The following is a 142,862-nucleotide window of genomic DNA, read 5'->3' as shown; positions in this document are numbered from 1 at the left end:
CTCCTGAGGTCCCTTCCAACCCTGATATTCTATGATGCTAGAACAGGCCAGCAGGGGAGCATCTCCTCTTGTGCAGGGAGTCATCTCAGGAGAAGCACAAGGAACGGAACAGCCTTTGGACTGTATACATCTGTCCTAGACTACACAACACCTCTTCTCTCCTCCTCGCTTCATCTTCAGTGAGCAGTATTTTCCTGCACGCCGTCTGCTCTGCCCCCTTCTGTTGATACACAAAAAGTGTTCATGGGAACACTGCTGGCGCCAGCACTGCCAGGGCACTAGCGCGTGTGCACACTTAATCACCTTTGCCAGCGCTGGGCATTTCCATAGCAATAGGCTGCGTCGGCAAGAGGTGTGTGGCTCCGGGGTCGTCATCCCAGCATCCCTCATGCCGCCATCAGGCACGTTGTCTTGTGTGGGCTTTTTGCAGTGCATTGTGGGATACGAGCACCCCTCTCAGGGAATTTTAGCGTTTAGGGTGCGGGACAGATATGGCAATTTCCTGGCACATCCTGGGCGAACCTACCTGAATTAAGTGTAAGTCACTTTGGAGTCCATTGTATTAAAAATGCAAAGTTTCTGTATTATTGGGGGTTGTACAAAATTCCTCTAGGGGGGAGGCGTGGCCAGTGTAAACCTCCAGAAGCATTATGAGCTTCCAAGGACTATTTCAAACAGCTCGCCAGACAAACAAAGTTACATGGGGTTCTGGGGAAATACCTGGGGGAGGCAAATGCACGTTACGAGGCATGGCAGGGTGTAGAGGATTCATGCATGAGTCCCCACTGACAAAAAAAACAACCACTTTGTTGGGAGCTGTTCTTCGTTTGGTCACTGTAAGAGTTGCTTTGGCAGGAAGGGGCAGAAGAGGAATGGAGGAAGGACCCAATAGCCATCACAGCCAAAACATGGAGTCAAAACAAAGGACAGATTTGTACCCACACATTCAGAACACACGAGATTACCAGTCCATTGCTTTAATGACTTGGCTAACTCATCATGCGAAAGGACCCCATTGCCATCAGCTGTCCTTTGATCAGCCAAAGTCAGGAATAGAAGACATGGCCGTTAAAGCCTGCGGTGGTGCAGAGATATCTAGTAAGAGTCCCTGTGATAAATGAAGGTGGGGGGAGCTCCTTTTTATGGACACCCAGCCAGCCAGTTAACTATAAAGTCCCCCTTGGTGGCTGTTCTCTGCTTGCTTTACCTGTAAAGGCTTAAAAAGTCCCCCAGGTAAAGGAAAGGGAGTGGGCACCTAACCAAAAGAGCCAATGGGAAGGCTAGAACTTTTTAAAATGGGGAAAAAACGTCTGATGTTGTTCTCCAGGAAAGAGGGGGATGGGGAGCAGTTACGCTATGAGAAGCTTTAAGCCAGATATGATCATAGAGCATCAGATCATACCTAGAACAACTTATCTGGAACCCCCAGATGTGTAAGTAGATCAGGAATGTTTAGAAAGGCACAATTAGGTTTATTTCTGTTAATTTCTTATGGCTAGTGGACTCCTCTGTGCTAACCCCAGGTGCTTTTGTTTGCTTGAAACCTTTAAGCTGAACCCCCAAGAAAGCTATTTTGGGTGCTTACTTTTTGGAATTGCTCTTTTAAAATCTAGCAAAAGCCTAAGTTCCAGGTGTATTTTCTTTCTTTTGGTTTCTAATAAAATTTACCTTTTTTAAGAGCAGGATTGAGTTCTTGGTGTCCTAAGAGGTTTGTGCAGGTTGTTTAATTAGCTGGGGGCAACAACTAATTTCCTTTGTTTTCTTTCTCAGCTCTTCTCCGGAGTGGGTGGGGTGAAAGGGCTCGAGGGTACCCACAGGAAGGAATTCACAAGTGCGCCTTCCTGGGCTCTCAAAGGGGTTCTGCACTTGGGTGGTGGCAGCATCTATCCATCCAAGGTCAGAGAGAAGCTGTAACCTTGGGAGTTTAATACAAGCCTGGAGTGACCAGTATTAATTTTTTGAATCCTAGCGGGCCCCCACCTTGTGCCAGAGTGGGGAATCAGCCTTGACAGTCCCAGTCTTTCAAGCAGGATTCAAGTTCCGCTTAGTACAAGCCATGCTACGGCATCCGTTTTGTTGGAAGTTTTTCTTCTGCTGTTTATTGTAAGAGTTGCTTTGGCAGGAAGGACCGGAAGAGCAATGGAGGAATAACCCGGCCATGGCCGAGATAAGGAGCAAAGGCCAATGACCACAAGGGGGGTTCGAATGCAGCCATACAGAGCACAACGGATTAGCAGTCCATCGCCTTAACCAGTCAGCCAGGCCATCAGTTAAAAGTGCTCTGGTGTCACCAGCTGTCCTTTGATCTGCTGAAGACAGTGCTGAAGCCTGTAATCATGCTAGTGTTGGAGAAGCCTCCTGCAAGATTCCCATTCTCGAGAGGTGGTTGTGAGTCCTGGCGGGTGAAAGACATGCTATGGCAATTGCTCCCTAGCTGCTGCCACCAGAACAAGGAGGAAAGGCCAGAGATAAATGTGGTGTTTGAAATCACATGGGCAGATCACAATGGAAGTGCTGGGACATCAGTTGGGGTGTGTGTGTGGCTGAGTCACATGACTGACCCCATAACATGTGCTGTGTCTGTTTCTGGAGGATGCCCCAGGGTGGCTCCCGCAGGTCCCAGCCCTGGGTTATAAGTAGGCTTCGTAGAACTCAGTTTTTAATTTTTTTTCTTTATAATTTTGACAATGTCAATGTTGATTTTTAAGGGTTTTTAAATTTTTGTTATCGGTTTAAATGTCCACTATTGGTTAAAATCATGGGTTTTCGCAACGTTTTTATATTTATTGATTTATATTTCACAGTGGAGGGAATTAAAGGGGGGGTCAGACAATAATTATTTAATGGCAGTAGATGTTGAGATGCAAAAAGTTAAAGCTTTCTAACCATTAAGACACAAATTAGCATAATCACATGTCAAAATATACAGTAAATATCCCAAAATCAACCTCTAACAATGTCTCAAACAGCATTTCTCTTACTTTGCTTATCTGCAAATGTATGATTATTATTGATGGAAATATTTTCTTGTGGGTTTGTGTGCATGCAGGGAACTTGATGTTTACTGATATTTACTAATAACAATCTCATCCATCCAAGCCTAGTTCTAAACAGAGCCCCGCGCTGTGCTTGAGATGAGCACGGAGCGTGGGCTGTGGTTGCAGGCTGTGGTCCCTGTTCCCAGCACAGGAGTGTCTCCTCCCCCAAACCCAACCCCATCCCCTCGGCCCTGGCAGCATTTATAGACACACAGCCCCAGGGAGGGCAAGCAAACAGCACCCTCTGGGACAGGCCCACAGCTCTCTCCTGCTGGATCCGGCTCCCTCTCCCCAGGCCAGGCCCTGCAGGAATGAAAATTAAACCCTTTTGAAGTGAATGTGTCACTGCTCACACACGGGGCCGGACTCTGTCCTGGGGACAGGAGCATGATCCCAGAATGACACTGCTGCAAGCCGTGGGGTTCCTCTGTAGTTACACACACACACAGAGCAGTGTGACTGAAGAGCAGGGACTGGGGTGTGTGCGGGAGGGCCATTTTACATAGTCTCCTCGCAGTCTCTCCAGGACATGGGCACAGAGAGCGGGAGCTGCCATAGCAATGTTCCCTCTAATTTTTTCCATCCATGTGCAGAATAAATGTTGTTATGTGCACCGAGGTATGTGCCTATGTGTGCCATCAGTAGAAACAAAACAACTAGATATAATATATATTTTTAAAAAGTTACCATAGGGATAATTACTCCAGCCAGGACAGCTTAGGCATTTTAGAACTCACTACTCAAAGAATTAAATTTAAGTGTAAGAGAAATGAAAAATATGAAATGCACAAACCAGTCAAAACACTAAAATCACATACTTTGAACGAATAAAATTACAGAGAATATATGTGCATTACAGGAAGTACGAAGAAGTAACAACAACAATAATACGAGTATGTGTTGGGAGGTGAGTGTGAAAGGACTGTGTGTGTGTGAGAGAGAGAGAGAGAGAGACAGACAATGTGAGCTGGCTGCTGGGGAAATCTCAGAAACAGTGCACTGTCCCTTTAAGAAAGGCACTCAGTCACACTCACCGTTCAGGGCTCTGTCTTTAAGGGCTTGTCTACACTGGCACTTTACAGCGCTGCAACTGTCTCCCTCAGGGGTGTGAAAAAACACCCCCCTGAGCACTGCAAGTTTCAGCGCTGTAAAGTGCCAGTGTAGACAGTGCACCAGCGCTGGGAGCCGTGCTCCTCTGTGCTATTCCCCTCACGGAGGTGGGTTTTTTAGAGCGCTTTAACGTTGCCAGTGAAGACACGCCCTCAGATCAAGTTCAGATCTCACCACAGAGGAGCGCCTGCGGGCTGCTTCTTGGAGCTACTTCTTGTTGCCCCATGTTTATCAGTTACCCCCCCCATCTATTCTCATTAGTGAGTTACTCCCCCGGCCCCGAGTCTCATGGACACATCGCTGCACAATTACACAGCCCACAGACCCTTCTCTAATCCCAGCCGCCCTCTGGTCTGCCCCGGTGACCCAGGAACTCCTTGGTGCCAACTGACCGAGGGCAGAGGGGTGCAGAGAGTTTTATGGGATCCCCTGGGTGAGATATATGCACAATAGCTCACCAAAGGGTGGCCTGAGAGGTCTCTACCAAGAGCCCGTAGCCCACTGGGCATCATCATTGCTGCAAGGTGTTTGTATGGGACATAGCTTAGGAGAGATGTGAAAAGTAAGAGATTAGGCTCCAGAAGTTTTGAAGAAAAGCTTGTCTCCTGCGCCATGGCAATCCCTTCAGCTGAGCCAATCATTACACAGAACAAAGCACAGCTGTGGAGACAGGTTATATGCACTGTCTGGGCCAGGTGCGGGCCTGAGAATCTACAAAGGGCTTGTAGATCATAGAATAGCGGGGTTGGAAGGGACCTCAGGAGGTCATCTAGTCCAACACCCTGCTCAAAGCTGGACCAATCCCCAATTTTTGCCTCAGATTCCTAAATGGCCCCCTCAAGGATTGAACTCACAACGCTGGGTTTAGCAGGCCAGTGCTCAAACCACTGAGCTATCCCTCCTGCCAGCTACATTTACAGTGGCTTGGCTACACTTACAGTGCTGCTTAGAGAAGACACTACCTATGAGAGAGTTTCTCAGCGTAGGTACTCCACCTCCATGAGAGGTGGTAGCTAGGCCAATGGGAGAAGCCCTCCTGTCGACACAGCGCTGTCTGCACTGTGGGATAGGTCAGTATAACTGCGTAGCTCAGGGATGTGGATTTTCCACACCCTTGATCGATGTAGTTAGACTGACATACACTGATAGTGTAGATCAAGCCTAGGACAAAGGACCCCCAGGATAAGTCTCCGAAAAGAGACCTCCTCTGGGAAGAGACAATGGTCTGTACCTAAAAAGAAAGAGGAGAGGGGACAAGAGCTCCCTTTCACCCAGGAGATGGCTGACAGTGTTTGTCTCAGGAACAGGAGATCACAGCCAAGCCTGGAGTAAAACCCTGGAAGGACTGTGGGGTGAGCTTTGCTCTACCAGACAGAAAAGAATCTCGTTCAGTGAGTCTAGGCTGTAGTCAAGGTGGTTTGATTTTATTGGCCATGGAACCATTTTTTTCCAACCCTTCTCCTTGCTACCCCTCGAATCTCTACACTCTGTGAAATCACTTGTCCTTGGTGTCACTATGAAGGGATCTAGGGCTGTGTGTTGATCAGGGCAGTGACTGGAGTTGGAGCTGGTCAGCTGGGGGCCCTGTTCCTTTGGGAGCAGCGGATTTGTGACTGCTGTGAGTGCCCTGCGGGACAGGGGCTGGGCTGGGTGCTGCAGCAGGACGCTTGGAGGGCTGGGGGCTGGAGTGTGCCTATTGCCAACCTGGAGAGAGATCACCCTGCAAGGCCTAGAGGGCACGGCTTGTGTGGCCTGTAGCCGGGGGAATCGGAGAGCTGATCCCTGGCGGGTACAGACAAGGCTTCCTCATGCCAGGGGCAGCTGGTAGTGAAGTGCCTCACTGCCCCGGGTCCCCCCAGGGACCATCACAGGCCCCCAGAACCTCCAGCCTCCTCTTCTTTCTCCTCCTCCCCACCATTCCCCTCAATATATGGGGACTCTCCCCTGCCCTTCCCCGCAGGCCTCTCCTGTCGCTCCAGGTCAGGCTGAGCGACAGCTCTTTTCTCCATGATGCAGGTGATGATCGGGGCAGACGTCACGAGGAGCAGGACCAGGGTGGAGCGCAGGATCCAGACCCAGAGCTGAACAGCAGGTGCTGGAACATGGGAGAGAGCAGGGTGAGAGGTCACGTGCCATGGGGCTGAGTATGGGGACAAATGCACAAGACAAGCCTCACTCCCTGCCTGGCTGGAGGGGTCTTTGTTGAGTGCTTCCCCCCCACACCACACACTCTGGGCATGTGTTGGGGAATTTCACCCAGCAATGACACATCCTGGACAAGCCAGGGGGAGGCCTTTGACTGACCCTGGTCTTACTGGTTAGAGACCTCATGTAATCCTGCCTGGCCCCGCTCCTGCGAGGATCTTCCTCACTGCTTCCTCTTTGCCCCCTGGTATCCAGCCCTAGTACCTGGTCAGCTGGTGTCAGCCCGCTGCTCTGCACCCTTGGGGCCCTTTCTGAGACGTGCTGGAAACTGGAATCTGGGCTGATACATTGGGGACTGAACTGGGGACCTCCAGAGCTGAAAACATCAGCTGCCATTTCATGAACTAAAGAACCAAGCCTCTGACATCGTCGGCTGTAACAAGCCACAGCCTCTGTGGCTAGGCAGTGAGAGAAACTTGTAACACACTCACCACTGGGTTAGGCTGTCGCCCTGGGGCTGCTCCCAATTAGGACAGGCCAAAATTGTCTAATCTCAGTGCAAGGCTTCCCCCTTCTTACAGAGAAATCACACAGAACTAAAGAAAACTGGTTACCTTTGGCAGAAGCTTCCCCTCCAGAGTTGCTGGCCCCAAGTATATCTGTAGGGTAGATGTACAGATTATGGTTCCCTTTAATAATCTGAAACCCGTATATAAATCAGAAGCAAAATGTCAGAAATTACCACAGAAGTACGTGGGCGTGAAAGCAATAGACTGGGGTTTCTTTCTAGGACACAGGCTTCGTAAAATCACCCCATAAATCTTAGATTCTATTCCTCAATGTCTGACTTAAGGAACATTGACATCACACAAAATTTCAGGTGTATATGCCCCCGCCTCCCAAAAAACCCCTGAAACTTTGTGTCATGTCAATGTAATAAACCTAACAGCTAAGATAATGCTATATAAACATATTCCCCCTGGATGTGCAGGGGGGAGGGAGGTACTGGGGAGGATGGCCTGGGGGGCACTGCAAGTGCTGAGGGGCAGCCCAGGGGGTGCCATGAGAGCTGGGGGGCTGGTCTGTGGGGGCTCCACAGGTGCTCAGGTGGGAGCAGCCCGGGACCCCCGCTGGTGATGTGGGGGGGATTGGTGGGGTGACAGGCTCCCTACCCGGCTTCTTGGAAGTGGTGACATGTCCCTCCCTAAGCTCCTAGCTCCGCATGCTACCAGCTCTGCAGCTCCCATTGGCTGGGAACTACAGTTAATAGGAGCTGTGGAGGCGGCGCCTGCGGGCGGAGGTAGAGCACAGAGCTAGGCGCTGAGAGAGGGAGGGACATGTTGTCGCTTCTGGGGAGCCCCCACAAGGTAAGCCCGGAGCCCTTCCCCTCTCCTATGCCCCAACCCTGAGCCCCCTCCACACCCAAACTCCTGCTGCTGCGGGGCTCGGGGGGCAGTGACCCAAGACTGCCCCAGCAGCAGCTGTTGTGTCTGACCCAGGGGCTGCCTGAGCTGCTCAGGCAGCCCTGGAGCCACCCACACTGGGCGCTGCAGAAGTCACGGCGGTAACTTCCGTGACCTCCATGACAATCTCACAGCCTTATCTATGACATGTCTTAGATGTTGGGTTCTGAGGTGTATTGAAAACTGTGGCAGAATTGAGGTCTATCACTTTAATTTGTGAGCTAGTTCCTAGTACTGCTTGTGGGCTTGTGGGTTCCGAGGGAAGTCATACGATTTGTGACAGTCTGGATTGTAAGAGCCAGCCCAGAGTAAAGTTGTATGAGGAGTGTCTCGCTTCCTTAGGGAGCAGCCTGCTTTGTCTCTCTCTGGGTTTGGTGGTGTCATTCTGAATTCTAAGAAATAATCATCCTATTATGCTTTAACCTTCCAACAAGAGGACTGATGTTTTTATTTAACTTCTCTATGTATATGCTGGTAACATCACAGGGCAATCGCCCATTTGATGGCCAGTCAGTAGGGGAGGAAGCATAGGGCATGATGTCACATGGCTTCTGGAGTTGATGGTTTAGGCAGGGACACCATCTGCCTCCATTTCTAAAGATTCATGGCCCCGCTTCCTCTGGAGTACTTTGACAATTCCACGGCACTGTCCATGGAGTTTTGTCCAATCAGGATTGATTAGGTCATCTTTTTATGACAGATTATTTACTCAATATAGTAAATGTCATGAAGAAATTGGAAGAAATCCAGAAGAATCATTCAATCTATAACTGTACATTGCTGGCTGTCTACTGGAAGTCCCAAAATATCAATCAGCCTCCATGGATCATGTCACTTTGAGGAAAATGATCGTAAGATCTTCTGATCATGAATGGAGTAAATGGTTAAACAACAAAATTGTTGAGCACTTGATAAAAGGTCTAAGCTAAAAATCTATTAAAATTTGAAAACCACAAATATGTAAAAAAATTCAGAGCTAGAGCTGAATTCTGCAGCTTAATTATTAACACACACATTCAAGCACCCAATCTGCCATTTTACACCAAAAAGGTTTACGTCCTCCAGTTTAGGGCAAGCAAACAAACAAAGAATCATAGAATCTCAGGGTTGGAAGGGACCTCAGGAGGTCATCTAGTCCAACCCCCTGCTCAAAGCAGGACCAATCCCCAATTTTTGCCCCAGATTCTTAAATGGCCCCCTCAAGGATTGAACTCACAACTCTGGGTTTAGCAGGCCAATGCTCAAACCACTGAGCTATCCCTCCCCCAAAAAAGTACTCCTTTTGTTTGTTTTAAACCTGCTGCCTATTAATTTCATTTGGTGGTCTCTAGTTGTTGTGTTATGAGAAGGAATAAATAACACTTCCTTATCTATTTTCCCTACATCAGTCATGATTGTATACACCTCAATCATATCCCCCTTTAGTCGTCCATTTTCCAAGCTGAAAAGTCCCAGTCTTATTAATCTCTCCTCATACGGAAGCTGTTCCATACCCCTAATCATTTTTGTTGCCCTTTTCTGAACTAAGTCCAATATATCTTTTCTGAGATCATAGAATCTCAGGAAGTCATCTAGTCCAATCCCCTGCTCAAAGCAGGACCAATCCCCAAATTTGCCCCAGATCCCTAAATGGCCCCCTCAAGGATTGAACTCACAACCCTGGGTTTAGGAGGCCAATGCTCAAACCACTGAGCTTTCCTTCCACCCCCAAAGATCTCTTTGTAATCAGTAAATTAATTTCCCTTATTTTCCACTGACCTGAGTAAAAATCAAAAGAGTTGTTAAAACACCACTTTTACAGGCAAAAGAGCTTTCTTTATCTCAACACAAAGGTGGGATTTTAAATTCTCCCAGGATCCCACAAATTGTAGAGTCATCACATGTGACTGTTTGAAATCATCATATGGGGACACCAAAAAAATCAATGATCAAATAAATAAAAGAACGTCTTGTGCCACATGCAGACCAGAGGGCTCTAGCAGCTCTACTTTAACGCTTTACTGTTACTCAGAAAGTAGAAAACGGACCAGCTTCTCAGTTGGTCTGAATCTGTAGAGTTCCACCAAAGTCCAGGCGAGGAAAGATGAACTCAGAGCCCAAATCCGCATGAGGTGCTGGTTTCCCCCAGCTCCAGTTGGGCCTACTGAGATTTGCAGCTGCTCAGCACCTTGCTTGATTAGTCCTTTAAGCTTTCAAGCATGTGACCAGGAAAACCACTGGTAAACTAAGGGAGTCACTGAAAAATTGAAGCTGATTTGAGAAACCCTAATGTGCTGAATTCACAGGCTATGCAACTGGTGGTGTGAACTGGACATTAGGAATACATTGTCCGGAAAACAGATACTAATTGGAACCCTACTGAACTGGGTCCCAAAACTCCTATTGACTTCAGTGGGCTTTGGATCAGACTCTGAGTAATTGATATGCCTTTTTCACCTTGTGCCCAGCCTCACAAAGTAAAATATACAAAACCTAAATTTCTTCCACATGATACTGGGCAGAGACATATATATAAGGGGCTAACTCTGCTCTCACTGAAATCAATGGAAGCTTTTCTCTTGCATTCAAAGGAGTTAGGATCTAGTTGGTACTAGGACTAAAATATTTTAGCTCTATCTATTAATAGATTCATAGACATTAAAGGCCAGAAGGGACTTGATGATTTGACCTCCTGCATAACAGAAGCGATTTCTGTATCTCAAGCCCGCAACTTCTGTTGTGCTAGAACATGTCTTTTAGAAAGAGACATCGAGTCTTGCTTTAGAGACTTCAAGCCATGGAGAATCCACCACATATTAAATGAGTTCCCTGCCTGAGCACCTGTTCCCTTACCATGGAGTCTCTAATGAAATAAGCCCCAGAACATAAACGAGAGAGATGGGCCAGAGCTGCAATATTCAAAGGCAGGTTTTGAACTTCCTCTTTCCCAGCGCCAAGAAAAGATGGAAGGGATTTTAACTCAGGGTTTTGACCAAGGTCATTAGATAGGGGAGAATTGCAGAATATGGGTCTGGATAATGTGTGCCCAGAACTTAGAGATGCAGCCACAAGTAGTTTATAATTTAGCATCATTTCCTGCTGTGCATGTGCCCGGGGTGTTTTTCAAATGGTCACAACCCGGTTAGTTTACCCCCATCTGCTCTGAACTTCAAGCAAAGTCCATATGGACATTCCTGACAATGCACCTGACAAATTTCTCATTTAAGGATTGATCAATTTTTTGAAGAGGTTAAACCTGTTCTTCACCTGCATAAAACTCAGAAAGGGCTGGTGGAATCTTGTTCAACCATTAAATAAAATAAAACAAAACAATTAGCGTTGAGCTGGACTTCAGGAATGGAGACTTCAGCACAAGAGATGGAAGTTTTGAAACTTTTACTCTAGTTGCCACTGGCTGCTCCCACTGTGCCCTGCTGGCTGCCCCCTGCATGCTGAGCAGCCTCCCTTCGTTCAGCGGGTTCCCTGGCGCACTCAGGTACCGGCGGGCACTGGGGAGAGAAGTCTTCTTTTGGTTCCTGTCGTCCTTGTGCTGCTAGCGGCAGAAATACTCCCCTGGGCTCTCTGGAGACACGGGCTGGGCTGACTCAAAGATGAATTTGTTTCTGTCCTTGGGCAGCATTAAAATTTCCTTGCCGTCCTTACAGAAGATGATGCGCATCACTGAGGTGTCCATAGGGACGAAGCACAGCAGTATGATGGTGTCCCCTTGGGGGGTAGGGCCCTTGTTCAGGATCAGTGTCGGGGCAGGGAGGTCACCTTCATGGGGAGGAAACATTATTTGGTGAAACGGCTCCTCTCTCATGGAGCTGACATTTGAATTATGGCAGAGACTAGCCAAGCCCTTGTGTGTCACCCTGGACTGGGCTCACCTCAGCCTGGGACTTTCTGCCATGGGGAAGAAGGGTCTCACTCTCATGAGCCGGATTTGTAAATTCAAACCCAGATGCCCCACGTAACTCAGGGGGAGCTGCCCCCTCCTGCTTTACAGCCCCGTCAGCTCCCTCCAGCTCTTCTGCTTCTATCCCTCTTGGGCCAGCTCCTCATTGGGGGTAAATTGGCAAAGCTGCCCTGACTCCAACAGGGCTACGCCTGTTTACTCCAGAGCCTTCACCTAAGGAAGGGGACTGGCAGGACACAACCTGGGAAAGCAGCTGGGTGGAGTCACTAGCCTTCGCTTGATGACTTATCCCCACCGGCAGCCGTGTCCCTGGGGTCTGGTTCTCCCTGCCTGGCACTTTGCACATTGCAATCCCAAGTTGTGGCTGCAGTACGTGGAGCAGACTCGCGTTGGCTGTGGTCGCACTAGCTTGAGTAGCCATAGGAGTGAAGCCACGGCAGAATGGGGTCGCTGCTCGAGGGTGAACCCAGTGTCTCAGGCTGCCGTGTTGTTACTGCTGTTGTTATCTGAACTAGCCCAGGTGTGTCTACACATGCTCTAATCACACCTCTGATTGCAGGGGGGACACGCCTCGAGTGAGGTCATTGCCATCTGTAAAATGGGTGAGAGAGATGAGCTCAGCCCCTGGTGTGTTGACCAAGGTGGTGTCCATCTTGAAAGTGGGGCTCATCTGGGAGTCAAACTGCTGGGGGCCTCCAATGCTCAGGAGAAGTTTGTTCTTATCAGAGGACTTGTGGGACCCTCTGGGGTGTGTGTGTCCTCTCTGGGCCATTCCACAGAGGGCGGAGGGTCTGTGACTTGAGCTTCAGCTTAAGATATAAAAACTCATGCCCTGCGTTCCAAGGAAGTCTGGGTCTGAAACCCAGCTGAACCCTCATTTACACACCCGTTGTCATGGCCAGAACCCCCAGGACTTCCAGAGCTGGAAGCATAAGTGAGTGAGGCTCTGACACACTCACACCCTCTGTGGACCAGGCCCGGAGTGCGGCATGTACGCACCAAGCAGGGCATTACTGAAGCATGTGGAACTCCACTTGAGTTCAGTGGGAATTGCTCCCATTACGCCAGTGGCCGAACTTGGTCCTCACCTGATGCCAAATTGGTGCAAATTCCACTGCTCTGCCGCGTACAACCTTTCATCTATTTTCAGATTAATTTACACCCAATCCCGTGTGCTGCCATTTACACTCCCATTGGATTTGGGGCCCCCGCACTCATCCCGTGGGTTTGACTCTTCTCCCACTGAAGTCACAAGGAGTCGGGCCCAATGAATCAGCACCAGGCTTTTTTACAGTCAGTGGCAATATCCAAAGTGTCCCCCATGAGACCTGATTCCTGGTGCTCTGCCCCACCCGCCGGACACACAGGGCCTGCTTCTCATTTACACTAAAGCCCCATCCACGGGTAAAGTGAGTGTGAATTTACACCCTCTGTTAGCCTCCTTACACTGCCCAAGTGCTATTAAGAGGCCTTAGTGTGCCTGAGGATCGGGCCCCTCTGTTCTATAATTAACGTTGTTACACGGCACCGACACTCACCGGGAGAGCGGCAGATTTCCTGACTTCCTGATTTATATTTTATTGCCCCTGTGCAATAAAATATAAATTCCCATCGTTAGTGCAGCCAGGTCAGTTGGGAGCTTATCAGAACTACACAAATTTAAAATACATGGAGCTTTTGCCATTATGGTAATGAGCACACGGGGCGTCCTCCTGGTCTCGCGCTGCCGAGCGTCTCTGGTGGCAATCTCGTCCCCAGGCAGGTTTCCTCCACTACAAATTTGTTCTGTCCTCCATCAGTTCTGCCGTCTTCCTAGTCAAGCACCTGCACCTCTCCTCTCAGATCAACAGCCACGCCCACAACCCCAGCCCTTTAGTCACCCTCCTCAGATTTTCCCACTCCCGCCTCCTCTTCTCTCTGCACAGGGTCTCACTAAGGTATTTAGAGGGAAAGCTGGCACAATATGATGTGACCTTCCCACTGCTTCCTTCCTCCCCACATCCTACACCTCTCTCCTTCTTCTCCCTTTCACAAACACAGAAGTTTCTCATCTACTCATCTCATCCCAGCTTCTCATCGCTCATCCCCTCCCTCCCTCTTCCGCTTCATCTCTCACTCCCTTCTGGTTCTTTCCCCTCGCAGTACAAACACTCATTAACTCTCCCAATAACCCCTCTCTTGTCCCTACACTTGGGAAGAATCCCCATAAACATCCACAAAGCTACCTCAGTATCCTCCAGAGCCTGCCGTGAAACTCTCCATTGTCACGCTGCCTACAATAGACCTGACAATGGTGAGGCTGCTGGTGAGCTGAGACTGTATCATCTCACTGGGTCCATCTACACTGCAGCTGGGCAAGAGCTTCCCAGCACGGGGAGATGGACATGCGCTCGCTCTGCTCAAACTAGACTTACAATGAATGAAAATAATCTAAGTTAATATAAAAATATAAATGCTGCAGAAATCCTGCTGTCATCAGTACTAAAACTCATCTTTCTGGGTTACATGACTGCAAACAGAACATATCAGAACAAATCAGACGTCAAGAATTATAACATTCAATAGCCAGTCGGAGAACACTTCAATCTCTTTGGTCACTTGATTACAGACCTAAAAGTTCGCAAAAAGAAAAGGAGTACTCGTGGCACCTTAGAGACTAACCAATTTATTTGAGCTTAAGCTTTCGTGAGCTACAGCCCACTTCATCGGATGCATACTGTGGAAAATACAGAAGATGTTTTTATACACACAGACCATGAAAAAATGGGTGTTTATCAGTACAAAAGGTTTTCTCTCCCCCCACCCCACTCTCCTGCTGGTAATAGCTTATCTAAAGTGATCACTCTCCTTACAATGTGTACGATAATCAAGATGGGCCATTTCCAGCACAAATCCAGGGTTTAACAAGAACGTCTGAGGAACAGTGGGGGCGGGGGGGGGAGGAATAAACAAGGGGAAATAGGTTACTTTTTATAATGAATCAACCATTCCCAGTCTCTATTCAAGCCTAAGTTAATTGTATCCAATTTGCAAACTAATTCCAATTCAGCAATCTCTCTTTGGTCAAACTGGACAGTCTCTACATAAAAAAATAAATGGACACAAATCAGATGTCAAGAATTATAACATTCATAAACCAGTCGGAGAACACTTCAATCTCCCTGGTCACGCAATTACAGACATGAAAGTTGCGATATTACAACAGAAAAACTTCAGAAACAGACTCCAAAGAGAGATTGCTGAATTGGAATTAATTTGCAAATTGGATACAATTAACTTAGGCTTGAATAGAGAATGGGAATGGTTGATTCATTATAAAAAGTAACCTATTTCCCCTTGTTTATTCCTTCCCCCCCCACCCCCACTGTTCCTCAGACGTTCTTGTTAAACCCTGGATTTGTGCTGGAAATGGCCCACCTTGATTATCGTACACATTGTAAGGAGAGTGATCACTTTAGATAAGCTATTACCAGCAGGAGAGTGCGGTGGGAGGATGCAAGTTTGCAGATGACACTAAACTGGGAGGAGTGGTAGATATGCTGGAGGGTAGGGATAGGATACAGAGCGACCTGGACAAATTAGAGGATTGGGCCAAAAAGAAACTTGATGAGGTTCAAGAAGGACAAGTGCAGAGTCCTGCACTTAGGACAGAAGAATCCCATGCACCGCTACAGACTAGGGACCGAATGGCTAGGCAGCAGTTCTGCAGAAAAGGACCTTGCGGTTACAGTCGACGAGAAGCTGGGTATGAGTCAACAGTGTGTCGCTGTTGCCAAGAAGGCTAACGGCATTTTGGGTTGTATAAGTAGGGGCATTGCTAGCAGATCGAGGGACATGATCGTTCCCCTCTATTTGACATTGGTGAGGCCTCATGTGGAGTACTGTGTCTAGTTTTGGGCCCCACACTACAAGAAGGATGTGAACAAATGGGAAAGCATCCAGTGGAAGGCAACAAAAATGATGAGGGGACTGGAACACATGACTTATGAGGAGAGGCTGAGGGAACTGGGATTGTTTAGTCTGCAGAAGAGAAGAATGAGGGGGGATTTGATAGCTGCTTTCAACTACCTGAAAGGGAGTTGCAAAGAGGATGGATCTAGTCTGTTCTCAGTGGTGGCAGATGACAGAACAAGGCGTAATGGTCTCAAGTTGCAGTGGGGGAGGTTTAGGTTGGATATTAGGAAAAACTTTTTCACTAGGAGGGTGGTGAAGCACTGGAATGCGTTACCTAGGGAGGTGGTGGAATCTCCTTCCTTTGAGGTTTTTAAGGTTAGGCTTGACAAAACCCTGGCTGGGATGATTTAGTTGGGGATTGGTCCTGCTTTGAGCAGGGGGTTGGAATAGATGACCTGCTGAGGTCCCTTCCAACCCTGAGATTCGGTGGTTCTATCTCTAGCCATTCAGAATGTGCTTTGTGTCTGTGACCTGTGCTCGTGATTATTTACACCTCACCCTATTTTTTCAGTGATGATTTTATGTTTTTTTCTGGGTGTTAATGAAAATGGTAAATAGTTTACAGCCAAGAAGTGATCCCTGTGGACCCCACTGGAAACACTCCCACTTGATACAGGAGTTCTGAAGGAACTCAAATGTGAAATTGCAGAACTACTAACTGTGGTATGTAACCTGTTGCTTAAATCAGACTCTGTACCAGATGATTGGAGGTTAGTTAATGTAACTCCGATTTTTAAAAAAGACTTCAAAGGTGATACTGGCAATTACAGGCTGGAAAACCTAGCTTCAGTACCAGAGAAGTAGGTTGAAACTACAGTAAAGAACGGAATTATAAGGAATGTAGATGAACATGAATTGTTGAGAAAGTGTCAACATGGGATTTGTAAAGGGAAATCATGCCTCACCAATCTATTAGAATTCTTTGAGGCAGGTCAACAAACATGTGGACAAAGGTAATCCAGTAGATATAGTGTACTTGGAGTTTCAGAAAGCCTTTCACAAGGTCCCACACCAAAGTCTACTAAGCAAAGTAAGTGGTCATGGGATAAGAGGAAAGGGCCTCTCATGGATCTCACTGGTGAAAAGATAGGAAACAAACAGTAGGAATAAATGGTCAGGTTTCAGAATGGAGAGACATAAATAGAGGTGTTCCCCAGGGATCGGTATGGGGACAAGTACTGTTCAGCATATTCAGAAATGATCTGGAAAAGGGGGTAAACTCTGAGGTGGCAAAGTCTGTGTATGATACAACATTTGTCAAGATAGTTAAATCCAAAGCAGACTGCAAAGAGTTACAAAGGGATCTCACAAATATGGGTGAATGGGCAACAAAATGGTAAATGAAATTCAACATGAATAAATGCAAAGTAATAGACATTAGAAAACATCATCTCAACGACATGTGCAAAATGATGGGATCAAAATTAGCTGTTACCACTCAAGAAAGAGATCTTGGAATCAATACAAGTTCTCTGAAAACATCTGCTCAGTGTGCAGTGGCAGTCAAAAAAGCTAACAAAATATTAGGAACAATTAGGAAAGGGATAGATAATAAGACAGAAATGATCACAAAGCCACTATATAAATATAATAAATAATATGGAACCCTCAAGGACATGGAAACTCAAAAATATCACTTTATTGATCCATGGTACGCCCACATCTTAAATACGGCATGGAGTTCTGGTTATTTTATGTCAAAAAGATGTATTAGTATTGGGAAAAGGATACAGAAGGACAACAAAAATGAGTAGGGGTATGGGATAGCTTCCAGATGAGCAGAAATTAAAGACTTGGACTGTTCAGTTTAGAAAAGAGATGACTATGGGGGATATGATACAGGGGTATACAATCATTAATGGTGTGGAGAAAGTGAATAGGGAAGTGTTATTTCCCCATTCACATAACACAAGAAGCCAATGAAATGTATTGTTGTCAGGTATAAAAGAAACAAAAGGAAATACTTCTTCACACAATGCACCATCAACCTGTGGAACTCATTGCCAGGGGATGTTGTGAAAGCCAAAAGTATAATGGGGTTCAGAAAACACTTAGATAAGTTCCTGGAGGACAGGTCTGTTAATGGCTATTAGCCAAGATAGCCTGTGACACAACCCCATGTTCTGGGAGTCTTTAAGTCCCTGACTGCCGGATGCTGGGACTGGAAGACTGAGGATGGATCACTTGATAATTTCCCTGTTTTGTTCATTCCCTCTGAAGGATCTGGCACCAGCCACTGTCAGATGACAGGATACTGGGCTAGATGGACCATCTGACCCAGTATGGCCGTTCTTACATTCTTATCTTACCCTCCTTTAATTCTAGCCACTCCATTATCTTGCCGGGAAGCCACCTCAGACTGACAGCGCTACAGTTATCTGGGTCATCCCGTTTACCCTTTTTATATATTGGCACATTAGCTTTCCAATGCTAAGGTCCTGTGGCCAGCCAATTCCCGGCCTTTGTATCACCCCCAACCAAAGGGAGTGCTGTCCACAGACCACGTCCTGGTGTTACCGGCGTGGTCCCCGTTTTCCATGTGATGCCAGTGTCTCAGGTCCCCTTCACACGAACACCTGGGGCACGCTGGGTTTTCATTCCTTCCCTCTCCATGGCTGGTTGTTCTACAGGCACAGTGTCTGCCCGAGCCCTATGCCTGGGCCGGGCAGGCCTGGGTCAGTGTGACAGGGACACACGGCCCCTGGGGGCAGGGCTGAGGGGGCGCAGTGAAGAGGCCAGTGGAGTGAGAGCTCACACTGCCAGAGCAGGCTGGGAGCTCAGAACAGATGTTAATGACCCCTGTGCATCATTTTGTGATAAATTCACCCCCACACACAACGCCCGCCCTGGCAGTGGTGCGTGCGGCAGGCTGTGGAGGGTGGAGACGCCGAGACGGACACCAGCTCACACCAACAACATGCCCTGGTGTCTCCCGTCTCAGGGGACAGCTGGAGCTAGTGGTAAAATTGTGGAAATTGTCAAGAGGAATTTGCCCTTTTCCTGGGAATGGATTTAGAAATTCACTAGTTTTGGCTCAGCAGGACTGAGCCTGTCACAGGGAGGTTCCAATGGGAAACCAGGGGGTCCAGCTCTCCCTGATGCAGAGACCAGATGTGTGTGTGTGGGGGGTGGTGAAAAATGTTTCCATTCTCATCTCATGAGGGAGGGCCCCTCTGGCCACAGACACATCAGGGCCTCCCTGAGACATGCCACAAGAGCCCAGAGCCTGTACGGGCCGGAAGAAGGAAGGGAGAAGGAGGGACCTGGGGCAGAGAGCCCCAATGGCTGCTCATCAGAGATGTAGACTCGATGCTGCTGTGGGATATTCAGGCTGAGTCGCCGGCTCTCGATCACCCCATGATCCTGCTGTGACTGCTCTGTGAGTTTGCAGTGAGCTCTCTGCCCAGCGGTTTAGGGGCAGGCAGGTTTATAGGTCTGCCTGTGCTGGGGGGACATGGGGAACAGCCTGGAGGGGAAGTTATGGTAAAAATGGTTTAAACGAACAGCTGCACGTTGATGTTATACTGAGCTCTAAGCAGTTATTTCATGTTGGGTTTAAAAACTGGTTTGAAATTCATGGCCAAAGTTTCTTACCAATTTCTGAGAGAATATTTAATGCTCAGAACATTGTTTTGATATCTAGCTATTTTATTTAATATCTAATGTCCCTGTGTGTGTGTATTGTACTCACATATATATTACAACCTATGGCTGAGATTTTCAAAGCTGCCGACGGGATTTGGACATTTTATTCAAATTCATGGCAACTGAGCATCCAAATCACCTATACAGCTCTGAAAGTCTGAGCCGGTGAGCAGATCTTTAATAGTACATAGAATGGACATGAATCAAAAGGATGATATTGAGGTTACAAACCTGGAAATGACAGGGTTAGGACTGGCTGTGCGGGGCTCATTTCAGGGACGAGGACAAAGAGTTGAAGCTGATTAGGAAAGTAAAGACAGTGAGAAAATGTTTTGAAGATCATGAATGTTCGTGTTCTTTGTTTTCAGCAGGTTACATGGTGAGGAGTGTTTTACTATTAGGACAAATTTCTTAGACGTTAATGGAAACTTTAATCCTGCCTTGCAAATATTCAAACTTTGTAAGATTCCCACTTGGGGCTTTCCATCGATAGCCATGGTGAGACCCAGGGCCCACAGATGGATCCAATTGTGGGATCGGGGTGTATGGCTCTTGCAACATGATCCTGAGTTGGGATTTTCTGGCTTGTCTTGGCTTAATTATTAATATTAATGTCACCCTAGTGTAGCTGGGGTGAAATTAATATAGTTAGAGCTGCTGTGTCTGCCACTCACCCCCTCTCCTGTCTGGTGCAGGTGCTGGGGTCACAGGCCTGGAGCCCTGCAGCTCCCCAGGTGAGTGAGAGCACAAGAGACGTGGAAGAAGGGGAGACATAGAAAGGACTGAAACCCCCAGACAATGGCAACGGGAGGGCGGCTGGGGAGGTGTAGGAGGCGGGTGGGTGGGCAATGCCTCTTGCACGATTCCTGCCTGAAATCCTGGTAATCGCACTGTAAATGGAACTTCCCACAGTGACAGACCATAAACTTTACTGGAAGTGAAATACATCTTGGCCAAATCCTCAGCAGGCATAAATCAGAATACCTCTGTTGACTCCAGTGGAGCAGGGCTGATTTACATGAGCCAGGGATCTGGCCCAGTGTCACTGAGATACATGTTTAACTAACTTTCCATGTGTAAATCTTGGCAGAGTTGGTGCTAATAGAGGAGTGTATTGATGAGACCAGGGCACTGCACTAGAATGAATTTGCAAAAAGAAAAGGAGTTCTTGTGGCACCTTAGAGACGAATACAGACTAACACGGCTGTTACTCTGAAACCTGTTAGAATGAATTTGTCTTAAATCTCCTGTGTTGCACTGTATTTATTTTAATTCCAATGTGAAGAGAAACGGCTCTTTCAATCAGCCAAGCGTACTTCTCACTGATCCATCACTAATGCTTCGTTCCCTGTCTGGCTCTGCCTTCACTGCAGAGCTAACTCGAGTTATCCGCACACAGTGACTCCTCTCGAGTTAGCCGAGCTCGTGCGAGAACAGGCACCCTGCTGTGTCCACACTGATTCTGCTCTCCCTCGAGTGTGGGGCTACGTACAGCTTCTTGGGGCACGGCCCACGGCTCGGAGAGCTGCAGAAAACTGAGATGTGCTATGAATTCTTTGCCAGTCTGGCGTTTCTGGGCACACGACGGGAACTGTGGGAAGGCACTGGAGGACTAGTGGTACTCGTGGTACTCAAGTGGTGCTAGCCTGTGTCCACACTACAGCGAGAGTGTCTACACTTCAATTTTAGCCCCCTTGCGTGACTCTATGAGTCTGAGTCAGTTGCCCTGTCCTCTGAGACTTGCTGTCACGTTGGGTTTTTGCCATGTAGATGTACCCTTGGTCTCTCTTTCTTGTTGCAGGTGACTTCCCTTCTCCTAAATTGTCTCTGAGCACCTCTTCAGCTCAGGTCGGGGACTCCATTTCAGCTCAGTGTCACCTTCGTCTCAAGATTTTAGCTGCTTTAGTTATTTTCTGTCAGGATGGTAAAGAAATATCAAGCCAAAAGGTCATGCCAGGCCGGTCACTGTATCAACATGACATCTCTGTGCGGAGCTCAGGCCAGTTTCGATGTATGTACCAGTACAGGAGCGACCAGAAGCAGGTGAAAAATTCTCGTCTCAGTCTCCCCCAGACACTGAATGTACCAGGTGAGTTGTTGGACCCCAACACAATGTGAGGAGGGGGAAGGGAACAGCTGGATGGTGTCAGGCATTTTATAATTGTGTGGGCTCCTGCCATGGAACGTGTGGATGTTGTGAAGGCCAAAAGGATAACTGGGTTGAAAAAAGTATGAGATAAGTTCCTGGAGGTTAGGTCCATCAATGGCTATTAGCCATGATCTGGGTGTTTCTAAACCTCTGACTGCCAGTAGCTGGGAGAGGATGACGGGGGATGGATCACTCATTAATTGTCCTGTTCTGCTCATTCCGTCTGAAGCACCCGGCATTGGCCCCGGTCAGAAGACAGGATACTGGGCTAGATGGACCATTGGTCTGATCAAGTCTGGCTGTTTTTATGTTCTTATTAGATTTCTAACTCCATTTTCCAACCCCACCTCTTGGCCAGTTTCTCTTTCTCATCCACTCATGATCGTTGTGGGCAGGGATTGACATTTATCTTGTCTGTAAAGCTACCAGCTCAATGAGACCTGACCTGGATTTGACTGTCAGGTGCTAGTGCATTATGATTATTAATTATTATTACACCAGCTGGGAATCTGGCCCACTGATGTCAATGGAGCAGGGCTGATCTGCACCAGCTGGAGATCTGGCCCATTGACTCCAGTAGAGTGGGACCAATTTACCCCAGCTGGGATTTGGCCCAGTGTGTCTGAGGCTCCTTTGGAGAGACATGGTCTAGGGATTTGTAGCAGCTGCATCTCTGGGATGATCTCTGCTTGGCTGGCCACTGAACCGCTGAACGTCCCTGATGTTCTCTGTGTTTTTTGCCCAGGCCAGAAGCTGATCCCGAGCACCGGCCCCAGCCCTGAGGATCCACCGTCTCAGGAAGGTGAGTGACTAGGGTTGCCAACTTTCTAGTTTCAGAAAATTGAACATCCTTGCCCCGCCGCTGCCCCAAAGCCCCTCCCCCTCCCCCATCCCTTCCCCACGGCCCCACCCCCACTCACTCCATCCCCCCTCCTCTGTCTCTCACTCTTCCCCACCCTCGCTCACTTTCACCAGGGCTGGGGCAGGGGATTGGCATTTGTGGGGGAGTGAGGGATCCGGCTGGAGGTGTGGGCTCTGGGGTGGGGCTAGGGATGAGGGGCTCAGGGTATAGGAGGGTGCTCCAGCCTGGGGCCAAGGGGTTCGGAGTGCAGGAGGGAGCTCTGGGCTGGGGCAGGGGGTTGCGGTGTGGGGGGAAAGATGAGGGCTCCAGCTGGGGTGCGGGGTCTGGGGTGGGGCTGCGTATGAAGGGCTTGGGGTGTATGAGGGGGCTCTAGGTTGGGGCCAAGGGGTTCGGCGTGTGGGAGAGGGGTGTGGAGTCCTGGAAGGAATTCGGGTGTGGGAGGGAATGTGGGGTGCAGGCTCCAGGAGGGAGTATGGGTGTGTGAGGGGGCTCTGAGTTGTTGCAGGGGGTTGGGGCCTGGGAGGGGGCTTGGAGTGCAGGCTCTGGGTGGCTCTGGCTGGTGTGGTTTGTGGGGGTCTGGGAGGCATTGATGTCAGGTGGCCCCTTAAATAGCAGCCACACCAGCACTGCCCTGGCATTTCCCGGGTGTCAGAGGCTGCTCTAACAGCCATGAATCCTGGACACCTGGCTTGGTGAGGACAAAAGTTTTTCCTGTTCTCTGGAGTGCGGGGGGGGGGGGGGGGAGAGAATTCCCCGCTAGTGACACACCCACCCCACTGCTGCCCCTGGCTCGCTCCTCCCCCAGCATAGTGCAAATCAAAGCAGCTCTAGGGAGAGAGCTGATGCAGGCCCCCCCTCCGCCTCCTGCCATTTGCAGTGACCCCCAACCCCTCTCCTTCATTCTCCCCCACAGCCCGGCTGCTGACTGGGGCCTCCACACTCAGCTGCTGCCCGACTCTGTTCGGACCAGTTCCCAAGCAGAGCAGCCCAATTTTACCCCATGCTTCCACGCAGCCCATTCATCCCCGGGAGGAGAGTGACCTGCCCACAGCCCCTTACCTGCTGGCCGCATGGTCCCGAGTTGAACCCAGCACAGTAGCCCCACAGGGCGCAGGTTGTGGGACCCAGGACAGGTGGCTGACCCCTCCTCTCTCAGCTCCCAACAGCTGGGGAGCAGTGGGCCGGGTAGGGAGGGGGCTGAAGACACTTCCTAAAGGCCACAGTGCCCGCTCTGCAGGGAACCCCTGGCCACCGCAGAGGCTGCTGCTGGGGGTTAACCCTTCCGGCCCCAGCCTGCAGCCGAATGCCTTTCCCAGCCCCTCCGCTGGGATCCACCCCCTGCCAGCGGGGGCTCGCACCGCCCCCGAGCTCCACAGAGAGAGCTGCTGCAGGCCCCCTCCTCATCCCCCTGCCGCCAACCAGACTTTTAATGGCCCAGTTGGCAGTGCTGACCGGAGCCGCCAGGGTCTCTTTTCGAAAGAGAAAACCGGATGCCTGGCAACCCTATGAGTGACTGTGTTCAGGCCTAATTCTCCCAGCGCTCAGCACACTGAGATCACATTGGGTCTGAGCTCTCGAGAATCTCACCCTGATTCCCTGACCCACAGCCCATCGGCATCCCTGGGACCCTGGCACTGAGTCCAGTGGGCCGGGCTTCTCCTATGTTCAGAACTGGGAGGAGGTGTCCTGTTCTAGGCCGGTCCTTGAGCAGCCCCTCTCCAATCTGCCCCACAGCAGGGTGTGTGGGGAGGGCAACAGCACATATAGAAGCGTCCGCAGCTGAGGGAGACCCATCTGTCTCCCCACAGCCATTCCCCCCTCTCACCCTGCAGCTGGCAGCATCTCCTATTAAAGCAGCTTCTGCGTCTTTGCAGCGATGGGAGAGGAAGCAGAGATGGGACCATTTTACACCCCATGGCCAAAGCACCCGGCAGCTTGGGAAAGTGGAAAGAGCCTCCCCTGTGGGCTGGGAGCTGGGGGTGGGGAGAGTTCATGAATCCCCGTTCTGCACTGTTACAAGAAGGAGGAACCGGGATGGAACCAGAGGACCCCCGGAGGGCAGACTGGAATCCACCCAACAGCCTCAAGAATGGGAGAACCAAAGAACAAGATAACATCTAGCAGCACGGAGCCGTCAGGAATGTGCTATCTGCTGATTGATTCAGCAACAGCATGATGAAGCAATTCCCACAGACTGGCATAGGAAGAAATTCCAATAAAAATAGACTCTAAAAAGTGAGAACTTTGGGGTCTGATTCTGCAAACCAACTTCCAGGAGCATCAGATGAGCATCTGACAAGGCCCTGCTCCCTCCTCATGTCCAGGCCACCTGGCCAGTGGCTTGGCATGAGCAACTCTAAGGCTGGTAACTATGATAACAACCTTGCAGAACCTGTGTGTGTGTGTTTGTAAGAATGAATGTGTAAATGAATATGAGATTGAATGGAATGTTATAGCTATAACTAACTGCTTACTATGATTCTTTCTGTATTCACAATAAATGTGGTATTTTGCCTTTTTCCCTTTAATGAGATCCTGCTGGTTTTTATTTTATTGGTATAACAGCGGAAGGTCCCTCCCATGACCCCGGTGGGGAAGGACAGGCTCTAAAGCCTTGGCGAGGCCAGAGCAAGTCTGGGCTGGGGCATTCCATGGCTGGGGAGTCACAAACTGGCTGGTCTGTGACTCGTCTGCCTGCCCATTGTGACACGCCCCTGCTGGCTGGCACAGCCTCATCCCCTCACTGCCAGGCTTGGCTCTGGCAGACCGAGAGCTGGCACGTGCCGCTGGGGAACGCTGAGCCAGCAGTTCCAGCTCCGCCATTGGCAGCAGAAAGTGGGTGGCCCATTTACACGCAGGCTTCTGCCCACTCCTGGCTCCAGGTAGGAGAATCTTCTAGTGTCCACCTCTGCTTTTCCATTGCATCGCCAACCACCCCGAGCCTTCCCCGAGCTCCTGGCTGGGTGGCGCACGTCTGCCAAGTGCCCCGGTGCTGGCCATCTAGCCTGGTGACAGTGAGGAAGTGGGCAGCGGCATGCGCACAGGAGGCAGACTGGGGCGGCTCGACAGAAGGGGTCGCACCAGTCGAGCCCGGAGGGGACGGAGACAAGCAGGAGGTTTGGCAGGGCTGGTGGCACGGCACGGGAAGGCGGCACAGGTGGTTAGATGAGGCATTGGGCTGGGACCCAGGAGAGCTGTGTTCAGTTCCCCGCTCCTCTGTAAGTCTTCTGCGTGATATCAGGTGAGTCCCTGTCGCTCCGGGCCTCAGCTAACGAGGGAGAGCACGTCCCTGCTCTGCGGAGGGGGCGTTGAGAGCCTAAATACCACAACACCCGTGTGCTAAGCCACTGGCATGATGGGGCCAGGTAAGTGCCCAGACACTGAGGTTGCCGGGAGAACAGGCATTCTCCGGTTGCCTGGAGCCATTGTTCCATTCACCAGGACAGTCCGATGCAGGACAGTCCCCCTGAACTCCGGAGAGGACTAGAGGTGCCTTAGGACGCCCGCCATGCAGCTGCTGGCGAGTCAGCAGGAGACACTGGGTGAGGAATGGAGCCCCCCAGGACAGGGGCCATTCAGGAGACCCAGCGTGGGGGGAATCAGGCCTGGGATTCTCTGCAGCGGCTGCTCCCACACAGGCCTTGGAGAGAGGAGCTGTGAAACCCCCACAAAGCGCTGCCCCGGCACAGAGCTCTGTAGCACTGGGACCCCGTACGCGTGAGCCGCAATCCAGCAGGGCCTTGGGCCAGACCCACCCTCTCCCATTGCCCCACTCTTTGAGGCCAGGGCACAGTTCACAATTTAGCACGGACCAGCTGCAAGGATCCTGGCAGGTCCTGGTATGGTTGGAGCAGCATTTTCAATGTTCGGGAAGAGCGAGATCTGTGCAATAGGCAACGTAGCTCCATCTGGGCACCAGCCAGCTCCTGTGCCCCAGAGAGCTCCCACAGCTCCCACTGAATCAGGGACGAAGTGGGCAGGAGGTTGAAAGAGCAGGTGCCATCCTTGAACCCAGGAGACCCATGTTCATTTCCCAACTCTGCCACAGATGCTCTGTTTGTCTTCGAGCAAGTCCCTTCTTCCCTCTGTGCTGTAGTTCCCTGTCTGTACAGTGGGGGTAGCAGCCAGGCCCTGCCCTGCAGGGGGCAGTTAGAATAAATGCTAGTGAGGTTGGGTAGTGCTCGGATGCCAGGGGGATGAGGGCCAGGATGGTGCCTAAGACAGACCGAAAGCAAGGGGGAGCTACAGAGCCGGTGGTGAGAGGGGTTTGGCCTTTGACAATCTGCTCTGAGTGCCTGGGCTGCCAGACCCCAGGCAGCCACTGGCATTGCCAGACCTCCCTGATCTACGGTGCTGCTGCTCTCCCTTCTTCTAGGAGTCATTGCCTCCCCCTGGGCCGAGACCCCCGTGTCACGGAGTCCCCGGGCAATGCTCTGGAACTTCTCCCTATGAAGTCAGTCAGGACTCTGGGGAAGTCTCCTTTCTGTGAGCAGCCTGTCTGCAGGGCAAACAGCTCACACGGCTTCCACCTTCCTGGGTCTGACCTTGGAGCATTCAGCATCCTCTGCCCCTCCGTGAGCTTCCCACAGCGAGTCCGCCCAGGCAGGCTCCTGGGGAAGCCAGAGAGTCCTGCACCCCAACTCCGCCGTCAGACGTGACTCTCAGCCAGCCAGTAAAACAGAAGGTTTATTAGACGACAGGAACATGGTCTAACACAGAGCATGTAGGTGCAGAGAACAGGACCCCTCAGCTGAGTCCATTTTGGGAGGTAGTGAGCCAGACAACCAAGTCTGTACTTCACTCCATGTTCCCAGGCAGCCTCAACTGAAACTCTCTCCAGCCCCTCCTCCTCTGGGCTTTGTCCCTTTCCTGGGCCAGGAGGTCACCTGATTCCTTTGTTCTCCAACCCTTTTAGCTCTCACCTTGCAGGGGGGAAGGGCCAGGCCATGAGCACCCAGGAAACAGGGTGTCGGCCATTCTCTGTGTCCAGACCCCTGCACATACCTGCCCTCTAGGGCTCTGCAATGATCATACACCCTTACCCCACCACCTAGAGACTTAAGAACTGCCTAGGGGAAACTGAGGCACCCCCACACTATTCAGAGGAAACATTAAGAACAATCCCACTTCATCACATGCCACAGCAATCATCTCCTGGGGCTGTCATGGCACTGAGCGTTAGCAAGATCTGAGACTCAGTTGGGTGGGGGGGGGGCTGCTATTAAAGCAGCTTCTGCGTCGTTGCAGCGGTGGGAGAGGAAGCAGAGATGGGACCATTTTACACCCCATGGCCAAAGAACCCGGCAGCTTGGGAAAGTGGAAAGAGCCTCCCCTGTGGGCTGGGAGCTATGGGTGGGGAGAGTTCATGAATCCCTTTCTGCACTGTTACGAGAAGGAGGAACCGGGATGGAACTGATTCTCCCACTCGGGGATCCAGAGACCCCCTGGCTCCAATAGCATGGACGCAGAGAGGGGCTCTGGCCTGGGGTCTGCAGGAGCTGGGACTAGAGGAGCCCAGCGGTCCCTTCCGGCCTAACGTCTGTGACTGTGGGGAGCGGAAGGTCCCTCCCATGACCCCGGTGAGGAAGGACAGGCTCTAAAGCCTTGGCGAGGCCAGAGCAAGTCTGTGCTGGGGCATCCCATGGCTGGGGAGCCACACATTGGCTGGTCTGTGACTGGCCTGCCCATTGTGACACGCCCCTGCTGGCTGGCACAGCCTCATCCCCTCATGCCAGGCTTGGCTCTGGCAGAGCGAGAGCTGGCACGTGCCGCTGGGGAACGCTGAGCCAGCAGTTCCAGCTCCGCCACCGGCAGCAGAAAGTGGGTGGCCCATTTACACGCAGGCTTCTGCCCACTCCTGACTCCAGGTAGGAGAATCTTCTAGTGCCCACCTCTGCTTTTCCATTGCATCGCCAACCACACCGAGCCTTCCCCGAGCTCCTGGCTGGGCGGCGCACATCTGCCAAGTGCCCCGGTGCCGGCCATCTAGCCTGGTGCCAGTGAGGAAGTGGGCAGCAGCATGCGCACAGGAGGGAGCCCGGGGCGGCTCAACAGAAGGGGTTGCACCAGTCGAGCCCGGAGGGGACGAAAACAAGGAGGAGGGTTTGGCAGGGCTGGTGGGAGGGCACGGGAAGGTGGCACAGGTTATTAGATGAGGCATTGGGCTGGGACCCAGGAGAGCTGTGTTCAGTTCCCCGCTCCTCTGTAAGTCTTCTGTGTGAGATCAGATGAGGGAGAGCAGGTCCTTGCTCTGCGGAGGGGTTGAGAGCCTAAATACCACAAGACGTGTGTGCTCAGCCACTGGCATGGGGGGCCAGGTAAGTGCCCAGACCTGGAGGTAGCTGGTGGCCCTGCCCCTCGTCCTACTCCAGCCCTGCTCTCGCTCCAGCCTTGCTCCACCCACGCCCTGGCCTCCTGAGTCCAGCTCCAACCACGAGGCCTGACCACCTCCAGCACCTTCGCTGACACCATCACTTCCAGAGGGAATGGCACTGAGTTTGCCAGGGGAACAGGCATTCTCCGACTGCCTGGAGCCATTGTTCCATTCACCAGGACAGTCCGATGCCAGGACAGTCCCCCTGAGCTCTGGAGAGGACTAGAGGTGCCTTAGGATGCCTGCCGTGCAGCTGCTGGCGAGTCAGCAGGAGACACTGGGTGAGGAATGGAGCCCCCCAGGGCAGGGGCCATTCAGGAGACCCAGCGTGGGGGGAATCAGGCCTGGGATTCTCTGCAGCGGCTGCTCCCACACAGGCCTTGGAGAGAGGAGCTGCGAATTCGCCACAAAGCTCTGCCCCGGCACAGCCTGCCTGCCTGCCGCTCTCCCGCCTTCTGCTCCTTCCCCTTCACGGTGGTGTCAGAGCAACTCCTGCTGCTCACCAACCCGCCCCCCGCTCCCCCACCCCGCTTGCCTCCCCCACCTGGGACCTGCCACAGCCCCAATATTCCTGGGGGAAGGGATCAGGGTAATTTCCCTGGGCAGGAAGAATCCTGAGTGGTTGGATGCAGCCTGTCTGCTGGGCAGTTTGTGAACCAGCAGAAGGAGAGGCGGGAGTGAGCCGGGGGAGGCCGTTTGGCCTGTGGGATGGGCCTGGGAGTCTGGAGACCTGGGTTCTAATCCTGCCTGTACTGCTGACTGCCTGGGTGACTTTGAGGCCATCCACTGGCTTGTTTCCCTGCTGGCTGCCTTGGCTAGTTAGAGTCTGAGCCCTACGGCCCAGGGATTGTCTGCAGCACCTGGGGCACCAGGGCCCTGATCTCAGCTGGCAGCTGTAGGCGCTGGTGGAATGGCAGTACGTGGACTGGCCCTGATGCTTAACGGGGCAGTCGCCTCTCACCCCTCACAAGCAATGCCTTGTCCTGGCTTCTTGCAGGATGGCTGAGGCAGTCCGCAAAGTCCCCTTGAAGCCCATCCTTGCCTGGGAGGAGACGAGACCTCCTCCAGGGAAGAGTCCACAGAAGAACCCACAGCAGCAGCAGGAGCTGTGTGTGCCTCAGCCCTTCCATGCTGGTGAGTGGGTGCCTCCTGGGTGGGCGGAGGGGGCTGCAAAAATGGCAGAGGCCATGGCCCTGCATTGCGGTGGGGCTTGGCCCCTCTGGGGGTTGGGGTTGCAAGACCAGGGTGTCAGTGGCGCGAGAAGACTCCATCACCTTTGTACAACTCTGGACTGCCATGAGATGGAGAGACAGGAAAACCCAGGCAGGGGGGAATGGCCCCTCCTGCTGGCAGCAGCTGCAGCCCCTACATCTGATCGGGGCATTAGGGGCGGCAGCAGAAGCATCAGGTGGAGACTGACTGAATTGCTCACCCCCATCCATCACACTGCAGGGTCGGAAGATATTTTCCAATGGTCGAAGGGGATGCTCTGTGCACGGTGGGTTGTTCAGCCTAGGATTGCAGGGCGCCGGCCAAAGCATGAGATGCCCCCTGATGTTGCAGCCCCATCTGCTGGCTCCTTTGCAGGGGGGTGACGCATGGCACAGCACAGGGCATTTGGGTGGCGGGGTTGTTGATGGGAGCCCAGGGCTTGCCCAGGTTACACCCCGTGGCTGTGGATGGCAGGAGAGGCAGTCAGAGGAAGCAGAACGGGGAGGCCCTGGGTCCCCGTATCCTGTGCAGACTGGGTAGCTCCTCCCTCTCCCGCAGCTGGGAGCAGACCAATTCACTGCCAGTCCCTCTGCCCCCTCCAGCAATGGCCCGGAGAGCGGGGACACCACTCATAGCCTGACATCATGCCTCCTTCCAGGTGTGGCGCTCCCCAAGTCCCTAGGCTCAGCCTGCATGCTGGGTGTGGCGGGGAAGTGGGGTGGCCGCTGGGAACCAGGGCTCTGACCGGATCTTTGCTGGGCTGAGCAGCAAAGAGTTGGGGAAACCAGGGATGGCTGTGCCAGACCTTGTTGTGCATCGGGGCTGCTACCCTGCTGGGGTGAGAGCGGGGGGCAAGGGTTTCTGCTAAGATCTCTCTCACCCAGCCTGCAGCTTGGCAGCCTCAGGTATTACCACTGCTCTGTCTTTGATCAGATTCACCATCACGGGGGAATGCCTCCTGCTTTATGGGGCCAGACTCGCAGGAGAAAGAGACCCTAGACTACATCAACGCCTTTCTCAACGGCAATGAACAGGTACCAAGAGCCCTCCTCTGATCTCTCAGCTACTGCCCTGTCCACATGCACCATCCGTCTTTCTCCGGATGAGGCATGGATTCTAAGGCCAGACGGGACCACTGTGACCTCCTGTATAACACAGGCCAGAGACCTGCCCCCAAATAATTCCTGTTTAAACTACAGCATCTTAAAAACATCCTGTCTTGAGTTACAAAAGGCACCCACCATGCCCCTTGCCCACTTGTGCCCACTGGATTTGGCCAGTCCCCGGCGTGATGGGTTGCCCCCCTTTGAGGTGCCACCTGATGTACTGGCTTATCACTGCGCCCACCTGTTCTGCCAGCCTGGGCCCCCATTATCTTGTCTTGTTGGGCTCGGCTCACAAGCCTCTTCCAGCCATACACACAGGCAGGGCCACACCCAGCTGCAGAAAGACACAGACACTGAGATCAGCTCTGGGAAGACTCAGCTGAAGGGCCTTGTCCCAGTACTCTGGTGCCCACCTCCTTTGGAGTACAGACCCAAAGGTTTTATGACATTCGCCCCCTCCCTCGATGTGGAGAGAGGTATGAACAACTCTTTGCCCCTCCTCCCACTTACTAATTTATACTACAAACTGGGTTGTGGTGTAAACAAGAAACAAGATGATTAACTACAAGAGGTAGATTTTAAGCGGTTATAAGAGATAGCAAACAGAACAAAGCAGATTACCGTAGTAAATAAAGAAAACACACAAACGAAGCTTTACACACCAGATAGATAGGATAGACATTAGCAAATTCTCCCTGAGTGATAAACAGGTTGGCAGATTCTTAAGGCAGAAGCTGCCTTGGTTTTGCAGCTTGGATTTCCCAGGTTTTCTTGCACAGGCTAGGAATCTCTCTCTCTAGCCTGGGACCATCACTTCTCATGGTTCAATCTTTGTCTCTCAGGTGTTTCCAGGTATCTTATTGCAGGGAGTCTGAGGTCCCGTCCCGTCCCCGCCCGCGACGTCATTGTTCCCCTTTTATCTTCTCTTCCCACCTGCTGGAAAACTCTTTTGCTGTGACCTGGGTCCAACAGGTCCCGTTGTGTCGCGTTATCTCAGGGAGGTTTCTATTGCACGCAGTTCCTGGGGTAGCCCTAATGCTTGTGCATTTCCTCCAGGAGCCAGTGTTTGGCTTTTTTGCTGTTCTACCTGAAAGGCTGTTTTGAAGCTCACAGTGTTTTTCAGGAACACATACACAGCTGAACTTCAGAACGTCACATCCAACGATAGCACATGCAATCCAATGAGACATTAATGTCTAGCAGATAAAGACTTTTAGACTGATATCTTACAAGACATACTTGGTACCAAACATATCCTAATTATATGACAGTGGTGAATATTGGGGTGTCAGGGTGTCACACCCAGATGTTCCTCCCACTCTATCAAGCCCCCCAGTAAGACTGTCTGGCTGCTTCGCCCCCATGTTGCAGTTCCTCTTTGGACACCTACCCCTTGAGATCTGCTCCCTCTCTGGTCTGGTTTCACACAGAGCTGCCCTGCCCTCCCCGCATAGTCACTCCTGTTGGGAGATGAATGGCCTTCTGGCCTTCGGCATATCAAAGCCTGAGCAGCGCTGGGGGGAAGCTTTCTGACATCTCTCCCACTGGCAGCTCCTTTCCACGCTAAGTTTCCTGTTTTTGTCTAATCTCTGCGGGGCATAGGAGGAGGCCAAGAAACTTGAATTCTTCGATCGTGTTATCACCATCAGCAGGGCCGCCCTCACGAGGCACCCAGAGAGAAACCTGGCAGCTTTTCTCGGCAAAGCCCTCCTTGTGGAGAAGATAAAGGTGAGTAAAACGCACACTCGGGCTATGTTACTTGGCGGGTTTAATGATTGGCCTGGAGAGCTCTGCAGATTTGTCTACCTTCAACTGCCAATCGCTGGATCGTGTTGGATGTTTGTCTGTTAGCCTGAAGAGCCCATTATCAAGCATTTGCTCCCTGTGTAGGTACTTACAGACTGTCATCAAGGCACCCTGTAACCTTCTCTTTGTGAAGCTGAACTGATTGATTTCTGGAGTCTCTCACTATAAGGCATGTTTCCCAGTCCTTCAGTCACTCTTGTGGCTCTTCTCTGACCCCTCTCCAATTTATCAACATTCTCCTTGAATTGTGGGCACCAGACCTGGACAGAGGATCCCAGCAGAGGTCGCACCAGTGCCAAATACAGAGGGAAAATAACCTCTCTAACAACTGGAGATTGCCCTGTTTGTACAGCCCAGGATGGCATAAGCCCTTTTGGCCCCAGCCTCGCACTGGGCGCTCCTGGTCAACTGATTACCATGCCTGCCAAGTCTTTTCCAGAGTCACCGCTTCCCAGGTTAGAGCCCCCCATGCTGTGAGTGTGGCCTGCGTTCTTTGGTCCTGAACATGTCACTGTATTGAAACGTAGATTGTTGCCTTGAGCCCAGCTTCCCAAGTCACCGGGTCGCTCTGTATACACCAGTCTCCCTGCACAGAGCCCCAACACTGCGCAGTCAGTGCCCACTAGGGAACTAGCAACAAATCTGCTCCGTAGATTTGGAAAGTCTTTGCTCTGCGGCGCTGCAGAAAGCTTTCCGGAGCTTACCTCCCTTCCCTGAACGTGGGACAGCGTGTGCTGGTGGGTGGTCCAGTGGGCTGGGGCTCAGTTCCTCAGTGAGACCTTTGGGCAAATCACTTCCCCCTCTGTGCCTCAGTTTCCCTCCCATGCCTTGTCTCATCCAGTTCGCTCGTGAGTTCTCTGGGGCAGGGACTGGCTCTCACTGTGTGTGTGCAGCACCTGGCACAAGGAGCCTGATCTCAGGTGGAGTCCCTGGGTGCTAATGCTGATGGAGCCTTTGCAGTGCACTGGCGCGTGATGCTGGGGCACTGACCACAGGCCCTGCACTGCGCTCCCCAGCTGGAGCCCTGCACACCGTCAAGCCCACAGTAGGACGACCTGTCTGCCGAGGCCACGTGTTGCAGGCCCTGCGCTTTGCTCCCCAGTCGGAGCCTTACGGGAGCTCGGAGCCCGGCTGGCACTTCCCCACATTGTCTCCCCAGGAGCTGATTGATCTTGAGTCCGTCGACTCCCTGACCAGCGGGGTGCGTCAGCAAGCGATGCTCGCCATCATGGAGCTGAGGTACCCGGCCTGCCCGCGCAGCCCCAGCTAGTGCTGTGTGCAGCCAGACACGCCAGCCTCTTGGCATGGCCAGTTCTCCAGGGCATTCCCCCCTCTGCTCCTCCCCGTCTTCTGATTCCTCCGGGCACGTGGCACCAGGCCATGGTGCTGGTGCATGTGCGCTGGCACCAATGGGTTGGTGGTGGAGGATCCTTCGGTGCCTGGCGACCTCTCCAAGTGGCCGTGTGAAGATGTGGGGGAGGGAGCGAGGGGGTTGGACCGGTCCCCTCTGGGACCCGCAGGCGATGGCTCCGGGGGGAGAGGGGCAGTTGGGCACTGCTGGAGCGGCGCCACCGGAGTCGCCGCCAGCTGTGCAAGCTGCATCACACCGGCAGCTCAGCGACTCCCTGTGGCTCAGAGGCTGGGCAGGCTGAGCCCTGGCTCGTGGCACAGCCTGCGCCATGGGGGGCTCTCTCTCAGTGCCGCTGGCACCCTGCTCTCAGCTTCCCAGAAGCCTGCCCAGCATGTCCTGGGAGCCTGAGGCCAACATCAGTGCATCAGTCTCGCCTCAGCCCTCCAATCCGCGCGTGTCTCTTCTCTTAGCAAAGTGAAGCCACTGCTGCGGGGAATGGAGCTATCCAGCCTGCTCAACCTCTGCTTTTCCAGCACCTTCTCCCTGCCTCCAGCAGAGACCAACCAGGGCGTGGAGGCTGCTCTATACAACAACGTAAGCCCCAAACTAGCCATGAGGAGCTGCCCCAAACCGAGGGGGAATCCTGCAAGTCACTTGTGTCCCTGCCCCCTGGGTTACCTGGCGCTGGCATAAGAGTGTAATGATCACAGCTCCTTGGCAGCGCTTCAGCTCAGGACCTGCAATACCAAAGCACAAGCCCCACCGCCGCAGATAAAGGAGTAACTCCCTCATAGGGTAGCAGTAGTAGGCATTTATCCTTCACAGGCACCGGCAGTTAGTGGGGAACAGACACTCCCTTCCCAAGCACATTCATCCCCAGTGCATGGCTGGGGGCACAGGCCTGAGATCGGCTGCTTGAGATGCACACAGGCCAGGGGAAGTGAAGCTTGGCTGGAAATCTCCCCTCCCCCTCAAATGCGGAGTCCTTCCTGACTCTTCTAATGCATTAGACTGTGTGCAGTGTCCTCCCTGGGGACAGCAAAAGCGGGTGGGGTCCTGTTGCCAGGAGGAGTTTGCAGTAGGTCCCCTGCAGGTACAAGTGAGTGGGTGAGCTGGAATAGCAGGGGCTGTCGTGGCCTGGGGTGTGTCACACGCCAGGGCATTGGTTCGTGGCCTGGCTGGATAACGCCACTTGCTGTGGTTTCTCCTCTGCTCTGCACACAGACTCTGAACACCATGGATGAGCTGCTGAAGGCCTTGGTGTGTGAGGATGAGAAGCCCAAACTTGTGGTGCTGCAAAACATCGTGGAGGTGTGGAGGCATGGGGGCAGGAAGGGGACGAGTCCTGTAGCTGGGGTGGGGCTCTGGGACCAAGGCTCCATTTAATCCCAAGCATGGGACTTCTGCTCCTCAGAGTATGTTCTATAAAAAGGTTCTTGGGCTGGAGGACCAAGTGCCCCCGCTATATCTGAAAAACGTCTGCATGGGGCGGAAGTGGAGGAGTGCGGGATCTGCCGTGTTCTCCACTGAGCCTCATCTGAGCCCGGGATTCATTTGTGTTCACCATGGGCCCCACCAATACTGGCCACAGCCCAGAGCTAGATTCCCCCAATGTTCTAGTTCTGGGGCCACAGGAAGTCGATTCTGTGGGTGGTTTGTGCTCCAAAAAGAGGGAAATGTCCTCGGCAGATATTCAGTCTACTGAATATTCAGATACTGAATATTCTGAATATTCAGTATATTCAGATACTCAGTATCAGTATATTCAGATATTCAGATACTCAGATGTCCCTTGCCAGTTAGAACTCATTTTTGCCTTAGCCTTTCTGATTTTCACTCTATGTGCTTGTGCTATTTTTTGGTACTTCTCCTTCGCAATTTGTCCCAATCTGTTTCTCTCAGGTCCTGCTCCCCTGGACCGCATCCAAGGAGGTGCATGTGCGGCTGAGGGCAGTGGGAAGAATCACCTGGCTGACCAAATTCATCTCTGGTCAACTCCAATTCAAGGTGAGCAGCCTGTGACTCTGGCCGTCTCCTAACTGCACTGAGCAGCCTCGCGGTGCAGCGCTCCCTGGAAGGGAAAACCCGGGCCTGGAATAGTGACTCAGCAAGATCCTCGGTAGGAGTCCAATCTAATGAGCCCTGATGTGGACGGTCTGTCCTCTGACTCCAGTGGGCCTTGGGTGGAGCCCCATAATTCTATCTCCAAGGACCCTCCCCGCTGTTCCCCTAGGACCAAAGTCTGCTCCGCAGGGTCAGCGGATTTACACAGGATCGCCCTGAGAGCACCCTCTGAACCCAGGTGTCTGTTCAGCCCCTTTGTCAGTTGCCCCCGGGATGCTTTGGCATCAGCTCCTGCCAGGCTGCCAGATGAACACCCCCTGCTCTGGGTGCTCAGGGCCATTGAGCTGCTCCAGCTGCTCCATCCCCCCTGTGGCAGGGCCTCCCCTCCAGCAGCTGGAGGGGGGCGCTTGGATGATATGCCCCCAGAGGCTGGGGCAGCAGAAGAGAAGGAGGGAGGTGGAAGGGGACACAGTGAAAGGGATGGGAGGGGCCAAAGGAGCCAGAGCAATGGGGAGTGGGTCAGGGGAGGCCGTGCAGACCCCAGGAGAGGAGGGCAAGGGGCTTGGTGCGACGACGTGGGGAAGAGCAGGGAGCGAGCGCAGGGGCTGCAGGAGGGGCAAGGGAAGGTCTGGCAGGAGGGGGAGGCTAGAGGGGGAGGCTGCAGGAGAGAACCGGCAGGAGAGAGCCGGCAGGCTGGGTGCGGCGCAGAAAGTGGGGGCTGTGGGGAGCTCCAGGATGGAGTGAGAGAGGCGGAATGCAGAGAAGAGGAGTCCAAGGTGACCTCACGCTCCTGGACCTGAGGTCAGTGGAGGGAGGGGGATGGGAGAAGGGGCTGGGATTAGGAGCTTGCCCTTGAGATGGAGACTGGACGTTAGTTCATTCCTTACCCAGGTCCCCACCTGAGGGCAACGTTTGCTGACTTTGCTACCCAGACTTCCCGTCCCTGCTTAGCTTCCCTCAGTCCCTGGTGATGGGCCCCATGGCTCCTCCTGCTCTCATTGTCCCCAGTCTCTCTGCGCTGGGCTCTGCCTCGCCCGGTTCTAGCCCCTTGCTAGTGCAATGCCAGGGGGACATGCTGCGCTGGGCCTGCAGGGGCGAGTGACTCCCCTTGCTCCCTCTCTCCGTCAGGGACTGGAGGAGTTCAGAGTCCTGGGCCAGCTGGTGGGCTGTCTCACTCTGCTCTGTGCTGAGCAGGAGCAGGAGATCTGCCGATCGGCTATGGAGGGACTTCACCACCTCTACGCCTTCCTGCTGTGGCAAAAACGTAAGAGCACTGGAGACCCTTGTCCTTCCTAAATACATTGACATGGGGTTTCCAAACATGGGAAACATATTTATTGAACACTTCTGCCTTTTCTGCATCCTTTTAAACAGTCTCCATCTAGTAATGAGTCTACACCATTGCTAGGATTTCTTTTGTTCCTAATACACTTTTTGAAAAAACCTCCTTAGTATCCATAGTCCTTCAAGCCATGGAGTTTCCCCTGATGTCTTTAGCTTCCCCTGTCCATATTCTACTCTTCATAACTCACATAAGAATGGACATACTGACTCAGCTCAGTTCATCTAGCCCAGTATTGGGTCTTCTGATAACGACCAGTGCCTCATGCTTCAGAGAGAATGAACTGAAAAGGGAAATTTGGAGTGATCCATCCCCTCTCATCCAGTCCCAGCTTCTGGTAGTCAGAGGTTTAGGGACATGCAGAGTCTGGGGTTGCATGGCCTAATTATCTTGAACCCAATTATCCTTTTAGGCTTCACAACATCCCACGGCAACAATTTCCACAGGTTACCTGTGCATTGTGTGCAGAGATACCTTCTTTTCTTTGCTTTTAACTTGCTGCCTATTAATTTCAGAAAGTGACCCCTAGTTCCCGTGTTATGTGCAGGGGTAAATAACACTTCCCTATTCACTTTCTCCACACCAGTCATGATTTTATAGACCTCTGTCATCTCCCCCCTTAGTCAGCTCTGTTCTAAACTAAATGGTCCCAGGTCTACACTGCAGACCTATATTGTTATCACTCCATTGCTCAGGGCTGTGAAAAATCCACACCCCTGTTGGCAGAAGCTCCCCTCCCACTGACATAGCTAGCGCCTCTCCGGGAGGTGGATTAAGAGCTTGTTGGCAGAGGACCATCTTCTCTTCAACGCTACAGCGCCGGTGCAGCTATGGCGATAGAGTGGTTTAAGTGTAGACTTGCCCCCAGTCTTTTTAATCTTTCCTCAAATGGAAGCTCTTCCATACCCCTAATCATTTTTGTCGCCCTTCTCTGCACCTTTTACAATTCTGGTATATCTGTTTTGAGATGGGGCGACCAGAACTACACGCGGTATTCAAGGTGTGGGCGTGCACATTGGATTTGTATCGAGGCATTCTGACATTTTTCGGGTTTATTATCTATCCCTTTCCTAATGGTTCCCAACATTCTCTTGGCTTTTTTAACTGCCACTGCACGGTGAGTGGATGTTTTCGGAGAACTCTTTACGATGACTCCAAAATCTCTTTCTTGAGTGGTAATTTAAACCCCATAATTGTGTATGTATAGTTGGGATTGTGGTGTCCAGTTTGCATTTATCAATATTGAATGTCATCTGCCATTTTGTTGCCCAGTCCCCTAGTTTTGTGAGATCCCTTTGTAGCTCTTCGCAGTCTGCTTTGGATTTAACTATCTTGAGTCATTTTGTATCATCTGCTAATTTTGCTACCTCACTGGTTACCCCTTTTTCTGGATCACTGATGACTATGTTGAACTACACTGGTGTCAACACAGATCCTTGGGGTGCCCCGCTCTTTACCTCTCTCCACTGTGAAAACTGACCATTTATCCCTCTTGTTTGCTTCCTATCTTTTAACCACTGACCCATGAGAGAACCTTCCCTCTTATCCCATGACAGCTTACTTTGGTTGGATTGGTGAGGCATGACTTCCCTTTACAAAAGCCATGTTGACTCTGCCCCAACAAATTGTGTTCACCTATGTGTCTGATAATTCTGTTCTTTCCTATCATTTCAACAATTTGCCTGGTGCTGAAGTCAGGCTTGCCAGGGATCACATCTGGAGACTTTTATAAAATTCACTGTCACATTCGCTATCTCGTACAGAGGCTGATTTAAACATTAGCATTAAACATACCACAGCACTGCACAGAAGTTTGTTTGGATGTCTCGTGAGAGCTGCAACCTTTGCACCAGGCAGGCAATTTAACATGCGGTTCTCCCACTCATCACAAACCCAACTGCTTATATGTCTATTGATTGAATCCCCCATTACTATTATCTGGCTTTTCTTTGTAACTGGGCTTCCCACCTCAGGAGGGGCAGCCTCAGTGTGAGAGGATATCCTGACTTCATCTGGCAGGTGGGTCCCAACTATGGGATCGTCTCCCTCTGCTCCAGCTCGATGTTCTCCTTCCCAGAAACTTTCACCCTCCTCAGCAGCACAGAGGCTGTCAGACTGGGGGTGGGACCACTCTACTGCATCCCTAAAAGTCTCCTCTATGTACCTCGCTGTCTCCCTTGGCTCCACCAGTTCAGATCCTCTGGCCTCCTGGTCTCCGAGGGCAGTAGCTCCTTGGGCCAAATGCCCAGATGTGCTACCTGCCCACAGGGCTGGTAATCCTACATGCTGCATTCAGTGCAATCCACTGGAGAGCCTCACACTGCTGCTGCACTTCTGCCTGGTTTATTTTGACTCTTCCAGGGGGGTTAGTTTGTTTAGTTTTGTTCGGGGGTGGGGGGAGTTTATTGGCCTGAATTTACAGTATGTTTCTTAGATGTACTTGTCTGTAAACATCCTTGCAAAACTCCCGTTTCCAAAGCTAACCTCTGATTTCTATTGCCTGCTGTCTGTTTCCCCTCCCTGGTTCAGGCACCACGCTGGCAAAGCAGAGTGCAGAGTATCTGCAGGTCTTCAGGGAGTGGCGAGCAGAGAACACCTTCTGGGTCACCTGGTTCACCAACACCAGCAATATCGCCATGGTAACTACTTTCAATGCTTCCTGGGTTTGTTGTGCCCAGAGTTCTCAGGAGAGAGAAATTAACACCCTAGGAGTCAGGGGGAAGGGACAGACCCAGGCGTGTGACTGACCCCATCCAGCTGGGCCGGAGCCCTGCCTATGGCCCACTCCACCTCACAGAATCATAGACCTCAGGAGGTATCTAATCCAACCCCCTTCTCATAGCAGGACCAACCCCAACTAAATCATCCCAGCCAGGGCTTTGTCAAGCCTGACCTTAAAAATCTCGAAGGATGGAGATTCCCCACCTCCTTAGGTAACCCTTTCCAGTGCTTCACCACCCTCCTAGTGAAATAGTGTTTCCTCATATCCAACCTGGACCTCCCCCACTGCAACTTGAGACCATTGATGTTTGTTCTGTCACCTGCCACCACTGAGAACAGCCGAGCTCCAGCCTCTTTGGAACCCGCCCCCCTGCCCCCCGACCCCAGCAGGTAGTTGAAGGCTGCTATCAAATCCCCCCTCACTCTTCTCTTCTGCAGACTAAATAAGCCCACTTCCCTCAGTCTCTCCTCATAATTCATGAGCTTCAGCCCCCTAATCATTTTCGTTACCCTCTGCTGGACTCTCTCCGATTTGTCCACATCTTTTCTCTTGTGGGGGGCCAGATGTGACCTCACCAGTGCCGAATAGAGGGGAATAATCACTTCCCTCGATCTGCTGGCAAGGCTTTTACTATGGCGGGCCAATATGCCTCCTTCCGTGCCACATCCCAAGATGCACTGGGTCTCATCCAAACCTGATCCCAGCTCCTTGTCAGGTGTGGTGGGAGCTTCCCCAGAGATTAATGCTCTCCAAGGCATCATTGCGTCCACGCACCAGTGCCAGCCCCTGTATCCGTGCTGTGCAGTATTGTGCCCCCGTGCACTGCCACGCCGGCCTCTGCCATGTACGACAGCTCCTGATTGCTGCTTGGGTACTGTGCATCCCAGGTGCAGTAACCCAGCCCTGTCCCGGCAGAGCGGGCTTTGCCTGCACTCCTGGCTGCTCAGTCCGACTGGAACCGCACTGGGCAGCAAAAGGGGTTTCACTGGCAGGTTTCTTTCAGATGTTTGGGAAGTACTTCAACCCATCCGAGCGCATGGACTTCCTCCTCACTGCTATCAAGGGCATGAGAGACACCAGCGTCCATGACTCGGTGGCGGCCAGGCACATGCTGCATGTGATCCTGTGGGTCCCCAGCCCAAGCTTGGAGAGGGTAAGAGCTGCAGTGAGAACAGCCTGCTGGGGGAGGCCATCCGTGGGAGACTCTGTCTCTGGGCGCTCGGCATTACTGGGGGGCAGGTCCTGTGCAATGCGGGGGGTCAGTCTAGGTGATCTCCATGGCCACTTGTGGTCTCGCAGTCTATGAATCGATAGGCCGGGAATTGGCCCTGTGTTCTAGGCCTGGAGCTGGAGAAGAGGATGTGGGAGGGCAGATGGCTCTCAGGTACGGCAGCTCCCTGGCACCCCAGATCAATAGCAGCGCGAGGAAGCCAAAGCCCCCATCTCCCCATTTCTCTTCCAGGTGTCGGAGGCTGTGACGAGCATATACCACAACCTGGACTCCATCAGCGAGCCGCTGGCCCAGCAGCAGCTGCTCAAGGCCCTTGTCGTGCTGGGCCACCAGTACAGCGAGGAGGTGGTCACAACCCTGCTGGGCTGCTCGCTGTCATGTGACAGGTACGGGGCTGGGGCTGCTGCCGCTTGCACTCCAGGTCCCCGGACTGGTCCCGCTGCCAGGGTCAGGAGCGTGCAGAACCTTCCAGAGACCTTCTGCTCCCTGCAGAGCTTCTGCTTCTTCTGGAGGGTTTTGCAGGCTGACATTCCGTGGAGACAGGCCAGCCTGCAAAACCCCAGATGGCAGCCCTCGGCCTCCCCCGGGGCTGACACTCAGACCCGGCCCCCATGCAGCCTGCCCCAGGCAGTGGGGGCCCTTGCTGCAGCAGGAGGGCAACAAAGGGCCGGCCGGTGGCGGGAGACCCAGCAAGGTGCGGGTGGCGGTGGGTGCAGGAGGCTGGCGGGGCTCTGGCCAGGTGAAATCGGCTCTCTCCCTTTGCAGCGTTGCTGTGGAGATGTGGAGGGTGCTGACATCCCACCCCAAGACCGCAGGAAAGGTCCTACGGGAGCTGCTCGACAGGCTGCAGGAATGGCCGCTGCCCCAGCATCACGACGTCTCTCAGCAAGAGGTTGGCGTCGCCCCCTTGGCCGTAAGTTCCAGCCCCTGCAGCAAGGGAAGGAGCGCCGTGTTTCCCCTCCACGGCCTCAGGGTGTCTCTCAGTCTCCCACTGGGTATCGCCATTGGGCCGAAGAGAGAGAGCGTGACTCTAGCCAGCGCTATAGTCGAGGCAGAACACTCCAAAACCCTCTCCTGGTGCTCTGGGACAGCTCTCATAGAACCGCAGGGTGAGAAGGGATCGCAAGGTCAGCTTGTCCAGCCCCCTGCCAAGATGCAGGATTTGTTGTGTCTATCCCAGCCGAGACAGATGGCTCCAGCCTCCTTCTATAAACCTCCAGCAAAGGGGCTTCCACAAGCTCCCTAGTCGTCTGTCCCATTGTCCTACTCTTCTTACAGTTAGGAAGGTTTTCCTGAGATTTAATCTAAATCTGCAGTGCTGTCTTTTGAACCCATCCCCTCTTGTCCTGCCCTCTGTGGCAAGAGAGAACAACTTTTCGCCATCTTTTTTTTGGCAGCCTTCGAAGAATCTGAAGACCATTAGCACGTCCCCCCTTAATCTCCTCTTTTCCAAACTAAACATAGCCAGTTCCTTCAATCTTTGCTCGTATGGCTTGTGTTCCATCCCTCTGATCATCTTTGTCACTCGCCTCTGGATCCATTACAGTTTCTCCACATCTTTTGTAGACATTGGTGACCAAAACTGGACACCGTACTCCAGCTGAGGCCTAACCAGCACTGAGTAGAGTGGTACTATCACCTCCCATGACTTGCAGGCTATACCTCTGTTAATGCAACCTAAGATTGCATTTGCTTTTTTTTCTTTTTTTTTTTTTTGCAACAGCATCGCTTTGCTGACTCATGCTGAGGCTGTGATCCACCGCAGTTCCAAGATCCTTCTCAGCAGTACAACCGGTTATCCCCCATTCTGTTTCTGTGCATTTGCTTTTTCTTCTCTAAATGTAGCACCTCACTTTTGTCTTGGGTGAGTTTCATTTTGTTGTCTATAGCCCAGTCCTCCAATTTACCATGATCCCTCTGAATTTGAGCTCTTTCCTTCAAAGTCTTGGCAACTCCTTCATCAGGGAGCTGATGCAGGGCTGGGGTCATTGAAAGCTTCCCAGGGGACCTGGCCGTGGCCTGGAGTCAGGAGCCCTGGTTTCTAGTCCTGGCTCTGCCACTGACCTGCTGGGTGACCTTGGGCAAGTCCCTGCCTGGCTTTTGTCTGTTGTTCTGCAGGGCAGGGCCTGGCTCCTGCAGGGTGCGTCTCTGGGTGTGTGATCCAAAGAACCCTAGCACTAGAGTAGCAGCAGAGCTGTGGACTCTAGACCTCCAGGGATTGCTGGTGACACCAGTGATCCGGGACGCCCGGACAGAGCCATTTTGCTTCAATTGGAACCATTTTTTCCTACGAATCCCCTTTTTGAGCCCCGTAGGTTTTAACTGTTGACGTCACAGCTCTGTCCCGCAGCACTCGCTCCTCTGAAGAGCTCGAGAAGGGCCTTTTGCTGCTCAGACCTCATACCAAGTGTGATAGACACAGTATAGTGAAGGCAGAGAAAACCCTTGGGACTTAAATACACAGATCTGGCAGCCTGGTCAAAGAGGAGACAATCTGAAGGCAACTCTCCCTAATGATAATTTACTTCCCCTGAGAATAGCAGGTCAGTCCGGTTTATTAAAGCCGGACGATGAATCGATCAGACATGGAGAGGGCATGACTGTAATTCTCTTTGTTATCCACCATTCCCATTGTTCCATGTCCTCAGCCTGGTTTTCACTTGCTTGTGTTTTATTTTTCCTTCCGGAATCGGTAAGCCTGTATTAGACACTTTTCCCCCTGATCCCGGTTGAGGTTTTGTGGTGCTGTCTTTCAACAGTTCAAAAGCCAAATACAGAAATGATTGAATCTGGCTTTTAGTAACAGACCAAGCCTAGAACTCGTGTACAAAATCGGCTCCCTCGCCGAGGCTGGGCTGTAAGGCCCGGGACTCAGGAGAACCCAAGTTCAGTTTCGGGCTCTGCCAGACTCCCTGGGTGACCATGGGTGAGTCACGTCGCCTCTCTGTGCCTGAGTTCCATGTCTGTACAATGGGGATAGAAATCCTTCCTTTGTGTGTCTAGCCTGTAAGCTCTAGGCCAGGGAATGTCTCTTTCTGTGCCTGGAAAGGCCCCAGCACACGCCCTGATTGCAGATAGGCGCTGGAGGTGCTATTCTAACCCTTATAAGAAGAATACACTTGATTTGTTTGGGGTCAAGGTGTTGTGCAGAGAAGTTTCCACAGATGATACCTGCTAATAAATACCACCCCCTGAGATCGGGGGTACAAGGAAGCAGCTGCTTATGTTGCAGGTAGCCGGCCCCGCTGCCTGCGATCCTAGCTGGGGCTGTGCAAGGGCTTTGAGGCTCTAACATGTCATCTGGAGGCGGGGCGCTAAAAGACTTTTGATAGTGTAGGTGCTGAGCACCCCCTTACACCTGTCCACACACCCCACCACCCCTAGAGCTGGGGTCAGGAGCAGGGCCATGGCTCCAGGGGGGCGGGAGAGGGATGGGGCAAGGGGGCCGAGGCTGGGGCCACAGCTGGGAATTGGCGCAGGGCCGGCAGCTGGGACCTTGTGTGTGGGGCCAGGAGCAGAGCCCCACGTAAAACCTTGGAGTGCTGCAGCACGCCCTGCACTCCTAGTTCCCGTGGCTCTGTCTGCAGGGGAGGCAGACGTTGTTTTGGAAATGTCTTGTTGGGTCACCGGAGGGTGTTTCGTAAAGCAGCTCCTCCTTTCACACAGATATGGAAACTCCAGCGCCAACTCCCAGTCGTCGTGGAGCGGCTACACGAGGCAGACAGGGACATCATCTCCAATGCCATCACGGTGCTGAGAGACATCCTCGCTGGCATGGACAGGCAGAGCGCCAGCCCCGTGGCTGTGCAGTTGGCTGAGAAACTCCTGCCTTTCCTTCATGATGTAAGGCCTGGCGGCCCGCGGGAGACCCTTTAAGCCACAGACGTATGAATGGGGGCTGGCGGGTGGGCTAGCGGGACCTATGCTATGGCCCTAGCCAGAAAAAGCATTGTCGTAAATGACATGAACCCATTCCCGCCTTCTTCTGCTAGCCCATTCTCCATCAGAGCATATGGCAGTAAGGGTGGGAACCCTGGTGTCCTGCAGGCCTGCTGACAAGGATCAGGGCAGCCTGGGGACGAGGCTCCCCTTGAGGGAACGACATGCATTCCTGAGCCTGCATGCAGCGAGGGGGCCTCTGCAGCACAGGGTGCCGCAATGCTCCTGCTGGCTTCCAGGGTAACAAGTGATGGTACCCTGGTGAAAATCCTGCTCCTCCCCTCCCTGGCCAGGAATCCCACAGCTGGCCTGTCAGCTCCATAAGGAAACGGCTCCATCTGTAGGTTCTGCAGCTACCGCCCTTTCCTCTCCCCTTCGTTCTCATGGCAGGGCAGCATCAAAGGAGGGGCTAGTTCTCCCCAGGCCTTTTGGAACCACAAACGAGCCCCCGCCAGCGTGTTCACCAGACTGATGTTCAGTCCCCCACTGCACGGCGAGAGCCAGCAAAGTGGGCGGGAGAAAGGGACCCATCCATTACTGTCTTCCAGGGGTAACGCCCCAGTGGGGGCTCCTGGAGGGACCACCCACCTCCACAGCTCTCACAACGCTAAATTCTACCCTCAGCCCTCCCCAACTCTGCTGGGACCCGGCCACTCTTTATTTAGCAGTGGCACAGGCCCAGCTAAAGCTGTTCCCCGGGTCTCCTGGATCCCCAGCTGACCGAAGGGACAGGGCAGCCCAGACCGAAGATGCAGGATCTCGCCCTGGGGTGAGCCTTTAAACCAAAACCCTGTGGGGCCCGGGGGGAACAGAACAGGTTTTCTGGCCAAGAAGATACCAGGCCAGCCCCTCAGCTGGTGGAAACCTGCATCTCTTTTGCCTTCAGTGGTGCTATGCTCATGAGACTCTGGCCCCCAGCTCTGCCTGTATGACTGGGGGTGAGTTAGCAATACCCCCTGCAGGGCAGACATCTCTGTCACAGTGAGCGCTCACCCCGCTGAGTGAGCACGACCGTCACAGCGTCTCCTCCCCACATCCTCTCTTGCAGGAGTCCAGCAAACTCCGGGTGCTCTCCATCGCCCTCTTTAAACACCTGCTGGAGCTTGTAAGGGGGCCCAGCAGGAGGAAGATGAAGGAGCTCGTCCTCCGGAGCCTGGTCCCGCTGCTCCTCCTCCTGCATGATGAGCGTCCCAATGTGTCCCAGGTGAGGCCACGAGCTGGAGCCTGCAGCTGAGATCATTACAGAGTGACCAGTAATTTGTTGGGGGGGCCAACATGTGACACCCCTCTTTCAAGGGTCTGGCCGGCAGAGGGCAGGTGCTCAGTGCTGTGACAATCAGGTGCTCAAAATCACTTGAACGTTGAGTCCAGTAGCGCCATGACCATGGCGCCCCACCCAACTGCTGAGTCTTCCCTGCCTCTTCTGAGGCCAACACTCCCCCCCTGCAGCCAGGCTGAGAGAATGGGTGGGCGGAGGGGTCAGCTCACCACTCCTACAGCCACTGGCCTCTGCACATTCCCCTGGCTGTGCTGGTGGGAAGAGCACAACCCTGGCCATGGTCCCTACCCGGAGCAGAGCTACCCAGCCTCTGGATGGTGCCCAAGACCCAATGTACCCTTGGCCAAGCAGCCCGGACAGCTCTTACTAGCCATGACATGCCCAAGCCCCCCTCCGCCCCGCCCCAGGTGCCTGTGCACACGCTCGCTCTCATGGCCCCCATCACTTGGGAGCCAAATGCCCCCAGCAGTAATGAATTCACCCTCCTACCCCCCAGGAGGTGGGGAACTAAGGCACAGCGTGAGGCCTAGCGCCTCAGAAGTATTGAATGCCCATGGGCATTAAGCACCTAAATCTCTTTGTAGCCCTGGGCCGAAGCAACTTGCCTGAGTTCCTGCAGGAAGAGCTGGGAATTGAGTCAGGTCTCCAGCCATTGCCTTAGCCACACCTCCGCCCTTCCGCGAGCAGCCACGGGCTGGGAACCGTTCCGCACACACGGCCTCCGGTAACTAGGCTAGTGGCTTTCAGCCAGGCCGTCCCTAGCCATTCGGGTGCCCTATCCAGCCACCCCGCAATGGGGCTGTGTGGGGTCCCAGGCCTCCCCCTCCCCCCCACCAGGGTCTGGGAGGCAGGAGCTGTGTGGGGCCACTCTTGGGGGGCCCAGAGGCCCAGAGTGGCCTGGGGGATTAGCGGAGAGCTGGGAGTAGCCCGCTATGCTTCCCTCGCCCCGGCTCCAGCTGTGTCGCTCGAGGGAGGGGCTTTGGAGAAAGGTTTCCCTCCCACACACACACTCACTGACAGCAGCGGGAAGCGGAGCAGCCTGGCCCCAGTCCGCTCTACTCTGCCAGGTCCCAGCCGCGGCACTCCGCTTCCCACCGCTGGTGAGTGCGGGGGGCAATCCTTTGGAGTAGAGCGGGCTGGGACCGGATTGCTCCACTTCCTGCCACTGCCGGTGAGTGTGGGGTTGCTGGGGAAGAGGCTTGCAGAGAAGAGGTGGAATGGGGGCGGGCTGGGGACGGAGCAGGGGGGAAGGGGAAGAGGCAGGGCGGAGGGAGTTGTCCAGGCCCCCCCAGGGACGTCCCTGCCCTTTGTAGTGGGCGCAGCCCGCGGCGGGGCTGGCCGAGGTATAGGGCGGGTCGCTGGGGCTGGTGCTGCTGCATGTGCAGCATGCAGCCGCCTAGGTGCACCATGAAATTTAGGGCAATTTGGTGCCCCAAATTTCACGGTCCCCTATGCAGCCGCATATGCCGAGGGACGGCCCTGGCTTCCAGCTCCCGTAACCGTTGCCGGCTCGCCCCGACCCCTCTTGTTTTGCAGGTGTGTTGGGACACCCTCAGGAGTGCTCTGGAATTCCTCAGGTGGAGCCAGCTCGGTGCTCTCGTCCAGAAAAAGGAGCTTTGGCGAGGCTGTGACTGCCTGGTGAGGGAGCCCTCCATTGCCCGGCTCCGTGCCCACACCGAGCCCCAGCCCCGGGACCACACCTGGCCCTGGCTGTAGTCCCTCTGCGTGATCCCCCCGGCACAGGAAAGAGGGCTGAAAGCAGGACACTCCACAGATCTGGAACCTGGCCTGCAGGATGGAAAGGCCTTTAGTAACCTTGTGCTCCCTTCTTCTGGCTCCTAGGTGGCGTGCTACAAGGGGAGGGCAGAAACCTTCCTCTGCCAGGCCATGGCCTTTCTGGAAGACCCACAGGATCCCATTAGAGAAGCGGCCATCAGGTTTCTAGGTAACCACAGAGCAGAGGGGTCCCTTAAGCAGAGGGGCTGGATCCAGTCCCAGGCTCTCCTCAGTCCCTGCCGGCAGCAAGAAGTAACCCCTGGGCTCCTGATTGCCGAATGAAGGCTCAGGGGTGTCAGAAACCCGCAGGAGCAAGCTCACCCCAAACTGCCCTGATCGGCTGATGGGCCCCCTCGAACCCCACTGCTCCCCATGCGGTCCCCATCCCCCCCACCCCCACCCCACCATGGGCTCGTGGTAGTGGAACCTCAAGGCGCTATGCTCTCCTTTGGCAACCAGCCCCACAGCCATCCCTGGGGACTCGCCCTTTCCCCTGGGGACTCAGGAGTGCGTCCTGGACAACAAGGGGCAGGGGAAAGCCCCACTGCTTGGAGGGTGACAGAGGCTTTGACACCCTCTCTGGGGATGCAGGGATGTAATGAGCTGTTTGTGTGTGTAGGCCTCACTGCCCGGCAGCTGGACCAGCAGAGCCAGGAGAAGTTAGAGGCCATCTGCAATGGTGAGTGGTATCTGCCTTGAGCACTGAGCGCTAGAGGGACGAATGGCCCAGGGCCACGGGCTGGGTTCAATCTCCGACGCCAGCAATGTGATCTTGGGCGAGAGCCACAAAGGGTTGCAAAATGTAGATCCCCAAACCCCCGATCAGCTTCCCCCTCACCCTGTGGTGTCTGGTGGTTGGCATGTGCCCAGGCACTTAGCCCTGACCTCAGAGCTGTGGCCTGGCAAATCCCCAAACTGGGCCTGAGCTGGCTGGCCTTCGCAGACGATTGCCCCCCCCGCCCCCGCAACACAGCAAGGGTGGGGTCCTGCCTCCCCCCCTTGCACTCACTAGCCCAGGGTTTGTTGCAGTCACCTCCAGGTGGGGTGCCTGGTGTCAAGCCACTGCTCCAAAGGAGACTGAGGTGACGTCCGGTCATCTACCTCCCTGCTGCATGCCCGGAACCCTGGGCAAGCGCAGGGCGGAGCAGCGTCTCCTCCACATTTGTTGGGGAAAAGGGGGACGGGGGAGGGGTGACATAGCTCAGGCTCCTCACTCCCAGAGCAGTTTCACAGCTGGGCCCCAACCAGAGCTAGAGAATGGCTGAGCTCCCTCCTCGGCACTTCCTGGAGGGCAGCAGGGCACCGGAAGTTAGGCGTAGCCTAACAATGCCCAAGCCCCCTTTGTGAATCTCCCCCTCTCTGGGCTTGAGTGCCCATCTGTGCACTGGGGGGAAGGGGGAGCGTAAATACAGGCAGGGATGAGGCCATCAGATCCTGCAGGGACGGGGAAGTCCTGGAAATAGTGAGTGAATGGGGTTCATTGTGACTTCTTGCCTTTGTCTGGGGGCTCCCCCAGCTATGGAGGGCAGTGGGGATGTTAAGTGAGGGTTGGTGGTTGTTCCTGCTAGTCCCCTGAATCCCGCCTCCCAGCCTGCTGCCTTCTTGTCACGGGCTGAGAGGTACAGCCCTGGCTTGGTGTGCCAGGGCTTTCCAGAGCACCATGGCTCTGACCTCCATTTCCTTCCTTTCAATCTTAGTCCTCAAAGGCTTGCAGCAGGACAGCAAGTCCTCTGTCAGGTGCCTGGCTTTGCAGACAATGCTCATCCTCAATGCCTGCAAGAAACATCGTCCAGCCCGCACCAGCCTACGGACACTCTTGCACAGGATGAGACTGATGCATACAAGGGAGAACCCAGTCATTGAAGCTGCCCAGCTGCCTGAGTAAAAGCCAGCCTCCCTACTCTGGGGGTTTGGTGCACCAGAGCCCGCCTGGAGCAGGGTGGAACACATCGTTCCGGACCATGGCTTCCTCCCCATTGGCCGCCTGCCCTGCCCAGCTACGTGAGTAGTTAACCGCTCAATAGCTTTTATCACCATGTACTTTTTGACAGGTTTCCATGCCCCGTGTAGAGTTTACATCCCGCCCTCCGTCCCCGTTTCCGGTCGTGTACATTTTTGGCACCATCGGCCCTTCTGAACATTTATTTTGTATTATTTTTCTGTGTTTGGCCGGGGGAAGGTTGTGTGCTTGTGCTACAGTCAGGCAGGCAGAGCAGCAGAAGGTCCATTTGCCTGGCCCTTGATCAGGGCGGGGCAGCGATCAAGGAGGCTGCCACTCCTGACAGTGGGGTGGCGGGGATAGGGGAACCCAGGTCCTCCCGCTACACTTCGTCCCCGCCCAGGGCCCTAACAGCGTGCTGTGTTTTGAGATATTTAGAGAAAAAGTATGAACGAGTAGAAAGAGAGGCTGTAGGGGGTTCGCGGCTCCCTCCCCATCCGTCTGGGCGGGAGACCACGGCCCTCGCTACGATACTTCCGGGGTACCTTGGTTCAGGGGAAATAGCTCAGTGTTCATGGTTCTGGCCTGCAGTCAGGCCGACCAACGGTAGAGAGTCTGTTTGCCCGGGGTCCTCATTCAGGACAGGGCTGCTGTCGAGTAGGGGCTCTGGCCTACAGTCAGGCAGGCAGAGCAGCAGAAGGTCCATTTGCCTGGCCCTTCATCAGGGCGGGGCAGCAATCAAGTAGGGGGGCTCTGGCCTACAGTCCGGCGGAGCCGTCGCAGCCTGGGGGAGGTTAGCTCTCTGGTGGGAGAGTCAGCACCACCGTCTGGCGTCCTGATTCAGGGGGGTGCCAGACCAATCAGGCCTCCTGACAACCAAGTCGGGAGGCTGCTACTCCTGACGGTCGGGTGGCAGTGGTAGGGGAACCCAGGCCCCCTCACTCCACTGCATCCCAGCCCAGGGCCCTAACAGCCGTGGAGCGATCCGCCACTGCGTCAGTGGGGAAAATCCGACAGCAACACACTGGCCGGCTTGTAGTCAATAACACAGCTGAACCCAATTCGGCTGCCCTGGGCTCCTTGCTACACGCCATTCCGTGTGTACATGGGTTCAGGGGTGGCAGGTTTGTAGAAATTTTGGTGGTGCCCAGAACCCGCCCCTACTTCGCCCCCCACCTGCCCAAGGCTCCGGGAGGGAGTTTGGGTGAGGAAGGACGACTGGGGTGCAGGCCCTAGGCTTAGGCAGAGTATTGGGGTGCAGGCTGCAGGCTCTGGGAGGGAGTTTGGGGATGGGAGGGGGTACAGAGGGAGGGGGTGCAGGGATGAGGGGTTTGGGAGGGGCTCAGGGCAAGAGTCGGGGTGTAGGGGGTGAGGGTTCTGTTTGGGGCTGGGAAGTTTGGGGGGTTAGAGAGGCTCAGGGCTGGGGCAGAGGGTTGGAATGTAGGGAGTGGCAGCTGGTGTCAAGTGGAGTGCCCCAGGGGTCGGTCCTGGGGCCGGTTTTGTTCAATATCTTCAGAAATGATCTGGAGGATGGTGTGGATTGCACCCTCAGCAAATTTGTGGATGATACTAAACTAGGAGGAGTGGTAGATATGCTGGAGGGCAGGGATAGGATACAGAGGGACCTAGACAAATTGGAGGATTGGGCCAAAAGAAATCTGATGAGGTTCAATAAGGATAAGTGCAGGGTCCTGCACTTAGGAAGGAAGAACCCAATGCACCGCTACAGACTAGGGACTGAATGGCTAGGCAGCAGTTCTGCAGAAAAGGACCTAGGGGTGACAGTGGATGAGAAGCTGGATATGAGTCAGCAGTGTGCCCTTGTTGCCAAGAAGGCCAATGGCATTTTGGGATGTATAAGTAGGGGCATTGCCAGCAGATCGAGGGACGTGATCGTTCCCCTCTATTCGACATTGGTGAGGCCTCATCTGGAGTACTGTGTCCAGTTTTGGGCCCCACACTACAAGAAGGATGTGGATAAATTGGAGAGAGTCCAGCAAAGGGCAACAAAAATGATTAGGGGTCTGGAACACATGAGTTATGAGGAGAGGCTGAGGGAACTGGGATTGTTTAGTCTGCAGAAGAGAAGAATGAGGGGGGATTTGATAGCTACTTTCAACTACCTGAGAGGTGGTTCCAGAGAGGATGGTTCTAGACTATTCTCAGTGGTAGAAGAGGACAGGACAAGGAGTAATGGTCTCAAGTTGCAGTGGGGGAGGTTTAGGTTGGATATTAGGAAAAACTTTTTCACCAAGAGGGTGGTGAAACACTGGAATGTGTTACCTAGGGAGGTGGTAGAATCTCCTTCCTTAGAAGTTTTTAAGGTCAGGTTTGACAAAGCCCTGGCTGGGATGATTTAATTGGGGATCGGTCCTGCTTTGAGCAGGGGGTTGGACTAGATGACCTCCTGAGGTCCCTTCCAACCCTGATATTCTATGATTCTATGAGATGAGGGCTCTCTCTAGGGCTGGAGATGAGGGGTTTGTGGTGTTGGAAGAGGCTCAGGGCTGGGGCAGAGGGTTGGAGTGTGGGGGGATGAGGGCTCTGTCTAGGGCTGGAGATGAGGGGTTTGTGGTGTTGGAAGAGGCTCAGGGCTGGGGCAGAGGGTTGGAGTGTGGGGGGATGAGGGCTCTGTCTAGGGCTGGAGATGAGGGGTTTGTGGTGTTGGAGGGGGCTCAGGGCTGGGGCAGAGGGTTGGGGTGTGGGGGGAATGAGGGCTCTGTCTAGGACTGGAGATGAGGGGTTTGTGGTGTTGGAAGAGGTTCAGGGCTGGGGCAGAGGGCTGGGGTGTGGGGGGATGAGGGCTCTGTCTAGGGCTGGAGATGAGGGGTTTGTGGTGTTGGAGGGGGCTCAGGGCTGGGGCAGAGGGTTGGGGTATGGGGGGATGAGGGCTCTGTCTAGGGCTGGAGATGAGGGGTTTGTGGTGTTGGAGGGGGCTCAGGACTGGGGCAGAGGGTTGGGGTATGGGGGGATGAGGGCTCTGTCTAGGGCTGGAGATGAGGGGTTTGTGGTGTTGGAGGGGGCTCAGGGCTGGGTCAGAGGGTTGGGGTATGGGGGGATGAGGGCTCTGGCTAGGACTGGGGATAAGGTGTTTGGGGTGTTGGAGGGGCTCAGGGTGAGGGTTGAGGGTGTGGTGGAGAGGTGAAAGCTCTGGCTGGGGGTGTGGGCTCTGGGGTGGGGCAGGGCTGGGGATGAGTTGGGGTGCAGGCAGGCTGCTCCGGGATAGGGGCCAGAGAGGAGGACTCCCCCCAGCCCTTTCCCTGCCGGCAACAGCGAGCTTTGGGGGAGGACAGTGAGTGGCAGCCCCAACAGCTTCTCAGTGTCCCTGGCATCTGGCAGCCCCTCTGGGTCTCTGTCAGGATAGCGCTCTCCGTTAGGTCTGTGCTTCCACAGCGGGGAAGAGACGTGCTGCTCATCTGGCAGCTCTCTCCCATCTGAGCTGGAGGCCCGGCCTTTTATAAGGGACTCATTCCTCTAGGTCACACTGCAGTCACTCACAGAGACGGTGCAGCGAGGTAAATCTAGCCATGTATCAATCAGAGGCCAGACTAACCTCCTTGTTCCAATAAGAACAATAACTTAGGTGCACCATTTCTTATTGGAACCCTCCGTGAAGTCCTGCCTGAAATACTCCTTGATGTAAAGCCATCCCCTTTGCTGATTTTAGCTCCCTGAAGCCAACCCTGTAAGCCGTGTCATCAGTCGCCCCTCCCTCTGTCACAGCAACGGCAGACAATTGTTCCGCGCCTTTTTTCTGTGCGGACGCCATACCAAGGCAAGCATGGAGGCCGCTCAGCTCACTTTGGCAATTAGGAGCACATTAAACACCACACGCATTATCCAGCACTATATGCAGCACCAGAACCTGGCAGAGCGATACCGGGCGAGGAGGCGACGTCAGCACGGTCGTGTGAGTGATCAGGACATGGACACAGATTTCTCTGAAAGCATGGGCCCTGCCAATGCATGCATAATGGTGCTAATGGGGCAGGTTCATGCTGTGGAACGCCGATTCTGTGCTCAGGAAACAAGCACAGACTGGTGGGACCGCATAGTGTTGCAGGTCTGGGACGATTCCTAGTGGCTGCGAAACTTTCGCATGCGTAAGGGCACTTTCATGGAACTTTGTGACTTGCTTTCCCCTGCCCTGAAGCGCATGAATACCAAGATGAGAGCAGCCCTCACAGTTGAGAAGCGAGTGGCGATAGCCCTGTGGAAGCTTGCAACGCCAGACAGCTACCGGTCAGTTGGGAATCAATTTGGAGTGGGCAAATCTACTGTGGGGGCTGCTGTGATGCAAGTAGCCCACGCAATCAAAGATCTGCTAATATCAAGGGTAGTGACCCTGGGAAATGTGCAGGTCATAGTGGATGGCTTTGCTGCAATGGGATTCCCTAACTTTGGTGGGGCCATAGACGGAACCCATATCCCTATCTTGGCACCGGAGCACCAAGCCGGCGAGTACATAAACCGCAAGGGGTACTTTTCAATAGTGCTGCAAGCTCTGGTGGATCACAAGGGACATTTCACCAACATCAGCGTGGGATGGCCGGGAAAGGTACATGACGCTCGCATCTTCAGGAACTCTGGTCTGTTTCAAAAGCTTCAGGAAGGGACTTTATTCCCAGACCAGAAAATAACTGTTGGGGACGTTGAAATGACTATATGTATCCTTGGGGACCCAGCCTACCCCTTAATGCCATGGCTCATGAAGCCGTACACAGGCAGCCTGGACAGTAGTCAGGAGCTGTTCAACTACAGGCTGAGCAAGTGCAGAATGGTGGTAGAATGTGCATTTGGACGTTTAAAGGTGCGCTGGCGCACTTTACTGACTCACTTAGACCTCAGCGAAACCAATATTCCCACTGTTATTACTGCTTGCTGTGTGCTCCACAATATCTGTGAGAGTAAGGGGGAGACGTTTATGGTGGGGTGGGAGGTTGAGGCAAATTGCCTGGCTGCTGGTTACGCGCAGCCAGACACCAGGGCGGTTAGAAGAGCACAGGAGGGCGCGGTACGCATCAGAGAAGCGTTGAAAACCAGTTTCATGACTGGCCAGGCTACGGTGTGAAAGTTCTCTTTGTTTCTCCTTGATGAAACCCCTCGCCCCTTGGTTCACTCTACTTCCCTGTAAGCTAACCACTCTCCCCTCCTCCCTTCGATCACCGCTTGCAGAGGCAATAAAGTCATTGTTGCTTCACATTCATGCATTCTTTATTCATTCATCACACAAATAGGGGGATGACTACCAAGGTAGCCCAGGAGGGGTGGTGGAGGAGGGAAGGAAAATGCCACACAGCACTTTAGGCACAGCACTTTAAAAGTTTACAACTTTAAAATTTATTGAATGCCAGCCTTCTTTTTTTGGGGCAATCCTCTGTGGTGGAGTGGCTGGTTGGCCGGTGGCCCCCCCACCGTGTTCTTGAGCATCTGGGTGTGGAGGCTATGGAACTGGGGGAGGAGGGCGGTTGGTCGCACAGGGTCTGTAGTGGCAGTCTGTGCTCCAGCTGCCTTTGCTGCAGCTCAGCCATACACTGGAGCATACTGGTTTGATCCTCCAGCAGCCTCAGCATTGAATCCTGCCTCCTCTCATCACGCTGCCACAACCTTTCAGCTTCAGCCCTGTCTTCAGCCAACCACTTACTCTCTTCAGCCTACCACTTACTCTCTTCAGCCCGCCACCTCTCCTCCCAGTCATTTTGTGCTTTCCTGCACTCTGACATTATTTGCCTCCACGCATTCGTCTGTGCTCTGTCAGTGTGGGAGGACCGCATGAGCTCAGAGAACATTTCATCATGAGTGCGATTTTTTTTTCTTTCTAATCTTCACTAGCCTCTGGGAAGGAGAAGATCCTGTGATCATTGAAACACAAGCAGCTCGTGGAGAAAAAAAAAGGGACAGCGGTATTCAAAAAGACACATTTTAGAAAACAGTGGCTACAGTCTTTCAGGGTAAACCTTGCTGTTAACATTACATACATAGCACGTGTGCTTTCGTTACAAGATCGCATTTTGCCTCCCCCCACCGTGTGGCTACCCCCTCAACTCTCCCCCCTCCCCGTGGCTAACAGCGGGGAACATTTCTGTTCAGCAGCAGGCAAACAGCCCAGCAGGAACGGGCTCCTCTGAGTGTCCCCTGAAGAAAAGCACCCTATTTCAACCACGTGACCATGAATGATATCTCACTCTCCTGAGGATAACACAGAGAGATAAAGAACGGATGTTGTTTGAACGCCAGCAAACATACACTGCAATGCTTTGTTGTACAATGATTCCCGAGTATGTGTTACTGGCCTGGAGTGGTAAAGTGTCCTACCATGAAGGACGCAATAAGGCTGCCTTCCCCAGAAACCTTTTGCAAAGGCTTTGGGAGTACATCCAGGAGAGCCGCGAATGCCAGGGCAAATTAATCCTTTCACATGCTTGCTTTTAAACCATGTATAGTATTTTAAAAGATACACTCACCGGAGGTCCCTTCTCCGCCTGCCGGGTCCAAGAGGCAGCCTTGGGTGGGTTCGGGGGGTACTGGCTCCAGGTCCAGAGTGAGAAACAGTTCCTGGCTGTCAGGAAAACCGGTTTCTCCGCTTGCTTGCTGTGGGCTATCTACAACCTCATCATCATCATCATCATCATCATCATCTTCTTCGTCCCCAAAACCTGCTTCCGTATTGCCTCCATCTCTATTGAAGGAGTCAAAGAACACGGCTGGGGTAGTGGTGGCTGAACCCCCTAAAATGGCATGCAGCTCATCATAGAAGCGGCATGTTTGGGGCTCTGACCCGGAGCGGCCGTTCGCCCCTCTGGTTTTCTGGTAGGCTTGCCTCAGCTCCTTAAGTTTCACACGGCACTGCTTCGGGTCCCTGTTATGGCCTCTGTCCTTCATGCCCTGGGAGATTTTGACAAAGGTTTTGGCATTTCGAAAACTGGAACGGAGTTCTGATAGCACGGATTCCTCTCCCCATACAGCGATCAGATCCCGTACCTCCCGTTCAGTCCATGCTGGAGCTCTTTTGCGATTCTGGGACTCCATCATGGTCACCTCTGCTGATGAGCTCTGCATGGTCACCTGCAGCTTCCCACGCTGGCCAAACAGGAAATGAGATTCAAAAGTTCGCAGTTCTTTTCCTGTCTACCTGGCCAGTGCATCTGAGTTGAGAGTGCTGTCCAGAGCGGTCACAATGGAGCACTCTGGGATAGCTCCCGGAGGCCAATACCGTCGAATTGTGTCCACAGTACCCCAAATTCGACCCGGCAAGGCCAATTTAAGCGCTAATCCACTTGTCAGGGGTGGAGTACGGAAATCAATTTTAAGAGCCCTTTAAGTCGAAATAAAGGGCTTCATCGTGTGGATGGGTGCAGGTTTACATTGATTTAATGCTGCTAAATTCGACCTAAAGTCCTAGTGTAGACCAGGGCTCAGAGAAGGAGAGTATAGAAAACAGGAAGAGATCCTTTTTGGTTAGTGAGACAAGGAAAGTATAAAGAAAAGAGTCCTTGTGGCACCTTAGAGACTAACAAATTTATCTGAGCATAAGCTTTCATGAGCATCCGATGAAGTGAGCTGTAGCCCACGAAAGCTTATGCTCAAATAAATACATTGGTCTCTAAGGTGCCACAAGTCCTCCTTTTCTTTTTGCGAATACAGACTAACACAGCTGCTACTCTGAAACCTGTCATTATGCAAGGAAAGTATAGCAAGCTGCAGGGGGAGCGGAGGGGAGGGGAAAGAGAACGTACCCTTCATAGAATCATAGAATATCAGGGTTGGAAGGGACCTCAGGAGGTCATCTAGTCCAACCCCCTGCTCAAAGCAGGACCGATCCCCAGTTAAATCATCCCAGCCAGGGCTTTGTCAAACCTGACCTTAAAAACTTCTAAGGAAGGAGATTCCACCACCTCCCTAGGTAACACATTCCAGTGTTTCACCACCCTCCTAGTGAAAAAGTTTTTCCTAATATCCAACCTAAATCTCCCCCACTGCAACTTGAGACCATTACTCCTTGTTCTGTCATCTGCTACCACTGAGAACAGTCTAGAGCCATCCTCTTTGGAACCCCCTTTCAGGTAGTTGAAAGCAGCTATCAAATCCCCCCTCATTCTTCTCTTCCGTAGACTAAACATCCCCAGTTCCCTCAGCCTCTCCTCAAAAGTCATGTGTTCCAGTCCCCTAATCATTTTTGTTGCCCTTTGCTGGACTCTCTCCAATTTATCCACATCCTTCTTGTAGTGTGGAGCCCAAAACTGGACACACTATTCCAGATGAGGCTTCACCAATGTCGAATAGAGGGGAACGATCACGTCCCTCGATCTGCTGGCAATGCCCCTACTTATACATCCCAAAATGCCATTGGCCTTCTTGGCAACAAGGGCACACTGCTGACTCATATCCAGCTTCTCATCCACTGTAACCCCTAGGTCCTTTTCTGCAGAACTGCTGCCGAGCCATTTGGTCCCTAGTCTGTAGCGGTGCATTGGATTCTTCCATCCTAAGTGCAGGACTCTGCACTTGTCCTTGCTGAACCTCATCAGATTTCTTTTGGCCCAATCCTCCAATTTGTCTAGGGCCCTCTGTATCCTATCCCTACCCTCCAGCGTATCTACCTCTCCTCCCAGTTTAGTGTCATCTGCAAACTTGCTGAGGGTGCAATCCACACCATCCTCCAGATCATTTATGAAGATATTGAACAAAACCGGCCCCAGGACCCACCCTTGGGGCACTCCACTTGACACCGGCTGCCAACTAGACATGGAGCCATTGAGCACTACCCGTTGAGCCCCACAATCTAGCCAGCTTTCTATCCACATTATAGTCCATTCATCCAGCCCATACTTCTTTAACTTGCTGGCAACAATACTGTGGGAGACAGTGTCAAAAGCTTTGCTAAAGTCAAGGAACAACACGTCCACCACTTTCCCCTCATCCACAGAGCCAGTTATCGCATCATAGAAGGCAATTAGATTAGTCAGGCATGACTTGCCCTTGGTGAATCCATGCTGACTGTTCCTGATCACTTTCCTTTCCTCTCCTCTAAGTGCTTCAGAATTGATTCCTTGAGGACCTGCTCCACGATTTTTCCAGGGACTGAGGTGAGGCTGACTGGCCTGTAGTTCCCAGGATCCTCCTTCTTCCCTTTTTTAAAGATGGGCACTACATTAGCCTTTTTCCTGTCGTCCAGGAGTTCCCCCGATCGCCATGAGTTTTCAAAGATAATGGCCAATGGCTCTGCAATCACATCCGCCAACTCCTTTAGGACTCTCGGATGCAACGCATCCGGCCCCATTGACTTGTGCTCGTCCAGCTTTGCTAAATAGTCCCGAACCACTTCTTTCTCCACAGAGGGCTGGTCACCTCCTCCCCATGCTGTGCTGCCCAGTGCAGTAGTCTAGGAGCTGACCTTGTTCGTGAAGAGAGAGGCAAAAAAAGCATTGAGTACATTAGCTTTTTCCACATCCTCTGTCACTAGGTTGCCTCCCTCATGCAGTAAGGGGCCCACACTTTCCTTGACTTTCTCCTTGTTGCTAACATATCTGAAGAAACCCTTCTTGTTACTCTTAACATCTCTCGCTAGCTGCAACTCCAGGTGTGATTTGGCCTTCCTGATTTCACTCCTGCATGCCCAAGCAATATTTTTATACTCCTCCATGGTCATTTGTCCAATCTTCCACTTCTTGTAAGCTTCTTTTTTGTATTTAAGATTAGCAAGGATTTCACTGTTAAGCCAAGCTGGTCGCCTGCCATATTTACTATTCTTTCTACACATCGGGACGGTTTGTCCCTGTAGCCTCAATAAGGATTCTTTAAAATACAGCCAGCTCTCCTGGACTCCTTTCCCCCTCATGTTATTCTTCCAGGGGATCTTGCCCATCAGTTCCCTGAGGGAGTCAAAGTCTGCTTTTCTGAAGTCCAGGGTCCGTATTCTGCTGCTTTCCTTTCATCCTTGTGTCAGGATCCTGAACTCGACCATCTCATGGTCACTGCCTCACAGGTTCCCATCCACTTTTGCTTCCCCTACTAATTCTTCCCTTGCGACTGCCCCCGGGAAAAGAGGGAGCTCCCAAGGCTCACAGCCCCCAGCATGGTTATCTCTGCCTCTCGGGCGGACCAATCAGAAACTGTTCTACAGCTGCATCATCGAATGCATTTTCCTGAACCAATCCTATCAACCCAAGATTTTTAAACAAGAGCCCTCTCCCTCCCCTCCCCGCCCCTCCCCTCACTACCCACCCCTTTAACTGCCTTATTCTTATCTAAAAAAACAGGCCCCAAGCACCTTTCCCACTAGATAGATAGATAGATAGATAGATAGATAACCCCATTGGCTTTAAGGCCTTTTAAATTTTATGGGACTTTTCCCACTGGGGCTGACAAACAACAAAAATAAGTTTAGGGGTTTTTAGAGAGTGTTCCCTATTTTAAAATTTCACAGTTTAATTAGGGCTTGTCTACACTGCCACTTACAGCGCTGAAACTTGCACCGCTCAGGGGTGTGAAAAAACACCCTTCTGAGCTGGAGCCGCGAGGACACTGCCACCTTAAAGCGTTGTCGTGGCAGCGATTTAACGTGGGCAGTGTCGACACCTTCTTAAGAGTTTAAACCAGTTCGTGTTACAAAGGGGCCTCTTTATTTCACTACAGAACAAGGGAGTTCATTTCAAGGGTTACAAATGTGTTAAATAGATTGTGAATGGTAATATTGCTTTCTCTTTACCATTAACGTTCCTGTAAACAGGTGTTGATCTTACTAGTGTTCAGTAAAACTTGGCAGCCCTTTAGGTTTACATTTAGTTTTGATCCTCTGCCTTTGCTGCAAAAGAAATTTAAAAACAGAAGGGCCTGCTTCAAATAGGTCAAATTTGGCCTTTGGTTTACACTTAAAAAATCACTAGAAAAGAAAAATGTGTTTGGGGCGGGCAGGGGGGGGGGGGGCGGGAAGGGGGGCGACAAATACCTTATCTCTGGTTTAAAAAAAAAAGCTAACTGGTTCACATAAGCTGCTTTTTCTTGTGTTTTGTAGAAATCCATACTTTCAAAACGTGAGGTTTTTAACTGTACCCTGATTTTTAAAGCTTTCTTTACAATTTCAAGGTAACAACAAAAAAAACCCCAACTTTCTCTTTTTGCATTCTTTGATATATTAAGTCCATTTAAACAGTTAAAAAAGAGCTTGTACCTGGGTCTCAGCACACGGACTGCAAACATTTAGAAGCAAAGACAGTCTGATAATGCAACAATGCAACAAACAATCATACTAAAATCCCTAAGTCAATAAAAACTTAATTTAACTTTAACAAATTACTTTTGTAAACTGCCTGTGGTTTTAACCCCGAGATGCTTCTTTATTTTACACTCTTAATAAGTTCAAAGGGTGTCTTTTGAAAAGCAATCTGCTGTGGGTTCTTGTTTGTTTTAAATTCATACATGTTCTGGCCATCTTTACAGTGAAACAACTTTGGTCACAGGACATGCGAGCTAAACAGGGGAAGGCAGCTATTTTTAAATCCTGCTTCATGCAGATTTTATATAACAGGCCTAAAGCAAACTTGTTTGTCCTGGTTTACATTTCAAAAAAACATGAGAAAAGAAGAAGAACGTATGTGTGTGTATGTTGGGAACAGAACAAGCCCCTTATCTCTGTCAGAACTTTTTCACATCAGCTGCTTTTTCTTCTTTTTTGTCTAAATCCAAACCTTAACAACATGAGGGTTTTAACAGTACCCTGATTTTTAAAGCTTTCTTTACAATTTAAAGGTAAAACTGTTTTGGTTTGGGTCTCTTTTTGTATTCTTTTATATAGTAAGTTTATTTAAAGAGTTAATAAAAAGATTTTGTAAATGGTGATCTGGCCATTCCCATTTCTGTAACCAGGAGGCTTTGAAATCTACATGCCTCTTTCCTTTAATTAACGTTACGGCCCTGGCTTTTGCTTAATGGTAACTAGACATCTTTTGAAAACAAACTGGCTAATTCAAAAATGCCCCTGTCAAACTTATTACTAAAATGTTTTTTGTCTTCTTAGAAACACAAAGTACAAATGAAAAAGCCTTTTTGTTTTTATAAAGCATTACTTTTAATACAGCTTCTAGACCCAAAACAAACACAGAAACATGTATTTATGTCTCAGCCCGTGGGCTGCAAACATTTAGGAACAAAAGCAGTCTGATAATGCAACAAAAATCTAAAATGTTTAATAAGCTTAATATAACTTTCATCATGTGTTAAAACTGTTACAGCATTTTTAAAACGTACATTTTTATTCCACTCCAAAACACATCCTTGTTTTTTTCCGGTAAACAGGAGGTTTAAAGTCATGGCACTGTTTCCTTAGGTCCTGTCTACGCTGGCAAGTTGCAGCGCGGTAAAGCAGCTTTCTGCGCTGCAACTGGTGAGGTGTACGCACGGCCACGCCACTCAGGGCGCGGAAACAGGGCAGTTGCAGAGCTTTAAAAAAAGCACTGCCCAGTTTAAAAAACTTTCTGCACCGGGGCTACAGGGCTGCGTTGCCAGTGTAGACACCGAGGTCGATTACGGCGCTGCGATTGGCCTCCGGGAGGTGTCCCACAATGCCTGCTCTCGCCTCTCTGGTCATCGGTTTGAACTCTACTGCCCGGCCCTCAGGTGACCATCCATCATCCCCACTCCGTAAACTCCTTTGCCATTTTGAAAGTCCCCTTCCTGTTTGCTCGGTGATGCGTGCAGCGCATCTTTCCAGGTGGCCAGGCCTGCTCCACGCACCAGGCGATCCACCTGTTTGGAGCTCTGCTGAGCTGCTGGACCTCATCAGCATTTGGGGAGAGGAGGCTGTACAGTCCCAGCTGCACTCCGGACGTAGCAATTATGATACCTCCTGTGACGTTATTGACTTGAACTGGGACCATATAGATCATTGTTGCAACCAAGGTCCTGTAGTGGCACCAAATCTTGTATAAAGGGGGGTCAAATAAGGTGTCTAAGGCAAGGTTATGGTTTGCTGGTTATGATTATGCTCTCTAAATGTAACCCTTCTGCCAGGCCAAGTTGATAGCAGCAAGGGCCGGGTTCAGTGCACAGGGGTTCCCTCTCATCAAAGCAAATACAAAACTGGCTCGAGCCCCCACCCAGTGACCTGGGAAAATCTTACACACCCCCTGGGCGCCTCGAAGAGGCAATACTTCCCCTCTCGCAAGCACGGAGTCTCGGTGTAGTAGAGAATCTTTAATAACATGAGGTAAACGACATCAGCATTAAATTGGGAAAACACCACAACTAGTGTTCATTAACCAAACCATGAGCAAAGACCCACCCCAGAAAATTGGGCCACATCCTTTCCCTCGGGTTCTTGAGTCCCAGAACCCAAATGTCTCTTGAGTCCAGCAATCCTCAAATCACCCAAAATCCAAAAAGTCCAGCCCCAGAGTTCAAAAGTTCATCTGCAGAGTGTTACTCCTCAGTCTGGCTAAAATGTGCCTGTGTGTGGGGGAAAGAGGTAAGGGGTACCTTACGTGTCCTGAAGCTGACTGCCCCACAGGGCTCTGCTCTGCTACACTGTCTCACGAACGGCTCCACTCTGCACAGCTCGCCGTCTCACGAACAGCTCTGCTCAGCTTGCCGTCTCACGAACGGCTCCGCTCCACCACGACCGGCTCCGCTCGGCACAGCTCGCTGTCTCACAAACAGCTCGGCTCAGCTCGCCGTCTCACGAACACACCGCTGTCTCACGAACGGCTCCGCTCTGCACAGCTCGCCGTCCCACGAACAGCTCTGCTCAGCGTCTCGCGAACACACCGCTGTCCCACGAACAGCTCTGCTCAGCTAGCCGTCTCGCGAACGGCTCCGCTCTGCACAGCTCGCCGTCTCACGAACAGCACCACTGCACTCTAGATCTTCCGGCTCCCCACTACTTGACACAGTGCTCAGTGATTTCAGCTCTCAGTGATTTCAGCTCATAGTAGTGGGGGCCTTAGTGCTGGTGCACCATAAAGCCAAAGTGAATGCAGCACAGTACCTGTAGCAAAACTCTTAATAGACCCAACATTAGCTCTGACATTCCACAGTGGAGAGAGACAGAGGTGCAATTGGTGCTTCAGGCCCTCACAAAGGGGCCCACACCACCAGGTACTAATACCTGTCTCAAGTCTCTCTCCCTTCACAGAGTTTTGGAACCCATGTCCCTTGCCTAGCGAGTGCTACTCAGTTGATGGTGAGTCCCTCCATCATAACAAAAGGCCAAGTACAGTTCCAAGCACAGTTCCCATAATCAGGGTAATAACAATTTACTCTTCCCGCCCCAATAACAAAGACACTGGGGATCCCACAACAGCCAAAGTGACCATTTGGGCAGTTATGGCCTCATTCTAGGCGGGGTGGGTGTGCCTATGCAAATTGAGATCAGCCCCTGAAGTTCTTTTCCACTACTTGCCACACCTCACCACCAGATGTCAGGGTGGAGCCCATCCTGACTCTGCTTACATATATGTTTGTGTCATTTTTGTATTTTAAGTTATAAGTATTGACTCTATACTGTCTGTGGTTCAAACTTGTACTATGCTTCTGGGTGACACCCCAGACAAGTTCAAAAGGAGGACTTGTGGCCCTTAGAGACTAACAAATTTATTTGAGCATAAGCTTTCTTGAGCTACAGCTCACTTCATCGGATGCAATGCCTAGCCTGCTTGATGGCCGATTAAGGACCATCAGCTACACAGTTGACCCATTGAGAGAAGGCAGAGAAGCCTTGGGACTCAGCACGGTGTGCAGGGACCTGCCTATGGACAGAACTCGGAGGTTTTTCCAGGCCACGTGATGGACAGCTTGTCTTGGGACAAAGAAAGAAAGACCACATGGCAAGAGAATATAAAAAGCTGCTGCAGCTCCTCCATCTTGTCTTCAGTCCTGCTTCATCCCTCTGGAGGGACTTTGCTACACTGAAGCTTTGAAAGAAGAACTGAAAGATGCATCCCAGCTGAGGATGTTCTCCAGAGACTTGATTTGAACCTGCAGTTTATTCTGTCACTGCCGCAAGCCTGAACCAAGAACTTGGCCATGACTGTATGTCATTGATTCCATTTCACCAATTCTAGCTCTCATCTATAGCTTTTTCCTTTTATGAACAAACCTTTAGATTTTAGATTCTAAAGGATTGGCAACAGCGTGATTTGGGACAAGATCTGATTTGTATATTGACCTGGGTCTTGGGCTTGGTCCTTTGGGATCAAGAGAGCCTTTTTTCTTTTCCTGGGGTATTGGTTTTCATAACCATTTGTCCCCATAACAATTGGTGATACTGGGAAACTGGAGCGTCTAAGGGAATTGCTTGTGTGACTTGTGGTGAGACAGTGGGGTGAGACCAAAGTCTGCTCTGTTTGGCTGGTTTGCTTTGCCTTAGCGGTGGAAAACCCCCAGGCTTCGGCTGTAACTGCCCTGCTTGAAGCAGTTTGTCCTGAACTGGCACTCTCAGTTGGGTCCCACCAGAACCAGCATCATTACACCTACGGACAGATTTCACGATGCATGACAGAAAGGGGCGATGACTGGGACACACGGCAGTTCAGGATCAAAGTGAAGGAGCTGCAGAACGCCGACCACAGGGCGCGGGAGGCAAACCGCCACTCCGGTGCTGCGCCTATGAGCTGCCGGTTCTCCAAAGAGCTGGACATGATACTCCGCGGCGACCCCACCTCCATTGCGAACACCACTGTGGATACTTGGGTGGCTCGCGTGTCAGTCGAGAGTGGACCGAGCCAGGAGGAGGAAATCTTGGAGGAGGATGTGGAGGGGGACCCAGAGGCAGAAGATGACTCGGAGGTCAGAGATGCATGCGGCCAGGAGCTCTTTTCTACCCCAGATGTTGGCGAAGCGCAAAGAGGAGAGGAGGCCTCTGGTAAGTGGATTTGATTTTGGGACTCGCTGAAGTGGGTTGTTGGGGGCAGGAGGGTTGCAGAAAGCAGGCTTGTCTCCCACCGCATGCCACCCTGCCGGAAGCAGAGGGGTGGGACAGGAAGCGGAACTATAAAAGGCCGCCCCTTCAGCTGAGTTGGGGGAGAGCTGCTGGAGGAGCAGGACGTCTCTTCCCTGCTCCCCTGATGGAGAGCGCTATCCTGACAGAGAGCCAGAGGGGCTGCCGGAGCTGCCAGACGCCGGGGACTCCAAGCAGCTGGTGGGGCTGCCACTAGCCGTCTACCCCAGCGAAGCGAACAACAACCCTGGAACCCCTGTACCCACGGAATGGGTGTGTAGGAAGGAGCCCAGGGCAGCCGAATCGGGTTCAGCTGTGTTATTGACTACAAGCCGGCCAGCGTGTTGTGATCGGATTTTCCCCGCTGACCCAGTGGCAGACCACTCCGCTGCTGTTTAGGGCCCTGGGTGGGGACGCAGTGGAGCGAGAGGGCCTGGGTTCCCCTACCACCGCCACGCCACCGTCAGGAGTGGCAGGCTCCCCACCTGGTTGTCAGGAGGCCTGATTGGTCTGGCACCCGCCTGAATCAGGACACCAGACGGTTGTGCTGACTCTCCCACCGGAGAGCTAACCTCCCCTAGACGGCGACGGCTCTGCCGGACTGTAGGCCAGAGCCCCCCTGCTTGATTGCTGCCCCACCCTGATCAAGGGCCAGGCAAATGGACCATCTGCTGCTCTGCCTGCCTGACTGTAGGCCAGAGCCTCTACTTGACTGCAGCCCTGCCCTGAATGAGGGCCCTAGGCAAACAGACTCTATACCATTGGTCGGCCTGACTGCAGGCCTGAACCATTAACACTGGGCTAATTTTCCCCTGAACCAAGGTACCCCGGAAGTATCGTAGCAAGGGGCGTGGTCTCCCACCCTGATGGACAGGGAGGGAGCCGCGAACCCCTTACAGCCTTTCTTTCTACTTGTTCATACTTTTTCTCTAAATATGTCAAAACACAAGAACGCAACCTTCCCCCGGCCAAACACAGAAAACAATACAAAAGAAATGTTCAAAAGGGCCGACGGCGCCAAAAACGTACACGACCGGAAATGGGGACGGAGGGCGGGACGTAAACCCTACACAGGGCGCGGAAACCTGTCAGAAAGTACACGGTGATGAAAGCTCTCGAGCAGTTAACTAGTCACGTGCAATCCCCCCTGTACATAGCAATCCCCCCTGTACATAGCAATCCTCTGTTTCATTTTGATGCTTTTTGATGTATTGTTCTGCTTTTATTTGATATATTAAATGACTGTATTTACAGTGATACATTGAGGTATAAACGATCTAACCGCCTTGTCCTGTACAGAGCACACAGACGGCTCCCCTGGATCCCACAACCCACACAGGGAGAAAGCTGTCGCTAGCGTTGGCATCTCCAAAATCGTATCGGGCAAGAAAAGGCACCTGCTATTTCCCACCCTTGTACAGTGTAGACATGGGGTGAGAGCGAGACTCAGTGATCCCGGTTAGTCCTGCTCCATCTCTGCCGTCTGGGTTTCCATCGACAGCTGTTCACACTCGAAACGCAGGGCGGGGTGAGGTTCGCCCATCAGCCAAAGAAGCTTAATGTAAAGCAGCGCGCTCCTGCCAGTTCCCGTGGCAGATCCCCCATTCGAAGGGTGTGATCATTTCCGCCCTGAGACGGACGAGACCTCGTGTCCTGGTGTGAGGGGGCGCTGTGCTCTGTACCCCACATATCCCCCCTCTCCCTGCCCCCCAGCCTGGTGTTAGGGGATGCTGTGCTCCGGATCCTACATATTCCCCCAGCTTCCAGGCCCCCTGGCCGGTGTTAGGGGGCGCTGTGCTCTGTACCCTACACCCCCCATCTCTCAGCCCCCCTGCCAGGTGTTAGAGGGCGTTGTGCTCTGTATCATATGCATTTCCCAGCCCTCCTGCCCGGCCTTAGGGGGTGCTGTGCTCTGTACCCTACACATCCCCAGCACCCAGCCTGGTGTTAGGCAGTTTCTAGTGTCTGTGAACTTACTGCATGTACCGGAGTCTATCAGCGCATGCTGGGTACCACACGCTGTGGGTATGGACAGGGCCCGACGCTGGAACCTGACCTGAAGGTGGGATTGGCCACTGTCATGGTGGTTAGGACACAGGCAGGTAGTAGAGGGGCTCTGTGCGGGGACCCGATTCTGCCTTTCTGTCTGGCCGATCCCTTCTAATGAGGCTGAACCTGCCCATCTCCCCAGACTCAGCATAGCACAGGACTTGGGGGGCACCTCAGTCCCCACCGTACAGGCAGGGGTCATTCAGCTGGTGATAGCCCTTCTCTCAAGCCCCCAAGCACCTGTGTGTCATGGCTGCCTGCAGGAGATCAGGGCCAACAACTGCCTGGGGGGAGGGAACAGGGCCTGGCTAGGCAGGGGCTCAAACCGGGGAGCGTCAGTTTGGATCCCCAGCTAGCCGTAGGGGTGCAACACGCGGCGTGGGGGGGGGGGAGATCAACTCCAGCCGGTTCATCATAAACCCTGTCCCTGAGGCCTCAGTAGAAATGGGGAGGTTCCCCTGGCAGTATGCAGGTGCGAAGGACTTGAGAGGGAGGTGGCAGACGTGCCCTTTTGTTGGTGGTCCCTGAGCACACGGGGAGAGCAGGGGGCAAACGTCTGTTGGCAAATGTTCGTTGGCAAACGTCTGCGACTCACGGGCCCTGGGTGCACACACCCCTACAGGGGAACGTGTACAGGCCCAGCCCAGTCTGAAGAACACCAGCTCTTGTGTAGGCGAAGTCACCGTTTTTTTCACAAGAGCGGGAAACTGACGTTGGATAAGCCAGGAACTCCTGATGGGCACTTTCGTCCCTCCGGGAGACCAACCATCTAGCACAGAGAACAGGGGGACATAAAGGCTGAGCTGAAGCTAGATTCATGCTCTCCAGGATGCTGGGGTGCCCTCATGCTTGAGCTGAAGACGGCCTGGGGGTTCCCAGCATTGCCCTCCTGCCGTTTCTCGCTGGGAGCCCTCGCCCTGCACCCTGGCCTGTGTGTTCTCAGGAGGCTGCGTGCTGCCAGGTGCACATCCCCAGTGCGGAGTCCCGGGATTAATGCCAGGGGACGGGGACTGGGAAGGAAATGTACTGCCATGCCAAGACTGGGAACGGGCTGGTGATAATGTCCTGGGGTACCTGGCATATCAGTAAGTAGGGAGAGCAGGTCCCTGCTAACTAGAGAGAGCAGGTCCCTGCTCTGCAGGGGAGGTTGAGAGCCTAAATACGACAACACCCATGTGCTCAGCCACTGGCATGATGGGGCCAGGTAAGTGCCCAGACCAGGAGGTAGCTGGTGGCCAACATGGGCCATGTGGGGGTGCTGAAAGGCAAATGGGAACAAGCATGAGAGGTGAGGGAGTTGAAGAGTCTGTGGGAAACCCCCCTCTCTTGTGAAATCAAACACCCCCAGACAGTGCGGGTCTCTCGCAGGCCTGGGGGTGCTGATCCAGGCTTTGCGTGCTACCCGGAGCTCTGCTCCTGGCTCCTCCCAGGAAGCTGGGAGTGTGAGTGGTGGAGCTGCCAGCTCTTGGAACCTCCCTTCCCAGCATGGGATTGTCTCTGGGGGAAGCCCACCCCAGGAGCTGGCATTTGTTGGCCTCTTCCACAGAGCGCTGGAGTCTCAGCCACTCCAGATCGGGGGGAGGGGCCAGCTGTGAATTGGGAGCCAGATCCGGGTTTAGATGTGAATCCGCCGGCGCTGCAGAGCATTCGGATATGGGGAGCCAGCTCCAGCCTGCAACAGATCACAAAGTGCCACTTCAGCCAGGCCCTCCACAGCTGGGTGCTGCTCCTCCTCCCTGCTGGCCAGCCGGCCGCAACTCCTCAGCACCTGCCCGCTCAGCCCCACCTCAGTGCTCCTGCCTCCCCAATGTCCTCCCTGGTGCTGCGCCTGGCCCCCTGCACCTAGCCTGTCAGTGCCCAGCGGGGCCGGGAGCCAACTGCCCCCTGGAGCCATGTGTCAGGCCCTGAGTCCCTCCTGTGCCGGGCTCCCGCCAATCCACAAGCCAGGAACAGGCCCGTGACTCCCGGAGCAAGTATTTCAGTCTCACAGCAGCAGCTCAGTCTGCTCAACATGACTCCAGGGCCAGGAACTCGCTCCTGCCTGACATTGGCAACAGTCTTAGGCTGCTCCAGCCCTGCTCCTGGTCTTCCTCCAGCCCTGCTCTCGCTCCAGCCTCGCTCCACCCACGCCCCGGCCTCCTGAGTCCAGCTCCAACCACGAGGCCTGACCACCTCCAGCACCTTCGCTGACACCAGCACTTCCAGAGGGAATGGCACTGAGGTTGCCGGGGGAAGAGGCATTCTCCGGCTGCCCGGAGCCATTGTTCCATTTAACCAGGACAGTCCGATGCCAGGCCAGTCCCCTTGAGCTCTGGAGAGGACTAGAGGTGCCTTCGGACACCTGCCGTGCAGCTGCTGGAGAGTTAGCAGGAGACACTGGGTGAGGAATGGAGCCCCCCAGGGCAGGGGCCATTCAGGAGACCCAGCGTGGGGGGAATCAGGCCTGGGATTCTCTGCAGCGGCTGCTCCCACACAGCCTTGGAGAGAGGAGCTGCGAACCCCCCACAAAGCGCCGTCCTGGCACAGAGCTCTGTAGCACTGGTACTCCGTACGCATGAGCCGCAATCCAGCAGGCCCTTGGGCCAGCACCACCCTCTCCCATTGCCCCGCTCGGGGAGGCCAGGGCACAGTTCACAATTTAGCACGGACCAGCTGCAAGGATCCTGGCGGGCCCTGGTATGGTTGGAGCAGCATCTTCAATGTTCGGGAAAAGCGAGATCTGTGCAATAGGCAACATAGCTCCATGTGGGCACCAGCCAGCTCCTGTGCCCCAGAGAGCTCCCACAGCTCCCACTGAACCAGGGACGAAGGGGGCAGGAGGTTGAAGGAGAAGGTGCCATCCTGGGACCCAGGAGACCCATGTTCATTTCCCACCTCTGCCACAGATGCTCTGTTTGGCTTCGAGCAAGTCCCTTATTCTCTCTCTGCAGCGGTTCCCTGTCTGTACAGTGGGGGTAGCAGCCAGGCCCTGCCCTGCAGGGGGCAGTTAGAATAAATGCAATCGAGGTTGGGCAGTGCTCGAATGCCAGGGGGATGAGGGCCAGGATGGTGCCTAAGACAGACCGAAAGCAAGGGGGAGCTACAGAGCCGGTGGTGAGAGGGTTTGGCCTTTGACAATCTGCTCTGAGTGCCAGGGCTGCCAGACCCCAGACAGCCACTTGCATTGCCAGACCTCCCTGATCTACAGTGCTGCTGCTCTCCCTGCTTCTAGGAGTCACTGCCTCCCCCTGGGCTGACACCCCCGCAGCAATCATCTCCTGGGGCTGCTGTGGCACTGAGTGTTAGCAAGGCCTGGGACTCAGTTGGGCGTGGGGGGGGGTCGGGGGGAGGCTGCTATTAAAGCAGCTTCTGCACCGTTGCAGCGGTGGGAGAGGAAGTAGAGACGGGACCGTTTTACACCCCATGGCCAAAGCACCGACAGCTTGGGACCCTTGGGTTCCATCACCAGCCCTGGGAGGGGAGTGGGTGTGATGAAGCGGGACTGTTCTTAATGTTTCCTCTGAATATTGTGGGGGTGCCTCAGTTTCCCCTAGGCAGTTCTTAAGTATCTAGATGGTGGGATAAGGGTGTATGATGATTGCAGAGCCCTAGAGGGCAGGAGTGTGCAGGGGTTTGGACACAGAGAATGGCTGAAACCCTGTTTCCTGGCAACTGATGGCCTGGGCCCTTCCCCCCTGCAAGGTGAGAGCGAAAGGGTTGGAGAACAAAGGAATCCGGTGACCTCCTGGCCTGGGAAAGGGAGAAAGCCCAGAGGAGGGCGGGGGCTGGAGACATTGAGTGAAGTGCAGATGTGGTTCTCTGGCTCACTGCCGCCCAAAATGGATCCAGCTGAGGGGTTCTGTTCTCTGCACCTACAAGCTCTGTGTTAGATCATGTTCCTGTCGTCTAATAAACCTCTGTTTTACTGGCTGGCTGAGAGTCACATCTGACTGCGAAGTTGTGGGGCAGGACCCTCTGACTTCCCCAGGAAGTGCACAGAGGGGCAGAGGATGCTGAATGCTCCGAGGTCAGACCCAGGAAGGTGGAAGTTGTGTGAGCTGTGTGTCTTGAAGACCGGCTGCTCACAGAAAGGAGACTTCCCCAGAGTCCTGACTGGCTTGGTCTGGAGCAGTTCCAGAGCATCGCCAGGGGGCCCCATGACAGTGGGGTCTAGTGGTTAGAATGGGGGGCTGGGAGCCAGGACTCCTGGGTTCTATCCCAGCCCTGGAAAAGGGATAGGAAACTCCTACCTGGATATATCACCATATCACAAAACCCACCACCCCTGGCTCAGATTGACCGCCCCAGCGTGGATGCTGCCTTGGATTTGCATCACCAGGGTGCCATCTCGCCATTATTTTGCACCACTTGCATTTCATAGAATCACAGAATATCAGGGTTGGAAGAGACCTCAGGAGGTCATCTAGTCCAACCCCCTGCTCAAAGCAGGACTAACCCGAACTAAATCATCCCAGCCAGGGCGTAGTCAAGCCAGGCCTTAAAAAGTTCTAAGGATGGAGATTCCACCACCTCCCCAGTTAACCCATTCCAGTGCTTCACCAACCTCCTAGTGAAATAGTGTTTCCTAATATCCAACCTAGATCTCCCGCACTGCAACTTGAGACCATTGCTCCTTGTTCTGTCATCTGCCACCACTGAGAACAGCCGAGCTCCATCCTCTTTGGAGCCCCCCTTAAGGTAGTTGAAGGCTGCTATCAAATCCCCCCTCATTTTTCTCTTCTGCAGACTAAATAACCCCAGTTCCCTCAGCCTCTCCTCGTCCGTCATGTGCCCCGTTTTCATTTTCAATCATTTTCATTGCCCTCTGCTGGACTCTCTCCAATTTGTCCACATCCCTTCTGTAGTGGGGGGATCAAAACTGGACGCAATACTCCAGATGTGGCCTCACCAGTGCCGAATAGAGGGGAATAATCTCTTCCCTCAATCTGCTGGCAACACTCCTACTAATGCAGCCCAATATGCCTTTGGCCTTCTTGGCAACAAGGGCGCTCTGCTACTCATATCCAGCTTCTCGTCCACTGTAATCCCCAGGTCCTTTTCTGCAGAACTGCCGCTTAGCCAATCGGTCCCCAGCCTGTAGCAGTGCCTGGGATTCTTCTGTCCTAAGTACAGGACTCTGCACTTCTCCTTGTTGAACCTCATCAGATTTCTTTTGGCCCAATCCTCCAATTTGTCTAGGTCACTCTGGACCCTATCCCTACCCTCCAGTGTATCTACCTCTTCCCCCAGCTTAGTGTCATCTGTGAGTTTGCTGAAGGTGCAATTAATCCCATTATCCAGATCATTGATAAAGATGTTGAACAAAACCGGCCCCAGGACCGACCCCTGGGGCACTCCGCTTGATACCGGCTTCCAGCTAGACATCAAGCTGTTGATCACTACCCATTGAGCCCGACAATCTAGCCAGCTTTCTATCCACCTTATAGTCCATTCATCCAATCCATACTTTTTTAACTTGCTGGCAGTAATACTTTGGGAGACCGTATCAAAAGCTTTGCTAAAGTCAAGATGTATCACAACCACCACTTTCCCCATATCCACAGAGCTAGTTATCTCATCATAGAAGGCATGACTTGCCCTTGGTGAATCCACGTTGACTGGTCCTTATCACCTTCCTCTTCTCCAAGTGGTTCAAAATGGATCCCTTGTGGACCTGCTCCATGATTTTGCTGGGGACTGAAGTGAGGCTGACCAGTCTGTAATTCCCCGGGTTCTCTTTTTTCCCTTTTTTAAAGATGGGCACTATATTTGTCTTTTTCCAATGGTCCGCGACCTCCCCCGATCACCATGAGTTTTCAAAGATAATGGCCAATGTCTCTGCAATCACATCAGCCAAGTCCCTCAGCACCCTTGGATGCATTAGATCTGGACCTATGGGGTTGTGCACGTCCCGCTTTTCTAAACAGTCCTTAACCTGTTCTTTCAGCACTGAGCACTGCTCACCTCCTCCCCATACTGTGTTGCCCAGTGCAGCAGTCTGGGAGCTGACCTTGTCTGTGAAGACTGAGGCAAATAAAGCATTGAGTACTTCACCTTCTTGCACATCATGTGTCACTAGGCTGCCTCCCACTTTCAGGAAGGGGCCCACACATTCCCTGACCTTCTTCTTGTTGCTAACATACCCGTAGAAACCCTTCTTCTTACCCTTCACATCCCTTGCTAGCTGCAACTCCAGTTGTGCCTTGGACTTCCTGATTACACCCCTGCATACCCAAGCAATATTTTTATACTCCTCCCTAGTCATCTGCCCAAATTTCCACTGCTTGTAAGCTTCCTTTTGGAGTTTAAGCACCAGCGCGTGGGGGCAGCCCAAGCAGAAATCCCCTCCCCCCCGACACACATGAGAGAGGTGCTGGGAGCCGTGCTGGGGGCGATGACAATGGGGTCAGGCATCAGGGCACGTGGCTGTTGGGTGCGTTGCTGGATTCTGGAGAGACCTCCCCTTCTGCCACCAACCTGCCCCACTGGAGGCCAGCACAGCGCCCTCTGCTACCCATGGCTGCCACCATCTCTCCGCTCCACGAAGCTCCCACGACCTGCCTGGGGCAGCGACAGACCCTCTTGCTCCCCAGTTATAACACCTGGCCCTGAGCTAGCCCCTTTCTCCAGCAGATCTCAATGCCCTTCACAAAGGAAGTTGGCATCACTATCCCCACTTTATAGATGGTGAAACTGAGGCACACAAGGGGGACGTGACTCAACCAAGGTCACTCCACAGGCCGCCCATGTCTGTATGCAAAAGCCTGAGGACTTTAACTGGACCGGTCTACTTAAAACATTACAACACCCCCCCACCCCATCCATGGGGATGCCGTTATACCAGTACAAAGGTTTGTTGACTGGTAGAGGCCAAATTACTATCAGACCTCAGGCCAACTGGTGACCCAGACTCCCAAGATGCTTTGGGAATGCTGCTAAACTCTCACAGGCTGTGAAAAATGCCAGTTTGCTAAAATTTGTAGCCTAGCGCCCTGTTATTTGCGTTGCCACGCAACTGTGCGAGAAATGTACTAACCACAAACAAATGGAAATGTATAAATAACATAGTGATGGTAAAAGTTTATGCTTAAGCAGCAGATGTGTGATTGTGTGCTGGGAAGTCTATGATATTTACCAGACACAAATTTTGCAGGCGACAGACTGATCCCCGTGATGTCTTTTGCCACGGCTTGCATACAGCTTGGACTACTTATAGGTAACTTAGTTCCAGCTTATCTCTTCCTCTTTCCCAATGCAAGGCTGTATGCAAGCCGTGGCAAAAGACATCACGGGGATCAGTCTGTCGTTTACGTCAACGGCTGCAAAATTTGGTTCAGCAGACTTGGTAATGGATCTGCCTTTCTGTTTGAGCGCTGTACTAACAACTAATAAATACTGGCCGGGGCTTGGGTCCTTGAGGTCTCTTTAAGCAGGAAGTAAGATTGAAGCTGAATTGGTAATAAATCTGCTTCCCTGGGGGATCCTCCAACCCAAGTTTACCGGCTGGAACCGGACCGGGCAGGGTCACAACCTCTGAGTAGGGAGTAAAGACCTAGCCGTGTGTGGAGACTCTGGCTGGGACGGTCTAGGGGCCTACAGGGGAGGGGAAAAGTTTGAAGAAGAGATGTAAGACTAGATCCAGCAAAACGTTAACTCCCTCAAGAGTAAAATGCGGGCGAAGAATGGCCGAAATGGTAAAGGAGGGCTTGGATTGTTTGTAAAGAAATGTGCTGTTATGCATGGAGGATCTGGGGCCGCACTGCGTCCGGCCGGCCCGTGGGATCACACGTGTGCGCTGCTTGTCTCTGAGGCTGACCAGAGAGTGGAGGGGAAAGCGTGACCCGGGGCGGCAGCTCAGCATCGGGCGCACGAGGCTTTTAATCAGAAGCTTAAGGAAGTGACAGAGAATGCTCAGAAAGGGAAGCCGCAGAATGGGGAAGTCAAGGGGCGGCTGGCGAGCGCCGCAAGGAAAGGGGAAGGCGGGCGAGGGGAAGGAGCTGAGGAGACGGTGCAGACGTGGGGTTGTCAGAAACGGGCGAAGGACGGTGGAAGTGCTCATAGGCCAGCACAGGAGCAATTGGCTGTGGTGACACTGGGAGCACCGGGGAAGCCGGTTGAGTGCAAGGAGGACCCAGAGGATGTGATGGAGCAGGTCAAGCCTCATCGTTAATAATGCAGCTGAGCCGTGTCGGAAGTTAAGAAAATGAACTGCGTGCTGGAAGGAAAAGGTTTGGAGGCACCCTGAGTAAGGAGGGGCGTGGGAGAGATCGGCCCAGGGGCTCTAGAGAGAACTGGGGTTGGAGGCTGCCAGCCGACCGGGCGGGTTTGTGAAGGCCGGGTGCTGGCGTGATGGCAGAATGCTTCTTCAATGCAACGTCAAAACGTGACATTGTGACAGGCCATAGCAGAAATGCCAGGCAGAGGAGAAACCTGTCCAGGCACTAAGTCAATGGGTTCCCCAAGGGTGCCGGACAGCACTTGGTTCCACCCATTTCTGTCCGGAGAAATGGGCCAGAGACGGCAGTTCCCTCCCAGACCCTGCACAAAGCTGGTTGGACGAAGTGTGGGTATTTCCAGAGTTCATTGTATTACAAATGCAAATGGGTCTGGAGTCTGGGGGGATGGGACGTGATTCTTCTGGGGGAGACGTGACTCCAGCAAACCCTGGGAAGGGTCAGGACCATCACAAGACACTTGTAAAACGACCGACCAGCCAAGGCGGGGATGCAAATTCCCACCTCTGCCCCCAGCCTTTCGAAGCGACGCCCTGGGGAGCGAGACACTGGCTGCGAATGACCTGTTCCCAGATCGAGGTACCGGCCTGCAGCACTCACAGATTCCCAGGGGTCATGTTTGCAGCAGAAGCTGTGCTGAGCTTGGAAGCACTGAAAAGCCCGTGGGTGGCTTTGACGGGCTGCGCTCCGGCCGGAGCCCTGGCTGGAGTCAGGGGAGGGATCCCTGGTAAGCCCAGTAGCAGGCGGGTGGGTTCGCTGATTGGTTTAACATGTGTTCTTGGCAGTGCTGTCACCGTAAGCACCGAGGATTGTACCCCCACCGGGGCTGTAATGTGTTAACTAGCCTGGTACAGTTACACTCCTACAGCATTTGTGTGTGGGGCTGGAGCCGTGGCAATGGGGTGGGGTGGGGGCCAGCAAAGGCCTCTGTGACACCGCCCCATGCCGGCGTTATTGACACGTTTCCCTGCAGCCGGCCTGACGCCCCGCAACGAAAACCTGGCCACAGATTTTGCTCCGTGAAATGTTTTGAGATGGTGATGTCAGGAGATGGAAACCCAGCTGGGAATTTCCAGCAGGGCAGAGGCTCCCAGTGCTGTTCTCCTGCCCCACATCTGGGCCCGCTACAGCCCTCACTCCACCCCCAGCTCTGTCCAGGTGGGGCCCTTGGTGCCTTCCAAAAGGGGCGTTACACACAGCGCCACCTAATGGCCAAACAGTGCAATACAGGTTAGGGCCCCTCCATTCCAGTCCTTTTCCTCAGTGGGTCTTTAGCTCCATGGCAGAGGATTGAGCTTCTAGCTCTGATGGTCCCAGGTTCAAACCCGGGCCGGGCCAGCCACGACCCTGGGGGAGCTGCCAAGAGCGATGGGGAGGGGAGGGTGCGGCCGACATGCCTGTGCAGGTCTCACACTGTGCTCTGCCTGCAGCTTCCTGATCGGCGAAGATGACAGAGTCTAGGAGGGCAGAGGTTGGAGCACCATGGGGGCCCATGCCAAGAACTGGAAAAATAAGTCACTGGGAATCAGCTTCCTGGGCAGCTTCTCCAGTACGTGGTTCCCGTCTGTACGGATTTCCCTGCTAGGCCCCCAGGGGAACTAGGAAGTTCACAGCTGCTCTTGGTTCCACCACGGTGGGGCACTGGGCTGGGGCACAGGGTCAGGAAAGGGAGGGGGAGGGGGAGCATGGCGAAGCAAATGTGTGTGTGGAGGCGGGGAGACGCATTACCAAACACAATGGTGGGGGGGGGGAAGACACTGACATGGCCAATCAAGAACGTGGCTAGAGAGTGTTTATTTACTCAGGCCACATTCACATCCCCTGAGCAGCAGAGAGGGGCCAGGGGCGGGTGTGAAATTAACAGGGGGCTGCTGGTGTCCTGCAGAAACAGCCCCTGACAACACCACCCTGACCGTTGCCAAGAGCCCGATCCAATGTGCTGTATCCGGGGGCTTCCTAAGTGAAAGCTACACCCTGAAGGGGCATCGCGACGTGAAGTCAACCCAATGCCCTGGGGACGCCCTCTACGAGGCCATAAGCCAGTGGCCTGAGTTTGAAGCCTGAGTCCCTGCAGCCTCAGGGCAGCCCCTGCACCCATCGCTGACCCCGCCCACAGCTTCTGCCTGCTCGAGCAGCACCTCTGCCCCCCAGCAGGGGGCAGCTTCCCGCTTCTCGCCCACCTGCTTCCTCTTAGGGCCCGGAGAGCAGGGCTCTGAGAGTTGGGGTTACCCTCCCGTCTCCCCTGGGCTCTGCTGCCCTCCCCCCCCCGGGGGCTCAGATTTCTAATGGCACTTGGGAGCCACCTGCCTTCCCCAGGCTACTTCCTTCGGCAGATGCCAGGCCTAGCCCCTCGCTCCCGTCCGCAACGGGCATGTCAGCTTAGCCCGGGTCCACACACAGCCAGGCCCAGGGTCTTACAGCATCCAGGGGGTTGGGGCCAAGCCTCAGCCGAGCTCTGTGGCGATGGCCCTGCCAATCCCTGGGCAGCTCAGGAAACGTCGCCTCCATTCCCATGTGAAACGTCTGAGCAATTATCAATTCCAGAGTCAAATCCGCCTCTGCCCCCAGCCCCCCTGAGATCTGCAGCAAAGATTTCATCTGGAATCCCCCAGAAATTGGTTGCTATTTAACCCCCCCACAAAGGGAACCCAAGTGTCCCCGAGCCCTGACACTTGGCTCTGCCAGGCCCAGGCAGGGTCTGGCTCTCAAAGCTTTCAGCCCTCGACCCTTTCGCCCCGACAATCCATTCCCGTGAGCCTCTCTCACCGAGGGGGGCAAAGTGTTTGGATCTTCACACAGCAGGTGCCTGGGAAGTACCCGTAGGGTGGGTCACAGAGTCCCACAAAGGGGTTTTTAATTCAAGTGCAATTTGCCTTTAACCCAGCGCCCCTGCGGCTTAGCGCTTGCTTTGCTTGGGAGCTACTGAGCAGTGAAAATAAACCAGCTTCTAGCACATGAAAAGTTGAAGCGCCGGGAATCAGTTCATCTCCTGTTAAACCATAACCACCACCACCCTGCCGCTGGGCTGGGTGAGCTGAGAGGGTGTGATTATGGGTCTGTCAGATTAGCACTAAGAGGCCCCCTTGGGCTAGGTGCTATACACACAGAACATGAGACAGACAGTCCCTGCCCTAAAGAGCTCACAGTCTAATTAGACAAAGGATGGGAGGGGAAACTGAGGCACAGGGAGGGGAAAAGGGTTTTACCCAAACTCACAGGGCCAGTTAGTGGCAGAGAGTGGAACAGATCCCATGGGTGCAGTCAAGTGCTCTGCCCACTAGGCTGTGCTGCCTCTCAATCCAGAGGGAGGAGGTGGAGCGAAACCAAGGGGGCGCTGGTTCCGCATGGCTCACACACAGTCAGGCCCGGCAGCCCTGAGCTGAAGGAAGCAGAGGGGAGCTGGGGTTTGCGCCTGCTGATGGGAGCTGGGGCTGCGGCTGGAGACTGGCAGGAGGGGCCGGAGCGGAGGGAACAGCCATGCCAGGAGCAGTGTCCCAGCCCCACAGTGCCCAGGGCTGCTCAGCATGTGGGAAGGGGGCAGCAGCACTGACGGGGCAGCTCTTTGTTACGAGAGTCGCTGTGGAGCAGCCCCCGAGCGAGGCTGGGAGCCCAGCACCTCAGGGCTGGACGGGCCCCGTAAACAGGAGGAACCCCTGGTGGGCTGGCAGCTGGAGGCCACGCTGCAGAGAGTGCAGGTCTGGCCCCCCCGCAGCCCCCGGTGTCCTGCCCCTGGCACAGTCCAGGTTCAGCCCAGTTATTCCTGCTTCTGAGCCGTGGATCCCGGGGGACATGACCAGCTGGGATCCAGGCCCCCCGCTGGGAAGAGGCTAGTCCAGGCCCCGGCGGCTGGAGCTCTGGAGGGCATGTAAAGCCCAGGAAGGCCCAACCTCAAGGGGCTCAAGCAAGAGGTTTCACTTCTGGGCTGGCCACAGACCTGCTGCAGCCCCGGAACAGACTCAGCACATCTCCCTTCCCATCATCCCAGCATTGTAACACCTCCCCAAGCCCCTGAGGGGCTGCCACAGCCCGGGCCCCAAAAGCCACCTTGCCTGGTCCCTAGGGTGTTTTGGCCGCTGGCCCCATGGAGCTCGGCCCAGGAAGGGTAAAGGATCCTGTAAGACCCAGGGAGGGGTGGGTCCCTTCACCAGGGGAGGCTCTGGGTAGTCACAGCCACAGGTACTTGGCCAGGAAGGCAGCCAGGATCTTGCAGAGGTTCTCCAGGGTCTGGGGGTACAGGTTCTGCTCCGTGTCCTCCATCGTGTGCCAGACCCACGGGAAGGGGGTGGCGATGAGGTGCAGCACTGGCACTCCTACGGCCAGACAGATACATGGATAGTCAGCAGGGATCCAACCCAGGATCTGCATCACTGCAAGCACCAGCCTCTACTGCTGGAGCTACAAGAGTAATTCCACTATTGTCAGCAGTAGTAGACTATTATCCCCATGTGGCCCAGCCAATAGCGGGCGACGTGCAACATTCTAAATGCGCACACTGTCTCAGGAGATGGAGCCAGGCCCTCAGGCATGACCTGACCTTACATCTAGGAGCCATGTGCTCCCCTGACCTAGCAACGAGCAGCTGGCCAGGTGCATTATGGGAACCAGATTGGCCAGAGACATCAAGTGAGTCAGGGCCAAGTGGCTAGATAGCAATGATGTGTTTATAAAGTCTTTCACCCCCAAGGATCCCAGAGCCTAAGTTCAAAATGCAGCCACCTCTGGGGTGAAGTGTGCCAGGCAGGCAAACATCATCTATAAAGCATGTTACCCCTGTAAATAACACCTAGCTCTTGCATAGCCCTTGTCCTCAGGGGATCCCAAGGCACTTTACAAAGGGGGTCAGAATGATTCCCCCCACTTCACAGATGGGGAAACTGAGGAAGACAGCGGCAAAGTCACCCAGCAGGGCAGTGGCAAAGCCAGGATCTGAACCCAGGTCTCAGTCCCTTGCTCCACTCATGAGGCCAGGCTTGTGTGGGAGCCTGGGGGAGTCTCACCACACTTTGTCTGCACACATTCTGCCCTGGTTCCCCCGGGGAGGCCTCCCCAGCTGTCCATCCCACACTGCTCTGCGCCTGGACGCCCGGTAGCGAGGGGCAGGACAGGTACCTTTGCGAAGGAAGGGGACGTGGTCCTCTTCGACAGGCCCATAGGCAGGCTCCCGCTGGAAGTACGTCTGCTCCCGGGGGTGGGACTGCAGCAGGCCCACCCGGTGCAGACGCTTCTCTGGGCGACACAGAGAAGAGAGTGAGGAATGGGCTGGTTCCTGGGACCTGCCAGGCTGGGGGCGTGGCAGGACGAGCCCCACAGGGGGTCACACCTGGCTGCTCACACCAGAGCTCCCTGAGGACACAGAGACGCTGCCGGGGAGGGAGGGGGATTTCAAACCTGACAAGTCGTGTTTGAGGGAAATAAAGTGTTGGTGAAAGATGCCAGGTCAACAGCCCTGGGGACTGAATCCCCAACTCCCAGCTCTGTCCCACAGCTGGGGATAGAACCCAGGAGTCCTGGTTCCCAGCCCCCCTGCTCTAACCACTAGACCCCACTCCCCTCCCAGAGCTGGGGCTAGAACCCAGGCACCTTTATTCATTGTCAGACAGACGCAGGACCATCAGGACTTGGGGGGGGGTGGGGGGGAGGAAGTAGCTGTCCCACTACAGGTGCCTGGGGGGGCAAGCCCCCTCCCACCCCTGGAAGAAAGGAAGGTTTGCTATCGATGCCAAAGAGCCGGTCGAACCAGGAGGCGGTGAAGGGGAAGTGGTTCTGGATGGTCGGGTGGTGGGCCCCCAGCAGGTCCAGCAAGATAAACAGGCTCTGCAAGGCGGCAACAAGGGGTTAAATCTGTAGGGGCCCAGTCACCCCAGGAGGATCTGAGGTAGGGATTGGTACAAGATCCAGTGCAGACGGATTGAGCCCCCCGCCTACCCCGGACAGGCACCCCCACCATCTCCCTTCAGCCTGAAAGATCCCCCAGGCAGAACTCCCCAGAGGGGCAAGCGGGCGGCTCTCACCATAGCCTGGAGCTGGCTGGTGCCCGGCTGGTGCTGAGCCTTGGCCATGGACAGCCCCGTACAGGGAATCCCTCTCACTCCACTCCCCGAAGGCCTCCTTGCTGTCCAGGAACAGCAGCTGCAGCGTCACCTCAGAGCCCTGGGGAGAGACACGGGGCTCGCTCAACACCTGACACTGCTGGACAGGTGAGAGGACTGCACCCAGGACAGCAGCAGAGCTCGGGATAGAACCCAGGAGTCCTGGCTCCCAGCTCCCCTGCTCTAACCACTAGACCCCATTCCCCTCCCAGAGCCAGAGATAGAACCCAGGAGTCCTGGCTCCCATCCCCCCTGGTTTTACACACTAGACTCCATTCCTTTCCCCAAGACAAGAGTAGAACCCCCAACCTGGGAAGCGCTCACCTGCTCCTTGGCCTTCAGCAGCTCCACGTCCAAGGCCGTGGCCAGTTCCAGCAGGATGGCACAGGGCACGGCTGAGTCGGTGGCCCCCAGGAAGGTGCGGCCCTGTCTTTCCCAAGCTGCCACCCCACCGGGCTTGAAACATCACCAGCTCCATCCAGCCCAGGGACCACATGGACAGGTACCGGGGCTGGGATGGGGACTCTGTGGAATCTCAGATTAAAGGAGCACCTTTAGATTTGGGATGGAGGGGCTACCTGCAGAGCAGGGAGGTCTTTCCTAAATTCCTCAGGCTTACCCTGATCTGAGGCTGTACAGAGGAGGCTCCCCAGCCAGCAGCTGCCTTATCAGAACTGTGTTCATTAGATAGATAGATAGATAGATAGATAGATAGATAGATAGATAGATAGATAGATAGATTCAGGGTAATGTATCAGAATCTGGCCCTCACCCCATTGCACTCAGTGGGTTTCTCTCGTTTTACCCTGGGGGAGATGAGATCAGAACCCAAGACCGCCAGTTCCAAGAACTCCACAGACCTGTGTTGTCACTGGATTTATTACCAAGGGGACATTAGACAAGGGGAGGCACCAGAATACCCCTCTGTGGGACAGAAGGACAGATTGAGGGACAGGGTTTGTGTCTCCCGCTTTGAAGTCCTGTGTCTTTGTGCATGCAGAGCTCTGTGCAAAACCCACCATCTCTGTGAGCCCCAGGGCGGATGATGGCCCTGGGAGGAGCTGTGACCATCCTCTGAAAGAGTCGGTGCCAGGGCATAAGGGCTGTTCTGTAGAAAGGAGGAGATTAAACTCCTCTGCAATACATATGTAAGCCTTCTTCCAGTTCCAGCTCTGGCTTCAATATATAGGGGTTCCTCTCAAAATTACAACACAACACTGGCTTGAGCTCCAACCCAGAAATCTGGGAAAACTAAACACCAGCCCTGGGTGTTTCTAAGAAGCAATACTTCCTGTCTTGCAAGCACTGAGTCTGTGTGCGACAAAAGAAATATTTTATTAAGGGGAGAAGGAAGAATGGCATTAATTTGAGAAAACATGACAACAATGACTCAAACGCATGCAAACAACAAGTAAATCCCTGGCCCCGGGTGGAGCAGTGGCTTTGCCTCAGTTTCCCCCTTTCTGAAAGAACAGCGGACAAATGTCCCGTTAACACACCACTCCCCTTTCTGTCCATGACACCGCACTCTTAGTTTGCTGTCCACCACAAGTGAAGTCCTAGGGTCTAGGGGTGCCGTTAGGTGCATTCAGCTCCAGCCTTAGGGGAGGAATGCAGGAAAATCAAATGATGCCTCTGCCCACTCCGGGGGGAGTCAGCAGCAACCAGGGCTGGGTTCCTTTTGACAGCACAACACAGAACCAGCTCGAGTCCACACCCAGTAATCTGAAAAAAATTACACCCCCCACTTGGTACCTCTAAGAGCCAGTACTTCTCCTCTCACAAGCACTAAGTACATGTATAGAAGAGAAAACTTTGAATAAAAGGGGAAAGGAACCTGGCATTACTTGGGAAAACACCACAAGCATGATTTGAAAACATCAGACCATGAGTAAAACACCCACCCCAGAGTACATTGGCAGCATCCGTTTCCTCAGTCTCTCACCTTGCAGTGTGACAGTCTGACAAACAAATGTCCCTTTAACACGCCAGTCCTCTCTCCCTCCACCGCACCCCACTCACAGTTGTCCTTGGTCAGTGAAAACCCAGTGTTTGGAGGTGTGTTTGCGTGAGTTAACCTCCCACCCCGGGGGGAGCGGGGGGGGCAGCACTGAGCAGTGATTCGGCAGCCGTCGCTGTGCCGCTGTTCACTCTGCATCACTGTCTGCCTTTGTTCACTCCATAGCCGGCCACTCCACCTTCATTGACTGCACCGCCAGCCACCCCCCAGTGTTCCCTCTGCCACTCTCCGGCGCTCTGCCACCAGTCACCCTGCCACGGCCCTCTCCACTGCAGCCTCTGGGATGTTTTGAAGTTCCACCACTTAACTCAGCTCTCAGCAATTCCAATGCTCAGTGATTCCAGCAGTTAGCGAGGCAACCTCGTTCACCAGAGACACTGTCCCACAACGGACCTAAGGCTTCATATTTAGACTGGGCTATCAGTGATGTCAGCTTGAGTGATCCAAACCAAGAGACTCTCAACTGGGCCTTAAGAAGCTCTGTTATTAAACAGTGCAGAGTCAAATGGCACGTAAAGCCAGATGGGCACAAATACCCTCTCACATCTCCACTGGCCTTTGGCACCCCTACCTCCTGCTTATTGAATGCAGTTAACTTGAGAGTGACCCCCTCATTCATGGCATACCAAGGCCAGTTCTGCTCCCTTTGATTCACAAAAGGATAACCACACTTTATTACCTCTGCCTCCTCAATAACAAAGTGATTTGCAATCCAACACCAGATAAAAGTGATCATTTGGGCAAAGCAGCCCCATCATGTTGCTCACCTAGGCAGAGTGGGTGTGTCTATTCAAACATGGTCAGTTCCTGATGTCTTCTCCCCAGCTCATCACTAGGTGTTGGGAAAGCTCATTCAGAGCCTGCTTACATAAGAACCTATAACTGCAATTTCACATAAACAGATTGAACACTCTGAGCAATGCGTTCAAATGCATCACACATTCAATGAGGCTAACAACATTTCCTTATCCCTGGATCCAAGGGGATGCCTAGCTAGGCATGAGGTAATATGATGGGTGACTTGTCCAATGAAGGGGGAGCAATAGCTGTTGATTTGGCAGAGGCAGGGGGGAACCCTTCCCCCAGGGGGAGCTGCAGAGCTTCCCAGGAGGATGCTCCTTCTCTGGGGACACACACAGAAGTCAGGCCCCGGTGACTACAGCATCAGCACTGCACCCTCCCTAGAGATTACAGTGACCATAAATCTTGAGCTGTGGGGGGAGAGTCCCAATTGCTAAGTCATTGTTTCCACCTTCTCACTCCCCCTGGGTTCCAAGAACTCCACAGACCTGTGCTGTTGCTGGGTTTATAATGCAGGGAACATTAGACAAGGGGAGGCAGCTGAATGCCCTAGGGCTGGGCACAGAGAGATCAAATGACAGACAGACAGACTGAGGAGTAAGGGTATATGTCTCCCCCATAGAAGTCCTGTGTCTTTGTGCATGCAGAGTTCTATCCCAAACCCTCCATCTCTGTGAGCCCCAGGGAGCTAATGGCCATGGGGTGCACCGTGACCATCCAGTGTGAGTGTAGGTACCAGGGCTGAGGGTTGTTCTGTACAAAGGAGGAGACCACACCACGCTGCATCACATGGAAAGTCCTGCAGACATGACTGCGTTTCCCATCCGCAGTGTTATACAGGGTGACAGCAGGAGCTACACCTGACGTTATGGCAGCACATCACAAGCCTTCATCTGGTCAGATCCCAGTGACCCTGTGGTGCTGGTGGTGAGAGGTGAGGGGCCTGGTTTGGAGTCCCCGCTCTCAGCCCTGTACCCAGCCCAGCCTTCACGGAGTCTATGCCCCAAGGAGATGCTCACAGCCAGGGTCTGCCTGGGGCCTTACGGAGGGGATGCCCAGTGTGGGATCAGGAAATCAGTGGATTTGTCATGCAGCCGGGGGAAGCTGCAGCAGCAGCTGTTGATGTAAGGCAGAGGGAAGGGGGAACCCTGCCCCCAGGGCAAGCTGCAGAACAGTGAGGCTTTTCCCAGGGGGATGCTCCCTATCAGAGTATGCCCAGAGAAGTCAGGGCCAGCAGCTGCAGAATCAGTCCCTTCCCCAGCTGATAAAATCCACTAACTCCCTGGAGGTTAGAGTGACCATAAAGACTGAGTCGAGGGGGGAGGGGCCCAATTGCTGAGTCGCTTTTTCTACCTCTTAGCTCCCCCTGATTGCCCATTTCATCCCCTGCCCTGACAGGCTCTCATTCTAAACTACAGGTGGAAACAACCTCACTGGGCTTGAAACATCACCATATCCAATCAGCCTGGGGACCACACGGACAGGTACCTGAGTGGGGAAATCATGCCTCAGGAATCTACTACAATGCTTTGAAGGGGTCCACAAGCATGTGGACAAGGGTGATCCAGTGGGTATAGTGTAATTAGATTTTGAGAAAGCCTTTCACAAGTTCCCTCACCAAAGGCTTTTAAGCAAAGTAAGTTCTCATGGCATAAGAGGGAAGGTCCTCTCCTGGATCAGTAACTGGTTAAGAGGTAAGAAACAAAGGGTAGGAATAAATGGTCAATTATCAGAATGGAGAGAGTAAATAGTGGTGTCTCCCAGGGATGTGTACTGGGACCTATATTATTCAACATATTCATCAATGATTTGGGAAAAGGGGTAAACAGTGAGGTGGCAAAATTTGAAGATGACACAAAACGACTCAAGATAGTTAAGTCCCAAGCGGACCATTAAGAGTTACAAAGGGATCTCACAAAACTGGGTGTCTGGGCAACAAAATGGCAGATGAAATTCCATGTTGAGAAATGCAAAGTAATGCTCATTGGAAAACATAATCCAAACTATACATATAAAATGATGGGGTCTAAATTAACTGTTATCATTCAGGAAAGAGATCGTAGAGTCACTGTGGATAGTTCTTTGAAAATATCCACTCAATGTGCAGCGGCAGTCAAAAATGTGAACAGAATTTAGGGAATCATTAAGAAAGGGATAGATAATAAGACAGAAAATATCATATTGCCCCTCTATAAATCCATGGTATGCCCACATCTCGAATACTGTGTGCAGATGTCGTTGCCCCATATCAAAAAAGATATGCTGGAACTGGAAAAGGTACAGAAAAGGGCAACAAAAATGATTGGAGGGCATGGAACAGTTCCATATGAGGGAAGATTAATAAGACAGGGACTTTTCAGCTTGGAAAAGAGACAACTAACGGGGGGGAGGGTGGTGGTAGAGGTCTGTAAAATCATGACTGGTGTGGAGAAAGTAAATAAGGCAGTGTTATTTACTCCTTCTCATAACACAAGAACCAGGGGTCACCAAATGAAATTAGTAGGCAGCGGGTTTAAAAGAAACAAAAGGAAGTACTTCTTCACACAACACACAGTCAACCTGTGGAACTCTTTGCCAGACGATGTTGTGAAGGCCAAGACTATAACAGGGTTCCAAAAAAAAACCCTAGATAAATTGATGGAGGATAGGCCCATCCATGGCTCTTAGCCAAGATGGGCAGGAATGGTGTCCCTAGCCTCTGTTTGCCAGAAGCTGGGAATGGGTGACATGGGATGGGTCACTTGTTGATTACCTGTTCTGTTCATTCCTTCTGGGGCACCTGGCATTGGCTACTGTCCGAAGACAGGTTACTGAGCTAGATGGACCTTTGGTCTTACATAGTATGGCCACTCTTATGTTCTTATGGGATGGGGACTCTGTGGAATCACAGATGAAAGGGGCAACTCTAGATCTGAGGGAGGCGGAGGCAGGATCCCTGACCCCAGGGTTAGCTGCAGAGCAGAGAGTTCTTTCAGGTCTGTACCTGTTCTGGGGGCGCACAGAGGAGTTGGGACACAGAGGCTGCCCAGCTGGCCTCTTCCATCTATCCTTCATTAAATAGCTAGATGGGTAGCTAGATCCAGGGGTAATGGATCAGAATCCGGCCCTCAACCCATTGCTGTCAGAGGGTGACTCTGGATTAACCCTGGAGGAGCTGAGTTCAGAATCCAGCCCTGATACTTCCAAGAACTCCACAGCCCTCACGAAGCGCCTGGATTTCACCTGGGGCAACATCCTCCGTCTGGGTCTGGTCTCCGGGGTTCTGCTGGCCCTGGTGCTGATCATGGCCGAGGCTGGTTACTGCTGGAAGGAGACTCCAGGTGACATGACCCCCCTCTCTTATCCCTTCCCCCATCCCAGGACAAGGCCCCCCAAGTCTGCCAAGCCCCTCTGAACATGGGGGTACCTCATCTGCACATAACCCTTGGGCAGCTGGCCCAGCTCCTGTACCACCTGTCAGTGGGGGGAGGAGTCAGACCAGGGTGTCCCGTGCACACACTGAGGCTGCTATGAAGGGTGTGTGATGTCCAGAGATGCCCCTTCCCACTGTGAACTGGAGCCACCCCAATGCCTGGCCCTACCCCACTCTGAGTGTCCCAGGTGGGTAGGTCTGTGGTGGCGGGTGGGGCGGGGGTGAGGGGCAGTGCACACAGACACTAGGTCTCTTTCTGGCCAGCAGCTCCCACCTCTCCAACCCCTGGAAACCTACCCACCCTGGGCAGCTGTCTTGTCCTCCCCTCCCCTCAATCCCATCCCAGTCAGGGGGCTTGGGCCTGTGGGGTGACACTGGCCCCTCTAACCCGCCGTCTCTCTGTGCTTACAGGGGAGCCTGGATCCAGCCATGCAGAGATGAAGATCTCCTTAGGGGAAGAGCCCTATCTGCTTGGAGGGCTCCACAGGGTAGAAAAGCCACTCTCCCTTCCCCCAGGAAATCCCTGCTTCAGGGAATCTCACATTTATTCCATGGTGCTCCCAATTCAACAGCTGGACCCTTGGGAGCAAACTCTCGACCCCCGGCACCGAGCACACCAGCCCCTGTGTCACCAGCTAAGGGAGCACCTGCCGGGGCCCCAGGGGGTGGGGAAGCAGGGCCGTAGCAGAGCCCCGTGCAGGGAAGGTGCTGCCTATGTCTGTGGGAAGCCCAGGGTGGGGTGTGGGGGGCTGGGCGCTGTATAGGGCCCCCTCAGTAAATAACCCCTTGTCACGGAGTGTGGGGGAGTCCAGGCCCTGCACCCCTCTTCCTGGGATTCACTGAGACTCTCAGCCAGCCAGTAAAACAGAAGGTTTATTGGACAACAGGAACACAGTCCAAAACAGAGCTTGTGGGTACACCCAGGACCCCTCAGTGAAGTCCTTCTGGGGGAGCAGGGAGCTTAGACCCCAGCCCTGGGGTTCCCTGTGTTCCTCCACCCAGCCCCAAACTGAACCTAAACCCACCGAGCAGGTTCCCTGCTGCAGCCTCCATCCACATTCCTGGGCAGAGGTGTCACCTCCCCCTCCCCCTCCTGGCTCAGGTGACAGGCTCTCAGGTCTCCCGTCCCCAGGGCACATTCCCAGGTCAACACTCCCCCCTCCCTGCTGCGTCACATCGTCACACCCCTTCCCTGCCAGATTCCCTGCTCCTCCTGCTCCCTGCTGGGGATATGACCTGAGAAGATGAGGGAAGGCCGTTAGTGCTTCCTTAGCCAGAGCATTTGCTTCCCGACCTCAGGGGATGAGCCGGATCCCTGAGTATGCCCCGGAGCCAATGTCAGACTAGGGGGGTGGAGCAGAGCGAGATTCCCTGATCATAAGAATGGCCATACTGGGTCTGTTCAGCCCAGTGTCCTGTCTGCTGGGGGGAGCGTGGGGCGGGGATCTGGGTGCAGGGAGATGGGGACAGGAGACACCTCGGGGACATGTTAATGCCGGGGCCATTTCTCCCCAGACTCAGGAATCGCTCTGATACCAGAAAAAAGAAAAGGAGTACTTGTGGCACCTTAGAGACTAACCAATTTCTTTAAGCATAAGCATCCGATGAAGTGAGCTGTAGCTCACGAAAGCTTATGCTCAAATAAATTGGTTAGTCTCTAAGGTGCCACAAGTCCTCCTTTTCTTTTTGCAGCTACCGACTGACACGCTGCTACTCTGAAATCTGATACCAGAAGGGATCTGCTGGCCTGAGCCCGGCACCGTCCAGCCCAACATGTGGCTCTCCGTGCACATGCAGCCAATCTGTCACCTCCAGGGAAAACAGCCACCTCGGCCAATGTGTGAGCACGACCCAGCACCCACTTGGGAATGGGATGGGGCAAAGAAGAGCCGGAGACAGCCCTTCCTGGATGGGCACCGACACTGCCATTGCAGTGCAGGGATTCCAGCACACAACCTGTCCCGCACACAGAGCACCCCAGAACCCTGTAATCCCTCCCTCCACATTGCCAGGCTGGGCTGGGAGCCAGGACCCCAACCCCCAGGGGAGAAAAGAGCCAGGAGCCTCTGTGTACAGGGGAATTGTCTCCCCCAAAGCAGAGCAGGGTCCCAGCCAGAAGGGGTGGCTCAGAGATGTTATCTCCCAGCAGGGCAAGGCTCCCCAGCACCCCATCCTGCAGAATCCCAGCTCCTGAGATAGAGTGACCGGCCCCTGTGCATGGAGACATGAGGTCTGGCCCCTGGCACTGAAATAAAGTCATTTACTGCTCCCCCAACCCCGGGGTGTCTGTCCTGGTCTCTCTCTGGAGCTTCAGTTCTCTGTTGCCTCAGTCCCTGCAGTAGGGTCCCCCACTGTATACATCACCCGGCTCCCTCCCCCAGCTCTCACCCCCTCCCCAGTAGCTGATCCCATCTCTGTAGGGATGGACCCTACTGTCCTGGATCCCATCTGCCCCCTTGGACCTTCTCCCCAGCTCTCCTGGCCCCTGCTGGGTCACCAGGAGGATTTTTCTCCACCCCCCCTCCATCACCTCTCCTCAGCCTGGGTGGGAGGGAGTGTCTCCCAGCACCCCAGTCTCTGAAGAGCCCCCAGAATCCTCCCAGAATTTCCAGAGCATTCTCCGCCCTATATATCCCCTGGGTGGCTCCTGCCCCTACCTATGGAGCTGCCCCTCAGGCCATCGGGGGCAGAATTGTTCTTCCCAACCCTACTGAGCCATGGTAGCACGAGCTGGTGTGTGTGGGGGGGTGATGCTCTGTACCTCGGGGGAACATCCTACTACACCCCATGTTCATCCTTGTAAAATGACTGTGTGGTATCCAATCCAAAGTTTGTCAGGTCGGCTGTCTTCGGATGGAGAATCCAGTATGTCCTTTGGTCCATTGTTCCAGTGTTAATTACTCTCTCTCTTAACAAATTGTTGCTTTATTTTCAGTCTGAATTTGTTTGGCTTCAACTTCCAGGCAATGCATCTTGTTATACCTTTCAAAAGTGTTGCATTCTAATAGTTGATGTTTAACATCCTCGCTAGGTGCAACTGGAATAGAAAGTATTTCACTATTACTGTAGGATATGGATACGTCATTCCACTGCTTCCCAAATACAGAACAGAAATATTTGTAACACTTCTCCTTTTTCTGCATCATGATTTACAGTTGTACCATCCTCATCTCCAACTGCACTAAAACTGATTGCTAGGATATTTTGTTTTCCATATGTTTCAAGAACTCCTTATTGTCCTTATCCTAAAATGCCATCGATTTTTCATTGATATTGTTAGATTTTTCTTATCAAGTGTCTACAATTCCTAACTCCTCAGTTGCACCTATTGAGATGAAGTTCCCCATTTCCTAGTTGTTTAATATTATCATTTGTTATTTCTGCTTTCACTTCCACTGATAACCAGGATGGGGGTTTAGCTGAAGAAGCCACTTTCACAATTTGCTGAATTTTGCGTTTTGGGGGCATCTGATACATCTTAAACCACGCCCCAGCATGGGTCACATTTAGGGTTGCCAACTTTCTATTTGCAGACAACCGGACCTTCCTTCCCTGCCTCTTTCCCAAAGTCCCTGCCCCTTTCCCGCCGCTTTTCACAAGACCCCACCCCTGCCCCATCCTTTCCCTCAAGCCCCTACCCCGTTCGCTCCTCTCCTCCCCACCCCCCCTCGCTGCTCTCTCTCCTCCCCCTTCCTTGTAGCTGGCTCCTCTCCTCTCCACTTCCCTTCTCCACTCCCACTGGGATCCCTCTGTCAGGGAGCTGCAGCCTGACATGAAGTCTCCTGCCTGCCCAGATGCAGGTAGGAGGCGGCCCCAGCTGAGCGGGGTCTGGCTCGGGTTGATGACTGTAGCCAGACAGCCAGCCCCTCAGACCAGCATTGCTGGAAACACACAGGAGCCAAAACACCAGGGCACTCCAGCACAGCCTTTGAAGCTGTGAGAAGCACAGGTGTGCTGCGACAATGTGCCTCTGGGAACGTATACAACAATTGGGCTCACAGCAGGCAGAGGCGCTGTGACAGACATGGCTCTTAGCCCCTACTAAAACAGCATGATGCACACACACCAACATCCTAGGTGGGAAAATATTTACCCTGATAAAAGAAGTGTCCAGTAGTCGAAACTTATTGTATCTCCCTTGCAAGTGTGAACTACTCTTGCGAGAGCTGGCGTCACCCCGACAGACCAGCCCCAATTTAGCATAGAAAGGAGAAAAAGAATAAAGGAGTACAGAGGTATAAGTAGGGGACCTACAGCACCATGATTTTGGAGTGCTTTTCACTATCTATCTGCTGGTCAGATAAGTGACAGCCTCCCAAGGCTTCTGCAGCTAAGAGGGTCCCTAAGCCTTGTCCCTTATTCGTCTTTCCGCGGAATTGAGTGACCGATCCTGGCTTGGCACCGCTGGAATCGAGAGATGCAAGGAGGGTAAGAAGCACCCACACCTGATCTCCAATCTTTAGTGTACACATATTTTGAAATAGAGCTCTATACTTTGTTTTCTTTCTTTGGGATTGTAGCTTCAGTTTTGTAACTTGTTTGTGTGTGTAACATCTCTACACTTAAATAAGTAGGCACTAGCAATTTTGTAACCACATGATTAGAATCTAGTTTAATAAATTTTGGTAACCATTTATGCATAAGCCTGACTTGTTTCTCTGGTTTACTGTGAAGCAGCCAACACAATTAAAGAACCTCAGCCGTTTTGGCTATAAAGCCTGGCCATTAGGTGAGAGTACTAAGAGCCTAGCGTTGAGTTGTGCCGCCTCCACGGGGCAAACTCTTGGGGCGCCTGTCAGTCAATCCTGACTGCCCACTGCGAAGGAGCTCTGAGCTCTAGCAGTTAAAGTCACGGGTGTGGAGAGGCTCTTAGTGCTGCCATTGGGGCACCTGTCAGTCAGTGTTGGCTGCCCGCTGCGAAGGAGCTCTGAGCTCTAGCAGTTAAAGTCACGGGTGGTTAGGACCTTGGGGCATCCGTCAGCCTAGGCCGGGCTGCCCGCCGCGAAGGGACAGTGCGTCCTAGCGGTTAAAGTCACGGATGGTATAAACGGGCATAGCTGGCATCTCACCAAACATCCCTGGCCATCGGCTAACAATGACCCGGCACCTCTCCCTTCCCGCCCGCAGTAACCAGACTATTGGTGTCTGGTCAGTACATCTGACTGGACACTGCCAAGTCCCCTTTTTGACCGGACTTTCTGGTTGAAAATTGGGTACCTGGCAACCCTAGTCACATTTTAATCGGTCAAAACAAGGTCTAATATCCAATTACCCTGACTTGGTTGCAATATTTATTTTTATTTACTCTGGGATGAAAGATGCGAATGTAGCCCCTGATCTAACTGCAGCCGTCAGGGACTCCAGAATGACCTGAGGGGAGCTGAGATCAGAATCTAGCCCTGTTGCCTTTGCAGGCGATGGGTGACTCTGGCTTGACCCCGGGCAACCTGATCAGGGTGCAGGATATTGTTTCCATTTTAGAGTGAAGGTTCAGGTCTCAGCTCCTCTTTTCCCTGACTCAGTTCCCCATTATTAATACAAACATTCCCCCAGCCCTCTGGCCCCTTTGGTACTCAGCACCCAGCCTCTCAAGCTGCCTGAACAGCCAACTCACCCTTGTCTCCGATCCTGCCCCACTGACACAAGTGCTGGCCTCAGACCCTCGCCCAAGCTGGCACTCATGGAGAAAAAGGGCAGTGAGCTCACACCACATGATGGGACAGTGAGGGACCCCTCAGTGCTGCTCCAAATACCCCAGTCCCCAGCTCCATGGAGCCTGATGCCCCAGGAGCTCAAATGAGGAACTGAGCAGGGGGCTGCAGGCACAGGGAGCCTGTGATGCTCACTGAGAGCAAACCAAGGTCCCTGCCACTCCCAACAAACCACATCCCCATAAACTGCTGCCCACGTCTCTGTGCTGCACAGGGGACACCCAGGGGAACTGGGGGGATGAGCTGTGTTAATTCCACCAATCTGACCAGACCAGAATCTGGGTGCAAGCTGTTACCCCCAACTCTGCTGGCTCTGGGACTGTAGGGGTCTGGTGGTTAGAGCATGTGTTCCACTGCAGACCAGGGATGGTTTTAAAAATGGAATTTTATTAAACTTAATGTCCAACTCCCCAAACAAACGCAGGCTGCAACCCGCTGGGTCCCCCGGAGAACGACAGAAACCCTCCTGGGGGTGCAGCTTGCATCCCCACTGTTCCTCTTTAGCCTCGCTAGCAGATCTCCAAACCCTTAAAGGGACAGGGCACAGCCTTAGAGATACAGGATGCAGGTATGTAGAACCCTGACATTCCCGTATCAGTGCTACACTCCTCCTGTGGAAATATAATATCCCCCAAATATTCCCATTAACAAAATATAAAACATTCCGTCCAGCCATTTGGCTTATTAGCAGACACCTACGACTTCCACAAGCTCGTGCTTTCGGTCTCAGATGAGCTTTTGTCTTGCTCCTTTTTCATCAGATCTGGAAACTTTTGCATCTCTCTTTGGTTTAATTCACATTAAGCAGGCAATGTCTGTGTCAAGGCTTGTTCCATTGCCCAACCAAATCGCCAGTTCTGAACAGTTTAAATCCCCAGAGATCCTCAGATCTTATGAGATACCAGCTCCCACGTGGTAAGCGGTATAACCATGTAACACAAAGTCATTAGACATAAAAAACATCTACTCAAGAAACATAAAACTAACTATGTAGCGCTATCAACCCCTTTTGTAGAGCAATATCGAAACCAGAAGCCAATGTCTCTTCATTTACATTAATCTTGGAGAGAATGCAGGAGAAGATACAGGAATAGGTACTAGGTACAGCATGTAAACACAAGGATAAAGCCATGGTGCATACACCAGTAGCTGGAATTAGACACTGATGAGTAGGTTCATAGGTCAGTGTCTGGGGGGCTCTTCCCTCTCTAGTCAGAGGACCTCATGTGACAATGGGCTGTTCTCGAGATCTGTCTTCTTGTGCACTGATGGTTTCCGGATCCATGGTCACATTTAGCCATTCATGTCTTTCATTGGCTGATGTGGATGTCACATCAGACTAGTCATCTGTCTCCAAGTTTACAAGACCAACAACACCCCCATTTCCCAGCCGTGGAAGGAATGTTTCTGCCTCTGAATGCAGAGTCACCATGCCATGGGTACCATGTTGTTTGTCTTCGCTCTCACGATCACAATCACTGGAGTCCAAATCCTGTCCTTAGAGAGGCTTGGTCTACACTACAGCCTACTTCAGTATCACTTACGTCACTCAGGGGTGTGATTAATCCACACCCTCTGAGTGACATAGTTATACCGACCATAACCCCCTGTGTAGACAGTGCTCTCCCGCCGACATAGCTACTGCCTCTCGCAGGGGTGGACTTATTACGCTGACAGGAGAGCGCTCTCCCATCAGCATAGAGCATCTTCACCAGACGCGCCACAGTGGAGCAGCTGCATCGGTGCCTCTGTGCCGCTGTAGCGCTTCTAGCAGAGACTCGCCCTTAGATTCCAGTTTTGCTTATTTCCCTTGATCTCTGCATCTTCTGCCGTGGCGCTGTGCAGCACAGTGTCATCTCCAAGGGCAAGAAAACCCAGAGAAGCAAAAACTTGTGGTGACAAACTCTACCACCTCCTTCTCCACCTTCTGCCTTTACTCTGTGAACTCTCCCCTTTCCTTTCATCTTCTAACATGAATTTTATCTTCCCAATAGGATGTTAGTTTGCCTGGTCCCCTTCCTGACAAGTACTCCTGTCCCCCGGCCAGAGGGCAGCACCGTACGCTTTCTGACCATAATGATTCGTACTACGAATAGCAGAGTTTTGAGAACATATTGAGGCCAGTTCATAAACGTCTTTCAATTGCTGTTTCTGTGTCTCAGCATATTCTTTATGCTTCCTAGGTGCAGATTCAGAGTTCATAGGTAGAGCAAATGCAATGACAATAGACAAATGTGATTATCTTCAAGATAATAAATAGAAGGGTGGGAACTCGTAGCATCATTTTGTGTACAGTTATAGGCATAGATGGTCTTATGGTCTTATTAAGGGAGTCCTTCCAGTCTGATTTTTGTTCTTCTGGCAAGGTTATCAATGTAGCCAGCAGAATTTGATTCAGCCTTTCTACTTGCCCATTGCCCTGTGGCTGGTATGGGGTTATGGGAGAAGTTTAAATATTACTGTAGTACTCTATGCTTTGGAAAAAAAACCTATTTTCAAACTCTGCTCCTTATTGATGATGGATTCTTTTGGGGAAATCAAATCTTAAAACAAACTAATTGAAGATCTTGTCTGTCACTGTCTTTCCTGAGTTTTTGGTGGTAGGGTAGACTTTGACAAACCAAGTAAAGTGATCCACCGAGGCTCAGATGTATTCCTATCTTTCTTTGCTTCTTCCTAGATGGAAGAAGCCTATGGCTACAAGTACAAATGCTTCTGTTGTAACTAAGTAAATAAGGTGCCGCCAGACTCCTTGTTGTTTTTGTGGATACAGACTAACATGGCTACCCCCCGGTACTTGTTGTAACTATGGTAGTTAGATGAAATCTGGTACGCTGGTGAGGTTTCTTTTGCTTGGTGCACACACAAACTCTAGTGACACAATGTTCGATGTTCAACATCCTCCTGTGTTCTCTTGGTTAATTGGTTTGTGCCCCAAAAACTTATACTGAAGCATTTTAGCAATAGCTGGATCTTTCTTCTGAGTTGCCAAAATGTCTTCTCCTGGAATAAGTTTTATGGTGGATGTAATGCCCATGAAGGAGACTTCTACTGCCAAAGGATTGGTAGTAATAACTACTAACCTGGACACCTTGCCATCAGTTTGTATATCCAAGGAGTTTGACTGCTTTAACAACACCTGTGTTCGTCTCTTCTGTGCATCCTGTGACTATCAAGGGGAATTCCTGATAAAGCATTAGATTTCCCTAGATGATATTTAACTACAGTAGAACCTCAGAGTTACGAACACCTTGGGAAAGGAGGTTGTTCGTAACTCTGAAATGTTCGTAATGCTGAACAAAATGTTATGGTTGTTCTTTCAAAAGTTTACAACTGAGCATTGACTTAATAGAGCTTTGAAACTTTACTATGCAGAAGAAAAATCCTGCTTTCCCTTTATTTTTTTAGCAGTTTATGTTTAATACACTACTGTACTGTATTTGTTTTTTCTCTCTCTGTTGCTGCTGCCTGATTGTGTACTTCAGGTTCCAAATAAGGTGCATGGTTGGCTGGTCAGGTCATAACTCTGATGTTCATAACTCAGGTTTTCTACCCTATGAAGTTAAAGTCAGATGATTCTGCAACCCACCGGTGGACTATGGGGTTCAGCCTGGCAGTGGTGGAGATGTAGGTTAGCACATTATTATCTCTGTTAACTGTGAAGGATTGTGCATCGCAGATTTAGTCTACTAAATAAATAAATGGTCAGTTTTCGGAGTGGAGAGAGGTAAATAGCAAGGTCCCCAGGGATCTGTACTGGGACCGGTGCTGTTCAACATATTCATCAATGATCTGGGAAAGGGGGTACACAATTTTGGCAGGCTCAGCTTAGTTTTTCACTCCAGCTAGCTCCTGAAGCTCAATCCTGGGCAAATTGCCCTGATTACAGTTTCCATTATCTCTGTCTCAGTGGTCCCCTTGGGAACACCATTTGCAATTTGATAAGCCAAACTGCTTTGGTTTAGCCTGTCCTTTTGCAGGGAGTTCCTAAACTGTCCTGTTATTTTAAAGTCTTTCTTTAACACTGGTTTTCTTTTCTGGGATGGGATTGACAGATCTTTTGCTCCTCTTTTGCTGTAGCAATGGCTTGTAAAATCTTCTCTCCTAATGCCAGCAATGTAAGACAATCCCTGATTTTCCAGCGGGTTTGGCTCTTCACTATTGAAATGAATTCTTATATATTTGGGTAAGGTCAAAGAGCTTTTGGCTGCAGTTTCACTGTGATGTGTCCCAGAAATGCCCAGGGAGTCACAGACTTCTCTTAAATGCTCATCCTTTAGCTGGTATCAGAGTCCTCCTACCTCCACTACTGGTCTTTTAACTCTCTCCCAGCCATAGCGCTTGCAACCAATGAAATCTTCCCTGGCAGCTTTCTCTGGAGCAGTCTGCAGCAGTTTGGTGGGTTCATCTCTTGGAGAGGTCAGATCATTGCAATTCAGCCTCTCCTGTCTGGGCTCACCAAATCTTACACTCCCGGAGCAGGGGCAGTTTGAATAGTGGAGTCTTATTAAACTTAGTATCCACAGAACAAACAAGAGCTTCAAGCCTTTTCTGGTTCCCTTGGGAGTGCTACACTGCAGCTGAATTGAGCCGAGGCGAACGTATGGCTCCTCTCAGAGAGTGCACTAAAGACACGAAGTGATGGGGCTTGTTTCCCTTCTGGGGAGCTGCATTCACTCAGCTGGGGGGGAGGGATAGCTCAGTAGTTTGAGCATTGGTCTGCTAAACCCAGGATTGTGAGTTCAATGCTTGAGGGAGCCATTTAGGGATCTGTGGCAAAAAGTGGGGATTGGCCCTGCTTTGAGCAGGGGGTTGGACTAGATGGCCTCCTGAGGTCCCTTCCAACCCTGATATTCTATGATGGTAGTATAAGGGCCCTACCATCAATCAAACCCTGACCCCGCCCCTTGACCCCTTAGCCCCACCCACCGGAAGTCCCGCCCCATGGGTTATTACTTCCGGGGTCAAGGCTGCCACATGACCGGAAGCAAGGTGTGTCATGTGACACCCACCCCACCCCTTGACCCCTTTAACCCCACCCCTTGACCTCTGCCCCCCCCACCGGAAGTCCTGCCCCATGGGGTATTACTTCCAGGGTCAAGGCTGCCACGTGACCGGAAGCAAGGTATGTCATGTGAACCCTCTAACAACTCCTCCCACTGCCCTCTACCAATCAGGATGGGTTTCGCCCCGTAGGACTTCCCCCCCAAGAGGAGCTTTGACCAATCAGGGCGAGTTCCGGAGCGGGGTGTCCTCTCCGGAAGTGGGTCTTGTGACCCCTCTAACAACTCCTCCCCCCACCCCGCTACCAATCAGGAGGGGTTTTGTTCCGATAGGACCAAGAGGAGATTTGACCAATTAGGGTGAGTTCCGGGGGCGGGGTGACCCGTCCGGAAATGATTCGTGTGACCCCTCTAACAACTCCTCCCACCAACCTCTACCAATCAGGCCGGCCCGAGAGCAGATTTGACCAAAATAGGGCAGGTTCTGGGATGGGGTGAACCACCCAGAAGAGGGGCGTATGACCCCTCTGCCAATCAGAGCGCAGCACCATCACCCCATAAGGCCCAGCGTCGGGCAGAAGAGGCTGTCTTTTACCAAGAGCGCGTGTTTTAGAAATTGTGGAGACATGGACTCCTTCACCACCCCCGTGAGAACTTCGGACTTTGTTTTAGCCCCGAGGGCCTTTGGACTTGTATGGAGAAAGCGCTACATCAGCGAGAGTTCTGAGGAGGACCCTTTGGCCCAGCCGTTGATGGACACACCGGAAACCGACCCCGAAACCCGGCTGCTTGTGAGGCACCACGATGAGCGTGATGGCCTCTTGTTGTCCACCCCCCGAGAGGTGGAAGGTGATCACGGCTTGGGGGAGTTACGGGCGGACAAGGTGAATGAAAAAGACGTGGCTCAGGTAAATGAATGTTTAAGAAGTGACGGTCGGGGTGGGGGTGTGTAATGGGGGTGGGGGTGGGGGGGGAGGGCTAGGAACCAGGGATTGTGTAAATCAAAAACCAAGCAGTGGTGTGCTTACGCTGTTTCTTTTTTGAAAAAAAAAATCTCTCAACAGCTCGATGATGCCTTTCTAGAGGACCCGGAGACTCTGGACAGCGTTGCACCAAGCAGCGAAGATGAACCGGGCCCACCTTGTTTTTGCTCAACGCCAATACAAAATGTTGAAGAGGACTCCGAGGATGACGGCTATGAGGAGTTTAGGAGGAGGCTAGGCATGGAACTGACTGAGCCAGTGCCACGTCGTGAGCGTAACAAAGTCACAAACAAACAAAAGTTATTCCTCCCCACAAAGTCAGAGAAGATGAGCGACGGTGGGTTTTACATTACTTTGCCCAGCAACGCCAGCTCTGCAGTTTTTCCCCAAAACACCAGCTCGAACTTTACAATATGGCTAATTAAACCCTTGGATCTCCCGGGTGCCTGGGAGGTGGGGTTAGTGGAAATACAACACCCGCACAGCTGGAACACTATCAACGAAGACACCCCTTTTGAAGTCACCTTTGGAGATATGGCATGGAGTTTCATCCTACGACGAGGTTATTACGCGTCCATACCCGAATTACTGGATCATATGAACAGTATCATAGCTCGTCACCCCGGACCGCCTGAGATGGTCATGAACTATGACCCTGTGGGTAGAAAAATTAGACTTAAATCCGCCGCTTTTACTTATATGTTTTCTACCAGCGGGGAGCTAGCTAACATTCTGGGCTTGGGCCCCAAACACAGCGTCCAAAAATTCCCTTTCTCGGCAGACATTACAGGGGGTTTTAATTCCTTGTATCTGTACACGGATATCGTAGAACATCAGTTTGTGGGGGATTTTTCTGTTCCCCTGTTACGTTGTGTCCCCGTCCAAGGAAGGAACAACGAGTTTGTCACCATCACCTACGATAAACCTCATTACGTCCCTATCAGTAAACACCACATCGACACAATTACCATTGAAATAAAGACAGATCAGAACAAAAGCGTCTCATTTCGCTTTGGCAAGGTGATCATCAAGCTACACCTGCGCCCCCGGAGAGAGCGAGTTTTCTAAAAAAGCAAAACAGTATTATGGCGATCCTAAAAAATTACGGCGACCCCAACATCTACAGAAACTATTACAAAGCCCAGGCGGGATACGCCCTTCCCGGATACCATGGGGCCCCCGTGATGTATGGGGCAGGCGTGGGTGGAATATTCCGTAGCCTCTTTCGAAAAGCCGTACCGCTTTTGAGGAGGGGGCTAGAGATTATTAAACCCCACGTAAAAACCGCCGCTCAAAACATAGCTAAAGACGTGGTAGGTCACGTCTCCCGCGCTGTTCTGGAGAAGGTGGGGAACACAGCTTCACAGGAAGGATCGGGGCTGATGTACATTAAAAGGAGGAAGAAGAGAAAGAGAAATGCGTCATACCCGCGACGCGCAGGTCCCCCGAAACCCTTTAAAAGAAGAGCTTTGACCCGCAGGGTCGGCCATAAGCGAAAGTCCAAGAGGAAGCCTGGGTGAAAGAGGAAACACTCGCCGGCTGATACGAGAGATATATTTTAATCAACATGGCTTTCGTTCACTGCGGGTCTGAAGAATGCACCAAATCCGAACTAGACTTGTTCCAAATAGCCCCTACGCAGACCAGCATTGAGAAAAGCATCTACATCGAGGTGCCACCTCTGTCGGCCGTTACGGAGTCTGCCCCCATTGACTTCTTTATAGCAGGGAATGGCGTAGATTATATGGATTTAAACAACACACTGCTGTACCTGTGTTGCAAGATTGTAAAAGGAGACGGAACTGAATTCACCGCGGACGCCGAGATGGGCCTGGTGAATTACCCAGTGGCCTCTATTTTTAGTCAGCTGGATGTCACGCTGGGAGACCGCCTTGTAAGCCAAAGCAACGACTGTTACCCTTACAGGGCCTTTATAGAATCGGTGCTAAATTACAGCAACGACACCCTCGCCACGCAATTTTCCGCTGGCCTCTTTTACAAAGACACTGCCGGACAACAGGAAGACATAGACTTGGATGGCGAGAATCTAGGGTTTGTGAGGCGTGCAAAGCTGACCGCTCAAAGCAGAACAGTAGAGCTTCTGGGTCATCTACACAGCGACCTGTTTTTCAAGAAAAACTATTGTTGAACGGAGTGGATGTGAAAATTAAACTGACGCGCAGTAAAGATCCTTTCTGTTTAATGGGCAGCGGAACCGAAGGCTTTAAACTGCGCATTCTATCAGCATCCCTTTTGTGAAGAAAGTACGTGTGGCCCCGAGCGTTCGTCTCGGGCACGCCGAGGCCCTGCTTACCGCTAATGCCAAATACCCCGTGGACCGTGTGGGAATGAAAGTGTTTAGCATCCCTGCGGGCAGCAGGGTCAGTAACCAGAAGAACCTGTTCTTGGGACAGTTGCCCAAAATGCTTGTCCTGGGGTTCGTGGATAACGATGCCTTTAGCGGAAGTTACGCTAAAAATCCCTTTCATTTTAAGCATTACGATATTAATTTTGTGGCCTTGTATGTGGATGGTGAGCAGATACCGACCAAGCCTCTGCAACCAGACTTCGAGGCAGGACGCTGCGTGAGAGAATACATGAATCTGGTACAGACGGCCGGTAAACACATGAAAGATCGTTCTCTGTTAATCGACCGTGAGGAGTTTGCACAGGGTTACACCATGTTTGCCTTTGACCTGTCCCCCGACCAGGAATGCGCCGATCACTATTCCCTGATTAAAACCGGGAACCTGAGAGCAGAAATTCGTTTTGGGAAGGCTTTAACCATTACCGTCAATATGATCGTGTATGGGGTTTTTGACAACGTCATAGAGATAAATCAGAGGAGAAATGTTCTGTTTGACTACATGTGAACATGGACACCGTGCAGCTCTCACGTGTCTTATCAACAGACCCTTACACGAAAAAGAATTTCTTAGACGTGTTTCCCTGCGATTGGCTCCCTGGCGGCAAGCTGTCTCAGAGACCTCTAGGTTTGGAGGTCTACACACATCCACACAGCCGACCGGGTGAACACTGGCTTGCCGTGTATCTGGTGGAGCGTAACCTTGGAGAGTTTTTTGACTCATACGGGCATCCCCTGAACAGTGTGCTCTTTCCTAAAAGCATTATGAAATTTTTAAACAAAAATGCCACAGACATTGTGTTTCACAACAGACAATTACAAGACCCCAGCTCCGTTGCCTGCGGCTATCACTGCGTGTTTTTCTTACACCATCGTAGCAAGGGTTTATCTTTTGACCGGATTTTAAAATTGTATTCTAATGACTTAGTGCAAAACGACCGGATGGTGATGAATTTTGTAAAAAATAAATTTAAATACTTGGCCATGCCTAGCCTTGCTCAAAGCATGTTTCAACAAGCCCAGACATGCGTATCTTGCAACGATTTTCATAGTCATGTTACCCAATAAAGCACCCCAGGTGGGGAGTTTAAAGACAATCGATGTTTGGCGTGGTTTTTTTAAAAAAAAAACAAAACACAATGACCCAATTCAGAAATGTTTTATTTAAAGCAAAACATTACCAGTTTTAAAAAAAAATAGAGTGTGAAAAAGATCACAAACTGAGCCATTCGGCTCTTTTAGCCAATTTTCGTTTTTTAGATGGCAAAAAAGGGGTCACTGTTTCTTGGTCAACACCGGTGTCGGCGATTGAGGCCTTGAGGCGTTCCAAAAGATCTCTGTTGGTCGCGTTGCCCATGATGGAAGATGGCATGTTCAGTTCCGCCATGGCATTCATAAACACATCCCATCTTTTAGGTACGTGTCTGCTAGGAACAGAGCGCGTCTGGGTGACGGCCCTGACTAAGTCGAGCATGTTAGAACCATTAACCACAGAGCCTTTGTACACAAAAGACCCTTTATCGGTCCATGAAGAAATGTTTTTATCTTGGCCCAGCTTATTTAGCAATACTGATGCATTTTTCTTATAACGCTTATTCACGTTATCCAACACCTCCTGAGCAACAGAGTCTGAGGTCTTTGGTGTTTCGGAGGGTTTGGCAGTCACACTCTGTTCCTGTTCTGGTAGAAACAGACTTAGTTTTCCTTTGTCCACATCGCTCTGCTTCACATACGTTAGGTACCTTTGAAGCACGGTGCTGTAAAGTTTAGCCTTTTCATATTCACCTAAGTCAGTTCTTTGAAGAACAGATTTCATTTCAGCATCCAGTAAGTGAGTTGCAGTCGTTCTGATATTTTCCTCTGCCGGAGGGGGAGCACTTAATTGCTCCAACTGCCGGCTGGGCACCAGGTACATTTTTTCTGCATACTCCATTATCGATTAGTTAAAAGCCCCGTTATCAGAGGGATAGCAAAACTTAACAGGGGTCCTATAAACCCCCCAGACTGCTTCACCAGACGCTTCTTTCTTTTAAGTGAAACCCTTTTATTACACAAAGTTTTTATAAGCGTGTGTTTCTTTTTCAGCACACGCACTTGCTTCGGTGTTAAAGGTATGTTTCCTTTTAAGGTGTTGAGCGCTATTTCTGAGATGGCTGCTACTAGATCGTCAGAGGCCGAGCACAGTATAGCCCTCCTTTGCTGTGGGGACGATTTGCTAAGTAATTTTAAAAGGCCCAGGTTTCTTTTCACGCAGCTAGACATGTTTTCAGGCAGCAACCCCGGCTGCTAAAAAGGGACCTGCCAATAATTCATCTCTTTTTATACCGGGCTGTTGTTCTTTTTAAAGTATAAACTGCCGGCCAGTCTGGAGGGAAAAGACCAGTTCTTAGCCTATAAGCTTCTGGTGTGGAAGCATTTAAATCCACCACCAGGTAGCCATAAGGCCTTTTGGTAGCATCCTCAAAAGCTTCAAGAAAGAACTGAGCTTTGCCGGGGTACATTTGCCGAGCGAGTGTAGCAATTTGTAATCTGTCCCTGGGGTTTTTGAACAGAACCATGTATTTTGTGTTTAGGTTAATAGTGCGACTCTTTTTTCCCTGGCAAAATACGTTCTGAACTATATACATAATGCTCAGGTTCCTGTGATGCACGTACTTGGTAAAGGCTTTCTCGATTTCATCGCTTTCACAAGCGGAGTTCATCAGATCGTCTATGATAATCATGTTCACTTTATTGGTAGGAAACAAACGGTCATCGTCAAAAGCATCAGGCAGACCCTCCACAAAATTGATAAAGGGGTATTTACAGAGCAGTTCTTTATACAAGGGTTGCCAACAACTGTAACACCACACAATATTCTCAGGCGTAACAGACAATGTTTGTTTGGCATTATCCAATACATTTTTTATAAAGTAACTTTTCCCGCAGTTGCTAGGCCCCGCGAGAATTGCAGAAAAGGGGTGTCTCCACCTCGTATCCATTTTTCAAAAACCGTAGGGCAGGGTTTTAAACCCTTCTCCTAGGACCCTCTTGTTGTAAACGACTTTCTGTGTTTTTTTAAGGGTTTTTGTCTCTATTTGCCACTGATTTTTGTTTCTTACAATAGAGGGTTGCTGCACCTTTATCTTTTTTGAGGGGTTCTCTCGCAGACCCGTGCAATAGTCCAGGACTAGATCTTTCAAACTGTCAAAGTTGATCTTTTCACAGTTTGCTACGTTCAGGGTAATACCTTTGACCTTCATACAAGCCTTTCCTCCTGACAGTTTGTACCCGTATGTTTTTGGGCCTGCCGACACAAACTCGGTGATGTGTTGATCTGGTGGGATCTCGCTCGTGAGGTCCCCTAAATAATCCCCCAGAGGGGGATTCCAGGCCCCCTCCCTTTTCACAAATATCACAGAGTCAGTGTCGTGGTACAGGCACCGCTCTTGCAATCCGTCTAGGAGGTTGTATAGTTCTAAGCGGGCATAAGCGGTGGTGAAACAGGCTATGAAAACATTGGTATTGCCAGAGACAGAATAACGGTCTTTTGCGTGCTTCCAAGATACGCACGCTGTTTCATCGTCGATAAACTCACAGGATGAAACCTCGTAGTTGGGGGAAAATAGGTACTGAAAGAGTTCGTCGGGGTCTCTCACGATGCTGGTATTGGGTAGGTTGGTTCTTTGGCCGAATTTACCCCACAGAGAATTTAAAAACAGTTTAGCAATTTGGCGTTTAGCGGGGTTTAGCCTGATCTCGTGTCGGCGTAAAAGCACGCCTTCTTTCTGGTAGAAATCGTTAACGTACTTATTTTGTTTGTCTTCGTCTGTGCACCAGCTGGGATACCCTGAAGCCTCTTGTTTCTGGCGGAGGTGTAATTTTATGTACTCCGAAAAGAGTTTATCAGATTTTTCATTAAAATGCCAGATTTCATAGATTTTAGCCACCACGTACCCCTTCGCTATGGCTGCGTTCAATTCCACAGTGCACCAAGTCCCCAGGATGGCCCTCTCCTCGTCAGTGTGGGTGCACGTCTCCCGCTGCACGGTTTCCGCGCAGGTTCGGCATAGCGGGAACATAAGCTTGCCGCCCACTCTGACAGGTAACAATGGGAAAAAGAGGCCTCGTGGGGGGTACACTTTAACTTTTGCAATTCCAAAATAATTTGCAAGGGGTCCAAATTTGTCATAAACTGTATCGGGGTGCCCGATAGGGTAGTCTTTCGTTTTGTTTACAAAAGGGTACAAGCTGGTAAAATCATAATAGTGGATTTCTTCCCCGGGCTTAGGTTTATAATATAGACGGATGGCGTTCGTCCTCCCCCCAAAAAGAGCATCCCTAGGCATGAGAGGCTGGGGTACTGGGCTCGGTTTAAAAAGCTCGCAAGCTCCCTGTCTGTTTCTTTCATCACCACCCACTCGTGCTCCCAAAGAGTCCTCACTACAAAACCAAGCCGTTTTAGATAGTCGGTCTTGAGCTGCGTCTTGTAATAAAGAAACCCAAAAGTTGTACCCATCATAGGGTTTTGTGCTTTTTCACAATGACAGGCGACACAGCCGTGAAAAAAACACCCATTAAACTCAAAGGCTGTGTGTACCCCGTCAATATTGGCATAACTGTCTAAAAAGTAGGGGCCTACCTGTAGTTCCCCACCCTGTAAAGCGTGCCGTATTTGTATATGTTCTTTTTGAGAGATATACAACAGCCACTGGATAGATGGGGTCGAATATCTCTTTTTCTGTCTGTGATAGTTGTCTGGAGGGAGAAGAGCTACCGTGTTAGGCTCCAAAAACATAAACCTGTACATAGCCATGCAGACGGATGCCAGCGTTATGTACCGGAACGGATCTATACACAGTTTTATCTCAGTGAATTTACCGGGTTCTCTCTCTACTAGATCGACCTTCTCCGTCATATTCATAATTTCTTTTCTGTATAGGATACAAGCCTGTCTCAAAATTTTTACATCCTGCTGGCAGTAATACGCAAGCTCTTTCTGCAGGTCAAAAGTCTCAGAGCTGTGGTCTTGATACCAGTCGAGAAACTCTGCTTTTTCCCTGGGCATCATGCTTTCTACACCGTAGTGCTCCACACCGGGCATAGGCCCCACATAATTTTGATTTTCTAAAGTGTTAAAAAAATGTGGAAAATACCCCTTGCAACCTTCAAACCCCATCGCCTGTGGGAGCTTGCTAAGCTTCATGGGCAAGAAGTTTAAAGAGTCTATAAAACGAATGCCAAGGGCCTTAACTTCCACACACATTAGTTTACTGCCCTGAGTGATCAGTTCTATGCACATCTTTTCCTTCAGTAACTGTCTAACACAGAAATACGCATCATAACCTTTGGAATTGTGTGCTAGGAACGTGTAGTCCCGGAACTCTTTGCCAATAAAGGTCTTAACAAACATAGAAAGACATTCGTCACCCTTAAATTCCCAGGATTTTTCCGGCTTTAGGGACATTGCAAAAATATAATTGGGAGTGTGCAACCCAGTCTCCTGCATGCATTCAAAATCATAAAAAATATACTTTTCTGATGATTCGGGCTTTCTAAGGCTGTCCATAAAACAGAGGTGAATGTCTACATCTCCAACGATCAAACCCTGACACTGCTTACAGCACCTCCCTTTACACCTGTGCTGCTTGTCCACGTACACCTGACACTTACCGCACAAAGTTTTAGACAGGCATTCAACTTGGTTTTTTGACGCACAGTTGACATGTCTGTCTAAACACTCTTTGGACCGACAATACAGTTTACAGCTAGGACACCTCAGCTGCACACCCATGTTGTCAGAGCATGTTGCGCTCAAGCAGAGACGGCAACGATACCTGCAAGAATGGTCGTGACTGTACACCGTGTGGCAAAACTCACAGTAATTTTTTGCTCCGAACAACTTTTTCACATCCAGAACCCCATAGTAATGTTCATTGTGCAACAGGATGAAATAAGTCTTAGGGTACACGGGGCCCCCGTTTTAAAAAAACCCCAGCCACCTTTCACCGCATACAGCACCACCTGTATGTTAACTCCTAAATGCTGTTCAAACTTTGCTACATCAGTGAGCATAACCTTTTTTTGATCTGACCACCCCAGTTTCTCGTGCAACTTTCTCGCCTCTGCTAACAATTCTGCATCTGTAGGTTTATGACCGGCCATGACAGCCAAGAGCCCTCCCACAAAACATAGATTGGTACCGGTGTAAGTCAGGTCTACTAAACATTGTCTCTTTTTATGAATAATCTGACTACTAAGGATAGAATTTAAAACTCTTCGAGCGCCCCCACCCCTATTTTTTACAACTGTCACAACAAGGCGCAACGTCCCATCGAAATGCAATTCTCTATTGCTCTGAAGCAGCTTTGAGGTCTGGTTCAAGAAATCCTCAGCGGACAGCTCATCCCTAGTTCTTCTGACTGAAAACAAAGGGTTAGTTAAACGACGGCTCTCTAAACGTAACTGTACGTAATCATCAGGGCCTACCCTACCATTAACATCATCAAGCACTAGCTGTATCCCTCTGTGTATGGCTTCAACAGCCTGTTGAGCTGAATTTATTTGCTCAAGATGGACAAAACGAAACTCCTCACAATACACCGACCCCCCAAATCTAGGTAATTCACGTTGCCAACTTCTCACTCTCTCCATATACACCTCTGCATTTTCAGGGTTACTTGGGGGTTCCTCTACGGAACCATCAGTGGCATCTTCTACATCCGATACTAATTGAGAGTCAGACTCTGAGACGCCTCCGTGAGGGGCATTGGGAGTTGATGGGACTCCGTCTAGAGAGCACTCTGGGGAATTTTCTAAACCAGAGTCTGATTTCGCCTCCCCATTTTCAGACATGCCAGTTTGAGAGCCTCTGGTAGGGGGCATCTCTTTTTGTTTTTTTTCCCTCATTACCTCTTTAGCCCTTTTTAAAATTTTTACAGCGACCCTGGCCTGGAATTTTTTGGCAGCCATCTGTTTATCCCCCAAGCGCCGTCCGCCCTTTTGTTTACACACGAGCTGATGTGCACCCTTGAGGGTACCCTTTTCCACACCTAGTCATGCCTGATCAGAGCCACCCTTTCCAGCCCCCCTTTCTTTTAGGCCCCCTGAGGATTCAGCGTCCATCAGTTTTCTGAACAAAGCGTCGTATTTTTTCCAAATCTTTTTAGAATGCCGTAGTTTTAGACTCCCCGAAGATACAGCGTCCATCAGTTTTCTGAATGAAGCATCAAACTCTTCCCAAATACTAGAATATGGGGGATCTTTGTCAGTCCTTAGTTTTTTATTCACAACCCCTAGAGTGCCTGCTCTGGGTTTGTGAATGTGTGTGTTTCTGCACACATTCAGAGCCCCTAGAGTGCCTACTCCGGGTTTGTGAATGTGGACGTTTTCGCTCACAGTTTTCTCAGGGCTTGGTGCGGCGGTGGCCACTGAGGAACTGGAGTTGTGTTTGCATGGTTGCAATACCTTGGCATCGCAGGTGTTTTCAATCCTTGGTTTTTTATTCACAATCCCTAGAGCGCCTGTTCCGGGTTTGTGAATGTGGGCGTTTTCGCTCACAGTTTTCTCAGGGCTTGGCGTGGCGGTGGCCGCTGAGGAACTGGAGTTGTCTTTGCATGGATGTTTTTTACCAGAGTGTTTTGTTTTGTCCTTGGGTTTGACGTAAATGAGGTTTGGACTGGGCTGATGCTTCATCTGCACTCTTGTGCTGTTTTGCGTTGTTAAAGGTCTCAAAGCAGATTCCTGGTTCTTTGGTGGTTCTCGGGGAGGGGTCCTTGTAGCTCCCACTACAGCCTTGTCAGAAGGGCTGCATATGCCTGCTTGGGGCAGGAGGGGGGGAAAAAAAGCATTTTACAAAAATGTAACTTTGCCAGCTTTCTCACCCACACCTATGTATGTACTTAAAATACAAAACCTCATAAATTAACCAGACTAATAAGCAAAATATATTTACCCAGCTTCATCCATCCATCTGTCACAGATACTGGTGAATTTTTCTTTTCAGTTGTCTCTTTCCTTTTTCTTTTGAGCATTTTTACCCCCTCAGGTTTTGACCGTGCTGTAAAGCAAACAACATTCTAATAAAACACATGAAACTGTCTAGTAAACTTTAAAATAAAATAAAATAATATCCATTAGAGTGTTTTTTCTATTTAAAAAAATCATAGCTTTAAAACAAAATAATCCATTTCAGGCTGTACAACAAACACAGGTTTTGAGTTTATTTCTACCACTTTGAAAACAACCCCCACAAATATTTTTTTTTTTTAAATACATCTGATTTTGCAAAGTAAAAACCCTGTTAATTGGAAACACACCATCACCATCAGTTTGTAGACATATACTTTTTAAAAACCGCCTATGTTTTACACACACACACACATACACACACACACACAGAGTTTAAAACACTGTTTGCAACAAAATACTTTTCAATAAACCCACATGCTTTTAAAAAGATCCCTGGTTGTTCTGGCCCCCGCCCTGCCCCAGCCATGTGTGCTTGGGGTCTTTGGGGTAAGAAAAACAAGCCAAAATGTTAGTTAGTATTAGCTCCCAAATTCCTATTCAACCTATGTAATACCTGAAGTTATTAAGCACAACTACAGTTAAAAATGGTTTTTACCTTGGCCTGGTGATGAACTGCAACTTAAAGTTACTGGCTCCATGCTAAACAGATCACACTGCAATACAGATATGCACCATTATTTACTAAGATAGCATGGCCAAAAAATGGCATTATATAATATATATATATTTTCAGAGTTAAAAAAAAAAAACCAGGGAACATACCTCCACTTGCAGCCCAGCAGCAATTCAAGAGAGTTTCTGTTGAAAGAGACAGTCTCCAAGCTACCTGAGGTTTTGTTTTTTTTTTTACACCATCCTAACTCTTTTCTTTCAAAATAGTTAGCAGGTTGATTGGATCACCCCTCCCTAGCATTCCCTTTTGTGATCGGGGGTGGGGAATAAGTTTTTCTGCACAATTGGGCTGCTTTTCTTTTTTTTTTTCTTTTTTAAGTTCAAATACTTTTTGTTCCCCCCAACCTGTAGGGCCTTCTTACAGTAACCATTTCAAGTGCGGGGCCCTTTGCAGATATCAATGAATGTCTTGGGGCTTGTTTTTGTTTTTAAAAACATGTTCTTTCATGCTTCAAGTTTGGTGGGACGGGGGGTGATTTCTAGAAAAAGTGCCCCGTGGCCTTCAACCAACTCCTGGGCCATATTTAAACTGGCCTATAGCGTTCCACCAACTCCAGGGGTTATATTTAAACTGCCCAATAGCATCTGCAAACTCCTGAGGTTTTATTTCATTTCATATTAATCAGAACTCACCATCCTCACCCACCCACCTCCCTTACTATGGGTGCACCCCCATCAAAATTAACCCTATGGCAACAAGGGTGAGTAATCACAGTCACCCTGGCTATTCAGTGAGGGGGGGCGGGGGGGTGGTTAAACCCGTTCAGTTCAACAGAATAAGTCAACTCTATTGTACTCAACCACATGTCTGAACCATCCCCGTTTGTTTTATTGTAAACACATTTTTAGGGTATTTTCCCCCCTCCCACAACATACATTTCAGCTTTTTTTTTTTTTTTTTTTTGCTGTAAATGGGTCTCTCTTACACAAAAGACACAAGAGCTAGGTTCTCACAAACAATTTTTTTTTATTTAAAAGACATACAGCTCCTTGAAAACAAACCAAGATGCTCCATTAAAAAAAGAAAGAAAGAAAAAAAGACTTTAAGCTCCCTTAAGGGCCAGAGACCTTTTAACAGAAATACAAATAGTCACAAAGCCCTTTTCAATAGATTTTTTTTTTTAAATTTACAGCAACCAAGTTTTATATCGCATGTTTGGCACCTCACCATTTTCTAACTTAATCCTTTTAGATTTCTTACAAATAGCCTTTTTCTTAAGCAGGGTTCTGTAACTTTTTGTGCGGACCAGACGGTCAATATAACGCTCTAAGCAGGCATCTTCCGGTTTGGTCATTTTCTTTAAAACATGGTCAGGGTCTCCACTGAATTGCACAGCATTTATCAAGGTCACCCCTTGTGCTAAATGTTCTTGGGTTAGGCATAGACATTGCATAGCATAACCTATGGCAATCACAGTGTTTAATAAGCTTTCCAAACACAGCTCAGCACACAGGCCCCGGAGCTTGCAGTTTATATCCACTGAAGTCCAAGTCACACAGTCATGGTGCCGCTGGCCTGGTGCATCTATGACACAGCCCTCACAATCTTCAAAAAGCTTTTCCCTAAGACAGTGATTAAGAACAGAATAAACAGCAACGCGTACAATAGTCCGCATGACTTTGTTACGCTCACGACGTGGCACTGGCTCAGTCAGTTCCATGCCTAGCCTCCTCCTAAACTCCTCATAGCCGTCATCCTCGGAGTCCTCTTCAACATTTTGTATTGGCGTTGAGCAAAAACAAGGTGGGCCCGGTTCATCTTCGCTGCTTGGTGCAACGCTGTCCAGAGTCTCCGGGTCCTCTAGAAAGGCATCATCGAGCTGTTGAGAGATTTTTTTTTTCAAAAAAGAAACAGCGTAAGCACACCACTGCTTGGTTTTTGATTTACACAATCCCTGGTTCCTAGCCCTCCCCCCCCACCCCCACCCCCATTACACACCCCCACCCCGACCGTCACTTCTTAAACATTCATTTACCTGAGCCACGTCTTTTTCATTCACCTTGTCCGCCCGTAACTCCCCCAAGCCGTGATCACCTTCCACCTCTCGGGGGGTGGACAACAAGAGGCCATCACGCTCATCGTGGTGCCTCACAAGCAGCCGGGTTTCGGGGTCGGTTTCCGGTGTGTCCATCAACGGCTGGGCCAAAGGGTCCTCCTCAGAACTCTCGCTGATGTAGCGCTTTCTCCATACAAGTCCAAAGGCCCTCGGGGCTAAAACAAAGTCCGAAGTTCTCACGGGGGTGGTGAAGGAGTCCATGTCTCCACAATTTCTAAAACACGCGCTCTTGGTAAAAGACAGCCTCTTCTGCCCGACGCTGGGCCTTATGGGGTGATGGTGCTGCGCTCTGATTGGCAGAGGGGTCATACGCCCCTCTTCTGGGTGGTTCACCCCATCCCAGAACCTGCCCTATTTTGGTCAAATCTGCTCTCGGGCCGGCCTGATTGGTAGAGGTTGGTGGGAGGAGTTGTTAGAGGGGTCACACGAATCATTTCCGGACGGGTCACCCCGCCCCCGGAACTCACCCTAATTGGTCAAATCTCCTCTTGGTCCTATCGGAACAAAACCCCTCCTGATTGGTAGCGGGGTGGGGGGAGGAGTTGTTAGAGGGGTCACAAGACCCACTTCCAGAGAGGACACCCCCACCCCGGAACTCGCCCTGATTGGTCAAAGCTCCTCTCTGGGAGGTCCTACGGGGCAAAACCCATCCTGATTGGTAGAGGGTGGGGGGGGGAGGAGTTGTTAGAGGGGTCACAAGACCCACTTCCGGAGAGGACACCCCGCTCCGGAACTCGCCCTGATTGGTCAAAGCTCCTCTTGGGGGGGAAGTCCTACGGGGCGAAACCCATCCTGATTGGTAGAGGGCAGTGGGAGGAGTTGTTAGAGGGTTCACATGACATACCTTGCTTCCGGTCACGTGGCAGCCTTGACCCTGGAAGTAATACCCCATGGGGCAGGACTTCCGGTGGGGGGGGCAGAGGTCAAGGGGTGGGGTTAAAGGGGTCAAGGGGTGGGGTGGGTGTCACATGACACACCTTGCTTCCGGTCATGTGGCAGCCTTGACCCCGGAAGTAATAACCCATGGGGCGGGACTTCCGGTGGGTGGGGCTAAGAGGTCAAGGGGCGGGGCTGAGGGGGTCAAGGGCTAAGGGGTCAAGGGGCGGGGTCAGGGTTTGATTGATGGTAGGGGCCTTATACTACTAGCCTGTGGTGCTCAGTGAGAGCAAACCAAGGTCCCTGCCACTCCCAACAAACCACATCCCCATAAACTGCTGCCCACGTCTCTGTGCTGCACAGGGGACACCCAGGGGAACTGGGGGGATGAGCTGTGTTAATTCCACCAATCTGACCAGACCAGAATCTGGGTGCAAGCTGTTACCCCCCACTCTGCTGGATCTGGGACTGTAGGGGTCTGGTGGTCAGAGCATGTGTTACACTGCAGACCAGGGATGGTTTTAAAAATGGAATTTTATTAAACTTAATGTCCAACTCCCCAAACAAACAAACAACTCTCCCGCTGGGTCCCCCGGAGAACGACAGAAACCCTCCTGGGGGTGCAGCTTGCATCCCCACTGTTCCTCTTTAGCCTCGCTAGCAGATCTCCAAACCCTTAAAGGGACAGGGCACAGCCTTAGAGATACAGGATGCAGGTATGTAGAACCCTGACATTCCCGTATCAGTGCTACACTCCTCCTGTGGAGATATAATATCCCCCAAATATTCCCATTAACAAAATATAAAACATTCCGTCCAGCCATTTGGCTTATTAGCAGACACCTACGACTTCCACAAGCTCGTGCTTTCGGTCTCAGATGAGCTTTTGTCTTACTCCTTTTTCATCAGATCTGGAAACTTTTGCATCTCTCTTTGGTTTAATTCACATTAAGCAGGAAATGTCTGTGTCAAGGCTTGTTCCATTGCCCAACCAAATCGCCAGTTCTGAACAGTTTAAATCCCCAGAGATCCTCAGATCTTATGAGATACCAGCTCCCACATGGTAAGTGGTATAACCATGTAACACAAAGTCATTAGACATAAAAAACATCTACTCAAGAAACATAAAACTAACTATGTAGCGCTATCGACCCCTTTTGTAGAGCAATATCCAAACCAGAAGCCAATGTCTCTTCATTTACAATAACCTTGGAGAGAATGCAGGAGAAGATACAGGAATAGGTACGAGGTACAGCATGTAAACACAAGGATAAAGCCATGGTGCATTCACCAGTAGCTGGAATTAGACACTGATGAGTAGGTTCATAGGTCAGTGTCTGGGGGGCTCTTCCCTCTCTAGTCAGAGGACCTCATGTGACAATGGGTTGTTCTCGAGATCTGTCCTCTTGTGCACCGATGGTTTCCGGGTCCATGGTCACATTTTGCCATTCATGTCTTTCATTGGCTGATGTGGATGTCACATCAGACTAGTCATCTGTCTTCAAGTTTACAAGATCAACAACACCCCCATTTCCCAGCCGTGGAAGGAATGTTTCTGCCTCTGAATTCAGAGTCACCACGCCATGGGTACCATGTAGTTTGTCTTCGCTCTCACGATCACAATCACTGGAGTCCAAATTCTGTCCTTAGAGAGGCTTGGTCTACACTACAGCCTACTTCAGTATCACTTACGTCGCTCAGGGGAGTGATTAATCCACACCCTCTCAGTGACATAGTTATACCGACCATAACCCCCTGTGTAGACAGTGCTCTCCCGCCGACATAGCTACTGCCTCTCGCAGGGGTGGACTTATTACGCTGACAGGAGAGCGCTCTCCCATCAGCATAGAGCATCTTCACCAGACGCGCTACAGTGGAGCAGCTGCATCGGTGCCTCTGTGCCGCTGTAGCGCTTCTAGCAGAGACTCGCCCTTAGATTCCAGTTTTGCTTATTTCCCTTGATCTCTGCATCTTCTGCCGTGGCGCTGTGCAGCACAGTGTCATCTCCAAGGGCAAGAAAACCCAGAGAAGCAAAAACTTGTGGTGACAAACTCTACCACCTCCTTCTCCACCTTCTGCCTTTACTCTGTGAACTCTCCCCTTTCCTTTCATCTTCTAACATGAATTTTATCTTCCCAATAGGATGTTAGTTTGCCTGGTCCCCTTCCTGACAAGTACTCCTGTCCCCTGGCCAGAGGGCAGCACCGTACACTTTCTGACCATAATGATTCGTACCACGAATAGCAGAGTTTTGAGAACATATTGAGGCCAGTTCATAAACGTCTTTCAATTGCTGTTTCTGTGTCTCAGCATATTCTTTATGCTTCCTAGGTGCAGATTCAGAGTTCATAGGTAGAGCAAATGCAATGACAATAGACAAATGTGATTATCTTCAAGATAATAAATAGAAGGGTGGGAACTCGTAGCATTATTTTGTGTACAGTTATAGGCATAGATGGTCTTATGGTCTTATTAAGGGAGTCCTTCCAGTCTGATTTTTGTTCTTCTGGCAAGGTATCAATGTAGCCAGCAGAATTTGATTCAGCCTTTCTACTTGCCCATTGCCCTGTGGGTGGTATGGGGTTATGGGAGAAGTTTAAATCTTACTGTAGTACTCTACCCTTTGGAAAAAAAAAACGATTTTCAAACTCTGCTCCTTATTGATGATGGATTCTTTTGGGGAAATCAAATCTTAAAACAAACTAATTGAAGATCTTGTCTGTCACTGTCTTTCCTGAGTTTTTGGTGGTAGGGTAGACTTTGACAAACCAAGTAAAGTGATCCACCGAGGCTCAGATGTATTCCTATCTTTCTTTGCTTCTTCCTAGATGGAAGAAGCCTATGGTTACAAGTACAAATGCTTCTGTTGTAACTAAGTAAGTAAGGTGCCGCCAGACTCCTTGTTGTTTTTGTGGATACAGACTAACATGGCTAACCCCCGGTACTTGTTGTAACTATGGTAGTTAGATGAAATCTGGTACGCTGGTGAGGTTTCTTTTGCTTGGTGCACATACAAACTCTAGTGACACAATGTTCGATGTACAACATCCTCCTGTGTTCTCTTGGTTATTTGGTTTGTGCCCCAAAAACTTATACTGAAGCATTTTAGCAATAGCTGGATCTTTCTTCTGAGTTGCCAAAATGTCTTCTCCTGGAATAAGTTTTATGGTGGATGTAATGCCCATGAAGGAGACTTCTACTGCCAAAGGATTGGTAGTAATAACTACTAACCTGGACACCTTGCCATCAGTTTGTATATCCAAGGAGTTTGACTGCTTTAACAACACCTGTGTTCGTCTCTTCTGTGCATCCTGTCACTATCAAGGGGAATTCCTGATAAAGCATTAGATTTCCCTAGATGATATTTAACTACAGTAGAACCTCAGAGTTACGAACACCTTGGGAAAGGAGGTTGTTCGTAACTCTGAAATGTTCGTAATGCTGAACAAAATGTTATGGTTGTTCTTTCAAAAGTTTACAACTGAGCATTGACTTAATAGAGCTTTGAAACTTTACTATGAAGAAGAAAAATCCTGCTTTCCCTTTATTTTTTTAGCAGTTTATGTTTAATACTCTACTGTACTGTATTTGTTTTTTCTCTCTCTGTTGCTGCTGCCTGATTGTGTACTTCAGGTTCCAAATAAGGTGCATGGTTGGCTGGTCAGGTCATAACTCTGATGTTCATAACTCAGGTTTTCTACCCTATGAAGTTAAAGTCAGCTAATTCTGCAACCCACCGGTGCACTATGGGGTTCAGCCTGGCAGTGGTGGAGATGTAGGTTAGCACATTATTATCTCTGTTAACTGTGAAGGATGTGCATCGCAGATTTAGTCTACTAAATAAATAAGTGGTCAGTTTTTGGAGTGGAGAGAGGTAAATAGCAAGGTCCCCAGGGATCTGTACTGGGACCGGTGCTGTTCAACATATTCATCAATGATCTGGGAAAGGGGGTATACAATTTTGGCAGGCTCAGCTTAGTTTTTCACTCCAGCTAGCTCCTGAAGCTCAATCCTGGGCAAACTGCCCTGATTACAGTTTCCATTATCTCTGTCTCAGTGGTCCCCTTGGGAACACCATTTGCAATTTGATAAGCCAAACTGCTTTGGTTTAGCCTGTCCTTTTGCAGGGAGTTCCTAAACTGTCCTGTTATTTTAAAGTCTTTCTTTAACACTGGTTTTCTTTTCTGGGATGGGATTGACAGATCTTTTGCTCCTCTTTTGCTGTAGCAATGGCTTGTAAAATCTTCTCTCCTAATGCCAGCAATGTAAGACAATCCCTGATTTTCCAGCGGGTTTGGCTCTTCACTCTTGAAATGAATTCTTATATATTTGGGTAAGGTCAAAGAGCTTTTGGCTGCAGTTTCACTGTGATGTGTCCCAGAAATGCCCAGGGAGTCACAGACTTCTCTTAAATGCTCATCCTTTAGCTGGCATCTGAGTCCTCCTACCTCCACTACTGGTCTTTTAACTCTCTCCCAGCCATAGCGCTTGCAACCAATGAAATCTTCCCTGGCAGCTTTCTCTGGAGCAGTCTGCAGCAGTTTGGTGGGTTCATCTCTTGGAGAGGTCAGATCATTGCAATTCAGCCTCTCCTGTCTGGGCTCACCAAATCTTACACTCCCGGAGCAGGGGCAGTTTGAATAGTGGAGTCTTGTTAAACTTAGTATCCACAGAACAAACAAGAGCTTCAAGCCTTTTCTGGTTCCCTTGGGAGTGCTACACTGCAGCTGAATTGAGCCAAGGCGAACGTATGGCTCCTCTCAGAGAGTGCACTAAAGACACGAAGTGATGGGGCTTGTTTCCCTTCTGGGGAGCTGCATTCACTCAGCTGGGGGGGAGGGAGAGCTCAGTAGTTTGAGCATTGGTCTGCTAAACCCAGGATTGTGAGTTCAATCCTTCAGGGAGCCATTTAGGGATCTGGGGCAAAAAGTGGGGATTGGCCCTGCTTTGAGCAGGGGGTTGGACTAGATGGCCTCCTGAGGTCCCTTCCAACCCTGATATTCTATGATGCTAGAACAGGTCAGCAGGGGAGCATCTCCTCTTGTGCAGGGAGTCATCTCAGGAGAAGCACAAGGAACAGAACAGCCTTTGGACTGTACACATCTGTCCTAGACTACACAACACCTCTTCTCTCCTCCTCGCTTCATCTTCAGTGAGCAGTATTTTCCTGCACGCCGTCTGCTCTGACCCCTTCTGTTGATACACAAAAAGTGTTCATGGGAACATTGCTGGAGCCAGCACTGCCAGGGCACTAGCGCGTGTGCACACTCAATCACCTTTGCCAGCGCTGGGCGTTTCCACAGCAACAGGCTGCATCGGCAAGAGGTGTGTGGCTCCGGGGTCGTCATCCCAGCATCCCTCATGCCGCCATCAGGCACGTTGTCTTGTGTGGGCTTTTTGCAGTGCATTGTGGGATACGAGCACCCCTCTCAGGGAATTTTAGCATTTAGGGTGCGGGACAGATATGGCAATGTCCTGGCACATCCTGGGCAAACCTACCTGAATTAAGTGTAAGTCACTTTGGAGTCCATTGTATTAAAAATGCAAAGTTTCTGTATTATTGGGGGTTGTACAAAATTCCTCTAGGCAGGAGGCGTGGCCAGTGTAAACCTCCAGACGCATTATGAGCTTCAAAGGACTATTTCAAACAGCTCGCCAGACAAACAAAGTTACATGGGGTTCTGGGGAAATACCTGGGGGAGGCAAATGCACATTACGAGGCACGGCAGGGTGTAGAGGATTCACGCATGAGTCCCCACTGACAAAAAAAACAACCACTTTGTTGGGAGCTGTTCTTCGTTTGGTCACTGTAAGAGTTGCTTTGGCAGGAAGGGGCAGAAGAGGAATGGAGGAAGGACCCAATAGCCATCACAGCCAAAACATGGAGTCAAAACAAAGGACAGATTTGTACCCACACATTCAGAACACACGAGATTACCAGTCCATTGCTTTAATGACTTGGCTAACTCATCATGCGAAAGGACCCCATTGCCATCAGCTGTCCTTTGATCAGCCAAAGTCAGGAATAGAAGACATGGCCGTTAAAGCCTGCGGTGGTGCAGAGATATCTAGTAAGAGTCCCTGTGATAAATGAAGGTGGGGGGAGCTCCTTTTTACGGACACCCAGCCAGCCAGTTAGCTATAAAGTCCCTCTTGGTGGCTGTTCTCTGCTTGCTTTACCTGTAAAGGCTTAAAAAGTCCCCCAGGTAAAGGAAAGGGAGTGGGCACCTGACCAAAAGAGCCAATGGGAAGGCTAGAACTTTTTAAAATGGGGAAAAAACATCTGATGTTGTTCTCCAGGAAAGAGGGGGACGGGGAGCAGTTACGCTATGAGAAGCTTTAAGCCAGATATGATCATAGAGCATCAGATCATACCTAGAACAACTTATCTCGAACCCCCAGATGTGTAAGTAGATCAGGAATGTTTAGAAAGGCACAATTAGGTTTATTTCTGTTTATTTCTTATGGCTAGTGGACTCCTCTGTGCTAACCCCAGGTGCTTTTGTTTGCTTGTAACCTTTAAGCTGAACCCCCAAGAAAGCTATTTTGGGTGCTTAATTTTTGGAATTGCTCTTTTAAAATCTAGCAAAAGCCTAAGTTCCAGGTGTATTTTCTTTCTTTTGGTTTCTAATAAAATTTACCTTTTTTAAGAGCAGGATTGAGTTCTTGGTGTCCTAAGAGGTTTGTGCAGGTTGTTTAATTAGCTGGGGGCAACAACTAATTTCCTTTGTTTTCTTTCTCAGCTCTTCTCCGGAGTGGGTGGGGTGAAAGGGCTCGAGGGTACCCACAGGAAGGAATTCACAAGTGCGCCTTCCTGGGCTCTCAAAGGGGTTCTGCACTTGGGTGGTGGCAGCATCTATCCATCCAAGGTCAGAGAGAAGCTGTAACCTTGGGAGTTTAATACAAGCCTGGAGTGACCAGTATTAATTTTTTGAATCCTAGCGGGCCCCCACCTTGTGCCAGAGTGGGGAATCAGCCTTGACAGTCCCAGTCTTTCAAGCAGGATTCAAGTTCCGCTTAGTACAAGCCATGCTACGGCATCCGTTTTGTTGGAAGTTTTTCTTCTGCTGTTTATTGTAAGAGTTGCTTTGGCAGGAAGGACCAGAAGAGCAATGGAGGAATAACCCGGCCATGGCCGAGATAAGAAGCAAAGGCCAATGACCACAAGGGGGGTTCGAATGCAGCCATACAGAGCACAAAGGATTAGCAGTCCATCGCCTTAACCAGTCAGCCAGGCCATCAGTTAAAAGGGCTCTGGCGTCACCAGCTGTCCTTTGATCTGCTGAAGACAGTGCTGAAGCCTGTAATCATGCTAGTGTTGGGGAAGCCTCCTGCAAGATTCCCATTCTCGAGAGGTGGTTGTGAGTCCTGGCGGGTGAAAGACATGCTATGGCAATTGCTCCCTAGCTGCTGCCACCAGAACAAGGAGGAAAGGCCAGAGATAAATGTGGTGTTTGAAATCACATGGGCAGATCACAATGGAAGTGCTGGGACATCAGTTGGGGTGTGTGTGTGTGGCTGAGTCACATGACTGACCCCATAACATGTGCTGTGTCTGTTTCTGGAGGATGCCCCAGGGTGGCTCCCGCAGGTCCCAGCCCTGGGTTATAAATAGGCTTCGTAGAACTCAAGTTTTAATTTTTTTTTTTTATAATTTTGACAATGTCAATGTTGATTTTTAAGGGTTTTTAAATTTTTGTTATCGGTTTAAATGTCCACTATTGGTTAAAATCATGGGTTTTCGCAACGTTTTTATATTTATTGATTTATATTTCACAGTGGAGGGAATTAAAGGGGGGGTCAGACAATAATTATTTAATGGCAGTAGATGTTGAGATGCAAAAAGTTAAAGCTTTATAACCATTAAGACAAAAATTGGCATAATCACATGTCAAAATATACAGTAAATATCCCCAAATCAACCTCTAACAATGTCTCGAGCAGCATTTCTCTTACTTTGCTTATCTGCAAATGTATGATTATTATCGATGGAAATATTTTCTTGTGGGTTTGTGTGCATGCAGGGAACTTGGTGTTTACTGATATTTACCAATAACAATCTCATCCTTCCAAGCCTAGTTCTAAACAGAGCCCCGCGCTGTGCTTGAGATGAGCACGGAGCGTGGGCTGTGGTTGCAGGCTGTGGTCCCTGTTCCCAGCACAGGAGTGTCTCCTCCCCCAAACCCAACCCCATCCCCTCAGCCCTGGCAGTATTTATAGACACACAGCCCCAGGGAGGGCAAGCAAACAGCACCCTTTGGGACAGGCCCACAGCTCTCTCCTGCTGGATCCGGCTCCCTCTCCCCAAGCCAGGCCCTGCAGAAATGAAAATTAAACCCTTTTGAAGTGAATGTGTCACTGCTCACACACAGGGCCGGACTCTGTCCTGGGGACAGGAGCATGATCCCAGAATGACACTGCTGCAAGCCGTGGGGTTCCTCTGTATTTACACACACACAGAGAGCAGTGTGACTGAAGAGCATTGACTGGGGTGTGTGCGGGAGGGCCATTTTACATAGTCGCCTCGCAGTCTCTCCAGGACATGGGCACAGAGAGCGGGAGCTGCCATAGCCATGTTTCCTCTAATTTTTTCCACCCATGTGCAGAATAAATTTTGTTATGTGCACCGAGGTATGTGCCTATGTGTGCCATCAGTAGAAACAAAACAACTAGATATAATATATATTTTTAAAAAGTTACCATAGGGATAATTACTCCAGCCAGGACAGCTTAGGCATTTTAGAACTCACTACTCAAAGCATTAAATTTAAGGGTAAGAGAAATGAAAAATATGAAATGCACAAACCAGTTAAAACACTAAAATAACACACTTTGAAAGAATAAAATTACAGAGAATATATGTGCATTACAGGAAGTACGAAGAAGTAACAACAACAATAATGTGTTGGGAGGTGAGTGTGAAAGAGACAGTGTGTGTGTGTGTGTGTGTGTGTGAGCGAGAGACAATGTGAGCTGGCTGCTGGGGAAATCTCAGAAACAGTGCACTGTCCCTTTAAGAAAGGCGCTCAGTCACACTCACCGTTCAGGGCTCTGTCTTTAAGGGCTTGTCTACACTGGCACTTTACAGCGCTGCAACTGTCTCCCTCAGGGGTGTGAAAAAACACCCCCCTGAGCACTGCAGGTTTCAGCGCTGTAAAGTGCCAGTGTAGACAGTGCACCAGCGCTGGGAGCCGTGCTCCTCTGTGCTATTCCCCTCACGGAGGTGGGTTTTTTAGAGCGCTTTAACGTTGCCAGTGAAGACACGCCCTCAGATCAAGTTCAGATCTCACCACAGAGGAGCGCCTGCGGGCTGCTTCTTGGAGCTACTTCTTGTTGCCCCATGTTTATCAGTTACCCCCCCCCATCTATTCTCATTAGTGAGTTACTCCCCCGGCCCCGAGTCTCATGGACACATCGCTGCACAATTACACAGCCCACAGACCCTTCTCTAATCCCAGCCGCCCTCTGGTCTGCCCCGGTGACCCAGGAACTTCTTGGTGCCAACTGACCGAGGGCAGAGGGGTGCAGAGAGTTTTATGGGATCCCCTGGGTGAGATATATGCACAATAGCTCACCAAAGGGTGGCCTGAGAGGTCTCTACCAAGAGCCCGTAGCCCACTGGGCATCATCATTGCTGCAAGGTGTTTGTATGGGACATAGCTTAAGAGAGATGTGAAAAGTAAGAGATTAGGCTCCAGAAGCGTTGAAGAAAAGCTCATCTCCTGCGCCATGGCAATCCCTTTGGCGGAGCCAATCAGCACACAGAACAAAGCCCAGCCGTGGAGACAGGCTATCTTCACTGTCTGGGCCAGGTGTGGGCCTGAGAATCTACAAAGGGCTTGGCTACACTTACAGTGCTGCTTAGTGAAGACGCTACCTATGAGAGAGCTCAGCGTAGGTACTCCACCTCCATGAGAGGTGGTAGCTAGGCCAAAGGGAGAAGCCCTCCTGTTGACACAGTGCTGTCTGCACTGTGGGATAGGTCAGTATAACTGCATAGCTCAGGGATGTGGATTTTCCACACCCTTGATCGATGTAGTTAGACTGACATACACTGATAGTGTAGACCAAGCCTAGGACAAAGGACCCCGAGGGTAAGTCTGTGAAGAGAGACTTCCTCTGGGAAGAGACAATGGTCTGAACCTAGAAAGAAAGAGGAGAGGGGACAAGAGCTCCCTTTCACCCAGGAGATGGCTGACAGTGTTTGTCTCAGGAACAGGAGATCACAGCCAAGCCTGGAGTAAAACCCTGGAAGGACTGTGGGGTGAGCGTTGCTCTACCAGACATAAAAATATCTCGTTCAGTGAGTCTAGGCTGTAGTCAAGGTGGTTTGATTTTATTGGCCATGAAACCATTTCTTTCCAACCCTTCTCTTTGCTACTCCTCGAATCTCTACACTCTGTGAAATCACTTGTCCTTGGTGTCACTATGAAGGGATCTAGAGCTGTGCGTTGATCGGGGTGGTGATTGGAGTTGGAGCTGGTCACCTGGGGGCCCTGTTCCTTTGGGAGCAGCGGATCTGTGACTGCTGTGAGTGCCCTGTGGGACAGGGGCTGGGTGCTGCAGGGGGATGCTCGGAGGGCTGGGGGTTGGAGTGTGCCTATTGCCAACCTGGAGAGAGATCACCCTGCGAGGCCTAGAGGGCACGGCTTGTGTGGCCTGTAGCCGGGGGAGTCGGAGAGCTGATCCCTGGTGGGCACAGATAAGGCTTGATCATGCCAGGGGCAGCTGGTAGTGAAGTGCCTCACAGCCCCGGGTGCCCCCAGGGACTGTCATGGGCCCCCAGAACCTCCGAATTCCTCTTCTTACTCCTCCTCCCTGCCATTCCTCTCAGCATATGGGGGCTCTCCCCTGCCATTCCCTGCAGGCCTCTCCTGTGGCTCCGGGTCAGGCTGAGTGACAGCTCTTTTCTCCACGTTGCAGGTGATGATTGGGGCAGACGTCACGAGGAGCAGGACCAGGGTGGAGCGCAGGATCCAGACCCAGAGCAGAACAGCAGGCGCTGAGAGAGCAGGGTGAGAGATCACGCGCCATGGGGCTGAGTGTGGGAGCAAATGCACAGGACAAGGCCCACTCCCCGCCTGGCTGGACGGGTCTTTGTTGAGTGCTTCTCACCCACACCACGTACATGGGGTGTGTGTTGGGGGCATTTCACCCAGCAACGATGCATCCTGGACAAGCCAGGGGGAGGCCTTTGACTGACCCCAGCCCTACTGGTTAGAGGTCTCATGTAACCCTTCCTGGCTCCGCTCCTGCAAGGATCTTCCTCACTGCTTCCTCTTTGCCCCCTGGTATCCTGCCCTAGCACCTGGTCAGCTGGTGTCAGCCCCCTGCTCTGCACCCTTGGGGCCCTTTCTGAGACGCACCGGCAACTGGAATCTGGGCTGATACATTGGGGACTGAACTGGGGACCTCCAGAGCCGAAAACATCAGCTGCCGTTTCATGAACTAAAGAACCAAGCCTCTGACATCGTCGGCTGTAACAAGCCACAGCCTCTGTGGCTAGGCAGTGAGAGAAACTTGTAACACACTCACCACTGGGTTAGGCTGTCGCCCTGGGGCTGCTCCCAATTAGGACAGGCCAAAATTGTCTAATCTCAGTGCAAGGCTTCCCCCTTCTTACAGAGAAATCACACAGAACTAAAGAAAACTGGTTACCTTTGGCAGAAGCTTCCCCTCCAGAGTTGCTGGCCCCAAGTATATCTGTAGGGTAGATGTACAGATTATGGTTCCCTTCAATAATCTGAAACCCGTATATAAATCAGAAGCAAAATGTCAGAAATTACCACAGAAGTACGTGGGCGTGAAAGCAATAGACTGGGGTTTCTTTCTAGGACACAGGCTTCGTAAAATCACCCCATAAATCTTAGATTCTATTCCTCAATGTCTGACTTAAGGAACATTGACATCACACAAAATTTCAGGTGTATATGCCCCCGCCTCCCAGAAAAACCCTGAAACTTTGTGTTATGTCAATGTAATAAACCTAACAGCTAAGATAATGCTATATAAACATATTCCCCCTGGATGTGCAGAGGGGAGGGAAGTGCTGGGGGGGATGGCCTGGGGGGCACTGCAAGTGCTGAGGGGCAGCCCAGGGGGTGCCATGAGAGCTGGGGGGCTGGTCTGTGGGGGCTCCACAGGTGCTCAGGTGGGAGCAGCCCGGGACCCCCGCTGGTGATGTGGGGGGGATTGGCGGGGCTGACAGGCTCCCTACCCGGCTTCTTGGAAGTGGTGACATGTCCCTCCCTAAGCTCCTAGCTCCGCATGCTACCAGCTCTGCAGCTCCCATTGGCTGGGAACTACAGTTAATAGGAGCTGCGGAGGCGGCGCCTGCGGGCGGAGGTAGAGCACAGAGCTAGGCGCTGAGAGAGGGAGGGACATGTTGTCGCTTCTGGGGAGCCCCCACAAGGTAAGCCCGGAGCCCTTCCCCTCTCCTATGCCCCAACCCTGAGCCCCCTCCACACCCAAACTCCTGCTGCTGCGGGGCTCGGGGGGCAGTGACCCAAGACTGCCCCAGCAGCAGCTGTTGTGTCTGGCCCAGGGGCTGCCTGAGCTGCTCAGGCAGCCCTGGAGCCAGCCACACCGGGCGCTGCAGAAGTCACGGCGGTAACTTCCAGGACCTCCATGACAATCTCACAGCCTTATCTATGACATGTCTTAGATGTTGGGTTCTGAGGTGTATTGAAAACTGTGGCAGAATTGAGGTCTATCACTTTAATTTGTGAGCTAGTTCCTAGTACTGCTTGTGGGCTTGTGGGTTCCGAGGGAAGTCATATGATTTGTGACAGTCTGGATTGTAAGAGCCAGCCCAGAGTAAAGTTGTATGAGGAGTGTCTCGCTTCCTTAGGGAGCAGCCTGCTTTGTCTCTCTCTGGTTTTGGTGGTGTCATTCTGAATTCTAAGAAATAATCATCCTATTATGCTTTAACCTTCCAACAAGAGTACTGATGTTTTTATTTAACTTCTCTATGTATATCCTGGTAACATCACAGAGCAATCACCCATTTGATGGCCAGTCAGTAGGGGAGGAAGCATAGGGCATGATGTCACATGGCTTCTGGAGTTGATGGTTTAGGCAGGGACACCATCTGCCTCCACTTCTAAAGATTCATGGCCCCGCTTCCTCTGGAGTACTTTGACAATTCCACGGCACTGTCCATGGAGTTTTGTCCAATCAGGATTGATTAGGTCATCTTTTTATGACAGATTATTTACTCAATATAGTAAATGTCATGAAGAAATTGGAAGAAATCCAGAAGAATCATTCAATCTATAACTGTACATTGCTGGCTGTCTACTGGAAGTCCCAAAATATCAATCAGCCTCCATGGATCATGTCACTTTGAGGAAAATGATCGTAAGATCTTCTGATCATGAATGGAGTAAATGGTTAAACAACAAAATTGTTGAGCACTTGATAAAAGGTCTAAGCTAAAAATCTATTAAAATTTGAAAACCACAAATATGTAAAAAAATTCAGAGCTAGAGCTGAATTCTGCAGCTTAATTATTAACACACACATTGAAGCACCCAATCTGCCATTTTACACCAAAAAGGTTTACGTCCTCCAGTTTAGGGCAAGCAAACAAACAAAGAATCATAGAATCTCAGGGTTGGAAGGGACCTCAGGAGGTCATCTAGTCCAACCCCCTGCTCAAAGCAGGACCAATCCCCAATTTTTGCCCCAGATCCTTAAATGGCCCCCTCAAGGATTGAACTCACAACCCTGGGTTTAGCAGGCCAATGCTCAAACCACTGAGCTATCCCTCCCCCCAAAAAGTACTTCCTTTTGTTTGTTTTAAACCTGCTGCCTATTAATTTCATTTGGTGGCCCCTACTTGTTGTGTTATGAGAAGGAATAAATAACACTTCCTTATCTGCTTTCCCTACATCAGTCATGATTGTATACACCTCAATCATATCCCCCTTTAGTCGTCTATTTTCCAAGCTGAAAAGTCCCAGTCTTATTAATCTCTCCTCATACGGAAGCTGTTCCATACCCCTAATCATTTTTGTTGCCCTTTTCTGAACTAAGTCCAATATATCTTTTCTGAGATCATAGAATCTCAGGAATTCATTTAGTCCAATCCCCTGCTCAAAACAGGACCAATCCCCAAATTTGCCCCAGATCCCTAAATGGCCCCCTCAAGGATTGAACTCACAACCCTGGGTTTAGGAGGCCAATGCTCAAACCACTGAGCTTTCCTTCCACCCCCAAAGATCTCTTTGTAATCAGTAAATTAATTTCCCTTATTTTCCACTGACCTGAGTAAAAGTCAAAAGAGTTGTTAAAACACCACTTTTACAGGCAAAAGAGCTTTCTTTATCTCAACACAAAGGTGGGATTTTAAATTCTCCCAGGATCCCACAAATTGTAGAGTCATCACATGTGACTGTTTGAAATCATCATATGGGGACACCAAAAAAATCAATGATCAAATAAATAAAAGAACGTCTTGTGCCACATGCAGACCAGAGGGCTCTAGCAGCTCAACTTTAACACTTTACTGTTACTCAGAAAGTAGAAAACGGACCAGCTCCTCAGTTGGTCTGAATCTGTAGAGTTCCACCAAAGTCCAGGCGAGGAAAGATGAACTCAGAGCCCAAATCCGCATGAGGTGCTGGTTTCCCTCAGCTCCAGTTGGGCCTACTGAGATTTGCAGCTGCTCAGCACCTTGCTTGATTAGTCCTTTAAGCTTTAAAGCATGTGACCAGGAAAACCACTGGTAAACTAAGGGAGTCACTGAAAAATTGAAGCTGATTTGAGAAACCCTAATGTGCTGAATTCACAGGCTATGCAACTGGTGGTGTGAACTGGACATTAGGAATACATTGTCCAGAAAACAGATACTAATTGGAACCCTACTGAACTGGGTCCCAAAACTCCTATTGACTTCAGTGGGCTTTGGATCAGACTCAGAGTAATTGATATGCCTTTTTCACCTTGTGCCCAGCCTCACAAAGTAAAATATACAAAACCTAAATTTCTTCCACATGATACTGGGCAGAGACATATATATAAGGGGCTAACTCTGCTCTCACTGAAATCAATGGAAGCTTTTCTCTTGCATTCAAAGGAGTTAGGATCTAGTTGGTACTAGGACTAAAATATTTTAGCTCTATCTATTAATAGATTCATAGACATTAAAGGCCAGAAGGGACTTGATGATTTGACCTCCTGCATAACAGAAGCGATTTCTGTATCTCAAGCCCGCAACTTCTGTTGTGCTAGAACATGTCTTTTAGAAAGAGACATCGAGTCTTGCTTTAGAGACTTCAAGCCATGGAGAATCCACCACATATTAAATGAGTTCCCTGCCTGAGCACCTGTTCCCTTACCATGGAGTCTCTAATGAAATAAGCCCCAGAAAATAAACGAGAGAGATGGGCCAGAGCTGCAATATTCAAAGGCAGGTTTTGAACTTCCTCTTTCCCAGCGCCAAGAAAAGATGGAAGGGATTTTAACTCAGGGTTTTAACCAAGGTCATTAGATAGGGGAGAATTGCAGAATATGGGTCTGGATAATGTGTGCCCAGAACTTAGAGATGCAGCCACAAGTAGTTTATAATTTAGCATCATTTCCTGATGTGCATGTGCCCGGGGTGTTTTTCAAATGGTCACAACCCGGTTGGTTTACCCCCATCTGCTCTGAACTTCAAGCAAAGTCCATATGGACATTCCTGACAATGCACCTGACAAATTTCTCATTTAAGGATTGATCAATTTTTTGAAGAGGTTAAACCTGTTCTTCACCTGCATAAAACTCAGAAAGGGCTGGTGGAATCTTGTTCAACCATTAAATAAAATAAAACAAAACAATTAGCGTTGAGCTGGACTTCAGGAATGGAGACTTCAGCACAAGAGATGGAAGTTTTGAAACTTTTACTCTAGTTGCCACTGGCTGCTCCCACTGTGCCCTGCTGGCTGCCCCCTGCGTGCTAAGCAGCCTCCCTTCGTTCAGCGGGTTCCCTGGCGCACTCAGGTACCGGCGGGCACTGGGGAGAGAAGTCTTCTCTTGGTTCCTGTCGTCCTTGTGCTGGTAGCGGCAGAAATACTCCCCTGGGCTCTCTGGAGACACGGGCTGGGCTGACTCAAAGATGAATTTGTTTCTGTCCTTGGGCAGCATTAAAATTTCCTTGCCGTCCTTACAGAAGATGACGCGCATCACTGAGGTGTCCATAGGGACGAAGCACAGCAGTGTGATGGTGTCCCCTTGGGGGGTAGGGCCCTTGTTCAGGATCAGTGTCGGGGCAGGGAGGTCACCTTCATGGGGAGGAAACATTATTTGGTGAAATGGCTCCTCTCTCATGGAGCTGACATTTGAATTATGGCAGAGACTAGCCAGGCCCTTGTGTGTCACCCTGGACTGGGCTCACCTCAGCCTGGGGCTTTATGCCATGGGGAAGAAGGGTCTCACTCTCACGAGCCGGATTTGTAAATTCAAACCCAGATGCCCCACGTAACTCAGGGGGAGCTGCCCCCTCCTGCTTTACAACCCCGTCAGCTCCCTCCAGCTCTTCTGCTTTTATCCCTCTTGGGCCAGCTCCTCATTGGGGGTAAATTGGCAAAGCTGCCCTGACTCCAACAGGGCTACGCCTGTTTACTCCAGAGCCTTCACCTTGGGAAGGGGACTGGCAGGACACAACCTGGGAAAGCAGCTGGGTGGAGTCACTAGCCTTCACTTGATGACTTATCCCCACCGGCAGCCGTGTCCCTGGGGTCTGGTTCTCCCTGCCTGGCACTTTGCACATTGCAATCCCAAGTTGTGGCTGCAGTACGTGGAGCAGACTCGCGTTGGCTTTGGTTGCACTAGCTTGAGTAGCCATAGGAGTGAAGCCACGGCAGAATGGGGTCACTGCTCGAGGGTGAACCCAGTGTCTCAGGCTGCCGTGTTGTTACTGCTGTTGTTATCTGAACTAGCCCAGGTGTGTCTACACATGCTCTAATCACACCTCTGATTGCAGGGGGGCACGCCTTGAGTGAGGTCATTGCCATCTGTAAAATGGGTGAGAGAGATGAGCTCAGCCCCTGGAGTGTTGACCAAGGTAGTGTCCATCTCGTAAGTGGGGCTCATCCGGGAGTCAAACTGCTGGGGGCCTCCAATGCTCAGGAGAAGTTTGTTTTTATCAGAGGACTTGTGGGACCTTCTGGGATGTGTGTGTCCTCTCTGGGCCATTCCACAGAGGGCGGAGGGTCTGTGACTTGGGCTTCAGTTTAAGATATAAAAACTCATGCCCTGTGTTCCAAGGAACTCTGGGTCTGAAACCCAGCTGAACCCTCATTTACACACCCGTCATCATGGCCAGAACCCCCAGGACTTCCAGAGCTGAAAGCATAAGTGAGTGAGGCTCTGACACACTCACACCCTCTGTGGACCAGGCCCGGAGTGCGGCATGTACGCACCAAGCAGGGCATTACTGAAGCATGTGGAACTCCACTTGAGTTCAGTGGGAATTGCTCCCATTATGCCAGTGGCCGAACTTGGTCCTCACCTGATGCCAAATTGGTGCAAATTCCACTGCTCTGCCGCGTACAACCTTTCATCTATTTTCAGATCAATTTACATCCGATCCCGTGTGCTGCCATTTACACTCCCATTGGATTCGGGGCCCCCGCACTCATCCCGTGGGTCTGACTCTTCTCCCACCGAAGTCACAAGGAGTTTTTTACAGTCAGTGACAATATCCAAAGTGTCCCCCATGAGACCTGATTCCTGGTGCTCTGCCCCACCCGCCAGACACACAGGGCCTGCTTCTCATTTACACTAAAGCCCCATCCACGGGTAAAGTGAGTGTGAATTTACACCCTCTGTTAGCCTCCTTACACTGCCCAAGTGCTATTAAGAGGTCTTAGTGTGCCTGAGGATCGGGCCCCTCTGTTCTATAATTAACGTTGTTACACGGCACCGACGCTCACCGGGAGAGTGGCAGATTTCCTGACTTGCAGCCAGCGCCCCTGTGCACTAAAATATAAATTCCCATCGTTAGTGCAGCCAGGTCAGTTGGGAGCTTATCAGAGCTACACAAATTTAAAATACATGGAGCTTTTGCCATTATGGTAATGAGCACACGGGGCGTCCTCCTGGTCTCGCGCTGCCGAGCATCTCTGGTGGGAATCTCGTCCCCAGGCAGGTTTCCTCCACTACAAATTTGTTCTGTCCTCCGTCAGTTCTGCCATCTTCCTAGTCAAGCACCTGCACTTCTCCCCTCAGATCAACAGCCATGCCCACAACCCCAGCCCTTTAGTCACCCTCCTCAGATTTTCCCACTCCCGCCTCCTCTTCTCTCTGCACAGGGTCTCACTAAGGTATTTAGAGGGAAAGCTGGCACAATATGATGTGACCATCCCACTGCTTCCTTCCTCCCCACATCCTACAGCTCTCTCCTTCTTCTCCCTTTCACAGACACAGAAGTTTCTCATCTACTCATCTCATCCCAGCTTCTCATCGCTCATCCCCTCCCTCCCTCTTCCGCTTCATCTCTCACTCTCTTCTGGCTCTTTCCCCTCACAGTACAAACACTCATTAACTCTCCCAATAACCTCTCTCTTGTCCCTACACTTGGGAAGAATCCCCATAAACATCCACAAAGCTACCTCAGTATCCTCCAGAGCCTGCCGTGAAACTCTCCATTGTCACGCTGCCTACAATAGACCTGACAATGGGGAGGCTGCTGGTGAGCTGAGACTGTATCGTCTCACTGGGTCCATCTACACTGCAGCTGGGCAAGAGCTTCCCAGCACGGGGAGATGGACACGCGCTCGCTCTGCTCAAACTAGACTTACAACGAATGAAAATAATCTAAGTTAATATAAAAATATAAATGCTGCAGAAATCCTGCTGTCATCAGTACTAAAACTCATCTTTCTGGGTTACATGACTGCAAACAGAACATATCAGAACAAATCAGACGTCAAGAATTATAACATTCAATAACCAGTCGGAGAACACTTCAATCTCTTTGGTCACTCGATTACAGACCTAAAAGTTCGCAAAAAGAAAAGGAGTACTCGTGGCACCTTAGAGACTAACCAATTTATTTGAGCATAAGCTTTCGTGAGCTACAGCTCACTTCATCGGATGCATACTGTGGAAAATACAGAAGATGTTTTTATATACACAGACCATGAAAAACTGGGTGTTTATCAGTACAAAAGGTTTACTCTCCCCCCACCCCACTCTCCTGCTGGTAATAGCTTATCTAAAGTGATCACTCTCCTTACAATGTGTATGATAATCAAGTTGGGCCATTTCCAGCACAAATCCAGGGTTTAACAAGAACGTCTGAGGAACAGTGGGAGCGGGGGGGCGGGGGGGGAAGAAATAAACAAGGGGAAATAGGCTACTTTTTATAATGAATCAACCATTCCCAGTCTCTATTCACGCCTAAATTAATTGTATCCAATTTGAAAATTAATTCCAATTCAGCAATCTCTCTTTGGTCAAACTGGACAGTCTCTACGTAAAAGAATAAATGGACACAAACGTTTAACACAAATGAAAGGAAGTACATCTTCACACAGCACACAGTCCGTCTGTGGAACTCGTTGTCAGGGGCGTTGTGAAGGCCAAAAGTATAATGGGTTTCAAAGAATCATTAGATAAGTTCCTGGAGGATCGGTCCATCAATATTAGCCAAGATGGTCAGGGATGAAACCCGGTGCTCTGTGTCTCACTATCTTCTCACTGCCAGCAGCTGGGAGTGGACGACAGGGGACGTATCACTCACAAATTGCCTGCTCTGTTCAGAAGACAGGACACTGGGCTAGATGGAGCATTGTTCTGACCCAGTCTGGCTGTTCTCATGTTCTGATGTTCACCTCAGGCTGCAGAAGGTGTCAGTGCTTCCAAACTCACAACTGGATTTTCCCTGAGGTTACGAATTTTTGACTGTTTCATAACCAGAACCTAGACAGGGCAGATCAGCCTGTTTCTTTATGCAGATTGGGCCTTCGATTTCAGATTCCAGTAACAGATAATCAGTATATAATCATCTTCTCCTGAGCACGTAGATGCCCCTTTCCCACCCCTCATTATCTGCTGACTCTAGTGCCCATTATATAATATAGCCGCCTGTTACAATGTCCGGTTCCCTATGCTTTGGGGTTATGTTTCTCCTGCCACCACCAAGCTTCACAAGTGGAAATTTTACTTGTGTCTTCCCCCACTGTTCTACCTTATCCCAGACCCCTTCCCCCAGGAGTGGGATACTCGCTGATGAACACGGTAGGTGCTCTTCAAAGCCCGGGCAGGAACAGACAGTCACCATAATGCTACTCTGGGCTTGTTTAACGAACTCTTACTTTATTACTTGCACGTAAAGCCAGGAGTGAACTCAGTGACTGTCCATCTAGAGGTGCCCTCTTTACCCTCTTGAACACGGGAAAGTCTCACTGCAGATCCCAGGCCAGACGTCCTTCTCAGAAACTCCTGGGTCTTACGTCCTCAGAACTTGGTCTCAGCGCCGCCTTCCCAGTTGTCTGGACCATACAGCCCCCCATGGACTAGTCTCTGGTGTCTTGAGCGTCCCTTCCTGGCACCTTCAGCCAGGCCCCAGAAAAAAAACATCTCTAGCCATCAACCCTCAACTCTCTCTTTGCACATTCCTCGCCCACCCGCTGGAACTGGCATGAACGTGCTACGGGGGCTCCTAGCAACCCAATCGACCTTTCCAGAGTCATCAGATATTAAATTGCTGTCTCTTGTCCAAACCCAGGTTTTACTTCCCACAGCTCCAGCCCCAGTAACATGAATTCACCACATTATTTGTTTGTCAGGCTTGTCAGTTCTGTGGCTGGCTTGCCCGGGTTGCCCGACTGAGGCTGCTTTTCTCTCTGGAATGGGGAGACGGCATTCTGTCTTGGCCGTGTCTAGCTAGGTGCCCTCACCGCTGTAGCATCTCAGCTCCCCCCAATCATACCTGGATTTCTCCCTCCCCACACCTCTGGCAGGCAGGGGAGAATTATTCCCATTTTATCAGGCCCAAGGAGATGACGCCACTTGCCCCAGTTCCCCCCGTCGGTAGCTGACTCTAGCAGGAATTCTCCCCCATGACAGGGGAACACAACACCTGCTCTGGGGGTGTCTGCAGAGAAGCTGCTTTAGCGGCATAGAACAGGGGAGGACACACTTGTGAGAGCTGCTTCTGGATCAGTCACTGACAAAACACGCTGGTAACGCAGGGTTCAGGGGCCCGGCGATAGCTCCTGCCCTGCCAGGGCACTGAGTCCAGCACAGCTCAGATTGTGAACCCCAGGAAATGCAGGGTTAAGGTTAACGCCCACGCACCTCACCTCTGCTCCCCTGGAGCTGGCAGCAGCCACTGGGAACCATGGGTCTGTGCTCCGGCTGTGTTCCCTGCGCTAGGTGCGGCTGTGTGAATGGTGGAGGGGTTTGTCTGAGAAGCGTGGCAGGGCTGTGATGGGCTCGGAGTCCACGGGGGACGGGTGGCGAGCGAAGGCCCAAGAGGTGTTTGTACTTGAGAGACCCAGTTTGCCCTGTGCAGCGCTGCGCTCTGCAGGCTGTGCCAGTCGCTGGGCTCGGGGGTGTTCTCGGCCCGGGGACTGTCAGCAGGGAGGTGGGGGTGGGGCTGCTCTGTGGGTTTGCTGAAGGGCGAGGGAAAGTCGAGCATTAAATGGCATCGTGCGCGTAGGAGTGAGGGGCTGGGGGAAGGGGTGTAAATGTAGCAGAGGCGGAGTTCTTGGGGTGGAGCAGGCTGGGTCTGTGAGCGGAGAGCGGGTGCCTCTAGCTCCTGTTTGCTACAGCGCGAAGGCAGAGCCTGGGCGTATTGGGGCATCGATCAATGAGGGCAGAGTTAAGGTTGCACAGGCCTGACCCTTCCCTCGGTTTCCTGGTTTTAGGAAGCCTGAGTGTGAAATACCTGAACTCGGAATGTTCTGGGTTTCAGACGTGTGAGTTTGGCTGGTCTCAGCGTTCTGGACGGGAGCGAGATACCCCGGGGCAGCCTCGACTCTGTGCTAATGAAACTGTTTGTCAGAGTGTGTGTGTGTGTGTGTGAGATGGGGGGGGGGAGCGGGGAGGAGGGAAAGGGGAGGGGGAGAGAGAGAGAGAGAGAATGTGTGCGTGTGTGAGAGAGAGAGAGAGAGATCAGGCCCTGTCCCCCTCGATCAGTGATGTTCACGACTCTCTGTATCTGGGAGTCTCTGCGGCCCCTGTGGGGATGAGAAAACGCTGCTTGAACCGAGTCTTTGTAACCGCAAAGTTTCCGTGGGGCCCCAGTGGACTCGGGGAGGCAATGGCCGCACGTGTGTCTCACCGTAATGCCTGGCCCCAGGTGATGCTGTATGACGCTCCCAAGAGGCAGGCTGGGCAGAGAGAAGGCAAATCACTTTATTCACTGCACAGGAACCAGCTCAGACCAGCCTGCCAGAGACTCCTTGGGACCAGGTCTTTAAAGTGACTCAGGCACCTAACTCTCATTGACATCCATGGGAGTTAGGCACTTCAATACCATCAAAAATCTGCCGCCTTGTTCACCCTGGACATGCTCAGAGTCTCAGCCCAGACCTCAGCACATCCCCCCGATAGCAACATTCCAGCGTGTCGCTGGCACAGCTACGCCCACGCAGGCATCCCCGTGCTGCCCCTCTCCCCACCCCCACCATCAGGCCGGCAACAGAGAGACTTGGCTCAGCATCTGCTTCCTGGACCCTCAGTAAATGCAGGAGCCATTTGGGTCCACATTTTGCACCCATTTGGGACCCTGCATTTGCATTTCCCACAAACAGGTGTGCATGTCAGGTGTCCCTCCGCATGAACAGTCTCCGAGGGTGGGAACTTCAGCCAGGAAGGTTCTGCCATAACGAGAACAACGGGCTGTGACGCGAAGTCTAACCTTGGCCACACCCAAGAAGAGTCGGAGCTTCCCCCATGTCATCGATTGACCCAAACGCTGGTTCTTGCTGGCTGGTTAACAGGCTCCATCACCATCTCCTTCCCTGGGGCTCCAATCAGGCTGGCAGCGAGTGTGGGGCTCATGCGGGCTTGTGGGGCACTGGGAATCCTGTGGGGAAGTGAGAGGGAATCCCAGTGACCAGCTCAAATGCAGCTGCTGCCCACCCCTTCCCCAGTAGCTCCCTGAGCGCTGGGCAGGGAAGCATTCCCCAGCAATGGGCTGGGGACAGCCCTGGGCATACTGTGTTATCTGCCTGTCCCCATATCTGCAAGGAGAGCTGGGGGAGTTCCCTGCTGTTGAGCCCCCCTGCTCAGATGCTGCTCACTCCCCAGTCTGAGCCCCTGGTCTTTGGGGTTATAAAATGCTGGGGAAGGGCAGGGGCTCAGGCTCCAGGTGAGTGAGCTCTGGGGCCTGGCAGGTGGAGCCAGTGAGTGGTCTCAGCACAGATCTTGGTAGCAGGTGTGGGAGATGGAAGCTCTGAGTTGGCAGGGAGGCTGGCTTAGATCCTGCACCCCCAACCAGTCCCTGCACTGGCTTTGTGGGGAGAACAACCCCCATCCCACGTGGGACTATTCACAGAGTGTCGCCCTTACCCAGTGCTACGGAGCCCTCCGAGTGTCCCGCATTTGAGAGCTACCCTTTCCTACCACCGCGTACGTCACTGCAACATCCCCGTCCATTCTGGGCTGCTGGGACATCAATACATTTACACAGTTAAACATTTACACCCTGTTTCCAGTCTGAATTTGTCTACAAGGGAACACCAGGGAGGGAGCCCTGAGCAGGACCCAGGGACATGGTGAAGGGGAGGGGGAGGAACAGCTCCTCCTTCGACCTGGGGCAAGGGAGCGCCATGCTCACGAGGCTGCTGGAGCACAGGTCTTAACTTTAACCACCTGCCTCAGTCCTATTGGAATCAATGGAAGGGATGCAAGCGCTTGGAGTCTCCATAGGATCAAGGGCTCCCATCAGCTGGGGCTTCCGGGGATGAGACAAGCCATGGGTCAGTCAGGGAAACTCCCCCAGCTGAGCTGGGATGTCATCAGGGACCCACAGACAAACCCTTCTCCTTTCTTCTATTGCATGTATGGGGCCAGATCCCCAGCTGGTGTAAATCAGCATCACTCCATTGCTGTCACAGGCGTGAGGCTGATTTACACTCACTGGGGATTTGGTTCATTGACATCAATGAAGCTACAGCTGATTTACACCAGTGCGGGATCTGATCCCATTGACTCCAATGGAGCTACAGTGATATGAAACTGACTGGAGAATTAAACTCAGATTCTTCTATTCTTTCTTCCTTCATGCCAGGATGGTTACTACTTATTCCCCAGGGCTAGGGTCACCCCACAGCGACCCGCACTACTGGCCAGACCAGGGGTGCTGGCACTGGGATCAGCCCAGGGGGTTCCCAGGTTTAGCTGTAACTCCTGGTGCCTCTTTCCATGGGAACATTCTGCCCAAACCTGGCAAACTGCGGGCACCGGCACGGTGACTCACCTGGTCAGCGCGGGCTCCAGTGACCACGGTGTCTGGGGGAGAGAACCGAGGTCAGTGCATCCTCACCAGCCGCCCCATGCCCCGGAGAGACACTGCCCCATGTCCCCCAGGGCCCCAGACTCTGACCCCAGCAGGGCCTATTGAGGAGAGACAGCGGCGGGCACCGCAGTGTGAGCACTAATGGGCTGGCTGGCCCAATGGACACTGGGTACCCAGCTTGCTGCCCGTGTTGGATAGGGTTGCCAGGTGTCTGGTTTTTGCTTGGAACGCCCGGTTGGAAAGGGACCCTGGTGGCTTCAGTCAGCACTGCCGACCAGGACATTATAAGTCTGGTCAGTGGCACAGCAGGGCTAAGGCAGGCTCCCTACCTGCCCTGGCTCTGTGCAGCATCTGGAAGCAGCGGCATGTTCCCCCTATGACTCTTATGCATAGGGGCAGCCAGGGGGCTCCGCACGCTGCCCCTGCCCCAAGTGCCAGCTCTGCAGCTCCCATTGGCTGGGAACTGCAGCCAGTGGGAGTTGTGGGGGTGGCACCTGCAGACGGGACAGTGCACAGAGCCACCTGGCAGTGCCTCCACATAGGAGCTGGAGTGGGGACATGCCACTGCTTCCGGGATCTACTTGAAGTAAGCGCCACCTGAAATCTGCATCCCTGCCCCCCCGCAAGCCCCAACCCTCTGCCCCAGCCGAGAGCCCCCTCCCATACTCTGAACCCCTCAGATCCACCCCCCAGCCCGGAGCCCCCTCCTGCAACCCTAAACCCTCATCCCCTGCCCCACCCCAGAGCCCACATGCCCTGCCAGAGCCTTCACCCCTCTCACATCCCAATGCACTGCCTCAGCCCAGAGACCCCCACTCCACCATGAACTCCTCATTTCTGGCCCCACCTTGAAGCCCGCAACCCCCAGCCGGAGCCCTCACCCCCACCCCAATCCCCCTGAGCCAGCCCAGTGAAAATGAGCTAGTGAGTGAGGGTGGGGAGAGCGACAGAGGGAGCGGGGATGGACTGAGCGGGGGTGGAGCCTCGGAGAAGGGGCAGGGCCTCAGAGGAGGGGCAGAGCAGGGGTGGGGCAAGGGTGTTCAGTTTTGTGTGAGTAGAAACTCGGCAACCCTAATGTTGGGGGAGAGGAGAGGAGAACTGGGCCAGGCCCCATGGATGCTGGGTGCCCAGACTGCTCCCCATATCAGCAGGGTGAGAACTGGGACAGGTCCCATGGACACTGGCTGACCACAGGTAACGGGGCGATGCTGTTTGTTCCTGTCATGTGTCTCCTTTCTCCCCACACAGGGAGGTGTCTGCCCAAGCCCCTGCGCCCACCCTGCAGTTTGTGGCAGAAGCTGCCAGGCTCCAGCCAGTCCCGTTCCTGCCCACGGCCGACTGCTCCTGTCACCTTGTCATTGGGCTGGGCAGAGGCTGAGGAGACAGGGAGAACAGTCCCCATCAGGACAGGACTCTCTGGCCTGGCTACCCAGGGCCCCTTCTGGCCCCAACACCCCGGACTCTGACACCAGCCAACAGACGGACAAAAGGCAGGAGCCGAACTCCCCCCAGGGCAGTGCCGGAACAACAGGCTCTTACACTGGATCTGATCTTCAGCAGCCGGGCTGCTCCGCTCTGGGCCGGGTTCCCTGTGTGGAACGAGAGCTGCGTCAGTCCCACGTGCGGCAGCTGGGGCTGGGGCCCTGCTGCCGTGAGTGATGGGGCAGCAGCACCATCGCCATCACTAGGGCGGGGGGGTTACGAGGCTTCCAGACAAGGGTCAGGCCCCCGCAGAACCCCAGGAGAATTTCAACTGTGGGTAGCTGGGGGGTACGGCCCAGGTCAGCTCCCCAGGGCGGAGTCCCAGACAGGGCAGCAATGGTCCCCCCCAGACCTGGGCATCACCTGGGGAGCAGCCCCAGAATGGAGCTGGGGGTCAGGGCGAGGTTCCCTCCTCCCTGTGAGTCCTGCAGCGCGACACAACTACCGAGAGAAAGAAAAGAGCGTCAGGGAAACTCAGCGCACGTCACGGCCTGGGGCGACTGTCGGGGCCTGGCGGTGTGCACCTCTGCCCCCGATGTGCTGCACCTCCCCCTGGTCTGTGGGGTCTAGCTACCCACAGAGCCCTGCAGCCGCAGATCCACGGAGGCAGCACAGGGTAGTGGCTAGTGCCGGGGACAGACGCCCAGAGACCTCAGTGCTGGGCGATCTCAGACCAGTCAGTTCTGCTCCCTGTGCCTCAGCCAGGTTACAGCTGGGTTACAGCCTTTCACTGCCATTGGAGTGAGATTTAAAATTTCAGAGCGATGCTCTGGAACAGCCGCCCATCTCAGCTCATGCTCCACCCCACTGGCACCTACCTGTCTTCATGAGAAAACAGCCCAGCAATGCCAGAGCCAGGCCGGCCATGATGGCGAGTCCCACAATGGGTCCCAGTCCTAGAAAACCATTGGAACAGCCGGGAACAGAGAGAAAAGCAAGGGATTAGGCTGGGGCAGAGGAGCCCAGGAACTGATGTGGGTGGGGCTGGGAGCATCCAGAACACAGAGGCAACACAAAAGGGATGTAGGATGAAGGGTGAACCCCAGGTGTGGGGATACAGGATGGGGGAGGGGGGTGAGCCCGAGGGGCAGGGATCCAGGACCAGGGATGAGCCCCACGGGCCAGGGACACTCGAACCAAGACCCCTCCTCCCTTTATGGGATCTCATTGATTAGATCTCTTACAGGGCACCAAATTTCTCCATCCCTGGTTCTGCTTTGATTCAAGGTTCCCACAGGCCTCCTTCTGTGGCCTGCGGAAGCTGCCTGTAACTTTCCCCCTTAGGAGAGGAATATCACAGCCCTCTTTCTGGGCTCTGAGCTGACATCTTGGGGAGGGAGTTCCCTTCCTGGGAGTCAGGAGTCCCACAGCCCTCGTTCCCGGGGCTGCAAGGGATCATTGAGGCCAACTTCAGCCCTCGCTCAGCTTCTCTGCGCCAGCCCCTTTTAACCCAGGCCGGCCATCTAGGATGACCAGATAGCAAGTGTGAAAAATGGGGACACTTTTTTTCCCCCGGTGGGGGGGCGGGGGGAGTATATTGGCCTATATAAAACAAAGCTCCAAATATCAGGATGGTCCTGATAATATCAGGACTTCTGGTCACCCCACATCTATCCATCTTCTCCTCCCGCCTTTGACTCCCTGGAGGCTTCCGTTATCCCAAGCCTGGACTGACTTAGCCACATAGCCGACCTGGCACAGGGCTGTGATAATGTTCCCTAGCAGGGGAGAAGTGCAGAGAGGGGCAGGACCAGTCACCTCATCATGGGGCCAGTCGCCCTGGGACACCTGGGCTGCCATCACATTTCACAGTGAGATAACAAGTTGGCTTTAGCCATCTCCTTGTGAAACACCCTATTGCTCCTCATGGATTCTTACCCTGCAGCCCCTGCCCATCCAGGTGCCTACAGCAGGGTAATGGTCTCGCCACTGAGAGTGGTGGGTGCTCTCCTGTAATTTCAGATCAGCTCCCCCCCTCCCCCCACACACACAGGGAAATCCCGCAGCATTGAGCCAAACCCTTTATCTTGGGGACATGCCTCCCCTCCAGAGGTGTCACTCCCCGAAGGGCTGGGTCCATCTGTGGGGCAGACACAGAGCGATCACAGATCCCCTCAGACAGCTGATACCCCAATGTAGCATGGCAATGATTGCCAGTGAAATACGTGCGACCAACTCTGGAGCCATCACACAGGGACATGGGAACATTCGATTAACAAAGTAATAAAGCACTCAGTAGAGTGGATAAAGCACTGGACTTGTACTCAGGAAACCCGGGTCCTATTTCACCTTCTGCAGCTGGGTAACCTCGGGTAAATCATTTCCTC

General features: G+C 51.8%; 1 protein-coding gene and 1 pseudogene across 1 annotated transcript; one reads left to right on the top strand and one right to left on the bottom strand.

The window, feature by feature from the left end:
* The first annotated feature begins 21,266 nt into the window (after window positions 1–21,266).
* LOC141976831 (maestro heat-like repeat-containing protein family member 7) lies at window positions 21,267–78,661 on the top strand. The gene is made up of 7 exons (XM_074937995.1): window positions 21,267–21,342; window positions 40,048–40,157; window positions 41,244–41,393; window positions 41,703–41,857; window positions 42,237–42,363; window positions 77,383–77,392; window positions 78,483–78,661. Exons 1-7 carry the CDS (start codon window positions 21,267–21,269, stop codon window positions 78,659–78,661), a joined length of 807 nt encoding a protein of 268 aa, XP_074794096.1.
* A 2,100-nt stretch (window positions 78,662–80,761) lies between these two features.
* On the bottom strand, window positions 80,762–88,741 carry LOC141976830 (glutaminyl-peptide cyclotransferase-like protein; annotated as a pseudogene).
* Window positions 88,742–142,862: the final 54,121 nt, after the last annotated feature.

The sequence above is a fragment of the Natator depressus genome, chromosome 23, assembly GCF_965152275.1.
Source record: "Natator depressus isolate rNatDep1 chromosome 23, rNatDep2.hap1, whole genome shotgun sequence".
Taxonomy (NCBI): Eukaryota; Metazoa; Chordata; order Testudines; family Cheloniidae; genus Natator; species Natator depressus.
The sequence above is the reverse complement of the archived record's forward strand: the minus strand, read 5'-3'. Positions and strand labels throughout refer to the sequence as shown.

What these genes read in the sequence shown, in the direction of transcription:
- LOC141976831 (XM_074937995.1), top strand. Translation starts at nt 21,267, where the DNA reads ATGTACCAGTACAGGAGCGACCAGAAGCAGGTGAAAAATTCTCGTCTC. An exon ending in CCAGACACTGAATGTACCAG is followed by an intron (nt 21,343 to 40,047) that starts GTGAGTTGTTGG and finishes TCCCTGGTTCAG; the next exon opens with GCACCACGCTGGCAAAGCAG. An exon ending in CCAGCCCAAGCTTGGAGAGG is followed by an intron (nt 41,394 to 41,702) that starts GTAAGAGCTGCA and finishes TTTCTCTTCCAG; the next exon opens with GTGTCGGAGGCTGTGACGAG.